The 144,179-nt window shown below is 39.9% G+C and overlaps 1 protein-coding gene, 1 long non-coding RNA gene and 2 other non-coding genes across 21 annotated transcripts in view; 3 read left to right on the top strand and 1 right to left on the bottom strand.

The window, feature by feature from the left end:
* LOC134349483 (uncharacterized) overlaps positions 1 to 9,195 on the bottom strand; it is a 12,603-nt gene extending 3,408 nt beyond the window's left edge. The window contains exons 1-2 of the long non-coding RNA XR_010018692.1: positions 9,078 to 9,195; positions 3,813 to 3,864 (exon numbers count right to left, since the gene is read on the bottom strand). This is a non-coding gene — a long non-coding RNA (uncharacterized LOC134349483). The remainder of the gene's footprint in view (positions 1 to 3,812; positions 3,865 to 9,077) is intronic.
* Positions 9,196 to 36,802: 27,607 nt separating this feature from the next.
* On the top strand, positions 36,803 to 140,774 carry cep295 (centrosomal protein 295). 18 transcript variants are annotated; one of them, XR_010018689.1, is made up of 31 exons: positions 36,803 to 36,877; positions 39,339 to 39,460; positions 40,629 to 40,829; positions 48,722 to 48,846; positions 56,778 to 56,871; positions 57,993 to 58,106; positions 59,768 to 59,908; positions 60,546 to 60,729; positions 69,183 to 69,356; positions 74,845 to 75,105; positions 80,086 to 80,192; positions 81,514 to 81,696; positions 82,498 to 82,586; positions 83,132 to 83,699; positions 87,256 to 87,481; positions 88,326 to 88,490; positions 89,728 to 89,961; positions 94,017 to 94,108; positions 103,902 to 104,040; positions 105,222 to 105,464; positions 113,703 to 113,860; positions 115,776 to 115,932; positions 118,447 to 119,111; positions 122,204 to 122,359; positions 129,205 to 129,265; positions 132,278 to 132,466; positions 132,547 to 132,673; positions 134,383 to 134,482; positions 135,558 to 135,652; positions 136,560 to 136,677; positions 137,058 to 138,053. XR_010018689.1 is itself a non-coding variant. In XM_063053858.1 (29 exons), exons 2-29 carry the CDS (start codon positions 39,344 to 39,346, stop codon positions 135,597 to 135,599), a joined length of 5,037 nt encoding a protein of 1,678 aa, XP_062909928.1. In that variant the 5' UTR covers positions 36,803 to 36,877; positions 39,339 to 39,343; the 3' UTR covers positions 135,600 to 136,262. The 18 variants fall into 18 exon arrangements, 11 of the variants coding, with proteins under 11 accessions (XP_062909928.1, XP_062909926.1, XP_062909931.1 ...); XR_010018687.1 differs by having other exon boundaries at positions 136,497 to 136,677; XR_010018690.1 differs by having other exon boundaries at positions 136,497 to 137,369; positions 137,624 to 138,053.
* LOC134349985 (small nucleolar RNA U2-19) lies at positions 97,698 to 97,770 on the top strand. Its single transcript, XR_010018798.1, has one exon. It is a non-coding gene; the product is annotated as a small nucleolar RNA U2-19 (small nucleolar RNA).
* LOC134349984 (small nucleolar RNA U2-30) lies at positions 97,872 to 97,939 on the top strand. Its single transcript, XR_010018797.1, has one exon. It is a non-coding gene; the product is annotated as a small nucleolar RNA U2-30 (small nucleolar RNA).
* Positions 140,775 to 144,179: the final 3,405 nt, after the last annotated feature.

Here is a 144,179-nt window from a genome sequence, read left to right as displayed (position 1 = left end):
TTCCCTTTCTCTCTTTCTCTGCTGAGTGGTTTTTGGTCTCTTTTTCTTGGGTTATTCAGGTCTCTTGCTTTGTGGCTGCCTGTAAGCAGACAAACTTCAAGGAGTATTCTTTACACGTTTTTTGAAAATAAAAATGTTTTGAATCTTTGAAATATGTGGAATTAATTGCCACAGACAGCTATGAAGGCCAGGTCATTGTGTTATTTAAAGCAGAGGTTGATAAATTCTTGATTCTTGGTTATAGGGAAAAGCCAGGAGAATGGGGTTGAGAGGGATAATAAATCTGCCATGATGGTATGGCAGAGCAGACTTCATAGGTCAAATGGCCAAATTCTACTCCAATGTCTTATGATCTTATTCCACTGCCCAAACTACCATCTCGCATAACTAATTCAAGGACTATGAGTGAACAAAATAAAATCTTACCTGTCCTTATATGTTTTTTGTAAAGGAGTTGTTCTCGCTCCCCATGCCTAGGTCACTAACTCTGCCTCTTCACATTACAACCTCCTGAGCCAAAACCTCAGCTCCACACCACCACTGACCTCCTCTTACACTGGCTGCTGACAATCAGCTGTTATTAACCAAGAATTTCCAGATATGCCCCTTTTTGGATGCTGATTACAAGTGCCAAGACCCAACTCATTTAAGTACTTGCAACACTCATTCAAAATTCAGTCTTCTGATTAACAAAACTAGTTTGTATATAGTTTGCTTTAAAGTCCACAAGGACAAAAGTATGCAGACATCCCACCTCTCCCGGAAGTTCCGGGAGTCTCCTGCATATTAATAGTGGCTCCCTGATGCCCACAAATTACATACAATATCACGGAAATCAATTTTTTTCAGAGCGAGCGAGCGAGAGAAAGCAAGACAGAGCGTGAGAGCGACCAAGAGACAGAGCGCGCGCAAGAGAGAGCGAGAGCAAGAGAGAGTGAGAGCAAGAGAGAAAGCGAGAGTGCGAGAGAGCACCATGGCAGAGTGTTCCAAAAAATATATAAAACGTACATCACCCCAGACTACTCTGAAGTGCACCCCTGCCTAATAGGGGTCAAAATAATGACAGTGTTGCTTGCTGCACTGTTTGCAACAGTAACTTTTCTATTGCCCATGGTGGGTTAAGACTGTAAAAGACATGTTGAGGTGAGTTTAACAGGTGTCATTCGTTCACTAGCATAGCTAATGTTATTTCAACTAGCTGGCTAGCTACTAAGGAGCTACTCTATTGCAGACGTCCCACCTCTCCCGGAAGTTCCGGGACTCTCCCGCAAATTGATGGTGCAACCTCCCTGAAATGAGTTTTTGCAGAGTGGGATGTCTGAGTATGATCTGAACTCTCCCCTTTTCCCACAAAAATCAACAAAACTGAAAATATCCAGGTGGGTAGTCATGGAAGTTGTTCATGATATTTTAAATTTTTATTATATTGAAAGAGAAGAAATTATCCATTTTGCCATGCAAGAACAGCAATACAAGGATGCACGGTCGCACAGTTATTATTGCTGCTGTCGGGCTCTGATCCCATGTGGAGTTTGCAAACTTGCTCCGCAACCACATGGTTTCCCACCCAGTGCATCAGTTTGCTCCCATGTGTGCAAGGTAGGTTAATTAGAGAGAGAGCTGAGGGAGAATATGATGCAGAATGCATAGGGAAATAAGTGGAGTGGGGAAGTGGAATAAGAGTCTTCCTCTACACGCTGGCATGGACTGATGGGTTGAGTGGCCTTCTATTTGGCAACAAGTAGGAAAATTAGTGATCATCAAAGCAAAGAACTCACTTAATTTCATTCTCAGAGGGATTGCAAATTAAGAGTGAAACCTACCGACATTCCCAGATGTACAATGCTAGTTATTCTGGCATATAACTGAGTATATGAAAACACAGGCCTGAGGAATCAGAATCAACTTGAAGGGGAAAAAAATCTGTTCTTTATCATATAAATAAGATTTCAAAGGACATTGGTAATGCAATTAGGGAGTTGAAGGAACACATTCACATAAAAGATCAATGTATTTCTAACACATTTAACAGTTCTCATTATATATACAATGTTGTTAAATGGTTGCAAATGGGCAACTAAATCAACAAAATAGGATTTTCATGACAATCTTGTTTAGCATTTTAGCACATGGTATAAAATCACAATTTGCATAATTTTATGGAACACAACCAGTGAAGTTGCCTGCTGCATTGAATTGAACCACAGGTTTGCAGAGGCAAAAAAATGTTTGTGTGACTAGTAGTAGAACGAAAAAGCTGCAGCATTTCCAACAGCTCACACTGAACCACTGAAATTATGATGCAGAAAAGTCATTCAGCTGAATAATGCTATTCTGTGGTTAATCCTCCATATCATATGACCATGGTAGATGGCACCAATTCTAACCTTGATTCATCCGTTGTGAAGGAAGCAATCTCGGGTATGAAATTTATCCTGTATTCAGTACTGAACAAAAGAAAACCAACACTGCAAAAAATCACACAAAATTGAGACATCTTGTTGCTTATTTTGCTGCCATCAATGGAAAAATGGCATAACTACATATATAGTACAAGCAAATTCAGACAAAAAGATGATTGGGTAAATATAATTGTTCAGAGTTTACTTTTGACTGTCTAATGAACCATTTTCATAGTTATGTCATTTTACAGCCCAGGTTATAAAACAGGTATTAAATTATATAACTGGAGTTAAAATTAAAACTAGACTGAAGAAATTAAGCCAGAACTAACTAGGAAGCAACAGTAGTTCCTGGCTAAAGAATCACACACATCTCTTCAATAATTTTTATATTGCTAATATATTACTTTCAGCTACTCACCCATTCTAAGCCTGTTGTTTATTCAGAACTCTCTCTTGGAGGTTTTTGGAGTTTTCTCTGTTTTCTTACTATGTTGTGTCACTCAAAATACACCAATTGCTACTTTAATTTGGACAACTCAGACATGCACATTTCAGAATACCTTCTCTATTCACCACAATAAATTTCTGAATCTAAAAGGGGCCGGTGCCTCCACTTCCACAAAAAAAGTGAAATTCAATGAATGTCCAAGATAATTTGCATGTTTACTGCATTTTACCTGTGCAAGATATTTTAAATTGTTGTTGATTTGGTTTATTTACACATTTAAATGATTTGTCAAAAAGCTCCCTCCAAATGTGAATGATGGTATAATTACAGTCGTCCTATAATATCGCTTCCTCCCTATGCGCTGTTCCTTATCGTGGCGGGGAAGTTTGTTTGCCATAATGATTCTGAGAGTTATACCAGCTGGGACTGCAGTCCCTGGTAGGTTCAACCTTGCTGGGCAGGTTCCAGGTGAAAGGCCAGACGAATACAGCACCTGGTCCTCCAGGTTGGGGGTTGGGCGTACGGCCAGCAACCCTACCCTGTAAAATCTTCACCGCTACAGGACCGAAAAAAAAGGCCTCATGTGCCACCTAGGCACTAAGAGTTCAGATGACGACGATAATATCACTTGGAAGGAACAACAATCAAACCACCATTTTCTTTCAATTTGGTCTGAGAGTGCTATTTTTGATGCTTTAAACAATAAAGGATTTTTACTAAGACTTTAAATCTGCTGCCATAACACAAAGCATTGTATAATGAAGGTTTGACATTATCATAATAGAAATTTTGTATAAATTACTTCAAATATTGTATCCAAGAGAGTGCATACAAACAGCATTGAATCCCAGGAAAAGTTTTCAGCTCGTCCCATATACCTGCATTCTGTCTGCACCTCTTAAATTATTTCTATACATAAACCTGTCCAAGTATTGCTTAAATGTTGTAATTGTACCTACCTCTCCTACTTCGTCTGGAAGCTCGTTCCATTTAGTTGGGTCTGAAACTTAACTGTGACACACATTTAACAGAGTAAACAAAAGCAAACCAGATTCATATAATTACTTAACTAGTAAGATTTAAACAATTTTCAGAGTCAGCCTTCCAAAATGCTATCTACTTATTACAAATTATGTATAATACCATTTTAAAAATACAATCATGGAGGGGGGGAAACCTACCAAATATTGAAAGAGTAGAAGAGGAGAGGATGTTTCCAATGGTGGCAGTCAAGGACCAGAGGGTACAACCTCAGAATAGAAGGATATTGCTTTATAACAGAGTTGAGGAATTTTAGACAAAATTCACTGCCACAGATGACTGTGGAGGCCAAGTCTTTGGGTATATTTAAAACGGAAGTTGATAGGTTCTTGATTAACAAGGGTGTCAAAGATCACTGGGAGAGGGCAGGAGAATGGGGCTGAGAGGGAAAATAAATTGGCCATGGTCAAAAGGCAGACATGCTCAATGGGCTGAAGGCCTAATTATGTGCCCATGCTTTATGGTATGAAATTGGACAATTTTGTCAGGATATTATTTGCCATGAAAGAACTGGAATATAGTTAATATGAATAGACTGTTAACATTACTTGATTTGGTATAACTATCAGATTAATTGTTGAATTTTTCACTCATTGATTATTATGACTCTTAAAATTGTAACATCTTAAAATAACTGAATGCTACAGGTTGCTGTTTGAAAAAGCATCCACTGCATAGAGGTTGAAGGTTACAATGTTCGCTATTAGTACGTACTTGGTATATTCAATAGTGAATTTGTCAGAACTCAGTTCAGTCAGTTGGGAATTGTGCAAAATATCATCCCCTTTCCTCCTCAATTTTACTTAATTAACAGTTTTCCTAAAGTTCTTAAGGTACAAATTTGATACCTGACATTCTTCCACAAGCTTGTTTCAACAGTGAAGGTGTCCTATACTTCAAACAAGTTTAGTTTTACTTATGCCTTGAATTTGGTAGCCTATACTCCCCATCCAGAACTACTACCTGAGGCATCCGTCAACTGAACTTAACACGTTCAGTTTGGGGCCAGTTCTTACTGGCCCAAACCATGTGAAACCAATCTTAGCAGCTGGGCTTCCAAAGGCAATAGGAATGTTCTATCCTTGACAGTGCTTAGAAGAGATAACTAAAAACAGTTAAATGGTGCAAATCATTAACATTTACAATTAAAATGCTTAACTAAAAATACAGTTTAAAGCATTTAACTAAACTAAAATGATTCGAAAAGAAACTTAAATTAATCTTTGCCTGTAGGGCAATTTTGGCAACACTGGCCTCCACTGTTAGACTGAAGATAGATGCACAGTGGAGAGTATCCTTACTGGTTGCATTATTGCCTAGGATGAAAACACCAATGCCCATTAATGGAAAGGCCTATATAAAAAAAGTAGTGTTCACACACTAGCCCAGGAAAAGCCCTCCCCACCATTGAGCTCATCTGCAAACAGCGCTGCCACAAGAAAGCAGTATCCATCATCAGAACCCCCACCATCCACCATGCTGTCTTCTCACTGCTGCCTTCAGGAAAGAGATACAACAGCCTTAGGTCCCACACCACCAAATTCAGGAACAATTATTACTCTTCAACCATCAGGCTCCTGAACCAGCATGGATAACTTCACTAATCTCAATAATGAACTGATTCCATAATCTATAGACTCACTTTCAAGGACTCTACAAATCATGATTTCAGTTTTTTTTTGTATTTGGGTGCCATGATAGCATAGCTGGGTGCCACAGCAGCGTAGCAATATTATTACAACTCAGGCGACAGAGTTTGGAGTTCAATCCCGGCATCCTCTGTAAGTGGTCTTTACGTCCTCCCCATGGAGTGCATGGGTTTTCCCCGGGTGCTCTGGTTTCCTCCCACAGTCCAAAGATGTACTGATAAGTAGGTCAATTGGTCAGTGTAAATCATCCAGAGCATAGGTTAGGGTTAAGTTGGGGGTTGCTGGGCAGTGGGGCTTGAAGGGCTGAAAGGGTCTATTCCTCACTGTATCTCTAAATAAATAAGACATTTGCCTTCTTTTATATATTTGTTGTCTGTCCGTCTGTGTGGTTTGTGTTCCTATCCACAAGAAAATGAATTTCAAGATTGTATATGGTGACATACAGCATATGTACTTTGATAATAAAGTTACTTCGAACTTTGAAGAGGTGCACCAAGCTAACTGCACTTGGAACCTTGTTACTTAGACCTGCATTTCCATGTTTGTCAGTAAAGCCAAGAAAGCCAGACTACCGTCAGAGAGAACCACTCCAATCTGATATATAACTGCCTTGCTAAGGAATGCCAGGATATGTTTCTGCACAAGCAAGCTTAATCATGAGAAAGAAACAAATTATTGTCTAGGATTTCCCAAACAAGCCAGGTAAAAACATTAGCAGAGCCAATGCACCATGCAACAACTAATTAAAGGACGCAAAAGCAAAGTCCTGGGAATAAGAGACTGCCAGGGAGAACAAAATTTCATATTTAATCATAAACAACTATCCACTCATGAAATGACAATGAACAGCTGTAGAAAGGATGTAATGTTCAGGAATACACTTTAAATATAGTCAGAGGTTTCTCCTCAGCTTTACATCCATTTTAGGGAGAGTGTACAACTGAATACCTATTACCTATTAAGAAATTTAGGTAATATCTCTGCACAAAGAATCATGATACATTCACAAATAAGTGATCTCCTTTTAAAAAGTCTAATGATGTACAATAAAAACACAAGTTTTTGACAAAGCAGTATACACCACAAATCCCACTGATCTATTTTCCACACAAACTCCCTCTACCCTGCCTACAACCAACTTGAGCACAATTATCCTCCTTTCTCGAGCTGCTCCAATCCAACAATACACAGCCACCTGCATCCTTTGCCCCTCCATCTTCAATCCATCCTAACTTCACACTCACTTTACCAACGCACGTTCCTCTGTCCTGATTAAGGGTTACTTTGCCCATTCACTGTTCAAACTCAGCAATTCAACCTGCTGAGTTTGATGCTCCAAATTTCAGCATCTGTAGTCTCTTGAATCCTCTCCACCTCAGACAAACCCCATCTCCCACACCAGCTTTCTATATATCACAGCTACTTATTTCATTAGGAGTCTGACGAGAGATTGTATGTTACTAAAGACTCCAGCAAATTACTTCAGATGTACCATTGGAGACCATTCTGACAGGCTGCATCAATGTCTGGTATGAAGGAGCCAATGCACAAGATTAGAAAAAGCTGCAGGAAGTTGTAAGCTCAACTGCCTCCATCATAGACACCAGTCTCCCAACAATCAAAGACATCCTCACAAAGCCATGCATCAAGAATGAAGCAACCATCATTAAGAATCTTTACCATCCAGGACATGCATCTTCTCATTATTGCCATCACAGTGAAGGTACAGGAGCCTGAAGACACATACTCAAGGTACAGCTTGTTCCCCTCTGAATGAACCAGTAACTCTTCATTCTCTTTTTGTACAACTTATATTTTTGTTTCTTTTTGTAACATAATCATTTTACATATAACACTGAACTGTTGCCACAGAAATCACAACATACAAGTGATACACTCCCTACTCACCCACTCCTAACTCTTCTGTCCACTCATTCAAGCCTCACTTCCCAATCTCTAACTCCATCCTGTACTGCTCCTCCCACCCACTCCTGCGCCCCACAACACTCTCCTTCAACCCCTAAACCACTCCCCCACCACTCTCCCTAAAACACACCCCATCTCCCCTAATCTCTCTAAACTGCGTGCCCTCCACAAACCTCTCCCTAAACCACATTCTTGTTCTTCCCTTCCCCCACCCTCCGCTAAACCTAACATTCAACCCCTAAACTCACCCTGTACCGCTCCCGCCTCCCCCACCCTCCCCTGTACCGCTCCCGCCTCCCCCACCCTCCCCTGTACCGCTCCCCCTCGCCCACCCTCCCCTGTACCGCTCCCCCCTCGCCCACCCTCCCCTGTACCGCTCCCCCCTCGCCCACCCTCCCCTGTACCGCAACCCCCTCGCCAACCCTCTCCTGAACCCCTCCCCCTTCGCCAACCCTCCCCTGAACCCCTCCCCCTTCGCCAACCCTCCCCTGAACCCCTCCCCCTTCGCCCACCCTCCCCTGAACCTCTCGCCCTCGCTCACCCTCCCCTGAACCTCTCCCCCTCGCCCACCCTCCCCTGTACCGCACCCCCCTCGCCCACCCTCCCCTGTACCGCACCCCCCTCGCCCACCCTCCCCTGTACCGCACCCCCCTCGCCCACCCTCCCCTGTACCGCACCCCCCTCGCCCACCCTCCCCTGTACCGCAACCCCCTCGCCCACCCTCCCCTGTACCGCAACCCCCTCGCCCACCCTCCCCTGTACCGCACCCCCCTCGCCCACCCTCCCCTGTACCGCAACCCCCTCGCCCACCCTCCCCTGTACCGCAACCCCCTCGCCCACCCTCCCCTGTACCGCAACCCCCTCGCCAACCCTCCCCTGTCGCCAACCCTCCCCTGAACCCCTCCCCCTTCGCCCACCCTCCCCTGAACCTCTCCCCCTCGCTCACCCTCCCTAAACCTTTCCCCCCTCGCTCACCCTCCCTAAACCTCTCCCCCTCGCTCACCCTCCCTAAACCTCCCCCCCTCGCTCACCCTCCCTAAACCTCTCCCCCTCGCTCACCCTCCCTAAACCTCTCCCCCTCGCTCACCCTCCCTAAACCTCTCCCCCTCGCTCACCCTCCCTAAACCTCTCCCCCTCGCTCACCCTCCCTAAACCTCCCCCTCGCTCACCCTCCCTAAACCTCCCCCTCGCTCACCCTCCCTAAACCTCCCCCTCGCTCACCCTCCCTAAACCTCTCCCCCTCGCTCACCCTCCCTAAACCTCCCCCTCGCTCACCCTCCCTAAACCTCTCCCCCTCGCTCACCCTCCCTAAACCTCCCCCTCGCTCACCCTCCCTAAACCTCCCCCTCGCTTAAACCTCTCCCCCTCGCTCACCCTCCCTAAACCTCCCCCTCGCTCACCCTCCCTAAACCTCTCTCTCTTTCAGCCACCCTCACTTAAACCGCTCTCGCTCTCCAGGTTCACCCACTCCTTGCCTTACCTTTACTCCATGTCCACCTTCCCCCACTACCTGTTCCTCACCAGCTCTCCTTCAACCACGCCACACAAAATCAAAGGCTTTTCCCTGAACTCTCTTCTAACTTTTGTTTCCTTCCTTTGTGAACTCACCGAGCCGACTCTAATTCAATGGGCTGCAAACAGCAGCTGTCCACCGGGACAAGTAGCTCTACGGCTGCCTCTCGCTAGGCTGAGCTCCACCGCCTCCCGCTCGACCTTTCACCCTGATTACGTGGCACTAGACCCGCGCTGCAAACAGCAGCGACCTGAGCGAAACCTGCGCCCTCTATGCGTCGGAGGACCCTCCCTCATTAGCCCATCTCCGACCTGGAACGCCCTCTCTTGGTGGAGGACCCGCTCAGCCCAGTCACTATCCCTCCTCTGGCTTGGGGACCGCATGCCTCAATCATTTTCTCCCACCTCCATCTGACGTACCGTCTATAAGACTCGTGCAATAAAACGTCCCGAAACCGCTGCTAAGAAGGTGGGCGGCCCCGAAGCTTAAGAGGCTAAAAGATATTTTGGTTTCCTTGTAGACCTCTTGTATTCCATACCTTCCCCGCAAGAGTGGACATGCCATTTTGTAGATATTCTATCCATTCGGGAGCCCGACCAGGCCGCAGAATTGTATCTCTACTGACGGGCGACCCTGGAAGCCCAAGTTGGCACAGTCACTCATTCTAAACAATTCGCACAGATATGGATAGAGAAATTCCCACAAGGTTCCTTATTATTTTGCTGAACACTAGTTCTTTCGCAGATGCAAAACTAAAATGAACACCAAACCTTAAAATTATTCTGTGTGAGGACAAGTAAACCTCATGTTGTTGACTTTTGTTTTTAAATAAAAGCACGGAATGGGTCCTTGCAGCCCTTTGAGCCACCAGAAAACCCTGGCAAACCTGTTAACCCTAGACTCGTTACAGGACAATATCCAATGACCTACTTGACATCTCTGTGGGAGCAAACCAGAGCACCCTGGGAAAACCCATGCACTCCACATGGAGCACATACTGACTCGTTAAAGAATGGCGGCAGAACTGAACTCCAAACTCTGAAATGCCACGAGCCGCAATAGTGTTGCACTAACTGCTACACTACTGTGGTGTGTGAAAAAGAGTTCTGCATATTTAATTATGTTGTAGTTTGACAGCAGTGATCATAATGCTACTGAGATTTGTTCTAGGATCCGCTGGGACACATAATCTGTCATCATCTGGGGTCATCAGGTGTTTTGAGTCTTTCAACATCAGACATCTTCATCCAGGTGATTCAACCATGATTGATCAGGCCCTGGCTTGTGTCCCAGCAGCATTGGTCCATGGATCATATCTCCTGATCCATAGCCATCTGGAGGCTCGCTCAGCGGCCTCTGTGACGGTCCTGGTGGCTCGTCTCTTCACAGTCCCCGTAATGCCAAGGAGAGAGTACGTTCTGCAGAGCGAGCAGTGAACAACACCTCTGCACCCCACCTCTACAGTCTCACATTGTGCCTTCACCTCTGTTTCTGGAACTGCTCTACCAGATCATCATATTTGGCTTTCTTACGCTCGTACGCCTCCTTAATTTGGTCAGTTCTATCATTACCATCTGCTTTGAGGTTTCTGACAGAATGACCATGTCAAGCCTCAGTGACACTGACGTGATGAAGTCAGGGAAACTTAATTGCTTGATTAAATATTTATAATTATTACTGTCAACAATTTTCAATATAAAGTGCATTGTGCTGAATAGCATGAAAACCAATACATAAACTGCAACAAAAGGAACTTTAAAATATCAACGTATTTTATAAATGCTGAACCTTCTAATAGGGCCTACTACTGCTATGTAAGAGAATAAGAGATCAAGGCTAAATATGCATCTTCATATGCATAAACACATGAGATTCTGCAGATGCTGGAAATCCAGAGTAACGGACGCAGTGTTGGAGGGACTCAGCAGGTTTGGCAGCATTTATAAATGAATAAACTGTCAACATTTTGGGCCAAGATGCTTCATCAGGTCTGAAAAGGAAGGGGGAAGATACCAGAATGTGAAGGTGAGGGGATGGGAAGGAAGGCAAGCTGGAAGGTGACAGATGAAGCCAGGTGGGTGGGGGAGAGGGGAGAAAAGGGAATAAGCTGGGAGGTGATGTGGAAGAGACAAAGGGCTGGGGAAGAAGGAATCTGATAGGAGAAGAGAGTGGATCATGGGAGAAAGGGAAGGACAAGGGGCACCGGGGGGAGGTGATAGGCAGGTGACCAGAAGAAGGTAGAGGCCAGTGCAGATCCATCTGTCACACCAATGGTCACAAGCCTCCAATCTATTAAACAAGACTGCTCTACATCCAATTCCTTCCACCAAGCCAGTTTTCTATCCAATTGCCTAGCTCACCCTGGACCCCATGTGATCTAAATTTCATCCAGATATTCCCGATAATGAAGCTACATGGCAACCAAAATTTCCCTGTACACAGTTTTTAAAAAATCTCCTAGCTCACCTCTTGATCTCCTGGACATGAACCCAAGCCCTTTTGTAGACAAGAAAGAATGGAATCGTGCAATGATAGCAAAATTGCTGCCTCACAGTTCCAGCAGCCCAGGTTCAATCATGACCTTTGGTCCTATCTGAGTGGAATTTGCATGTTCTCCCTCTATTCATATGACTTTCTGCTGAGTGCTTTGTTTCCACTCACACCCTCAATATGCCTGGGTTGGTAACCTAATGGCCACTGTAATCTACCCTTAAATTCTACGTGAGTGCTGGACTCTGGGAAGAGCTGATGGAAAGTGGGGAGAATGAAACGTAATTGGTGCAGGTGGGTGCTCGCTGGTCAGTACTAACTCAGTACTGGGTTAGATTGATCTCAGAGTAGGTTAAAAGGTCAGCACACCATCGTGGGCCAAAGAGCCTGTACTGTGCTGTAATATTCTACGAGCTATAAAACATGGAAACTGGCCCCTCAGCCCATGATGATGTACCGACCTTTTAACCTACTCTAACCCTTCCCTCCTACATAACATTACATTCTTCTATCATCCATGTGCATATCTAAGAGCTTCTTAAATGCCCTTGATGCATCTGCCTGTACCACCACCCCCAATAGCCAATCCACGCACCAACCACTCTCCGTGTAAAAATCCTACCTCTCTCATTCCCCCCTACACTTTCTATAGTTTTTCCCCCTTGTATTAGCCATTTCCACCCTGGGAAAAAGTCCTTAGCTATCCATTCTTTCTATGACTCTTATCACCAGAGGGTGGTTGTGGGGATAAGTTCCTACTACCTATAAAGTGTTCCAAATGGCATGCATCTCTAACAGCCTCTGACAACCAAGTCCAACTCTCGGCCTTCACGTGTGGCTTAGCTACTTGGCCTGGCAGAACTGTTTCTACTGATAAGAGAACGGGCAAAGGCAGACCACTGGTGCCTCAAAACCAGTTGCTTCAGGCAGGTGGGGCTCATCAACCTTTGATGGCTGCCCGCCTAGGAAAAGGAAAACCCTGATTGAAAACCCTGATTTTAAACCTCCTCTGCCTTTTGGCCATACCCACCCATGGGAAAGGCTTTGGGAGTAAACCCTGCGGAAGAAATCCGGAGTCGGGGTCCCTAAGGCAGTTTGATATTGTTTACAACTTCACTCTGGCAACCTCTGCGATGACACCAGTGCCAAGCTGTATTGGTGCTTGCCCTTTCCTTGGACTACATCAGCGACGTGGAGAGGGGGAACCCGCTGCATGGGCAACAGCTGGTTCTTCAAATCTTCCCACCCAGGCTTGCACCCTGGAGAGAACACAGTCCACCGGAGGCACAAACCCATGATCCCCTGGGATTGATGGCTGCCTGCTGATTATCATCTTCTACACCTCTATCACCTCCCATCCTCCTTCTCTCCAAAGAGAAAAGCCCTAGCTCGCTTGAACTATCTTCATTTGACATGCAGCATCCTGGTAAATCTCCTCTGCACCTTTTGTAAAGCCTCCATATCCTTCCTATAATGAGGTGACTAGAATTGAACACAATATTTCATGTGAGGTCTAACCAGGGTTTTATCGAGCAACAATATTAACTCATGGCTTTTGAACTGATTCCCCAAACCAAAGAAGGCCTACACATCATGTGTCTTCTTAACAACCCTATCAACTTGCATGATAACTTTGGGGGATTTATGGACATGGATCCCAGGATCCCTCTGTTCTACTAGACTGTCACAAATTCTGCCATTAACCCTGTATTCTGTCTTCAAATTCGACCTTCCAAAGTGTACCACATCACACTTTTCTGAATTGAACTCATCTGCCACTTCTCAGCCCAGTTCTATGTCCCATTAAACCTGCAACACCCCTCCACACTACCCACAACTCCACCAACCTTTCTGTCATTTGAAAACATACTAACCCACCCTTCCACTTACTTATCCAAGTTATTTATATGAATCACGAAGTCTGTAGGTCCTAGAACTGATTCCTGCTGATTGGTCACTGTTTTCCAGGCAGAATAATCACCATCCTCTACCACAGTCTGCCCTCTATGGGCAAGTCAATTCCGTATCTACACAGCCAAGATTCCCTGGATACCATGCCTCCTCCTGAGTGAGCCTGACATGGAAAATAGTCATAGTCATTGTCATACTTTATTGATCCCAGGGGAAATTGGTTTTCGTTACAGTTGCACCATAAATAATTAAATAGTAATATGTAAATTATGCCAGGAAATAAGTCCAGGACCAGCCTATTGGCTCAGAATGTCTGACCCTCCAAGGGAGGAGTTGTAAAGTTTGATGGCCACAGGCAGGAATGACTTCCTATGACGCTCTGTGTTGCATCTCAGTGGAATGAGTCTCTGGCTGAATGTATTCCTGTGCCCAACCAGTACATTATGTAGTGGATGGGAGACATTGTCCAAGATGGCATGCAACTTGGACAGCATCCTCTTTTCAGACACCACCCGTCAGAGAGTCCAGTTCCATCCCCACAACATCACTGGCCTTACAAATGAGTTTGTTGATTCTGTTGGTGTCTGCTGCCCCAGCACACAACAGCAAACATGATCGCACTGGCCACCACAGACTCGTAGAACATCCTCAGCATCATCCGACAGATGTTAAAGGACCTCAGTCTCCTCAGGAAGTAGAGATGGCTCTGACCCTTCTTGTAGACAGCCTCAGTGTTCCTTGACCAGTCCAGTTTATTGTCAATTCGTATGCCTTACTAAAATCCATACACAACACATCCACTGATTTACCTTCATCAATGTGCCTTGTCTAATCTGTGAAGAATTCAATCATGCTCATGAGGCATGACCTGCCTCCCTCAATGCTGACTATCCCCATGCTTCTCCAAATACTCTAAATTCTGTCTTAAGAATCCTCCCCAATAATTTTCCCACTCATAGATTCCTTGGTCTATAAATCCCAGGGTTATCCTTAATCTCTTTCTTGAACAAAAAGTAACATTTGCCACCCTCCGAACAATTGATACTACACGTGTGGCCAATGAGAAAGCAAATATCATTGCCAGATATGCAGTAAACTCGTCCCATGATTCCTGTAGTAACCTAGGATATATCCTGTCTGGCCAGGGGTCTTTCTTATCTTAATGTTTGTTAAAAGTTCTAGCACATCCACTTTCTTAACAACAACATGTTCAAGCATATCAGCCTGAATTATGCTGTCCTTACAAATGTCAAGGTCCCCTTCACAAATTAATACTGAAGTATTCATTATTCATTCAGGACCTCCCCTACCTCCTCCAACTCCAGGCACATATTGTCTACTGTCTTAATTGGTGCTATCCCCATTTTCGTCATCCTCTTATTCTTCACATACGTGTAGAATGCCTTGGATTTTTACTTAATCCTACTTGCCAAGGCCTTCTCATGCCTCCTTCTAGCTCTCCAAAGTCCATTCTTCAGCTCCTTTCTGACTACCTTGTAACTCCCCAGGGCTCTGCCTGATCCTTAATTTTTTTAGACCTTAAGTAAGCTTCTTTTGCCCTCTTGACTAGGTATTCCACATCTTTAATCAACCATCTTTCACTTTACCATCTTTCCCCTGCCTCAATGGGACTAATCTATCCAGAGCTCTAGCAAGTGCTCCCTGAACAACCTCTACATTTCAGTTGTGCATTTCCCTGAGTACATCTGTTCAATATGTTCCACAGGTATATTTAATGTCAGAGAAATGTATACAATATACATCCTGAAATTCTTTTTTCTTTGCAAATATCCACAAAAACAGAGGAGTGTACCAAAGAATGAATTCCCAATTTATGCTCCCCAGTTCTTGCCTCGTAGCATTATAATTCCCCTTCCCCCAATGATTTACTTCCCATACTGTCTGCTCATATTCCTCTCCAAGGCTATAGTGAAGATCAGGCAGTTGTCATCACTGTCTCTGAAGAGCACCAAGCGATCTGACACCCGACCTAGTTCATTGTCAAGTACCAAATCCAATATGGCTTCTCCTCTACTCAGCCTGTCTACATTTTGAGTCCTTCCTGGAAACACCTAGCAAATTCCTCCCCATCATAACCTTTTGTAATAAAGAAGTATCAATCAATATCGGGGAAGTTGATGTTCCCCACGACAACATTGTTATTTTTGCACCTTTCCAAACTCTACCTTCTGATCTGTTCCTCGGTGTCTCTGTTGCTATTGAGGCATCAATAGAATACTCCTAATTGCACCCTTCCTGTTTCTGATGTAGCTCCCTGGTAAGCCTCAGGCTCGCACAGCTTGCTTTTGTCCAGAGGGAGCAGCCTTTGGCCCCACCAAACTGGGTAATCAAGTTTGTGTAGATGCTGTGTGATGTACGCCACCCTGCCAAATAACAAACAGTACACCATGTGTGATTAAATGATTACACTTTATAAGTATTTCTTGGTGATGGGTTAGTAGAAACAAATACAATAAAGGCGCCAAGTCAGTAACTCCATCAGTTCTGTGCACAAATAATTCGTTGGAGCTCTTACAGAACCGGGTCTCCCTTTCCTCCAGTCAATGTCCTCCAAACTCTGCCGACCCTCAAATGGGACCACCCTTGCTGGTCGACCAAATGCTCCACACGAGTCTGTCCTCGTCTCCTCTCCTCACCGAAGACCATGGGCCTCGGACTCCCGCTCGGTGTCTGTTCCGTCGCCCAGCTGACAGCATCATGTCTCCTCTCTCTGTCCCCATCGCGCCTTCTGCCCAAAGCCCACGAAAACAATAGCTTACAGACACACAAGAAAGAATAACATCTATCCCAATTGGTTAGCAAATGATTACAATTCTCGTTATCAGTAATTATAACCCAAACAAGCTGCTATGGAGAACCACTGTCTCAGCAGTTAACAGTACAGAGAAGCCATTTTATTATAACATAACAAAGAAGCCATTTTATTAGACTTAGCAGTAACATAAAAGAAGAAACCCCGTACACTGACTTCCACCCACAGTGAATTATTAGACTATCCCTCCACTATATTCTTCCTTTCTGCAGCAGTGATACTATCCCTCATTAGCAATGGCATTTGCCCACTTCTTTTACCTTCCTCCCTGTTCCTTTCGAAACATCTAAATTCCAGAATATCCAGCAGCCATTCTTGCCCTTGTGATAGCCTAGTCTCTGCAATGGCCATAACATTATTCTTCCATGCACTGACACATGCTCCAAGTTAATCACCTTTTATTATACTTGAAGACTATGATTTAATGAAACTGCCATCTGGAGTGATAAATTGAGGGAAGATGGTGGCGTGACGCAGCACACAGCGGCCACTCCGGAATGAATATCTGTAATCTGTCAAGTAGAATGCCGTGCACAATCCTGATTTGAAGGAGACGGACGTGAGAAGCATGGAGGAACATCTGGTGAAACTTCTGAAATGTCTGCTTCACTGCCGCTGTTACTGTGCAATCCAGAATCTCTGGAGGGGAAGGCCCTGAATCCTCGGCTTTGCCTGTAGCTTGGCAGCTAGGGCCGGGGTCGAAGCACCCGGCAGAGATGGTGCTCGGTGCTCAGTGTCGGAGGGCTGGTCAGAGATTCGAAGTTTTCGGATGGACTCAGAGTCAGCTGTGGTCCGGTGCTTCCAGGGAGCTGCATCGGCAAGTTTGCGGCGCTGGAGGTTCATGGCAGGGAGAGTTTTTCTTCCTTCTACCATCTGCATGAGATGATGCGGCTATCAGGACTTTGAGACTTTTTTTACCGTACCCAAGTTCTGCACTTTATCCATAAGACCATAAGACAGAGTCGGCCATTCAGCCCATCCAGTCTGCTCCGCCATTTTATCATGAGCTGATCCATTCTCCCATTTAGTCCCACTCCCCGGCCTTCTCACCATAACCTTTGATGCCCTGGCTACTCAGATATCTATCAGTCTCTGCCTTAAATACACCCAATGACTTGACCTCCACTGCCGCCCGTGGCAACAAATTCCACAGATTCACCACCCTTTGGCTAAAAAAATTTCTTCACATTTCTGTTCTGAATGGGTGTCCTTCAATCCTTAAGTCATTCCCTCTCGTACTAGACTCCCCCATCATGGGAAACAACTTTGCCACATCCACTCTGTCCATGCCTTTCAACATTTGAAATGTTTCTATGAGGTCTCCCCTCATTCTCCTAAACTCCAAGGAATACAGTCCAAGAGCGGACAAACGTTCCTCATATGTTAACACTCTCATTCTCAGAATCATTCTAGTGAATCTTCTCTGTACCCTCTCCGATGTCAGCACATCCTTTCTTAAATAAGGAGACCAAAACTGCCCACAGTACTCCAAGTGAGGTCTCACCAGTGCCTTATAGAGCCTCAACATCACATCCCTGCTCCTATACTCTATTCCTCTAGAAATGAATGCCAACATTGCATTCGCCTTCTTCACCACCAACTCAACCTGGAGGTTAACCTTAAGGGTAGCCAGTACGAGGACTCCCAAGTCCTGTTGCATCTCAGAACTTTGAACTCTTTCCCCATTTAAATAATAGTCTGCCCATTTATTTCTTCTGCCAAAGTGCATAACCATTCACTTTCCAACATTATATTTCATTTGCCACTTCTTTGCCCATTCTTCCAATCTATCCAAGTCTCTCTGCAGACTCTCTGTTTCCTCAGCACTACCGGCCCCTCCACCTATCTTCGTATCATCAGCAAACTTAGCCACAAAGCCACCTATTCCATAATCCAAATCGTTGATGTACAATGTGAAAAGAAGCCCCAACACGGACCCCTGTGGAACACCACTGGTAACCGGCAGCCAACCAGAATAGGATCCCTTTATTCCCACTCTCTGCTTCCTGCCAATCAGCCAACACTCTATCCACGTATGTAACTTTCCAATAATTCCATGGGCTCTTATCTTGTTAAGTAGCCTCATGTGTGGCACCTTGTCAAAGGCCTTCTGAAAATCCAAATATACAACATCCACTGCATCTCCCTTGTCTAGCCTACTTGTAATTTCCTCAAAAAATTGTAATAGGTTTGTCAGGCAGGATTTTCCTTTAAGGAATCCATGCTGAGTTCTGCCTATCTTGTCATATGCCTCCAGGTACTCTGTAACCTCATTCTTGACAATCGACTCCAACAACTTCCCAACCACCGATGTCAAGCTAACAGGTCTATAATTTCCCTTTTGCTTCCTTGCCCCCTTCTTAAATAGCGGAGTGACATTTGCAATCTCCCAGTCCTCCGGAACCATGCCAGAATCTATCGACTTTTGAAAGATCATCGCTAATGCCTCTGCAGCTACTTCCTTCAGAACACGAGGGTGTATTCCATCCGGTCCGGGAGATTTATCTACCTTTAGACTATTCAAATTACGGTATTGCTTTACACTGTTGTAACTATATGTTATAATTATGCGGTTTTTGTCAGTTTTAGTCTTGGTCTGTCTTGTGTTTCTGTGATATCATACTGGAGGAACATTGTATTATTTCTTAATGCATGCATTACTAAATGACAATAAACGAGGACTGAGTGTCCTCATAATCTAAAAATTAATCTCTGTTCGATAGCAAATCCTTCTGGTTTGAACAGTTGTATAAAATGAAGAGGGCTCTAAAGCAGTTTTACAGGATATTGGCATCACAGCCACTTGATGCACAAATGGCATATCATCATCATACTGTGTTCTGCATAGCTTTGACAGTGACACTACAGAGATATGCTTCTTCTCAAGAACAATATACTAATTAATTAGCTTTAACTGGATTTTGAATTGCTGCTCCAAGTAACTGATATGAAAAAAATAGGAAGCTTTGAGCGTGGAACTTTGTTTCTAGCAGAATTCTCAATTGTAAAAGAAACTTAATGATGATGATAAGTGGATAGGGTTGTTGGCTTAACTATCAATTATCGGAAATGGATTTCACACTAGTGTTTCATCAGAAGTCATTCTTTTTAAAGTTTAATCTGATTGTTTTACACACACACACACACACACGCACGCAGTATTCAGTTTACCTCTGCATTTTTTCTTGTAAAATGCACACTTTTCCTTTCCACTCCCATTAATGTTTAATTTTTGTTTTACTGTGAATTGTAATTGAATAACAGCAGCTTGGGAAAACACAAACTGAAATATTGTTTCCTCCTGTGAACAGTGGACACTAGAGGAACAAGAGTCATTGTTATTCCAGGAACCAATATTTTAATACCACCAATACTGGAAATCTGAAATACAGAAAATGCTAACAATGCCTTGCAGGTCAGGCAGCAGTTATGGAGAGTAAAACAGAATTAGTATCCAAGTCAATGACCTTTCACCAGAATTTTTATTTAACATTAGTTTGCCTTAGTTCATTCCTTGGGCAATTAATATTTGTGCCTGTTAGAAAAGGGGACTTTTTTGGTTAAATTATCTTCGATTTGGGCTGTGATACTGGATGTGGAGGCTATTTATCTGATGACTCCAACTACCACTCAGAGATAACATTAGTGATCAAGCTGCTGAATTCTTGACATCTGAACATAGACATTTGAACTTGCAGTTGATAGAAAAATAGCCAGTATAACCTATTTGACCTCATTCACATCAATGTTCATTTGTTACGTGCTGTGTCGTGTGATGTGGGCAATCATAGTTTTTCCATGACCATGATTGTTCTTAGCAAATTTTTCTACAGAAGTGGTTTGCCATTGCCTTCTTCTGGGCAGCGTCTTTACAAAACAGGTGATCTCAGCCATTATCAATACTCTTCAGAGACTGTTTGCTTAGCCGCATAACTAGGATGTGATATGTAGCAGCTGCTCATATGACCATCCACCACCTGCTCCCATAGCTTCGAGTGATCCTGATTGGGGATCTAAGCAGGTGCTACACCTTGCCGGGGGTGATCTGCAGGCCAACAGAGGGAAGGAGCATCTTACACCTCCTTTGCTAGGGACGTATCTCCACCCCGCCACCTACTAATCAAAAGATGTATCTCCACCCTGCCGCCCACAAATCCAAACTGTAAAAGAAATTTAATGATGATGATAAGTGGATGGGGTAGTTGACTTAACCACCAATTTAATAAGTATTGGAAATGGATTTCACAAGTACATGTCAGGGATGACCTCATGTTGAATTCCTGCCTGCATACTGAAGACAATTCATCACAATATGTGGCACTATTTCTATGCTAAATTGCAGAATTAGATCAGCCATTAATTTCCTTAGACATTCAGAACAATAAGAAACATATACCACCTCAACCAGTGATGTTATGTTATTACCCATTACCATTCAGCCAAGTGACCAAAACTGCTTTGATTTGAATGGAGGAAAATATGTTGAGAACGGTTCTCAGTACATCTGAATGTGAGCTGCAAACTTGGCAACACAATAGGACTAAATATAATCTAGACAATGGAAACAAGGGAACAAAACAAGAGTTAAAAGTAGAACCATTACCAATAAATCACAATAATATTCTGAAACAATATTGTGTCCAATGGTGAGCAATTAAGCAAGAGAAGTTTCAATAACATTCTTCTTAACAGGGCCCATGAAGCAAAGGGTAAAACTGTAGTTTTTGCAACCATATAGAACCAGAAATTGTCAAGTCAATGATTCTTTTTACCTTCCAGTTGTCGGTTCAATTCACTCTCAATTCCAACAAGAAATAGATGAATACATTGGATACAGCAAGGGCTTCAGGCTTTCATTCATAGCATAGAAAATTGGTGAGGTATGTCCTTTTCACAAAAATTGGCATTTTAGTTGATTCAAAAACTGATATCAACAGCAGTATCAAATGGCACTGTTTCCTATATTATCACAATACGATATCCTAAAATATGTTACATTATAACTGAATATATTTGAAATGTAGAAACAATGGCAAAGTAAAAAAAACACCAAATCTACTCAAAAAAATAATATGATGACAACCAGATAATTAGGAAGAGAGTATTTACTTATATGATGCGGATTAAAAACAGCATTCATGTTGAAAGCTTTTGCCTATTTAGGAAGCATGTAGATACATGTAGGCACATTTCCCTTCATTATATTTTGAGGAATTTTTCTACTGGATAAAATTCTAGTTGCTGTCATGTAGCAATGCTTTTGTATTTGTGGAGTAATAATCCAGAGACAGAAATTATCGATCTAGAAACAAGATTTCAAATATCTCAGAGTTTTATTTAATTAACTAAATTTAAATTCCCAGTGTTTTGATTAAAAAAGAGAAATGTCAGTATGGTGATCATAATGCAGATATCAGTATGTTTGCTAATGTACTTTGGGGAGAGAAAATTCTAATCCATTGGCCTATATGCAAGTCCGGGCTCATTCATTATGGCTAGCTGTTCACTGACCTCTGAAAAGGACAAGAAATTAATGAAGTTGTTTCAAAGTATATATAATATACAAAAAAAATACCAAATTTGACTAAGTTATAACCAGCCTAGTCAATTCCACAACACCCTCCAAAATATCTGGAAAATTGTTGAGAGCTGTTCCACAATCTAGTCAAGCATCAGCTGGGCAGAGCTATGCTTGTGCTAGTATTCAATTCAATTAATGTCCAATGGACCCATATGTTATGGGAATTGTGTTCTTAGAAAACAGACTGTATCGTGACTTTTTGTAATGTGAGACCACGCCATTTGCACGTGTCAAGAAATGCAAATTGAAATAAAATTGTGTTGATTTATTTACCTTTTTGCATTAAGTTCTGTGACAGCAAACTTCACTCTGTATCTCAAATTTTTTGGGTAGTGTTTTGTGAGTTCTGTGAGGGTGAATTTCCATAACCTTAATGACTGAAAGGCTATCATCACATGATGGACTTGTAGAACCATGGAGTAACATAGCACAGAAAAGGACCCTTTGACCCACCAGGCCTATTCTGATCTTTTCACTTATTTACACCCATTGAAAAGGATTAGGTCTGCATCCACTTATGCCATGCCAATTCAAATTATTTTCTAAATATCTCTTAAATGCAGTGATTGAATCTGATTCCACCACTGATAGCAAGTTCCAGATATCAACCAATCTATGTAAAAAAAAACCCATCGAATGCCCATTAAAACTTCTTCCTTTCTCAACCTTGGAGGAACCCTCCCTTGAAATAATTTTCAGGTCTCAGGGAACCTCGCCATAAGAAGTATTATATCTACAGCTCACGACACATTAGCGTGATCAGTAGGTTGTAGATATAATAATCCAAAAATAATTGTCTATGTTTCTTTTGAATAGAGAATGAATTTTTAGCCATTCTTTAAAACAACAGGTAGTTAAGCTCAGCTTACCTTTCTTGAAATTAATCTTTATCTTTCCCTTTCATAAATTTTAAAAACTCATAAGGCAAACATAATAAATTTATGTCAAATAAATGGCTTAAGCCAAAATGGGATCTTATTTTTCTAAAGGTAGGCCCGGTAGATTTAATTTAAATAGAAGTCGTAAACTGATTTTAATTCATGCTATTTCCAACATGAAAATTTATTGACAATGTTGAACAGTAAAGTTACTAAAAACGATAAGCCAAAGCAATATGAATAAAAGTATAGCCTAAGACACAATTTTATACAAGACTTTGAAAAAACATTTTCTTACTAAGAAGAGACTGACGTCACAGCCCAGGTTGGGCGAGTCCATTCAATGCTCGGAAAACGCACTTCATGCTCCTCATCAGCTTACCATCCTCCTCTCTGTGCAATACAGCATTCACCAGTTATCAACGGCCTTCCCTATCTTGAATTAAAAAACTGAGAAGGACTCAACCAGTCCTACTGTGCACTGCCATCATGGGCTGAGAGACCTGTACCAAGATTGCTAATGGGGCTGCTTGCTCACTGCCCACCACTGCAAGCGCTCGCATCGTGCATTGTGCGAAGTTTAGAAAACTCTGTTTATTTTTTTTAAATCATGGTGTTGTAGCGATGTGTTACACACGGCGCTAGAATAACCACACGGAGTCGGTGAGTTGGAGTTGCGATGAAAGAGGTTTATTCAAACTTTGCGGCCTGCTTTAAAGCCTTCCCGTTCCCGCCCTTTTTGCTGCCCGCCCTCTGCCTGCGCGCGCTGTTTCGTGAGCCGGTTCGTGGGTGTCAGAAAGTGGGTCGCCACATAACCCCGCCCCAGAACCGGCGATACCTCCCCCAATGTCCACAGTCTGGATCGGCCTCTGTTTGGGAGGTCTGCCCCTGCGCTGCGGTGCCTGAGCCTGGACCGGTTGCGCCAAGTCCACATGGGCCGGTTTGAGTCGGTCCACCGTGAAAACCTCCTCTCCCCCCCCAATGTCCAGCACGAACGTGGACACGTTGTTGCTGATCACCTTAAACGGCCCCTCGTAGGGCCGCTGTAGCGGTGCCCGGTGTCCGCCCCATCATACAAAAAGAAACTTACAGTTCTGCAGGTCTTTGGGTACGCAGGTGGGGCTCTGTCCGTGCTGTGAAGTGGGTATGGGGGCCAGGTTACCGAGCCTCTCCCGTAGTCTGTCCAGGATGCTGTGGGTTCTTCCTCTTGCCCCCTTGGGGCTGGTATGAACTCTCCTGGGACGACCAGGGTCGCGCCGTACACCAACTCGGCCGACGAGGTGTGTAGATCCTCTTTGGGCGCCGTGCGGATTCCGAGCAGAACCCAGGGAAGCTCGTCCACCCAGTTAGGCCCCTCCAGGCGGGCCATGAGAGCCGATTTCAGGTGACGGTGGAAGCGCTCCACTAGTCCGTTCGACTGTGGGTGGTAGGCAGTTGTGTGGTGTAGCTGTGTTCCTAAAAGTCTGGCCATAGCCGACCACAGGCTGGAGGTGAACTGGGCGCCCCTGTCGGAGGTAATGTGGGCCGGTACCCCAAAGCGTGCTACCCAGGTTGCGATCAGTGCTCGGGCGCAGGATTCGGAGGTGGTGTCGCTGAGCGGGACTGCTTCTGGCCATCTGGTGAACCGGTCTATCATAGTTAGGAGGTACCGCGCTCCTCGCGACACTGGCAGGGGCCCCACGATATCCACATGGATGTGGTCGAACCTCCGGCGGGTGGGTTCGAACCGCTGCGGTGGAGCCTTGGTGTGCCGCTGTACCTTGGCCGTTTGGCACTGCATACACGTTTTGGCCCATTCACTGACCTGTTTACGAAGTCCATGCCACACAAACCTGTTGGAGACCAGCCGGACAGTTGTCCTGATGGAGAGGTGCGCTAAGTTGTGAATGGATTCGAACACACGCCGGTGCCAGGCTGCTGGGACGACGGGGCGGGGTTGGTCAGTAGCTACGTCACACAGTAGGGTCCTCTCACCTGGGCCTACGGGGAGGTCTTGGAGCTGCAAACCGGAGACTGCAGTCCTGTAACTGGGGATCTCAGCGCCTGCCTGCTGTGCCTCTGCCAGCGCTGCATAGTCCACCCCCTGGGACAGGGCCTGTATGGTAGGTCTGGAAAGTGCGTCTGCCACGACATTGTTCTTTCCAGAGACATGTCGGATGTCCGTCGTGTACACGAAGATGTAGGACAGATGTCGCTGCTGGTGGGACGACCAGGGGTCGGACACCTTAGTGAACGCAAAGGTAAGCGGTTTGTGGTCGGTGAACGCGGTGAAGGGCCTACCTTCTAAGAAGTACCTGAAATGCCGGATTGCCAGGTATAGTGCCAATAGCTCCCGGTCGAAAGCACTGTATTTGAGTTCAGGTGGTCGTAGGTGTTTGCTGAAGAACGCCAGGGGTTGCCAGCGACCCTCGATGAGTTGTTCCAGCACTCCACCGACTGCTGTGTTGGATGCGTCCACCGTGAGGGCAGTAGGAACATCCGTTCTGGCAAACTAGCATCGCGGCGTTTGCCAAGGCTTCTTTGGTTTTAACGAAAGCAGTTGCGGCCTCTTCGTTCCAGGTAACGTCCTTGCCCTTACCCGACATTAGAGTGAACAAGGGGCGCATGGTTCGGGCTGCTGAGGGGAGGAAACGGTGGTAGAAATTCACCATACCCACGAATTCCTGCAAGCCTTTGATTGTGTTGGGTCGGGGGAAGTGGCGGGCAGCGAGGTTGCCCTGTCTTTAGTAATCCTGTGGCCCAGGAAGTCGATGTGTCGAGTCCGAACTGGCATTTGGCTGGATTGATTGTAAGGCCGAATTCACTCAGGCGGGAGTAGAGCTGGCGGAGGTGGGACAGATGCTCCTGCCGACTACTGTTGGCTATGAGGATGTCGTCCAAATAGATGAATGCAAAGTCCAGGTCGCGTCCCACCGCGTCCATTAGCCGCTGGAAAGTCTGTGCGGCATTCTTTAGACCAAACGGCATTCGGAGGAATTCGAAAAGTCCGAACGGGGTGATAAGTGCTGTTTTGGGGATGTCGTCCAGATGTACAGGGATTTGATGGTATCCCCGGACGAGGTCTACCTTGGAAAAGATCCTTGCGCCGTGTAGGTTTGCTGCGAAGTCTTGAATGTGCGGCACAGGGTAGCGGTCTGGCGTTGTAGCCTCGTTCAGTCTGCGGTAGTCACGGCATGGTCTCCAGCCCCCCGTTGCCTTGGGCACCATGTGAAGGGGGGAGGCCCATGGGCTGTCGGACCGTCGTATGATCCCTAATTCCTCCATCTTCTTGAACTCCTCCTTCGCCAGTCGGAGCTTGTCCGGGGGAAGCCTTCGAGCACGGGCGTGGAGGGGTGGTCCCTGGGTCGGGATGTGGTGCTGTACTCCGTGTCTGGGCATGGCTGCCGTGAACTGCCGTGTCAGTACTGATGGGAAATCCGCCAGGACCCTGGTGAATTCATCGTCGGACAGCGTGATGGAGTCGAGGTGTGGGGCTGGCAACTGTGCTTCACCCAGGGAGAACGTTTGAAAAGTCTTGGCGTGGACTAATCGCTTCCCTTGCAAGTCGACCAGCAGGCTGTGGCCTCGTAGAAAATCTGCCCCCAGCAGTGGTTGGGCCACGGCGGCCAGTGTGAAGTCCCACGTGAACCGGCTGGAGCTGAACTGTAGCCGCACCGTGCGGGTGCCGTAGGTTCGTATTGTGCTGCCATTTGCGGCCCTCGGGGTGGGTCCCGGTTCTCTGTTGCGGGTGTCATAACTCATTGGAGGTAAGACACTGATCTCCGCTCCGGTGTCGACCAAAAAGCGGCGTCTCGACTGCTTGTCCCAGACGTACAGGAGGCTGTCCTGATGGCCAGCCGCCATAGCGATCGGTAGCGGCTGGGCCTTGGTGTTTCCCGGGAATTTGCAGGGCGGTCTGCAGCGGCGGGCCTCCGTGCCCCACCGTTGGTGGTAGAAACACCATTGTTCGTTGGGCTCCTCACTCCCGTCGCCGGGTTTTGTAGGCTCTGCTGCCGGGCCCGGTCTGGTCTGTCGTTGGGCACGCGGCTTAGTGATCTGTGCGACGGATGCCCCTCTCTCTTTCCTGGCATTCCACAGCACATCTGCTCGGGCCACCACCTCCCGGGGTTTGCTGAAATCTGCGTCGGACAGCAGCAGGCATATGTCCTCGGGCAGTTGCTCTAGGAACGCCTGCTCAAACATGAGGCAGGGTTTGTGTCCTTCAGCCAGGGCCAGCATCTCGTTCATTAATGCTGACGGCGGCCTGTCTCCCAAACCATCCAGGTGCATTAAGCGGCATGCTCGTTCGCGCCGTGAGAGTCCGAAAGTCCTTATGAGCAGGGTTTTGAATGCTGTGTATTTGCCGTCCTCCGGGGGCGACTGTATAAACTCCTCAACTTGTGCAGCTGTCTCCTGGTCGAGGGAGCTCAGCATGTAGTAGTAGCGAGTGGACTCCGAGGTTATCTGCCGAATGTGGAATTGTGCTTCTGCCTGTTCGAACCATAAATGGGGTCGCAGCGTCCAGAAGCCTGGCAGTTCTAACGAAACTGCGTGAACAGGTGCAGCGTCGGTCATCTCTGGTCCAAATATCGTTTGGGCCGTCAGGGTCACCAATTGTAGCGATGTGCTACACACGGCGCTAGAATAACCACACGGAATCGGTGAGTTGGAGTTGCGATGAAAGAGGTTTATTCAAACTTCTCGGCCCGCTTTAAAGCCTTCCCGTTCCCGCCCTTTTTGCTGCCCGCCCTCTGCCTGCGCGCGCTGTTTCGTGAGCCGGTTCGTGGGTGTCAGAAAGTGGGTCGCCACAGTGTCTCGTGGCTCTTTAGGGCTCCACGGAACACTGGTTGAGAACTCCTGCGTTAAACCTATGTCTTCCTGCTTTTGATACCCTAATCAGTAGAAAAAGTTGCTGACCTATCTATGTATGCTTCTTAATCATTTTATATTTGTCTGTCAGGTCACCCCTCAACCTCCTTTGCTCCTGTGAAAACAAACCCAGTCTCTCCATACCTTCTTGGTCCTCACCAAAAATCACCTTTGGGATTATTCTAGAGTTATGACATTACAGATAGCATAATTATGGATTAACCAAGATGAGAACCAGTCTTCAGGAAATGAAATCTGTACACAATTTAACTTCCAACAGATACTCTGTGGCTAGTGAAAACTACTGTTGTGTGTTGGACATTCCAGGTCTATTGAAACTACATAGAGGAAGACAATAGTTAAATGTTTTTGCTATTGGTACATACTTAAAAATATATCCCAGCCACTTACATGAAGAGTTCAAGACATCTATTTAATCATGTAACCTTCCAGATAGTTGTATATTTATGGAGACATCCCTCAAATCTGGTGTCTGGAGTTTGTACTTGGAGGCTTTGGAATAGACACCAGCATAGAATATTAAGAATATTTCAACAATTTTTAAATGGAACCATTTGATTCTGCTGGTTGGGATGTGTCACCATTGTAAATATGTAATTCTGTTATGTTAATTGACTATAATTTAAAATGATAAAGGTAAGTACGTGATTATAGATAATTGTAGCAAATGAAACTGGTCAATTGTTTATTATTATCTTTGTATTGAAGAAGTATAATTTCCGGGATATTGTATATAATTTGCGGGCGTCAGGGAGCCACTATTGATATGCCAGAGACTCCCGGAACTTCCGGGAGAAGTGGGATGTCTGCATAAACCATCTTGTCTTTTGGATTCTCGCTCCTGAAAGTTTGCTGTGTGAATACAGACTTCTGTATTCACCTTCTGTCTGGCTCAGATTTAGTCAGTCACTACAAACACAAACGAGGGTCCTGGCTATGATCCACATGGTACACCACTGATCACAAACTATCAATCAAAAAAGAATCAGTGTACTGCTATCCTCTTGCCTTCACTAAGCCAATCTTAGATACAATTAGCCAGGTCGCCATGTATTTTGGATAAGCCTATCATGCAGGACCTTGTCTGCTGCCTCACTGAAGTTCATAAAGATAATATGGATTGCCCATCTTCTTTTTAGTTACCTCTTTAAGAACTCAATCAAATTAGGATTTCCCATGCACAAAACCCTGCTGATTATTTCTGATCAATCCCTTACCTTTACAAATCCCTTGGGATTTTCTCCAATAGCTTCCTCCAATAGAGCAGAACAGTAGCGTAGCAGTTAGCACAGCATAGTTACAGTGACAGCAACCCGGGGTCAATTCCACTGCTGTTGTAAGCGGTTTGTACGTTTGCCCTGTGACCCCATAGGTTTCAAAGATACAGGTTAGTAAGGTTAATTTGTTACATGTGTGTAATTGGGTGAAACAGGCTTGGGGAGGCTGGAAAGGCCTGTTATTATGCTATATCTCTAAATAAAATAAGCCTTCTAACATTAGACTTAATAACCTGTAGTTATCTGGCTTATCCCTACTGCCCTTCGTAAAGAAACAAAATTAGTTGTCCTCAATTTTCTGGCACCATTTCTGTGGCTAAGGAAGATGCAAGGACCTCTGCTATCTCCTCCCTCAATTCCCATGGGAAAGGTGTCATTATGTGGGACCCCAAGCATGGGAGGATGAACCCTGGGCGCCCTCCCAAGACTATGGTCAACACGCTCCTAGAAGATAGCATCGCAGCTAATGTAGATGAACTGAACACACCGATGAGGGAGAGGGAGAAGTGGAGAGTCCGTCATCGTGCCCACACCGGCCCCCTAGGCCTGACTCTACGTAGTAGTAGTGTCCATGGGGACTTGTCAACCCTCATGCATTCCTTGACATCTAATATGGCCTTCTTAATATTGACTTACTCCAGAATATCAGCATGAACCCCTCTATGTTCTTGGTGCATAGAGATGAGGTGTATTCATTTAGGACCTCACTCAGAGAGCTATATAGAGATTATTGCTTTGGTTCCTCTTTCCCTGGCTAGCTTCTTGCTCCATATACAGATTCGCTAGAGATTCTCCTTGATCTTACCTGCCAAGGCTATGTCATGGCCCCTTTATGTCATCCTAATTTCTTTCTTAGGTTTTCTCCCACATATTCTATATTGCTCTAGAGATTCCCTTGAATCAGATCATCTATACCTGCCATACATTTCCTTCTTTTTCCTGATCAAACCTTCAATATCTTTTTCATCCATAGTTCCAAAATTTTGCCACCTTTGCCTTGCAGTTACCATAACATGCTGGCCCTAAAATCTTATCAAATCTCTCTTAAAAGGCTGACACTTGCCAGCTGTTGTTTTATCCTACCAATAGCACAAGTCCAGCAAAAAGCATAAAACCAACAATTCAAGCTGGAGACACAAGAGAAAAGCATGTGCTGGAAATCTAGAGTAGCACACACAAAATGCTGGAGGAACTCAGCCAGTCAGGCAGGGAAAGGAACAGCTGGTGTTTTAGGCCGAGACCCTTCAGCAGGACTGACAGAAGTCAGAATTTAAGGGTGTTGGAGGGGGGAGGGGTGGAATGGCAATTGTTGGCAGGTGATAAGTTGTCTTCTTCCTTTCCTTGTCTTATGGCGGTTGGCAACCAGTTTTCAAATTTGCTGGTGAACGCAGCAGGCCAGGCAGCATCTCTTGGAAGAGGTACAGTCGACGTTTCGGGCCGAGACCCTTCGTCCTAGAGATGCTGCCTGGCCTGCTGCATTCACCAGCAAATTTGATGTGTGTTGCTTGAATTTCCAGCATCTGCAGAATTCCTCGTGTGAACCAATTTTCATTGCATTACCGCCACCTGCTCGACTTGTGGTGTTCCAACCAAGTATGTCCTGGAGTTCTGTACTTTAGACAATCTAGTTCAGCCTGCAGTTCTCTATTAGCATCACAGTGTAGTTGCAATTCCTCGTGAATGCTTAATGCACTCATTAGATAATGCTGCAAACTGCTATTCTTCCCTAACTTTGTCACATGTTTTCGTGTAGTTGCATTACCTCAATTACATTGATTTCATCTACACCACTTGTAAGACTAAAATTGTCTCGTTAAAGAGTAGTAATTATCGCAGGTTATACTTTTAAAATTGCTGTTTTTCCAAGTCTATCTGCTTTTTTGTGTTTTCCTTTTCTTGGATTGTGGCCTGCAGTTGTTTACTGAGACCTCAGAGTTCTTCTTCATTTGCTTCCATGTTTTCATTTTATAATCTGAATGTAGGTAATTCACTTTGCAACAAATTCCTTTTCCTTTTGTATCCTTGTAATAATTTCCTCCATTTTCCAATCTCTTTCCAACTCACCGTTGTTCTTGTCGGGTATTTCTTTGTTGTTGGAATTCTGCACATTTACCCTGTGCTTCAACCATAAAATCTGAGGATTTTCCTTAAGTTCTGGAACATTTCTTAAATTCTTGACCATTCGCAATAAATATACTGCTATTAAGATTCCATCTCCCCTGCCTGTGAACTGTTGGATCCTCCATTCAGCGTTTCTTTGACTTCTTCCCACATAATCCCTTTAATACCAAGATACTTTTCTGCAGACTTGACGATAATTTTAATTTTCTCAGTTCTTTTGCTTGTTTGCGCTGAACAATTAATTGCATCCACCATAAAAAGCATGAACTCCTTTCTACTCATTAATAGTGTATCCTTATTTTTCATATTACAGCTCTCACAATTCACCAGTTTATTATTCCCTGTATTTGTTTGCTTGACAGCCTTTTTTATTAAACTCTTTCACTGCCTCTGCATAACTGATTCCTTGAGTTACTTTTACATATTGTATCTCAGCCACCTTCTTGCTATAAATGCACCTTCGATAAGCTGCGCTGTGTTCCTTGCCACAATTGCAGCATTTCAGCCTAGCTCGCGCTTCACATTTCCCATATTCATGTTTTCCAGTGCATCTCCCATATCTTTGTTTTCCTATGCAGACCGCCGCAATGTACCCGAATTTCTGACATTTATAGCATCTTAATGGCGGTGGTATATCTATTCTAACCGCATAACACATATACCCTAAGTAAACGTTAGTTGGCAATCTCTCTTCATCAAAGTTAATCAGTACCGATAAACTATCACACTTTAGTCCTGACGAAGGGTCTCGGCCTGAAACGTCGACTGTACCCCTTCCTAGAGATGCTGCCTGGCCTGCTGCGTTCACCAGCAACTTTGATGAGTATTACACTTTTTCCCGTTTCTTGTAACTTTCAAACGTTTGGCCTCAATAATTTTTGCTCCTTTTATGTTCTGTTTAATCTCATCCATAGTAACTTTTGTTGGTATCCCCGAAATAACTCCTCTAGTCACTTTCTATTGTTGGGTATTGAGCATTGTACTTCTTTGCCATTTATTTTACATAATCTTATCATTTTACCTGGCTGAGCACTATCCCGACAAATCACTAATAGCGATCCATTTCGTAAAATCTTTTCTCCTTTAATCTCGCCTATAATTTTGTTCAGCATCTTCGTCAAATGAATCGGGTTCCAATCACCAAATGACACCCCGTCTTCACTTAGTTTTATAATTGCTTTAATCTCATCTTCTTTCCATTGTTTTGCTGTCCTGCTTTGATCATCCGCTGACTCCTCAGAGTTTAATATCCCATAGCTCTGCTTTCTTTTCTTCCTCTTTCCCGCCGACCTCCATCTCTAGTTCACTTCCACTTTCGCCAGAAACTTCCTTCAACAGCTTGGCTCTTTCCTTGATGTTCTCTCTCTCCGCCATTTTCCAGTCACAACTCGACTCTCTCTTTCCACAACCACCAGCCACCGCACAAACCACAATCAGCCCTGCTCAGCAGTTCGCCAGGTGATAAGTCAATCCAGGTGAAGGGGATGATAGGTAGGTTGGGGTGGGGAGTGGGAATGATATGAGAAGCTGAGAGGTGATAGGTGGAAAAGGCAAAGGGGTGAAGGAGATGGAATCTGATAGGCTAGGACAGTGAGCCATATGATAAAGGGAAGGAGATGAGGAACCAGAGGAAAAAAGCTGAAGGTGATGGCAGTTCATGAGGGTAGGGTAGAGGAAAAGAGATGGGCAATGGGCCCAAGGGATAAGGAAAAACAAAGGGGAGGGGTGCAAAAGGGTGGGGTTATCAAAGTTAGAGAAATTGATACTGATGCTATTTTGTTCAAGACTACCAAGATGGATATGAAATGTTGTTCTTCTAATGTGTTTCTAACCTCAATTTGGCAAAAGAGGAGGCAGCAGACAGATATGTCAGTGTTGAAATGGGAAATGGAATTAAAATTGCTGGCCATTGGGTGATCCTGGCTGTTATGGTAGAAGAAGTGAGCGGTAAGGATGTCAGAAAAGACAGGCAGGTGATGGGGCAAATGTGTAGCCATTGGGATGAGTTGAAGTGCAATAAAGTTGCAGTGAAATCAAAGCAAAAAGTATCAAATACTGGTCTTAAGGTGTTGTACTTAAATGCACGCAGCATAAGGAATAAGGTGGATGATCTTGTCGTACAGCTACAGATTGGCAGGTATGATATTGTGGCCATCACTGAGACCTGGCTAAAGGATGCATGTCTCTGGGAGCTGAACGTCCAAGGATACACGGTGTATCGGAAGGATAGGAAGGTAGGCAGAGGGGGAAGGCGTGGCTTTATTGGTAAGAAATGATATTAAATCATTAGAAAGAGGTGATATAGGATCGGAAGGTGCAGAATCTTTATGGGTTGAGCTAAGGAATAGCAGGGGTAAAAAGACCCTGATGGCAGTTATTTATAGGCCTCCAAACAGCTGCAGGGATGTGGACTACAAATTACAACTGGAAATAGAAAAGGCTTGTCAGAAGGGCAGTGTTATGATAATTGTGGGGGATTTTAACATGCGAGTAGATTGGAAAAATCAGGTCGGCACTGGATCTCAAGAGAGAGAATTTGTAGAATGTCTGCGAGATGGCTTTTTAGAACAGCTTGTTGTTGAGCCCACTAGGGGATCGGCTGTACTGGATTGGGTATTGTGTAATGAACCGGAGGTGATTGGAGAGATTGAGGTGAAGGAACCCTGAGGAGGCAGTGATCATAACATGATTGAGTTCACTGTGAAATTAGAAAAAGAGAAGCCGAAATCTGATGTGTTGGTGTTTCAGTGGAGTAAAGGAAACTACAGTGGCATGAGAGAGGAACTGGCCAAAGTTGACTGGAAAGAGACACTGGCGGGAAAGACGGCAGAGCAGCAGTGGCTGGAGTTTATGCGAAAAATGAGGAATGTGCAAGTCAGGTATATTCCAAAAAAGAAGAAATTTTCGAGTGGAAAAAGGATGCAACCGTGGTTGACAAGAGAAGTCAAAGCCAAAGTTAAAGCTAAGGAGAAGGCATACAAGGAAGCAAAAATTAGTGGGAAGACAGAGGATTGGGAAGTTTTTAAAACCTTACAAAAGGAAACCAAGAAGGTCATTAGGAGAGAAAAGATTAACTATGAAAGGAAACTAGCAAATAATATCAAAGAGGATACTAAAAGCTTTTTCAAGTATATAAAGAGTAAAAGACAGGTGAGAGTAGATATAGGACCGATAGAAAATGATGCTGGAGAAATTGTAATGGGAGATGAGGAGATGGCAGAGGAACTGAACAAGTATTTTGCATCAGTCTTCACTGAGGAAGACAGCAGGATACCGGACACTCAAGGGTGGCAGGGAAGAGAAGTGTGCGCAGTCACAATTACGACAGAGAAAGTACTCAGGAAGCTGAATAGGCTAAAGGTCGATAAATCTCCTGGACCAGATGGAATGCACCTTCGTGTTCTGAAGGAAGTAGCTGTGGAGATTGCGGAGGCATTAGTGATGATCTTTCAAAAGTCGATAGATTCTGGCAAGGTTCCGGAAGACTGGAAGATTGCAAATGTCACTCCGCTATTTAAGAAGGGGGCAAGGAAGCAAAAAGGAAATTATAGACCTGTTAGCTTGACGTCGGTGGTTGGGAAGTTGTTGGAGTCAATTGTCAAGGATGAGGTTACAGAGTACCTGGAGGCATATGACAAGATAGGCAGAACTCAGCATGGATTCCTTAAAGGAAAATCCTGCCTGACAAACCTATTACAATGTGTTGAGGAAATTACCAGTAGGCTAGACAAGGGAGATGCAGTGGATGTTGTATATTTGGATTTTCAGAAGGCCTTTGACAAGGTGCCACACATGAGGCTACTTACAAGATAAGAACCCATGGAATTACAGGAAAGTTATATACGTGGATAGAGCGTTGGCTGATTGGCAGGAAACAGAGAGTGGGAATAAAGGGATCCTATTCTGGTTGGCTGCCAGTTACCAGTGGTGTTCCACAGGGATCAGTGTTGGGGCCGCTTCTTTTTACATTGTACATCAACGATCTGGATTATGAAATAGATGGCTTTGTGGCTAAGTTTGCTGACGATACGAAGATAGGTGGAGGGGCCGGTAGTGCTGAGGAAACGGAGAGTCTGCAGAGAGACTTGAATGGATTGGAAGAATGGGCAGAGAAGTGGCAAATGAAGTACAATGTTGGAAAGTGTAAGGTTATGCACTTTGGCAGAAAAAATAAACAGGCAGACTATTATTTAAATGGGGAAAGAATTCAAAGTTCTGAGATGCAACGGGACTTGGGAGTCCTCGTACAGGATTCCTTTAAAGTTAACCTCCAGGTTGAGTCAGTAGTGAAGAAGGCGAATGCAATGTTGGCATTCATTTCTAGAGGAATAGAGTATAGGAGCAGGGATGTGATGTTGAGGCTCTATAAGGCACTGGTGAGACCTCACTTGGAGTACTGTGGGCAGTTTTGGTCTCCTTATTTAAGAAAGGATGTACTGACGTTGGAGAGGGTACAGAGAAGATTCACGAGAATGATTCTGGGAATGAGAGGGTTAACATATGAGGAACGTTTGTCCGCTCTTGGACTGTATTCCTTGGAGTTTAGAAGAATGAGGGGAGACCTCATAGAAACATTTCGAATGTTAAAAGGCATGGACAGAGTGGATGTGGCAAAGTTGTTTCCCATGATGGGGAAGTCTAGTACGAGAGGGCATGACTTCAGGATTGAAGGCGCCCTTTCAGAACAGAAATGCGAAGAAATTTTTTAGTCAGAGGGTGGTGAATCTATGGAATTTGTTGCCACGGGCAGCAGTGGAGGCCAAGTCATTGGGCATATTTAAGGCAGAGATTGATAGGTATCTGAGTAGCCAGGGCATCAAAGGTTATGGTGAGAAGGCGGGGCAGTGGGACTAAATAGGATAAAATGGATCAGCTCATGATAAAATGGCGGAGCAGACTTGATGGGCCGAATGGCCTACTTCTGCTCCTTTGTCTTATGGTCTAAGAAGAAATTCCCTGATCTGTGTTTGGTTTCTTCAATGTACAGGAAGCTATACCAGGAGCACCAGATGGTAAATGATTGATCATTTCACATCTGTAGTGCCTGCTCCCCGACCCGAATGGCATTAGTCATAGTCATACTTTATTGATCCCAGGGGAAATTGGTTTTTGTTACAGTTGCACCATAAATAGTAAATAGTAATAGAACCATAAATAGTTAAATAGTAAAATGTAAATTATGCCGGTAAATTATGAAATAAGTCCAGGACCAGCCTATTAGTTCAGGGTGTCTGACCCTCCAAGGGAGGAGTTGTAAAGTTTGAGGGAGGCAGTGTAGTGGCAGGTGTAACAGTTAGTCTGGTTGCAGGGGTAAGTGTCTGGAGGTGGATCAGTGGAGAGGTAATGTAACAGTTCAAATTGTCTGGTTCCATCAGTCTTCACCATTCTCTCCAGAGAACATGGAGATGAGTTCTTAAGGGTTTAGCTGCCAGAGTAGGCATAAGTAAGTTCACTGGAAGGAAAGTCCATTTCATTTACACCAATCTCATTGCTCTCTGCAGTGTTAAAATAACGCAAATTGTACTATGCTTACGGAGGAGTTGTATCTCCATTCCTTCCATTGTGCTGTATGATACCACCGCAGTGGTAAATAATACTGATTCATTAGAAAGTCAAATTCGATTATCCATGGTGTACTGAAAGCATATAGAAGCAGGTTCCGCCACAACTTGTAACTTGATGACTTATGCTTTCTCTGCCTACACTGTCAAGGTGGAGCGTGGATATTTCTTTCAAAAAAAAACCTCCTGTTTTTTATTCCACAGATTCTTCCAGATGCTTCCGGTTGCTATGGGACCCGCTGCGGCGCGACACACGCTTTCTTGCACTTATTTTAAATCACGGAAATGATGTCATTAAGCCATGGTCGTTATTAAATGGCGGCGAGCGACGGCTGGGGTCGAATTTTAAATCGGGGAGTTTTTGCTGGATGGAGGTTGGTTCTTCGACGTGTACTAAAATTAATAAAGCATTGTGCGCGTAGGCTTCCTATAGATTGTTCTGTAAAAATTCTAGCGACACGTAGGCTAAACTGACTGTATTCCTTATGTTGAGGCGGCGTGTCCACGATGCTGTCCGGTGTGATGGTGTCTCTTGCAACAATAAAATCAAAGGAACGAATGATTTTAAACCCCCCCCCTCCCCCCGTTCTTAGCTTGACAGTGAAAGGAAGAATAGAGTAGAGAACGAGAGGATCAGTTCTGGGCCCGTGGTTAACTTGAGTGACTGGTGTTAGAAACGCTTCCAGTCTTAAGTTTACACGTAGATGTAAGTCTGATCTTGGTAAAGTGATTACACAGCTTCTCCCTTCTGTGACCCAACGTTTTGTTTCTAATACAGAATTTTTTTTTACGGTTTTTGGGAGAAGTGGATCTGTTACTCATTTTTATGCACACATTCTTTCTCTCACTCTCCTTTTTCTCCCTCTGTCCCTCTGAATATACCTCTTGCCCATCCTCTGGGTCCCCCCCCACCTTGTCTTTCTTCCCAGACCTCCTGTCCCATGATCCTCTTGTATCCCCTTTTGCCTATCACCTGTCCAGCTCTCGGCTCCATCCCTCCCCCTCCTGTCTTCTCCTATCATTTTGCATCTACCCCTCCCCCTCCAACTTTCAAATCCCTTACTCACTCTTCCTTCAGTTAGTCCTGACGAAGGGTCTCGGCCTGAAACGTCGACTGCACCTCTTCCTACAGATGCTGCTTGGCCTGCTGCGTTCACCAGCAACTTTGATGTATGTTGCTTGAATTTCCAGCATCTGCAGAATTCCTGTTGTTTGTGTGTAACATTTTCTTTGCTTTGGGTATGCATTCCCATTCTTGATCATCAACCCCTGCCTTGCTCTTTTTCTGAGCCTGTGCTTTATTTGTAAGCCCCTATTGATTTTCTAACAGCATTGAATTCCAAGTTCCAGCTCAGGCTATTTTGACCTTTGTGTTTCAAAAAAATCGTTGCATTAGTTGATCTACTGATTTGATTTCAGATATTTTAAATTCTCAGTATCAAAAAATAAATCTAATCTTTGTTTCATCTGTGCATACACTGAAAAGAAGTAAATTAAAATACCAATGCAAGCGAGAGTTAAGGTCGGGATTAATTTGTAATATTTCTTTCCCTGAAAATCATTCCATTGTGCTATTAATCCATTTGGTTATTCTTCCACATCATTTGCTATGAAATGTATAAGTGCTGACTGATGATATTTGACCAAGATTGTTGACTTTGCATGCTTCATATCCATATCAGTAAGAAAAAAATACTAGTGGGGAAGATAATAGTTTTTGTCCTTGTCCCTCCCCCTCCAAAAAAAAAGTAAACAGGTCAACAATTGGCAACAACAATGAAGAGGGAATGTTTAAGGCTTTGATGAAGGTCGATGTAAATCAGCTCTCTCCACAGATGCTACCTAATTTGAGTATCCCCAGAATTTTCTATTTTATTTTGTCAGCATATCAGCCTGCCATCAGTATTGCAGGACAAAATAGAGCTGTTTAGTCAAGTTGCTGAGAATGGAAGCTTTGATTAGTTAACTACCAAGACAGACAGATTTATGTTTATAAAGCTTTGTTTTTGAAAAATTCCTTGTATTTTGAAATTCCCAGAGTATAGACAAATGATAACATTGTTCCAAATAAAAAAAAGACATTTGGCAGGAAACTATAAGCCAGTTAGCATGACAGCCATTGGTGAAAATGTTTGGTAATAGCAGGATATTTGGATTTTCAAAAGCCTTTGGGTAGGGTTACACACATAAGAGCATGGGGTTAAGAGTGATACATTACTGTTCTGGAGGAGAGAAAGAGATTGACTCACTAACGGAAAGTTGTGAAAAATGGGTGATTTTTGGATTGGAGATCTATTTATAAAAGGTATGCCACAGGGATCACTGTAATCTCATTTATCAAAGCACCTTTCCATTCAACTATAGGAAACCAATAGCTGTTCTGTTAACTCCTTTCATCCTCACAAACCACCCTCCACATAAAGCAGCAATTTACCTGCATTCTGTGCCCACAACATGATCCCCATTACTTTGTAAAAACCAAGTAACCAATTGGGTGACCATATTGTAGAACACAAGGAAAAAAAATCACCAGCAGTATTTCCATAAGGCTGTGTCCTTAACACCTTTCCTTATCTTCACATAGTGCTTAACTCCTTTTAGATAAATATTTCAAATTGTGATTGATTTGTATGAAAGAAAATTGAGACTGAATTAATTGCATTTGAGGGGAAATATGTCCTTGTTTCTTGAAGGAATTGCCCTATGTTGTAATAAAATTTTAAGCTAAATGCCATTGAATCTGTTGTGTGAAAACATTCAATCTGTGGTTGATATTTTGTACATAAACTATTCAAATAACGAGAAACAGAAATTTATTTCTAGATATTTTTCCAGTAGATATGAGAAAGATGAAAAGAAAAGTGGCCAAGTTGAGTGGCTTTCGTCTAAGTCCAAATGAAGAAGCACTTTTGATAAAGGAAGAGCATGAGAGGCGAAGGAGGTTAAGAATAAAACAGGTATGATCAATTAGGGATGCCAATCTGTTAGAAATCACTAATCTTTTCAAATAAAATGGAGAATAATGGCAATATTTCTATATTTGGTCCTTTTTGTGATGCATTTTAGGGTTATTAAAAATAATAATTTTCTCTTTAAATGTATGTGTTTTGTATTTAATAAAGCTTGCAAGGATGGGACTGTGAAATCCAGATTTGAAATCAGCAGTAAAAACTGTCTTTAATGCTCTTATTCAACGTCTAAGGCCATTTTCAGTTAAGCCCGTTGTTGGCTCGTAGTTACCAGCTATGTGCTGTTGGATTCTATACTGGTTTGAAGGCTAGCCCCTTTTGTTGGTGTTGCCTTCCTGTGGTTGCTCCCAGGAAGACAAGCTGGGTAGCCTTTGCACTGTGTAATATTTGGAACTGCTGCAGGCTATTCTTGCAGAAACATGTCTCCGGGTCAACATCCATGTGCCATCATTCTACAGGCCATGATGCTCAGGGACTTGGGCTACATTATGTTAAAATATTTTTTGTAACTTTTTTCTGCCATCATAATTGTATTTACTATATGTGCTGTGTGTAACTGTTGGTTCTATGTTTAGTACCTTGGCCCCAGAGGAACGCTGTTTCATTTAACTGTGTTCATGTGTATGGTTAATTGACAACAAACTTGAAATAAAACTTATTTTGAATTTTAGCCTATGTGAAAAGATGCTTAGTGTTAATTTTGTGGCTGGTTATGGTACCAGATAAAAGCTTGATAATTGCAAGATTTCTGCATTTAAAGCTTGTAGCAGTTGTAGCACACACAAAATGCTGGAGGGATTCAGCAAGGGAGGCAGCATCTGTGGAAGGAAATTAAAGGTCTTCCCCTGAAATGTCAATTATTTATTCCCTGCCTGTGTGCCTTGCTCAAGATTTCCAGCATTTGCCAAATCTCTTGTTTTTGTAGCAGTTGTAAATGTATTTCCATTGTGCTTTTGTTTTGGGCTGGTTCTGAAGAAGTGAAAGAAAATATATAATTGAGAATTATCTTCTCTAGTGATCCAATGCAATAGTGTTCCAATGTACTATACCACTTAGCTTAATGGTCTTGGTTGTGTTTTCATGTAATGAACAGACATATATTGTGACTATAGCTAAAATGATTACCTTTTAAGCTGCTACATTATTTATGATGCAGGTCAGAGAACAGGAGCGTTTCATTGCTGAGCAGATCCGGGAAAAAGTAAAGCAGTGTCGTAATCAACAACTTGAGCAACTGGCAAATGAGTTGAAGGCTGAATGGCAATTGGCACAAGGCGAAAAAACAAAGTGTCTAGAGAAGTTGTATCTTAGTAGTTTAAAGGCAGTTGGTGAAGGCCACAGACAAGCTCAAGAAAATGTAAGTAACTTCCTTTGTCTTTTATTTAGAGCTAATTTCACAAGCAGTCTGCAGAAGTTGGTTTGACATTTTGGCATTTTCCAAATGCTGATGAATGACTGGTGAATGTGAATACATCCGGTGCATTAAGCAGTTATCTCAAATCAGAATAAATGGCTAAAGTCATGTGTTTCTTCCCTTAAGTAGTCGCAAATAAAAAGGTTTTGTCTTGTAAAGGAACCATTGGTTTATGAAAGCTTTATGCACGAGGACACGTTAACCTAAGTGTAGTGCTGCTTCCTGCTTTTTTGATATGGGACTTAAAATTTTAATCACTCCTCCTTGTGCTGACCTATCTCCAGAGACACACTCTTTTACTCCTCCCACATCTCAAAAATATGAATGCAAACATAAAGGCCTGGTTAGTAGGTTTGTAGAGAATACTAAAATAAGTCGTGATGTGAAGATGGTTATCAAGATTTACAGAGACAATTGGTGAAGTAGGCCGAAGAATGGAAAGTGAAGATTAATTGAGATTTGTGTGAGGTGTTGCAATTTGAGAAGACATGAAGGTAGGACTTTAAGAGTGAATAGTAAGGCCCAAGAAATATTGCAGACCAGAGAGAACTTTGAGTACAAGTACAATAGTTTCATGAAACTGCCATCGCAGTTAGACAGGGTGGTACAGAAGGCTTTTGGCATGCTAGCCTTCAATGGTCAGGGCACTGAGTGTAGAAATTGAGTTGTTATGTTGCAGTTATAAAAGATATTGATGAAGCTGCATTTGGAATGTCTTCAGTTTTGATCACCCTGCTTTAGGAAAAATATTAAAATGTAAAGTGTACAGAGGAGATTTACAAGGACGGTAAATTGGCTTGTTGCTGTCACATGTACTGAGATATAGTGTAAAACTTGTCTTGCATACCAATCAATAGTTTAATCATTCAGTAGTACCATTTAATATCAGAGAATGTATACAATATACAACCTAGAATTCTTGTTCTTTGCAGACATCCATGAAAACAGAAGTGTCCCAAAGAATGAGTGACAGTAAAAACGTTAGAACCCTAAAGCCCCCCTACTCCCTGCTCCACCCCCCACGCACAAGCAGCAGAAAAGCAATGACCCTTCCCTCCCCCACTTTAGCAAGAAAAAGCATCCGAACCCTCCACCTACCAATCAAGTAATAGCAAAGCCCCCAAGAAGGGCCATGATCTGCAGTACAACAAAAACTAATTGTTTATCTGACAATTTGACATACCACAGGCTCTCTCTCTCTCTCTCCCTAATAAAGGTTCAGAGTTGTCCCCCTTTCACAGTGAGGAGGGAGACCAACAACTCACTGATTTATGGTGTTAAAGCCTGCCATGTTGCTTTTTTTCCCACTGAGTTCTCTGACTCAAGAATTAGCAACAAACTCTTCCCTGACCAATGAGAGAAAGCGAATGAACATGCAATTTGCAGTGTACAGAGCCCCTGATAACTGATCTGATGTTCCGTTTTCTCCAGCGTTGCTTCTGTCGGCAGCACTGGCATAGAATTGGCTTGTCCCCAGGGCTGCAAAGCCTTGGAAGCCCAAAGGCGCCGATTGATGAAACAGCTGGTTGACGAGCCCCGGGAGCAGGTCCCACCGCTGCAAAGAACCAAAGTTTGAGCATTGCTGTAGGTCAGGGTCTTCAACAGAACCCCATCCACCTTGAAGAGAAAGATGAAAGACATTAAGCTATTTCTGCAGATAAGCTCAAAGGAGTTGCTGTCAAGTGCCATGCAAATCAATTAATTGCAACAGTGCATAGAGGTAATGCAGGGTAAAACAATGTCTGTAATTGTAACACATTATTCTGCAAAGTACAGTGTAGGTAGACAATCAGGTGCAAGGTGCAATCATAATGAGGTGGGATTGTGAGGTCAGGAGAACTAGGAACTGTTCAGTGTTATAACAGTGGGTGAGAAGATGTCCCAGAGTGGTATGTGCTTTCAGACTTTTGCATCTTCTGCCCAATGGGAGAGGAAAGAAGAGAATACCTGCAGTGAGAAATCTCTTTGATTATAATGGCTGCTTTACTGAGGAGCATGAAGTATAGATAGTGTCTATGGAGGGGAGGTCCAAAAACATTCTCCTGTTCTATTCCTGTAACTTTACAAATTATTTCCCTCAAGTATCTATTAATTTTTCTTTTCAACAAATTTATTGTCTGCACTTTTACCACCCTTCTAAGCAATGGGTTCCAAGTAATTACCACTTACTATATGGGGGAAAGGAAGATCTTTCCTCACGTTCCCTGACACTGTTTTGCTCAGAATCTGGAATCTCTAATCCCTTTATCATCAGCCAGTGGGAACAGCACTTCTTTGCCTACACTTGTCACTGACATATCACTTTCAAATCTCCCCTTTTTACTACAAGCTAAATAACCCCAGTTTCTCAACCTAACATTTTCATTCCCTCTTGAATTTTTTTGTTGTGTTCATGCCAGCATCTTTACCTTGATTTTAAGTAATGTGCTCTGCTGATCTGTCTCATCAGAAACATTCTGATGCCAGTAGAAACATTGCTGTTTTGCAGCTCTTGTAAAACTTGTCATCAGACTGGTCAAATGGTCATTTTCTTTCGCTATCTACCTAGCTGCGCATTGGCTTCCTTTATAATTTGTTGAACCTTACTTGCAAGTTTAGATGTGAGAGTGAGATACAGAGCGCATTAAACGAGATGCTGGAGGAACTTTGCAGGTTAGGCAACATTTGTGCAGGGAAATGATCCTTCATCTGTATTGAGAATGTTTGGGTCTTTAGGTTTATGATCCACATGAACTTCCTCATCTTTTTTTGATAACTTTAATCCAACAAAGCATTTTTTTTCTGCTCTCATTCAATCAACTGTGTAAATGCATCAATGCCAGTTTCTAAAACTGTTGTGCTACTAAGTTTCCATATTTTAGTCACTGGGGTATTTTATGTGATGCATTAGTAGCTTGCATTTAAGACTTGTACTCCAAGTCTCTTGACAAGCCACAGCACATTCGCAAGGTTAACATTTCATTCTCTTCACTCTGTCTGGTCACATATCTTAAATCTATTTTTCCCCCCAGAAAAATAAATTCTAATGTTTTTTTTTCTTGAGGGCCTACTCTTTAAGTTTATCTGAAACTTCCTAATTTCTATTCTTTCTACAATGATTGGTTTCAATACATATCACAGTCTTGGCTGTTACAAACCCCATTTCCAGAAAAATTGGGATATTTTCCAAAATGCAGTAAAAACAAAAATCTGTGATATGTTAATTCACGTGAACCTTTATTTAACTGACAAAAGTACAAAGAAAAGATTTTCAGTAGTTTTACTGACCAACTTAATTATATTTTGTAAACATACACAAATTTAGAATTTGATAGCTGCAACACACTCAACAAAAGTTGGGACAGAGGCATGTTTACCATTGTGTTACATCACCTTTCCTTTTAATAACACTTCTTAATCGTTTTGGAACGAGGATACTAATTGTAGTAGATTTGCAATTGGAAATTTTGTCCATTCTTGCTTGATATAAGACTTCAGCTGCTCAACAGTCCGTGGTCTCCGTTGTCTGATTCTCCTCTTCATGATGCGCCATACATTTTCAACAGGAGATAGATCTGGACTGGCAGCAGGCCAGTCAAGCACATGCACCCTGTGTCTACAAAGCCACGCTGTTGTAGCCCGTGCAGAATGTGGTCTGGCATTGTCCTGCTGAAATAAGCATGGACGTCCCAGGAAGAGACGTCGCCTTGATGGCAACATATGTCTCTAAAATCCTAATATACGCCTCAGAGTCAATGGTACCTTCACATACATGCAGCTCACCCATGCCGTGGGCACTGATGCACCCCCATACCATCACAGATGCTGGCTTTTGCAGCTTTCGCTGACAACAATCTGGATGGTTGTTTTCATCTTTGGCATGGAGAACTCGACGCCCGTTTTTTCCAAAAACTAGCTGAAATGTGGACTCATCTGACCACAGCACACGGTTCCACAGTCTTTCGGTCCATCTGAGATGAGCTCAGGCCCAGAGAACTCGCTGGTGTTTCTGCATAGAGTTGATGTATGGCTTCCTTCTTGCGTAATATAGTTGCAAGTTGCATTTCTGGATGCAGCGACGGACTGCGTTGAGTGACAATGGTTTTCCAAAGTACTCCCGAGCCCAGGTGGCTATAATTGTCACAGTAGCATGACGGTTTCTTAGACAGTGCCGCCTGAGGGCTCAAAGATCATGCGCATTCAACAGTGGTTTCTGACCTTGCCCTTTACGCACTGAGATGTCTCTGAATTCTCTGAATCTTTTCACAATATTATGTACTGTAGATGTTGAAAGACCTAAATTCTCTGCAATCTTGCATTGAGAAATGTTACTTTTGAACTGACTAACAATTCTCTCTCGAATTTTGGCACAAAGGGGTGAGCCATGACCCATCCTTGCTTGCAAAGACTGAGCCTTTGATGGATGCTGCTTTTATACCCAGTCATGATACCTCACCTGCTACCAATTAGCCTGCTTAATGTGGAGTCTTCCAAACCGGTGTTACTTGAATATTCTGTGCACTTTGCAATCTTATTTTAACTCTGTCCCAACTTTTGTTGAGTGTGTTGCAGCCATCAAATTCTAAATTTGTGTATGTTTACAAAATATAATTAAATTGGTCAGTAAAACTATTGAAAATCTTTTCTTTGTACTTTTTTCAGTTAAATAAAGGTTCACGTGAATTAACATATCACAGATTTTTGTTTTTATTGCATTTTGGAAAATATCCCAACTTTTCTGGAAATGGGGTTTGTATTTATGCCTATCCAAAATCTTTCAACAGTATAGTAATGGATAGGTCATTTGGCTATGATGTTGTGTCAATTTATATTACATGTCCTTTTGTATCAATCATATCGCTTCATATTCATTGGTCTATCAAAAGCCATTTAAAATCAACCATACTGCCTGATTCCACGATCACCCCTAGTAGCCTATTCCAGATACCTGCCACTTTTGTACTTATCTTAGTAACTTTACTTTCTTATTATTAAAACCATATCCTCCATCTGCCACTTTTCTGCCCATGTCTGTAACTGATCTATATGCCTCTGTTTCTTTGTCCTTTACACTGTCCATAACCCCTCCAGTCTTGGTGTCATCTGTATACTTGCTATCATCTGATCTACATTTTCATCCAAATCATTGATGTATATAATAAACAACAAGGGCCCCTACACTGATCCTTTTGGAGCACCACTGGTCATGGGCCTCCAGCCAGAATATCAGGCTTTCACCCCTATTCTGATCTCTATGGCCAAGCTAGTCCTGAATTCAAACTCGCAATTCACCCTGGATCCCATTCATCTTTACTTTCTACCATGAGGGACGTTATCAAATGCCTTAAAGTCCATGTATAGTAGATATTATCCATTGCCTTATCCTCATCTAGTTCCTGTAATCACCTTCTCAAAAAACTTAAGTTTGTTAGGTGCGACTTGCCCCGCATAAAGCCACGCTGACTGTTGCTAAGCAGGCCATGCCTTTCCAATTGTGTATAAATCCTGTCCTTCACTGTCCTCTCTAGTAGCTTATCTGTCACTGCCCTGAGGCTCCCTGATTGATAATTACAGGTGTCCCCTGCTTTCCGAGTGTTCTCTTTACGACATTTCGCTTTTACGAAAGACCTACATTAGTACCTGTTTTCGTTAATCCTCGAAAGAGGATTTTCGCTCTTACAAAAAAATGCTCACTTTAAACTTGTGTTTACCCTGAGAAAGACTACCATGGCCATGAAGCCTTGCGTGGGCAGGTGTGTGCGCATGCATGATGTGTGAATGCGTGTATGTGTGCATGCGTGATGTGCGTGTACGTGCAAATGCATGATGTGCACATGCGTGTACGTGCCAATTTTTTTTTCGACAAATCGGTTTTGGCTCAAACTTTCCAATTCTGTTAAGTGAAACTACACTGCACGTATATTATTTCTACTTTATATAGGCTGTGTATTTATCATATCATTCCTGCTTTTACTACATGTTAGTGTTATTTTAGGTTTTATGTGCTATTTGGTATGATTTGGTAGGTTATTTTTTGGGTCTGGTAACGCTCAAAAAATTTTCCCTTATAAATTAATGGTAATTGCTTCTTCGCTTTACGCCATTCCGGTAACAAGCCTGCATTCTCTACATTCAGATAGCGGGGGAAACCTGTACCTGGATTATCTCTCCTTTCCTTGAAATAAGTAGCAACATTTGCTACTCTTCAGGCCTCTGGGACCTCGCCTTTGTCAGAGTTCAAGCAATCTCATCACTTGCTGCTTTCAATGTTCTGCGATTATGTGCTATCAGGACCTAGGAACTTGCACACCTTAATGCTTTTCAGAAGACCCTGCATTACCTCCTCCTCAATCTTAATGTGTCAATAATACCACTTTGCTTCTGTGTTGTACTTAATTTTTCTTCTCTCATTTGGTGATGTAATTCTTGTCTATTTGACTTCACTTTTTGGGACTGTGATGACATTGAATATACCATATGCAAACTCTTAAGCATAAGTCAAGACTATAAGCCCTATCTGATGTGTATCAATGAGTACCTTCACTTTAGGGAGATTGTACTGTATCAACCTATAATTCAAAGACTACATTTATCTTACTGTTCAGTTTCCACAGCAAAGTCTACCTGTCAATAAATCAAATCAAGTTTATTTAGCATTCAAACCATACATAGATGCCGCTAAACAAGACAGCTTTCCCTTTTGCCAAAGTGCAAGACATTCAAAATAGCAAACAAACATTCAAAATAGTGAGTACATTATTCAAAATAACGAGCAAAGAAGCACATTCACTCAAAAAGAACAGATAGTCCAAGACCCTGAGTAACAATGTCCAGCAATCAAGGGTGCATTCTCCTGGCGATGTGCAGGTGCATGCAATCCAGCCTGTCATTGCACTGCTCGTCTGTGGGAGGGCAGCACCGATGGGCAAGACTCGGCCCCAGCCGAGTGAAGATGCCATGCTGTAACACTTCTACATCTTTCACTTGGTTTGCAGCTGCAGGCAGGCCTGAGGCTTGAGACCTAGTCCCTGCTACAACTGAGGCTGCACAGCTCCCATGTCATCAGGCCCTCCACCAGACAAGGGTAACAGGCCTGCAGCAACGTGCATTATCACTGCCAACAGAATCTTGTGATTGCATGTGAAATGTCCGAGACAATCTCCCATGCTTGTAGTGCACCAACATTGATGCTTCTGAGTAACGGGCATCAACACTGTCTACAGCCAGGTCAGCTCCTCTTTACCCAAAGTGGCTTCTCTTTTCCCCACCCCCACCAACATCCTGGCCAGCCCATTCAAAATAATCACTATTTTGAATGGTGTGTACCCCTTCAGTACCAAGGAGGGGATACTTCCAGCTCATGGTGGGTTTAAAACAGTTTATTTTGTGTTTAGTGATCCACATTTAATTTGGATTAATAATTCTTGACATAGATTGAAAGCTCACAGAGGATTGTGAACTTGCAAAATCTTTCTAACCTGCAAAGGATTTCTTGCTTAGAAAGGATACTCAAGCTTCAAGAAATTTCCAAACGTATGTTTTTATTTTAGTTTATCAAGTTACTTATCAAGTTGCAGACGAATTAATTGTCCTCAGAAACTGAAGACTGAGGAATAAATTCTGTCTTCTCTGTCATTCAATTTTTTTTATCATTCTTAAAATTCTAACTGCTTTCTAACATTTATACATATTTTTCTACCAGGAAGATATCGTCTGTATATGATGGTTTTCAGTTATATTCTTAATTAAAATTAATTTCTTAATCTTCATCTTTGGTTTTTGTATATTATTGATTCTCACCACAGAGAATGTATGTCTTCCTCTATTTTTTTTCTTAAAATATATTTTCTTTGAAGGAGCCAGACTTGAAAATTCAATCAAAACAGGCAGCAGTTAACAGAGAAAAGGCTGAGAAAAGACATAGAGAAGCATTAAGGGAGTTGAAGCAGCAAAGAGAAAAAGAACATGAAGTTCAAACCAGGTTTGCTTTTGCTTCTATAAATGCTGTGCATTAAAGTGTGCATTTCTGTCGACACTTTTCTTATGTGTATCAATCTCAAATCTCAAATATTCTGACTAAAATCTTTTAAGATAATTAATGTACTGAATAATACAGTGATGTATCTCCACATACTTTTGACTTTTATATTTCTTTTGTGCTTTAGGATTGTGGTATGTATGTAAAGAGGTATGGGTGAGAATCCCAGAGCTCCAATCATTGAAATAATTGAAATAAATCATTGTAACACTTTTAGTAGAACATTTCTTGCTTTTCATATTTTTTAATATGGTTGGAATTAATGGTAATTCCATTGTACATCACTGCAGTGACGAGGCAGGGTTTTCAGCTAAGTTCAGCTCTTTGTAACTGTGCTTGTGTTTGGTTGGAACATTAACTTTTGTGCAATAATCTGCTAAATAAAGATGTAAATGTAAGATGCTGTGAATAAATTGAAACATTGTTCATGGTAGATTTGACTATTTCCAGTCTGCTGCAGTACAGAAAGGCTTATTAGGGAAGGAACCAGTATGTAAGAGAGGTTTGGACAGATTAATTTGGGGTGGTGGGGGTTTGCCATTTGAAGGTGATAGTCATTTTCATCTGCATGAAATCCTATGAGGAAATAATGGAGGTCCAGCAGATGAAAGTTGGCAAAAGCCATGAAGGAGCAGCTCAATGAGTCAAAGTGTAATTTTGTTTTACAAATAATGAAAATGATGATTTTGAGACAGGTAGTGCTGGCTTAGAAATGAACAGTAAGGACAAGATGGAAGCAGTGATCATTAATGTTTGGAAGTAAAGAAGGCATCCATCTACCTTAGGCAGAAATTTTGGTTATACTTTCCAGCAGCGTTCTGAGTAGGATACTAATGCCTATGCTGCTCTTAGCCTGTTTGTTAAGAATGTTACAGTTTGAAATCTGCAGCATTCACAGCCCTTGTTCAGGGTAGAATTTGAGGCAGGTGCTATCAAAGGTGTGTGCATGTTCACTTTCTCTCCCTAAACCCCCCCCCCCCATGAGTACATAAACTCTCTGTGTCTCTCATGTACTGTAATTCTACTAAATGATTTGTTAAACTGAAGTGATTAGACCCTCCCTTCCCCTCCCCATCATGCCTGAACTGCTGAAAAAGGAAAGAGATTTTATTTAGAGGTTCTGTGCGGAATAGGCCTTTCCGGTTCAATGAGTGCACCAGGCAGCAACCCACCTATTTAACCGTAGCCTAATCACAGGACAATTTACTATCACCAATCAACCCCCTAACATCTTTGGAATATGGGAGGAAGCTCAGACAGTATTGAGGAGAACTTACAACTCCTTACACATGAAATTGAACTTTGAATTCTGGAGTGCCGGAGACTTCCGGTAGAGCTCATGGAGTGAAGTCGTGCTCTTGACTTGCTCCATTACCTCTGAGTTTTTTTTCTTATGATCAGCTATATTTAACTAACCATTAAGGCATCGACTTTTACAATAATCTGAAACAAATTGGGCTTTTTGATATTTGGATGCTTTTAAGGTCTGCTATGTCCAAGAATGGAAAAAATGGGAAAGACGGCAAACCTCCGGTTAGACCGAAAGGTACCGATCTCCCTCTGACTGAACCACCGTTGACTCTGAAAGCTATATCGGATCTAATTCAAAGGGAAATTTCAACCTCTATAACGGAGCTGATTTGTGCGGAAATTTCAATTAATTTCCAGAAAATTGCGGATTCAATCGATAAAATGCAAACATCTATCATGGAACATCAGTCGGCTATATCTAATCTTCTAAAATCCACGCAACAAAATGAACTCAAGATGGAGAAAATTGAAGAAACAATTACTTCAATGAAGAAAAAACTGGACTTTCTGACTTTTAAAAACTCTGACTTAGAATCCAGAATGCGACGGCAGAATATTTGAATTATTGGTGTTCGTGAAGCTGTTGAATCTGACAAACCTATAAAGTTTTTTTTCTCAACTTTTAAAAGATGCATTTCCTACCGTATTTCCTGACCAACCACCGTTATTGGATCGGGCTCACAGAGTTCCATCATATTCGTCTAAGTCAGATAAACCTCGACATGTCATTTTACGTTTTCATTACTTTCAAGACAAGGAGAAACTGCTTCGATTTGTTCGATCTAAAGGTTATATTGATTTTTTGGATCTTCAGTTCTGATTCGTGGAGGACTTCAGCAAACAGATTCGGGATCACCGGGTTCGTTACAGATCTGTGATGTCGGAACTCTACAAGATGGATTTAAAACCAGTGCTGCTTTACCCTGCGCGTTTAAGGATTCGTACGCCTGACGGAGCCCTTCGTTTTTTTGAATCTCCATCGGATGCCCAGAGTTATCTGGATCAATTTTCACCTTCAACATCTTAATCGTAATTTTTAATTATCTCCGTTTGATCGGAGGTTGTGAATCTGTCGGGTTTAATTTTTGGTTGCTTTATATGGGCAGAAAATTTTATTTTTGATTATTTAATATGGTTACCAAACTTTCTTTCTAACTGTGTCATTCCTTTCTTTTTCCTTGGGGATTCTGGGTGGTTATTCCCTCAGCATCATTTCGTGTATTTCCTTTGAGGCCTTAAATTTCGTAGTCTTTAAATGTACTTTTTTCTGTAGGTTTTCCTAACTAGTTTTATATTAATAATTTTGTTTCTTTTTTTTAGTTATCATAGGGTCTGTGGTCTGTTACGGTTTTCTTTATATTTTCTGGCTTTTTCTCTGTTTTATATCGTGTTTGTCTTAACTGTTCTACTTTTTTTTTATTCTTTTACTGTTTTATAACTAGCTGATCTTTTTATATTTACACTTTTTAGTGAGCGTCTATCGGAAGTCATGGGGGTAGTTCTAGTGCTTCTTTCTGGCGGGACTGCTTTGGATTTAGCCTTGGGGTCATGGGGTGGGGGTGGTGGGAGGGGCTTCATGTTTTAGTTTTTTTCTTCTTGGGCTATTTACATTACTGAAGCATTGGTTGCGTTCTCCTACCCGTTATCTCTGGTTTGTTCTGTTCCCTTTCCTGGTTCGTGGGTCGAACCTATCATCAATCCTCTTTTTTGCGGGTTGACTTTAGGGTTTATGGAGTCTATTATTAATTTTGTCTCCTGGAATACTAATGGTCTTAATCATCCTATTAAAAGGAAAAAAGTTTTCAAAGTATTCCGGAGACTTAAAGCACATGTTCTATTTTTACAAGAGACCCATGTGCGGAGGGGGGGACAGACTATGTTTTTTTAAATTCTGGAAGGGACAACAGTTTCATTCCAATTCTAACGCTAAGATTCGAGGCGTCTCTATTTTTATAGACTCCTCAGTTACTTTTGTACAACATGATATTATCTCTGATCCGAATGGTAGACTTCTACTGGTTAGTGGTCTATTATTCAATAAAAAGGTAGTTTTGGTTAACGTTTATGCTCCCAATATGGACTGTCCGGAATTTTATAAATCATTATTTAGTCGGTTCCCGAATTTGAATGAGTTTTCATTGATCTGGGGCGGAGATCTTAATACTTGCTTATATCCAGTTTTGGACCGTTCGGCTCCTCTACGGACCTTACCCAATAAATCTGCAACTTTGATTAACTCATTCCTCTCTGATTCTGGGTCGACGGACATTTGGCGTTTTTTGCATCCTCAGGAAAAAGATTTTTCTTTTTTTTCACATGTTCACCATTCCTATTCAAGAATTGATTATTTTTTTATTGACTCTCGGCTTATCTCTTCAGTGATTAAATGTGATTATGATTCTATAACCATTTCGGATCATGCTCCACTTAAGCTTTCTATTAAAATTCAGGTCAATACACAAAATAGTAGATAATGGCGTCTTAATTCGTTGCTGCTTCAGGACTGGGATTTTGTTAACTTTATGAATGAACAGATTGATTTCTTTTTTACAATCAACTACACAGAGGATATTTCTGTGAACATTCTTTGGGATACTTTTAAAGCTTATATTCGTGGTCAGATTATCTCGTATTCTGCTTTGAGGAAGAAGTTGAAGCAGGAGGAGTTGGTAATTGTGGACAAGATTAAGGAAATTGATAAGAAATATGTTACAGCTCCCTCTGAGGAGCTGTATAAACAAAGAACTGAACTTCAAATGGAGCACAGCTTATTACTTTCGTCCTCGATTGTAAACCAATTAAAGAAAACAAGAAGTGAATTTTATGTACACAGTGACAAAGTTGGTAAACTGTTGGCTAACCAACTGAAGTCTAATTATACTAAATCTCAAATTAATCAGATTTATAATCAAAATGATCGACTGATATTTGATCATGTGGAGATCAATCAAACCTTCTTTGATTTTTATTCTTCCTTATATCAATCTGAGTCTTTATGAGACTCTAAATATATGAATGACTTTTTAGATAACCTAGATTTCCTTGAGATTTCACAGGATATGTCTTCTATGCTTGATACTCCCATTACTACTGATGAGATTAAGAATGTTATTTCCTCTATGAACCTGGGGAAAGCTCCTGGCCCTGATGGATTTACCGTGGAGTTTTATAAGTTTTTTGCACCTTCATTAATCCCTTGGTCTGTAGGATTTTGGAGGCTTCATTAAAACTTGGTAAACTTCCCGAATCCTTTTGTGGAGTGTCAATCTCTCTAATATTAAAGAAGGATAAAGATCCTGCTCAATGTGCATCTTATAGACCAATATCTTTATTAAATGTTGATTCTAAAATTTTTTCTAAATTATTAGCAAACAGATTAGAAAAAGTACTCCCTTTTATTACTTTGGAAGACCAAACGGGTTTTATTAAAGGTTGTTACTCTTTCTATAACATTCGCACACTGTTAAATATTGTTTATATCCCCTCACGAAATGTTCCTGAGTGTGTTATCTCTTTAGATGCTGAAAAAGCTTTTGATAGAGTAGAATGGCCTTACTTATTTAAGGTGCTTGAAATGTTTAATTTTAGCTTGAAATTTATATCCTGGATTAAACTTATATCATTCTCCTATGGCCTCGGTCCGTACCAACTCTTTAAGCTCACCTTTTTTCCCTCTTTTTTGAGGTACTCAACAAGGTTGTCCTCTTAGTCCTTTATTATTTGATATTGCATTAGAACCTCTTGCAATTGCCATTCGAGAATCTCCAAATATTATTGGGATAACTCGGGGCTTAAAGTCCCATAAAATATCACTCTATGCTGATGACTTACTTTTATTTCTAATCCTCAAAAATCTATCCCTGCTGCTTTAGATTTATTAGCACAATTTAGTCTTTTTTCAGGTTATAAATTAAACCTTAGTAAGAGTGAACTTTTTCCGATTAATAAACTTCCCTTGTGTCATAACTTTCCGTTTAAATTGATTAATAATTATTTCTCATATCTTGGGATTAAAATTACTTGTAAATACAAAGATTTATTTAAGACTAATTTTTTACCCTTAATTGATCATATTACTCAACTTTCATCTAAATGGTTTCCATTATATTTAACTTTGATTGGTCGTATTAATGCAGTTAAGATGTTTATTCTGCCAAAATTTTTATATATATTTCAGGCATTACCGATTTTTGTTCCAAAATCTTTTTTTGATAAAGTTGACTCTAAAATTTCTTCATTTATTTGGCAAAATAAAAACCCAAGATTGGGTAAAATACATTTACAGAAAGCCAAGAGAGATGGAGGTCTAGCATTGCCTAACTTTAGATTCTATTATTGGGCAATTAATATTCGACATATGAAATTTTGGTTACTTGACCAAGATACACTATCCATTCCTAAATGGGTCGTATTGGAATTACAATCTGCTCAGGGCTATGCACTTGGCTCTATTTTAGGTTCCTCTCTTCCTTTTGATTTGAAACGCCTCAAACTGGTCTCTAACCCGATAGTTAAATATACCTTGTGTATTTGGTTTCAATTCAGAAAATTTTTTGATCTCAACCAATTTGGGCTAGCAATCCCTATTTTAGGTAACATATTTTTTCCTCCCTCTTTCACGGATCGTGTGTTTCAAATTTGGAAGACTAAGGGTATTTCACGGTTTTTGGATTTATTTTTAGATGGTTCCCTTATGTCTTTTGAACAATTATCTAATAAATATAATTTACCAGGAATACATTTTTTTAGATATCTCCAAGTTAGAAATTTCCTAAGTACTATACTCTCTTCCTTTCCGATGCTATATCCTACATATATTTTAGATACTATAATTAACCTTAATCCATGTCAGAAAGGTGTAACGGCTATTATTTATAATATTATTATGAAACTTAGGAAAGCTCCATTTGATAGGTTAGGTCAGATTGGGAACAAGAATTGGGTTCTATTATTTCCGTGGATGACTGGGGGCAGATTTTACAGTTAGTCAATACTTCCTCTATCTGTGCTAAACATTCCCTAATTCAATTTAAAGTTGTTCATAGAGCACATATGTCCAAAGATAAATTAGCTTGTTTCTATTCTCATATTAATCCTTTTTGTGATAGATGTCCGGGGCAGATAGCCTCTTTAACTCATATGTTTTGGTCTTGTCCTACTCTGGAAACTTTTTGGAGAGACATTTTTAATATTATCTCAAAGGTATTGAATATAGATATCTCTCCTCATCCTATTACTGCTATCTTTGGATTACCTAAAATTTCCAGTAATCTTTCCCCTTCAGCCTGTAGAATGATTGCATTTCTTACTTTAATGGCGAAAAGATGTATCTTACAACATTGGAAAGAGCCTAATGCTCCAACTACCTTTTTTTGGTTTCCCAGACGATATTATGCTTAAATTTGGAGAAAATTAGAAGTAATCTTTATGATTCCTCACTTAAATTTGAACAGATCTGGAGATCTTTTATTCAATATTTTCATTTAATATAATTTTTTTTCTCTTTTGTTCCATATTTATATTCCCTTCTTGCCTTTTTTTTAAAACTGTTTTTATTGGAGGTCGGGTTTGAGGACGTGATTTTAAGTTCTTTAACTCTACCTGTTTCCAAGTTAGCCATTGCTTTGCTTTGCTTTTAGTTTAGTTGCACGGTGGGTTTTTTTTTGGGGTCTTTTTTTGGAGTTTTTTTTTCCTTTTCTCTATTCATTTATTTTTATATATAAATTAGTATACTATTATTTTACCATATTATTTTATGTTTAAATTGCACTGTTTGTATCAATTTTTTCTTCTGTATTAATACGTCCTGTAATTTCTAACAGTGTATTAGTGCCTTTATGGTTTACTCTTTGTATACTTATTCAATAAAAAGATTTAAAAAGAAAGAAAGAAAGAATTCTGGAGTGCCCCGAGCTGTAATAGCATTGTGCTAACCGCTACAGTATCGTGTCATGGTATCATAGAGATTAACGTAATGCTGGTACAGCACCAACAACTTAGGTTTAATTCCTGCCACTGTCTTTAAGAAGTTTGTATGTTCTCTTTGACCATGTGGCTTTCCTCCTGGTGCTCCAGTTTCATCCCACAGTCCAAAGACCTACAGTTACTAGGATAAATAATCATATGGGCGTAATTGGGTGGCATGTGCTCATTAGGTTGCAAGGGCCTTTTGACATTTGTATCTCGAAATAAACATTAGAATTTTTAACAGGGTGTTTTCAATGGAAATGGCTTTCTCTTGATCTTCCTGTCATCTTTAGTCATAAGCAAGTGTCTTTTGTCTTTTTTTAAACCAGCTTCTAGGGCACAGTATTTTCACACATATGTGGAGTCAAATGTGTGTATTGTAGTTCTTGCTGATTGGATTATCTACTCTGCTGATTTAGTTAACTTTTGGTATTTCACTTTGAAATGGGTTTAGAGTGTAACAATAATAAAAAAAAATGACCAATAATTAAAATATTTGTTCTGGAAAGAATTTTAAGTTTGATATATTATTAAACTATTTAAAAAAAAGACTTCTTCTGTGTTTGCATTTCAAAGACTTTCCTTTCTTTATTCAGGTATATCAAAACTCGCAAAAAAGCACTACTCATTGAGAAAAAAAGGGCAATAACAATTGCACACCTTCCACCACCTCCAACCAACCCCTTTGCTGTAAGTATTTTTTTCAAGTATTTTTCTTAATTAACTTAAAAATACAGTCCATTGTGAAGCAAATTTATTATCTTGCTATGTGAGAAGCATGTATTCAAATACAATCCATACCAAATTAAATCTGAAGTCACAATACTATTAGTTTTTTAAATGCTAGGTCCTGACAAACTGGATAGATTTGTCAGTACATATTGTAGGAGATTGTTGTTTTAAGAAAAATGGAGATGCAAACTGTTCCACTGGAAAATTGATTTTAAAAATGCCTAGTTTCAAATTTGCTTTTCTTGTGCTGATGATTGCAGAATTATCTAACACCATTCGAAATTTTTAACTCAACCTGTGTAGTAAAATTGAAATCATTTGTATTTTATCTTTTTTAAAAATTTAGCGCTCTGCATGTAATATCAATGGTGTTTACCCACTGAAAATGTGCTGACACCTTGTTTGCTTTTTCAAAGACTGATGACTGTAACAATTTAACAGAAAAAGTAGTTAGTTCTTTAATAGGAAGCTTCTAATTGTTAAATTTTCACATGTTATATTAAATATTTAACTTTAGAAGGTCTTTTACAGATAATATTATACAAGACCTTCTAATGTCCAGGGGAACTTGTATTTTGATGGATATGACTGTTGCATGACAATAAAACACATCAGTTCTTAAATTAGTTTCGAAGAATTGTTGAAAATGGGCTTGGATAGGGAGAATAAGAGCAGATGGATAATTGCAAGCAACATGACTAAAGTTTATGATTAAGATGACATCAGTTAACACCAACATTGACTTCTTGGCCTGCTTGGGTCAATTTGAATTTATTGCCATATACACAAATACAGTGAGCTACACAATGAAAATCTTGTTTGCAACAGCATCACAGGCATGTAGATTCAGAGAATCTTGTGTCTTTTTAAAAAAAAAATTAAATAAGGTTGTCTGAAACTGTACCTGCTCGTTAACTGATTTAATAGGGACTGTCTGCAAGTGATATTATAGTCTTTAAGAGACTGGAGCAAAGACATTTGAGGTAATTTGAACAGTATGATGCATGTTTTTGTAGATATCTAATTGCAATTGTATAATTATTTTCCTGAGGCACTTTTATAATAATTTTAAATTATAGGATCTAGAAGTTCCAAAATACCCAACAGTGAAGATGTATGATATTGACAGCTTCTCTGCCACACACTATCATCTGCCTGAGCCTTATGTGAACAGGGAAATGAACTCAAAACAGGTATCTAATATGTATACAAGTGAGTGTAATTTAATAGTAATTGAGAATATAAAGCTCTGCAGTTAAATATTTGGTCCATGTTGGTGCTTATGCTTACTTGAGCGTTCACCTTTCTTTAACTAATTCATTCAGTAGAAGCCATTATTCTGATCCTTTGTTCTTACTTGTTCATTCTGTAATTGTATCTTTTTCTTTGGTAGCAAACAACACACTCAGGGTAATGAGTTTTTAACCTGAGTTCTCTATTTGACTGCTTACTAGTAATCTATTAATTCTATCAAAAATTATTGTCTTTGAGAGATTGCCCTTGGTTTAATCCAGTCTTTTCAAGACAAATGAAACGAAGCCTATCCTACATTACTTTTTGGTCTAATCTTTAAACCCTCTCTGTTACTTCTATTGCCTTTCTTACCCCAGACGATTTAACCCCCCTGCAGCACATTTCTCATTCTTATCATTGCTGTGTGCCTGTAGAACATTTTGCTTTTCCTCAATAATTTAAATGCAATTTAAATAATTGGGTTGGGTGCAGAAAATTTATCCAAATGGCCCTGTGCATTCTTGTGTTGGTGAAAGTCTTCCATAACGTGTAAAAGCTCTGCAGCCAGTATTCCCTTTTCAGCTTCTGACAAAGGGGAAAACTGGGAACTGTGCTTTGCTTTCTGTTAAAATGACTGGTGATTTTAATAGTTACAGTATTCAGAAAGATATTACAGTTGAAGAAAATATTTTTGACCCTTACACTAAAATTATCATTGAAAAATAACATGCTTTCCCCTGTGTCTCTTCATTCACATCTGGAATTTCCATTGGGATCAGTGGATCACAATCCATGCCTGATCTGGAGTAGGATCAGAGTGGTGATAGGGGGAAATTGTAATAAGGCAGGAATGTGCTTAATGGACACAATAGAAGCACTGTCTCTCATCGAGTGGGTCCTGGACTTGATCATGTGAGTCTGGTATTTCTGTTCTATTTTCCTCATCGAAGCACCAAGCTTAGACAGAAAAAAAAACGTTTAAATGTTTCCTTTTCTGTCATTTCCTTATGCTGTTGTAATCTTGTCATTGAAAATGGTGGAGGACCTAAGCAGGCCAGGCAGCGTCTATGGAGGTAAATGAATTGGGCTGAGACCCTTTATTAGGACCGGAAAGGAAGGAGGCAAAAGCCAGAATAAAAAGATGGGGGGGTGGGTGGGATAGGGAGGGAGGGAGCATAAATTGGCAGGAAATAGATGAGGGAGAAGGTAGGTAAGTGGATGAATTGGAATGATACGATGATCACTTGCCTTAATGTTTCCCTTCATTTTTGTAATTTTTATTTGTATTATTTGTTGTTTCGTTCTTCATTACTATATCTGCCATTCGCTTTTTGTTATTAATACAATACCTTTGTTTCTTTTCCTCTCTTGCCAGTTTTAAATATATGGAGCTCTGCAATGTTTGTATATCATTCATGAAGCTTTTTAAATAGCAGTGCATCTGTACTATTTTTGTTGTCTTGCCTATAATTTGTTATCTGTTTTCTATAACATAAACATCATTGGATATAACCTGCTACTCAATATCCTAACTTTTTACCTGAACATAATTTCTCAGCTGGCAATGGAAATTTACTGTGTCATATGTGTTTTATTTGACTAAAGCAATCCCTTTCAATAGGTTAGTGCTCGACTGACTGCTGAAAAGGAAGAAAAGCGTTTAGAGGAATTGAAACAGGAGGCTGAGATGGAAAGACAAGAGCAGCTTGAGAAAGCTAGATTGAGAGGCAGTCGTGCTCTCCAATTAGTTCATTTGATGCAGGTAATTAAGACAGCCCCTTAAGTGAGGGAGCAAGTTTTGAATAATGTATTATCAATAAGTTTATTTCGAAAGATGTAATCTGACAGTTAAAAGGGTTGTATGGTATTCACACTGTATTGCGAATTATAAACTAGCATCTTGTGATCGATTGGGCACAAGATCCCTGATGTTAATCTTCAGTGACACTTGTGTAACTAAGTTGTATTTTACAAACCATTAGCAATGTAGTTATTTGATATGCAACTGGAAATTTAGACTCTGGTGTATAACTCTGGGCACTCAAAGCAAATTGTGGAGCCAAATGTGAAGTTGTATCACAGTTATACTGTATATTCTACTACTGAATAAGTAATTGCTGTTCTTCATGTTCATAGACCATAAACAAGGAGTGCTAGTAAATGTAATGCATAATTTAAAATTTTTGTCCAAATTAAATTTAATTTCAGTTTGATATCCCAGTTAAAAGAGATATAGGTGGGTATTGAAAACTTGCTGTAATTTACATTAGCCTCATTACTACATTTTTTTGCATAAGTAGTTGAAAAATATTGTTGCATTTCACAAATTTGTGATATTATTGAATAGTGTGAAGTGCATCAATATGTATTCAAAAGCATTTATTCATCTATTCTTGTAGGACAAAGAGAAACTGATCAAGGAGCTGGAACAAATGCAGCTTGCAGACTTGACCCATAGAAGGCAGGCAGTGTCTCAAATGCCACAGCAGCTGTTTGAACCACCATATAGACGAGTGGAGATAAACAAGGATCGGCAGAAAGAGATGGAAATTGCATTTGAGGATATGTATGCTGATGATAAAAGTAAGTTGAAGAATATTTAAGTATGGTTAGTTTGAAAGTTATTGCTGTGAAACAATTTAAAAAAATTATTGGGAATTTAGTGGAAAGATGTGAAATAAAGTTCTGGAAATTTTTGTGTATGAGCACTTGCATTCTACTCTTACTAAGAATTTGTAGACCTTTTTAAAAACAACTAAACATGACAATTTGAAAGGTGAAAGATGCAAATTTTATCAGATTAAGACAGGTGGACAGCTGTTACATTGTAAATTCATGGAGTTGGGATGGAGTGGGGGTCTGTAGGATGGATGAAAATTGCAAGGTGGTAAAGCAAAACTTGCATAACTTGAACTCTTGATTTTCTGGGTTTGAGGAACTGATGTGCAAAATTTGATCATGCAGTACCTTAGGAAGGTTACTTGGGGTGTTATTTTGATGCATATGAACTATTAATAATAGAAATAACTGTTTTGAAAATAAAATCATTCTGTGTAGGTGTCATTGGTAATCCTTGTATATTGTATTGAATTCTGTCTAAGTGTGTAATTTATAGTGGTTTATATTAGTGTGTACAACAGGACAGTCATTATAACATAGAAACACAATTGTATCAGCATGAATTAATCAGTCTGGTGAAAGAAGCTGTCCTGGAGCCTGTTGGTCCTGGCTTTTACGCTGTAGTACTGTTTCCCGGATGGTGGCAGCTGCAACAGTTTGTGATTGAGGTGACTTGGGTTCCCAGTGATCTTCGGGCCCTTTTTACACACCTGTCTTTGTAAATGTCCTGAATAGTGGGAAGTTCACATTTACAGATGTGCTGGACTGTCTGCAGAGTCCTGTGATTGAGGAAAGTACAGTTCCCATACCAGGCAGTGATGCAGCCAGTCAGGACGCTCTCAATTGTGCCCCTTTAGAAAGTTCTTAGGATTTGGGGGCCCATATCAAACTTCAACTGTCTGAGGTGAAAGAAGTGTTGTTGTGCCATTTCACCACACAGCTGGTATGCACAGACCACGTGAGATCCTTGGTGATATTTATGCCGAAGAACTTAAAGCTGTTACCCCTCTCAACCTCAGATCCATTGATGTCAGCAGGGGTTAGTCTGTCTCTATTCCTCCTGTAGTCCACGACCAGCTCCTTAGTTTTTGCGACATTGAGGGAGAGGTTGTTTTCTTGACACCACTGTGTCAGGATGATGACTTCTCTTGAGGCTGCCTCATTATTATTTGAGATTAGGCCAATCAGTGTAGTATCATCAGCAAATTTAGTTAGCACATTCGAGCTGTGGGTGGCGACACAGTTATGGGTGTATAGAGAGTAAAGGAGGGCACTTAGGACACAGCCCTGAGGGGAACCTATGATGCCCATTGTAAATTTGCTAAGTGCTCACTAAGCTACTGCAGCAGGCAGTTAGGCCATTGGACCATCCAGTTAGGAACATTTTTCTTTAAAGAATTTGTCTGTTAGTACAGTAACATGTAGAGTGGTGTGTGAAAGAGAAGATACTTAGTTCAATTATAGAAACCAATAAATGATTCTTGCATTTCCAAGCAACTTTGAACTTCTAATTGGCTGCATAAAAAAGCCTTGATATTTCTTGCTATCTGTCCCAACCCAAGCATAAGATCTACCTATTGACTGCAAGTTCAGTGTGTGCAGGATGCTGATATTTACAGTGGCATGCAAAAGTTTGGGCAACCCGGTCAAAATTTCTGTTACTGTGAATAGCTAAGCGAGTAAAAGGTGAACTGATTTCCAGAAGGCATAAAGTTAAAGATGACACATTTTTTTTTTGTAATTTATTTTTTATTGAATTTCATCATCAAACATTTCCATAAGATGTATTTCAGATACTGTACATGTATATCATATAATCATATTTGTCACAAATCTCCACATGATATTTATACACTTATAGCAAGGAGAGGAAAGAAAGAACAATCAAAAGAAGAAAGTTATGTACAGAGTAGGGAGTGATTTTTTTTTTACAGCGTATTCATTGACTTGTGAGAATAAAATCAGTCCTATGAGGTGTTATGTAGTTAAACCATTTTTTTTCTCGTATGAATCAAATTGTTCTAACTTATGATTAACAGATGCTGTTATCTTCTCCATTTTGGAAATGTCCATTGTAATTTCCATCCATACATTTAAAGTTGGGCTCTCCTGTGATAACCGTTTCCTGGTAAGGGTCCTTTTACCAGCCACCAGCAGTACATTCATTAAATATTTATCTCTTTTCAACCATTCTTGAGGTCTTACTTTCTAAGGGTATTTCACATTTAAAGATGTCTTGTAGGGCATTCAGTATCCCGCTCCAATAGTCTTTGATAACGGGGCATTCCCAGAAAATATGATAAGGCTTTGCATTTTGATTTCCACAATTTTTCCAGCAAGCAGGGGGGTTACTATCATAATGGGACTTCTGAGAGGGTATAATAAAATAACTTATCAGGTTTTTCCACCTGAACTCCCTCCATTTCTGTGAACTGGTACACTTCCAGTGATACCTCCAAATTATTGTCCAGTCTTCCACAGATATTATTATCCCTCCTTCCTTCTCCCATTTTGTTTTAATGTATGAAGTCGATTGTGTTTGAAGATTTGACAAACCCTTATAAACGCTTGAAATTATTCTACTACAGTTGTCTGAATTGTATGCTTTTCTAAATAGCTCTATCAGACATGTACTTGCCTTGGTTACATTTTTAACCGTCCTATTAACATACTGTCGCATCTGTAAATACCAGTAAAAGCCTTGTTTTTCTAATAAGTGTTTCTCTTTGAGCATTTCAAAACAACAGTGTTCCTTTCATTATATTGCAAATAGCTGTTATTCCTTTAGCTGTCCAGTCCTTAAATCTAGCAACCCGTTTATTCAGCATAAAATCCGAGTCATATGCACACCATTTAAGAATTGCAGTGTCTCTCTCTAGTTTATATTCTTTTATAATAGTTTTCCATATTTTAAGAGTCCATTTCGCCCACGGGTTGTCAGTATTATTTATGTAACTTCGTAAGTTGTTATCAGCCAAAATTGCCTGTATGGGGATGGAAAGTATCCTCTCCTCAATGTTTTTCCATTGAACGTCATATGATGGGTTGCACCAGCATATCACGGCTCTCAACTGTGCTGCAAAATAATAATCTCTCAGAGAAGATAGGCCCCATTCCTCCCCCCCCCCTTTTCCTTGGCTAATTGCAAAGTTTTGAGATGAACCCTAGGCCTTTTACCTTGCCATATATATCTTGATAGCATCTTGTTCCAATCATTGAATTGATTTTGGTTAATCTCTATTGGTAGGGTCTGAAAGAGATATAGTAGTCTGGGCAGTATATTCATTTTAATAGATTCATTCCTTGAACTGAGACCAAGAAAAGGAATTAGGTTCCATCTTGTTATATCTTCCTTAAATTTTTTTTATATATAGGCTGATAATTGCATTCTGATAATTTTGCCAAATCTTTTGGCATAATGATGCCCAAATATTTGACGGACTCTGTTTGTCATGCCCAAGGATATCTACTTTCAATTTCTCTTGGTAGGCTATAGTTATATGAAAGTAGTTGGGTTTTATCTATGTTGATCTCGTATCCTGAGAATTGGCCGTATTGTTCAAAGGATTGCATCAATTTAGGTAAAGAGTATGTTGGTTTTCCTATATGGGTCAAAATGTCATCCGCGTAACAGGCCAGTTTATGCTCTGTCCCGTTAATAGTAATTCCCCTGATATCTTCATTTTGTCTGATGTATTGAACTAATGGTTCCAGATATAATGCGAAGGGTAGTGGTGACCATGCACACCCCTGTCTCGTGCCCCTTTCTAGGGTAAAACTATTAGATAAATATCCACTGATTTTAATCCTGGCAGTAGGATTGTTGTATAGTGCCTGCATAGTTTTAATAATTGTGTCATGTAGACCAAATCTATGTAAAACTCTGTAAAGAAAATGCCAATTAACCGAATCAAATGCGTTTTCAGCATCTACGCTTATCACTATTGCTTCAATTTCATTTTTTTTATATGATCCATAATGTGAAGTGACCTTCGTATATTGTCTTGTGTTTGGCATTGTTGTATAAAACCTGTCTGATCATTATGTATCAGTGTGGGTAGAAACTCTTCTAATCATTTGGCCATGGTGGAGGTAAATAATCTATAGTCTACATTAAGAACGGATATTGGTCTAAATGATCCACATTCCATTTTATCCTTGCCTTCTTTCGGTATAGCTGAGATCATCGCCTCCTTCCAGCTGGGTGGCATTTGCGCCTTTCTTAGGGTCCAGTTCAGTGTGGGGAGTGAAATGGGAATTAACTCACTTCTGAATTCTTTATAGCTGTATATCTATCTGATCCTGGTGACTTGCTTAATTTAAGCCTACCAGTTGCAATTTTTAGTTCAGCTTCAATTATGTCAGCAGTCATCGTTCTATTTTGTTTTTTTGCTTAAAAGTGGGTAACTCTAAAGGATTCAGGAATGTGTCAATTTGCTTCCCCCTGGAACTTTGGAATATAGAGTTTTGTAAAACATTTCAAAAGCTTCTTGAATTTCATTTGGCTTATTTTTCTTATCACTTTTGTTCTTGGATCCCTTATTCTATGAAGTGTATTTTCTGCTATCTTTTTTTCAGTTTCCATGCCAGTATTTTCATAGATTTAGATCCACTTTCATAGTGTCTCTGTTTCAGAAACATAAATTTTTTTCTAATTTCTTGTGTAGCCAAACTATTAATTTCATTCCTAATTTTTAAATTTCCTCCAGTGTATCCTGTGCCAAATTGAATTTGTGTTTTTTTTTCTAGTTGCTTCAGCTTATTTTGTAATTCCTCTAATGTTTTATTCGTTTTTTTTTCCTTATATGAAGATATCACTATAATTTTCCCTCTTAAGACAGCCTTCAGAGTATCCCATAGACTGGGAGGTGAAACCTCTCCATTATCATAGAATTCTAAGTAAAGACCAATTTCTTTTTTAATTTGTTCCTTAAAATAGGGATCATTGAGTAGACTTGAATTGAGTTTCCAAATAGTATTCTTCGGTTGTAGGTCAAAAGCAACAGATAAATATATAGGTGCATGGTCACTTACGTCTATTGTCCCAATTTTACAGGTGATTATTTTGTCCCTATCTTTTCCAAATGTTATGAAATAGTCTATTCTTGTATATGCGGAATGGCGTGCCGAATAATGAGTGTAATCCCTTCTGTCGGGGAAAAGGTCCCTCCATATATCAATTAGACCAATATCCTCAAAAAAAGTGTTAACTTTCTTATGTAAGGACTTTGTTTCATAAGTTTTTCTATTGGAAAAGTCTGATTGTAATTGTAAATTTAGGTCTCCCCCGCATATCAAGAGACCTTCTGTTTCTGTTACCATAATATTAGTAATTTTCTGGAAGAAACTAATATCACTTCCTGGGGGTGCATATATATTCAATAAAGTAACTGGATTTCCATCTATAGTCCCCCTTACCAGAATATATCTGCCCTCCTTATCTCCCATTTCGAATACTTTTTCAAAGTTTAGCTTGCTTGAGATGAGAATCGCAACTCCTCTCCTATGTTCTGATTTATATGAGGAGAAAAACAAATTAGTGAAGCCCATTCTCTTTAATTTTCCATGCTCATTATCACTTAAATGAGTTTCCTGTAAATATACTACATGGGCTTGTTCTTTTTTCATTTTGGATAGATTTTTACTGTGCTTGACTGGATTCAACAGCCCATTGACATTAAAAGAAATTAATTGTCCTTAGCCATGTATATTTATCTGTTAGTATATCATTGAAATTTGCAGAATATAACTTAAACTTAAACTATCTACTCCCTGAACAAATAAGAGCCAAGAAACACAAATAATTTAAAAAAAGGTAACGAAGGTGTGATTCCAAGGCTGGGGTCTCTAGATGACCCTGGGTTGGGCTAGAAGAAATGTCTAGCCGTGGGGGATACCTGTGAGTTGAGGGCCCCCGTTGCAGTACCTATAAAAGTAAGTTTTTAAAAAAAACTATGTCCATTACACAGAAATGATTTCCCTGTGTATTCCTCCCATGTATATATTCTCATTTAGGTGGGGGGAAAAGGAATGAATAAATGAATTTTAAAAAAATTGAGTAATATAAAATCCACATTATAATACGTATTTCTTGAGATTGGTATATCACCGTCTATTTTGGCTTCCGTTTAGTTTATCAGCACTTTTAAAGTTAGCCAAACCTTTATTTATTTAGGTCTTTCATAGTCTTGTGTACCTCAGCAGTATTTGACTTCAATTGCCTCTGTTCCAAAGATCTAGTTTATCTGAATCTTTTTTTCACAGCAACATCCTCATAACTCACCTCCGTACTCCCTTAAGTACAATTACATCTTTGTTATAATGTGGTGATCAGAATGGTATGCAATACTCCTGTGGTCTGGCTGGTATTGTATGCAATTCTAGCATTACTTCCCTGTTCTTGTATTCTGTATGTCAGCAGATAAAGAAAAGCATACACACAGTTTATTAACCAGTTTATTGTCCTATCTTGCCACCTTTAAGTATGTGTGGATAATGACTGCAGGGACCTTCTACATGTACAGGTTTCCCCCGCCATCCGAAGGTAGAGCGTTCCTATGTAAGCTGGAATGTTGTAAAGCGCAGAAGCAATTACCATTTATTTATATGGGGAAAATTTGGGAGCGTTCGCAGACCCAAAAAATAACCTACCAAATCATGCCAAATAATATATAAAACCTAAAATAACAGTAACATATAGTAAAAGCAGGAATGATATGATAAATACACAGCCTATATAAAGTAGAAATACTTTTCTACAATCATTACCGCACTGTCCACTGTAGCGAAAATCTCACGCAGAAAAAAGTGCTCTCGGCAGAAACACTCTCTCCAGTAATCTTCATGCTATGAAGCTGCCAAAACATACCAAATAACGCGTAAAAATACACAGCCCAGATCAGAGGCCACAATTGCTACTGGGGTGGTGGGATACTGAGGTGTCATCTCATCGTCGTATGTTTCCATCAAGGCAGGCAGGTCATCTTCTATATCTACCTGCCTCAATGTTGAAGGTCGAGGTTCGTTGTCTGCTGTGGCTGATGTGGAAGGCTTGAAAAACAACAGTATGCTTGACTGCTTAGCCTCACGCATTTTTCTATCATACAGTTCTTTGTAAGCTCTCAAACCATCCTGCAAATATGCCCTAAACTTACGTACCCTTTCAAAATTAAAGTCGTACTTTTCTGCAATCATGGCAGCGAAAATCTCATGCAGTTGCTTCACGTTCAGTTCCTGGATGACTTCACTTTTAGTCCGTTCGCTACTGCATTTGGTTTCGATTGTTAGCCTTTCCTCTTCCAATTGCATCAGCTCTTCATCTATCAGTTCTTGGACATCGGATACCAAACCTCTTCAACATCATCTTCATCAACTTCCACAAGCCAAACTCACTTTGTCCTTACTTCGTTCACCGTGATCAAAATGCTTAATTATGTTTAGTTTTACGCTAAGTGTAACACCCTTACGAGCTTTTTTAGGCTTTTCTGATACCTTGGAACTCATCTTGTAAACAGATGCTCAAAATAAATCGACATAAAGCACAGATGCCCACAGGCACGTATTTAAGCAATGCCGGCTAGAATGCAGTTCCGGGGGAGGAGCTTGGCTGCTTGGGGCATGCACTGCCTTTTTCGTAACAGTGAAAACACCTTCTGTTAGCGAAAACAGGTAACTAATGTAGGTCTTTCGTAACAGCAAGGTGTTTTAAAGCAAACGTTCGAAAAGCGGGGGACACCAGCATTGATGTTGAGGACTGTGTACAGAGGGGAAAAAAAAAACAATTAACCTGGTATAGGACTACACTTGTATGTTTTTCATTTACAGTGTTTTGAAGAAGGTTTTTTATAATTAATAATTTGAGTTAGTGCAGTCTTGAAATTGCTGCATAGATTCAGTGTAATGGAATTTCCTGATCTAATTTCTTTCATCAGCAAGGCACATCCGACATCTTTTGAATAAACATTTGCTCTGCTTGGTCTCGTCAGTTTTGTTTATTACTATAATGAAGAATTTTGAGATCTTTTGCTCCATTTACGATGCTATATAAATAATTCAGAATACAAAGCCTTATAATTTTGGTACTGCCCTTGTTTTTGTATAACTTTGTGCCTTGTATGATGTGCAACTTTTGTTTGTTTCATAATTTTAGAAATAATGGACTTGTTTATAAGCCATAAAATCATTTTCTAAATCTTTCCTTTCAATATACTTTGTTGTTGAAAACCATTTCAGATATTTTGGCTGTATAGGTCTTTTAGTTTATTCACTTCAGTGCTCTAAATAGTTTGTGCTTTTTATCTCGTGCAAGGGTTGTCATGAATGATACTTTCTGTCTGTATGCAGATTCCAGGTCAAATGTTAAGTAATTTGTGACAGATTATTGTGATGTTTAGTAATTTTTCCTTTATTTTACTCAGAAATCAAAGGTGATGTGTTATTACGTCTTGAGCCTGAACCATTACCAGCCCCATCTGTTGAAACGCAGGATGAAGATTTAGATCTCTCTGTGGAACTGGAAGGATTTCAAGAGGAGCAATGTGCAAAAGGAGATCAAGAAGAATCTGAGATTAAACACTTTAGAAAAACAGAAGGTAATAAATCAAAGTTCAAAGTAAATTTGTTATCAGAGAACATGTATGTCACTATATACAACCCTGAGATTCATTTTCTTGCGGGCATACTCAGTAAATCCAAAAATTGGTGAAAAGTAAAAGAAAATCTGCAGATGCTGGAAATCCAAGCAACACAACACAAAATGCTGGAGGAGCTATCTATGGAAAAGAGTACAGTTGACATTAGGGTCTCGGCTTGAAACGTTATCTGTACTCTTTTCCATAGATGATGCCTGGTCTGCTGAGTTCCTGCAGCATTTTGTGTTGTTGCTTAGAATCAATGAAAGACTGTACTGCACCAGATCCTATTAATATGAATATTATCTCTAAAATACTTGAGTGAAATAATTTATAGTGTTCTGGCAGGGATTTTTGCCTGTGCCAAACACATTGTGACTTGCTGTATTAGATTTCTTCATACATATTTAGATGTTATTAAAAAATGGGTGCATTCAAAGGTGCTGGGAACGTTAGCTATAAAGAGTATAGCTTGGGCTGCATGGGACAGTGGTGAACAATAGGGCAAACATGATATATCCTAAACCAAAGTGAAACAACTTTGAGAATTAAAGGAAATTAATTCGTCTTAAATTAATGTCTCATCAATTAGAGGAATAGAAATCGTGAAAAGGAAAGTATAGGTTGAGTAGAAGTCAAAGGAATTAAAAAAAAATCTTGCATCACCTTGGAACTTGAAACAGATTCTATTCTGTCAATTAACTGCTCAGCAATTATTATCACGTAATTGAAATGTTTCTTATACTGCTAATTATTATTATTGGCATTCTGTGGAAAGGGTAATCAGCAGTTAATATGGAAGTACAGTAACTTAATGAAGATGTTGAGGGGATCATCCTGTTTTCACAAAGCTAATGCTGAAACAACACAAACTGATCAGCTTGTGTTGAAAAGCAAAAAAAAAAAAGGCTTTGGAAGTAGGAATTAAAAATTGGGATCTAGAGCAGCATCTGGATGACCTTTGGTGTTGGGGATCTGGAGCAGCAACTGGATGATCTTCGACTTATACGGGAGAGTGAGGATATAATTGGTCAAAGTTACAGGAAAGTAGTCACCCCAAAGCTGCAGGAGGCGAGTAGCTGGGTAACTGTCAGGAGAAATGGAAATACGGTTAGAGCAGCGCAAGCCTGTGGCCATTCCCCTCAAAAACAAGTATACTGCTTCAGATACTTTTGTGGGGGATGACTTCCCGAGAGAATGCCATGGCGACTGGGTTACAGGCACCAAGCATGGGTCCATGGTGCAGAAGGGAAAGAGGGAGACGAAAGGAACAGTAGTGAAAGGGGACTCTATAGTGAGGGGAATAGACAGGAGATTCTGTGGACATGAACGAGATACCCAGATGGTATGTTACCTCCCAAGTGCCAGGGTCAGGGATGTCTCAGATCATGTTCACAACATTTTGGAGAAGTGGGGGGAACAACCAGATGTCTTGGTACATATTGGTACCAATGACATAGGAAGGAAAAGAGAATTTAGAGAACAAGGGAGAAAGCTGAGGAGCAGGACCTCCTGGGTAGTAATTTCTGGATTGCTGCCTGTGCCATGCACCAGTGAGGGTAGAAACAGGATGATTTGGCAGGTAAATGCGTGGCTGAGAAGCTGGTGCAGGGGGTAGAGCTTCAGTTTCTTGGATAATTGGGATCTCTTCTGGGGAGGTATGACCTGCTCAAAAGTGACGGGTTGTACTGAACCCGACGGGGACTGTTTCTGGGAAAAATGAGGAAGGTGCAGGACATGCGTATTCCAAAAATGAAGTATTCAAATGGTAAAATAGTACAACTGTAGCTGACAAGGGAAGTCAAAGCTATTGTAAAAGCGAAAGAAAGGGCATGTAACAAAGTTAAAATTAGTGGAAAGATTGAGGATTGGGAAGAAGGGAAAAAATGAAATATGAAAGCAAGCTGGCAAATAATATCAAAGTGGATAGTAAAAGTTTTTTCAAGTATGTTAAAAATAAACAGAAATGAGAGTGCATATAGGACTGTTAGGAAATGAGGCCAGAGAAATAATAACGGGGGACAAGGAGATGGCCGATGAACTAAATGAGTATTTTGCCCCAGTCTTCACTGTGGAAGACAATAGCGATATGCCTGATGTTGTATGTGAAGGAAGAGAAGTGGGTGCAGTTACTGTTACAAGAGAGAAGGTGTTCAAAAAGCTAAAAGGCCGAAAGGCACATGCCACCTGGACCAGAAGAACTGCACCCTAGGGTTCTGAAAGAGGTAGTGTTAGAGATTGTGGTGGCATTAGAAATGATCTTTCAAAAATCATTGGACTCTGGCATGGTGCTAGAGGACTGGAAAATTTCAAATGTCACTCCACTCTTTAAGAAATGAGGAAGGCAGCAGAAAGGAAATTGTAGACCAGTTAGCTTGACCTCAGTGGTAGGGAAGATGTTGGAGTCAATTGATAAGGATGAGGTGGTGGAGTACTTGGTGACACACGACAAGATGGTACAAAGTCAGTGTGGTTTCCTTCAGGGAAAATCCTGCCTGACAAACATGATGGAATTCTTTGAGGAGATTACAAGTAGGATAGATAAAGGGGATGTAGTGGATGTTATATATTTGGACTTTAAGAAGGCCTTTGACAAGGTGCCACACATGAGGCTGCTTACCAAGTTAAGAGCCCATGGTAATACAAAAAAGTTACTAACATGGTTAGAGCATTGGCTGATTGGTAGGAGGCAGTGAGTGGGAATAAAAGGATCCTTTTCTGGTTGGCTGCCAGTGACTAGTGGTGCTCCGCAGGGCTTGGTGTTGGGACCACTTCTTTTTATGCTGTTATGTGAATGATTTAGGTGATGAAATAGATGGCTTTGTTGCCAAGATTGCAGATGATTGGGGGAGGGGCAGGTAGTGTTGAGGAAACAGGTAAGACGCAGAAGGACTTGGACAGATTAGGAGAATGGGTAAGAAAGTGGCAAATGAAATACAGTGTTGGAAAATGCATGGTTATGCACTTTGGTAGTAGAAATAAATGTGTGGACTATTTTCTAAACGGGGAGAAAATCCAGGAATCTGAGATGCAGAGGGACTTGGGAGTCCTTGTGCAGAGCACCCTGAAGGTTAATTGGCAGGTTGAGTAGGTGGTGAGGAAGGCAAATGCCATGTTAGCATTCATTTCAAGAGGTCTAGAATATAAGAGCAAAGATGTATTGCTGAGGCTTTATAAAGGCACTGGTGAGGCCTCACCTTGAGTATTGTGAACAGTTTTGGGCCCCTCATCTTAAAAGAAAAAAAAAGTTGTGCTGACGTTGGAGAGGTTCCAGAAGAGGTTCACAAGGATGATTCCATGAATGAAAGGGTTATCAAATGAGGAATGTTTGATGGCTCTGGGTCTGTACTGTCTGGAATTCAGAAGGATTGGGGGGGATCTCATTGAACCCTTTTGAATGTTGAAAGATACTGGACAGTGTAGATGTGGAAAGAATGTTTCCCATGATGCGTGAGTCTAGGACAAGAGGGCACAGTCTTGGGTAGAGGAGTGCCCTTTCAAACAGATGTGGAGAAATTTCTTCAGCCAAAGAGTGGTGAATTTGTTGTCACATGCAGCTGGTCGTTGAGTGTATTTAAGGCAGAGATTGATAAGTTCTTGATTGGACATGGCATTAAAAATTATGGGGAGAAGGCCATAAACTGGGCTTGAGGAAGAGGAGTAGAATAAAAAGGATTAGCCATGATTGAATGGTGGAGCAGACTCGATGGGCCAGATGGCCTGATTCTGCTCCGATGTCTTGTGGTCTATGAACAAAATTGCTGTGAAAACTCAGCAGGTCAGCTTTGTTAGAACTGAAGTAGAGCAAGTGAGTATCAAGTTGTAGGGTCTATGGGATAGGCATGAATAGGACAAAGGGGATATCTCTGATATGATGAGGCTAAGATTGCCCAAGGGTAAGCAGTAAACAGATCTGGTCAGTAAGTTATTGGGGGTACTTAGGGAGAGAAAATGTATTCCTTTGTTCAGAAAGCTGTGAAGTGATGCCATCTAGAGAGTTGGAACACAGAAATAAATGGAGAAGTTGTGAAATGCAAAGCTTTGGGACATCCAATCAGATGTGTTTGTGAGGGGGGAATAAAAGCTGAGCTGATACAACAAATGCATGACCTAACCTGTTCTGATATGGCCAGAAAATGTGAGTTACTGAAAGTTGTGGAATTTGATATAGAGCCTGATAGGCGCAACAGGTCCAGACAGAAAATGGGTACAGTTCTTATTTGGCTTTATCTGTATTGGAGGCAAGCAAGCATTTCCTGTATCTGCTGATCAGCCTTGCATAAGGGCAAGGGGGAATTTTATACCATTCCTATATACAAAACTGTTTCAGTTCATTAATATTTCTGAGATACCTTGCATGAACAACCCTCTTCAGTTCATGCTACAGCATCTCAATTGGATTAAGGTCTGTACTCTGACATTGCCATTCCAAAACACGAAGATTCTTCTTTTTAAACCACTGTTGTCAATTTACTTTTGTGTTTCGGATCATTATCTTGTTGCATCATTCAACTTTTATTATGATTCAGGTGATTGGACCATACCCTGACATTCTCCTGTAAAATGTCTTGATACAATTTTAAATTCATTGTTCCCTCAATGATTGCAAGCTGTCCAGACTCTGAGAGCAAAGCATCCTCAAATCATGATGCTCCTTGCAGCATATTTCACAGTTGGAATAAGGTTTTGGTGTTGGTGAGCGATGGCCTTTTTCCTCCAAACGTAGCGGTGTGCATTTCTGCCAAAAAGTTCAATTTTTGTCTCATCTGTCCACAGAACATTGTCCCAGAAACATTGTAGAACATCCAGGTGGTCTTTTGCAAACTTGAGAAGTGCAGCAATGTTTTTGTTCTTGGAGAGCAGTGGTTTTCCATTCTTGTTCAGTGCTTTTCTTGTAGTGGACATATGAACGGAGATTTTAGGAAGTTCTAGAGTCTTCTGCTGGTCTTTTGCTGTTGCTGTTGGGTTCTTTTTCACCTCTTTCACTATTCATTGATTGGAACACCTGACTCCAAATGGCTTTTGTAGCAGTTATTACCCCAGAAGTTCACATCCTTTTTGGAAAAAATAGTGATTGTTTAAATGATGTACTCAGTATTGATGAGAAGTAGTACAATTATTTGTGTGTTATTAGCTTAGGCAGATTGTGTTTGTCTATTATTGTGATAGATGAAGATCAGACCACATTTTATGAGTAACTAATGCAGAAAACCAGATGTTTGCAATGGGTTTGCAAACTTTTTCTTGCAACTTAATGTAGTAAAGAACAATGAACAGTACTAGTGTTATGATCATTTATTTCTTCCATGTGTGCGCATTCTTGTTTTGTACTCCAGTTATTATTTTTGGAACAATTTTTGCTTAATTTTCAGTACAGTAAGTGAATGGAATAGAAATTGGGATTTGTTTACACACTGTAACCAATTTTACACTTTTTTTTCCTCTCAAGTTTCACCATTAATTGTAACTGGTCAGCCCTCTGCAAGCCCTTCTAAAACTGCCTTGATGAAACTCCTTTCTAAGATAAGGAAGCAAAAAGACCATTGTATGACAAGATCTGAATCTAATAGTGTAAACGAAGAAGTGACCATTAACTCTGGTTCCATAACTGTTGAAGAATCCAAACAAACAACTTTGGCTGAATCTACGAGCAATGCAAATTTAAGTGAAGAATGGCCAGAAGTACGTTCAGTGCTCCCTGATAGTAATTGTAAGTCTTTTTTCAAAATCTCTTTTGAGATTTCATCTTCATCAAAACTTCCTTCTAATATGGCCTTCCAGAAGTTTTTGTATTTTGACATTGAATAGATTTGAATTGATGTAGATCCAAATCTAGGTTTGTTAGAATATAAATACCTTGAACAATAAAATGTTGATATTTTGTATGATTTAAGTTTTATATTCATTGAAGTGATGTGGGCATGAGAGGCTGAATAAATATTTAACTCCCCATTCCTAGTTGTCCTCGAAGGTGATGGTGAGTTGCCTTCTTAAACTGCTATGGTCCTTGGAACACTACAGCACTGAAGCAGGCCGAAGGACCTATGTAGTTTGTGCCAAACTATTAATCTGCTTAATCCCATTGATCTGCACCCAAACCATAGCCCAACATGTCCCTTTCATCCATGTACCTCTCCAAATTTCTCTTAATTATTGAAATCGACCGCTTGCACTGGCAGCTCATTCCACACTCTCAACACCCTCTCAGTGAAGAAGTTCCCCCTCATGTTCTCCTTAAACTTTTCACCTTTCACCCTTAACCCATGACTTCTAGTTGTAGTCTCACCCAACCTCAATGGAAAAAGCCTGCTTGCATTTATTCTACCTATACCCTCATAATTTTGTATACCTCTCTCAAATCTGTCAATCTTCTGCGTTCTGGGGAATAAAATCCTAAACTATTCACCCTTTCCCTGTAACTCAGATCCTCGAGCCATAGCAGCATCTTTGTAAAATTTCTTTGCAGTCTTTCAATCTTACTTGCATCTTTCTTGTAGGTAGGTGGCCAAAAGTGGACACTATGCCCCAAATTAGACCTCACTAATGTCTTATGCAATTTCAATATAACATCCAACTCCTTTACTCAACACATGAAGGCCAATGTGCCATAAGCTTTCTTTATGACCCTATTTATCTGTCACACTATTTTTAAGTAGTTATGGATCTATATTCCCACATTCCTCTGTTCTATCGCACTCTTCGCTGTCCTACCTCTTAGCGTGCAAGACCTAGCTTGGTTGGTCCTCCCAAAGTGCAACACTTCACACTATCTGCATAAAATTCCATCTGCCATTTTTCCACTTGGTCCATATCTCTCTGCAAGCTTTGATAGTCTTCCTGACTATCTACTACACCCCCAATCTTAGTGTCATCTCCAAACTTGCTGATCCAGTTTACAACATTATCATTCAGGTTGTTGATTTAGATGACAAACAACAATGGGCCCAGCACTGATCCTTGCGGCACACTACTAGTCACAGGCAACCATCTACTTTCACACTCTGGCTTCTTCCGTAAAGCCACTGTATAATCCAATTTACTACCTCGTCTTGAATGCCAAGTGAGTAAACCTTCCTGACCAACCTCCCATGTGGGACCTTGTCAAATGTCATGTTGAAGTCCATGTAGACAACATCCACTGCCTTCATCAACTTTCCTCTTAACTTGCTCGAAAAACTCTACAAGACTGGTTACCCACAACCTACCCGGCACAAAGCCATGCTGACTATCCCTTTCATGTCAAAATGAAAACAGATCTCTACAAAGTGATATAAATTAATTACAAATATGAAGCACAAAATAATTGATTGCATAAGTGTTCACCCGCCCCCATCCTTAATATGACACACCAAATCGTCACGACTGCAGCTAATTGTTTTTAGAAGTCACATAATTCATTAAATTGAGATCTGTTTTTGGAGACTGTGCAGTCAGTGTTTCAGTTGACTGTAGTAAAAATACAACTGTATCTGGAAGGTCCAACTGCTGGTGAGTCAGGATCCTGGCAAAAATGACACCATGAAGACAAAAGAACACTCCAAGCAACTCAGCAAAAAGGATATTGAAAAGCACAAGTCAGGAGATGGATAAAAGAAAATTTCCAAGTCACTGAATATCCCTCGGAGTACAATGAAGTCAGTCATTAAGAAATGGAAAAAATATGGCACAGCTGTAAATCTGCCTGGAGCAGGCTGTCCCAAAAGCTTCGTGACCATGCAAGAAGGTGACTAGTGAGGGAGGCCACCAACAGACCTATGACAACTCTGGAGGAGTTACAAGCTTCAGTGGCTGAGAAGGGAGAGACTGCACATACAACTGTTGCCCAGGTGCTTCACCAGTCACAGCTTTATGGGGAAAGTGACAAAGAGAAAGCCACTGTTGGGAGGGTTTAAAAAAAAACTCACGTGAATTCTTGGCTAGAGTTTGCCAGAAGGTATATGGGAGACTGAAGTCAGCTGGCAGAAGGTTTAATGGTCTGATGAAACCAAAATTGAGCTTTTTGGACTAAATTGAGCCATCGGACTAAATGCTGCGTTTGGTATAAGCCAAGCACCACACATCATCAAAAACACACCATCTCTACTGTGAAGCATGGTGGTGGTGGTATCATGCTGTGGAGATGCTTCACTGCTGCAGTCCCTGGATGCCTTGTGAAGGTAGGGGGCAAAATGAATGCAGCACAATACAGGGAAATCCTGGAGGAAAACTTGATGCAGTCTGTAAGAGAGCTGCGACTTGGGAGAAGATTTATTTTCCAACAAGACAATGACTCCAAGCATAAAGCCAAAGTTACACAGGAATGGTTTAAAAACAACAATGTTAATATCCTGGAATGGCCAAGTCAGAGTCTAGACCTCAATCCAATTGATAATTTGCTGCTGGACTTGAAAAGGGCTATTCATTCACAATCCTCATTCATTCTGTCAGCTTGAGCAGTTTTGTAATGAAGAATGGGGAAAAATTCCAGTGTGCAGATGTGCAAAGCTGCTAGTCCTATCCACACAGACTCAAGGCTGTAATTGCTGCCAAAAGTGCATCTTCTAAATTCTGTCTTGAAGGGGGTGAATACTTGTGCAATCATTTATTTTGCGTTTTATATTTGTAATTTTTTTTCCGTTGATCAGTGTCAAAAAAAAGCCAAATTAAATCCACTGTGATTCAATGTTGTAAAACAATAAAACATGAAAACTTGCAAAGGGGTTGAATACTTTTTATTGGCACTGTACTTGCTATGTACCTCCTTTTTCTTAACCAGGGCCTCAATTTCTTGACAACAAATGTTCCCTAAACCTGTTAACCTTGCCTTTTATTCTGACAGGAACATTTAGACTGTACAGTCTTGTTAGCTGTTCACTTTTGTTAGCCTGACACTTAACAGGTACAGCTTTGCCAGAAAACAACCTATCTCAATCCACACTTGCCAGGTCCTATCTGATGCCATAAAAGTTTGTTTTCTCCAATTTAGAATCTCCACCCAAGAATCAGACTTGTCCTTTTCCATAATTACCTTGAAACTAATGGCATTATGATCACTTGATATAAAATGTTCCCCTACACAAATTTCTGTCATCTGTCCTGTCTCATCTCCTAATAGGAGATATAGTATCACATTCTGTCGAGCTGGGACTTTTATGTACTGATCGAGGAATGTTTCCTGAGCACATTTGACAACCTTTTCCATCCAGCCCCTTACAGTATGGGAGTCCCAGTCAATATGCAGAAAGTTAAAATCACCTATCACAACCTTGTTTCTTGCAACAGTCTGCAATCTCTCTAGAAATTTGGTCCTCAAAATCCCATAGACTGTTAGGTGGTCTATAATAACGCATAACCTTTCATATTCCTGACATCTACCCATAAGCCTCACTAGATGAGCTCTGTAGTCTGTCCTGATTCAGCACTGCTGTGATATTTTCCCTAATTAGTAATGCCACCTCTCCCTCTTTCATCTCTTCCACTGTACCACGTCTAAAACAACAGAACCCTGGAATACTGAGCTGCTCCTGCCCCTTCTGCAACCAAGTCTCACTAGTCTGCTTCTCTTATGAAACTCCTTGCATTGAAATATACGCAGCTCAGAACATGCTCAACTTTTTGATTCCTGACATTGTATTGTATGTAGGCTTAACAATATCTTTTTCTGCAACCACTCCACAATCTGTTCTGGCGCTCTGGTTCCCCCTCCCCCACCGCAACTCAAGTTTAAATCCCCCCCACCCCCTGTGAAACGCCAACAAACCTTCCTGCTAGGAACCCCCTCCATTTCAGCTGCAAGCTTTCCCTTCTGTACAGGTCCCACCTTCCCTGGAAGAGAGCCCAATGATCTAAAAATCTGAAGCCCTCCTTCCTGCACCAATTCCTTAGCCATATTATCAAACTGTATGGTCTTCCTATTTCTGGCCTCATTAGTACATGGCACAGGTAGCAATCCAGAGGTTACATCCCTGGAGATCCTGTCCTTTAACTTGGCACCTAACTCTCTGAACTCACTTTGCAAGACCTTGTTACCCATCCTATATATGTTATTGGTATCAACATGGGCCGTCATCTCTGGCTGCTCATCCTCACAGTTAAGAATGCTGTGGACTTGATCTGAGATGTCCCTGACCCTGCCACCTGGGAAGCAGCAAACCATCTGGGAATCCCATTCTTCTTCTAAAAATCTTCTTTCTGTTCCCCTAACCAATGAATCCCGTATCACTACAGCTTGTCTCCTCTGCCCTCTTCCTTTCTGAGCTACAGAGCCAGACTCGCTGCCAGAGATCTGCTGACTGCAGTTTCTCCCTGGAAGGTCTTCCACCCAACAATATACAAAGTGGAAATAACAGGAATTCTGCAGATGCTGGAAATTCAAGCAACACACATCAAAGTTGCTGGTGAACGCAGAGGCCGAGCAGCATCTGTAGGAAGAGGTGCAGTCGACGTTTCAGGCCGAGACCCTTCGTCAGGACATACGAATATACAAAATATACAAAGTGGTATACTTATTATTGAGGGGAACGACCACAAGGGTATTCTGCACTGGCTACCTATTCCTTTTCCCTCTCTTGACTGTCACCCAGGCACCTGCCTCTTGTAATTTATGGGTGACTACCTTTCTGTTACTCCCATCTTTTGCCTCTTCATTCTCTCATATGAACCAGGTGTGGGATATGATTGAAACATAATTTAAGTTCTTATGCACTCTTAGATCAAAGAGAAACTTCTGAAGAAACCATAGTAGCTGGAAATACTACTTTGTTCCATCCAAAGGAGCAAGCAAATAGAATTCGATCTGATGTTGACCGAGTAAAGCAGGTATGTTTGTGCAAACACAATATGAGCATTTGCTAAGTTCAAGGATTATATTTCTGTGCATTTTCTTTGTTCTATATCTCTTATCCTCAGAAAAGTAAAACTTATCTAGCTTCCTACAAAATAGCATTTAATACTGATGCATGCTGTACTATTTTGTGAGTGGATTTTTAATCTATCCAGTGTCCATTTTTTTTATAATAGTGCAGTGAATCATTTCATTAAATTTTAAGAATATAGGTTTATTCCTGAGTTCACTGTGTAGACTTGATTTTGTTGCTTATGAATATTAGCATGTCATTTCCAATTAATAAAACAAGAAACGTAAGAGTTAGGTGCAGGAGTAAGCCATCAAAGTCATGGCTGATCATGTACGTGAATGCCATTTTCTTGCACAATTGCCATATTTCTAGATGCACGTAATCAGAAATCAGTTGCGATCCGTTTAGGAATAAATTCAATGATTTTGTGAATTGTTCACCTGGGCAAGTCTCTAATATTCAAATACACTTGTAATGTAGCTGAGAAATTAGAGGAGGAAAGAAAAGCTGAAAGAAACCTTTGAGATCAATATTACATTGGGCAGTACTGCTGTTGGTAGTGTGTCTAAGCAGACATTTAACTACTATCCTGATATGCTATTGGTGAATCACATGGCTGTTGGGTCTTTTTAGTTTTGTAGGTTTTGTCTTTCCGAAGCCTTTGCAAAAGGGAACAGATTTCCCTTTCAGTAAATTACATCTGTTAATTCTTTCTGATTCATGAAGTAGTCTGTCTAATCTTATTTTTGGATTATTTTACTTCAGGGACGTTGAAATGAGATTAGAATTACTGTTTCTGGTGGAACATGAGACTAGAATTTATGCATGTTAGTGTGAACAGTGCATTGATAGCATCAGGTCTCGTATTGTTGGTGAAGATGTAATAAATAGACAGAATTAGACATACTTTATTGATCCCGAGGGAAATTGGGTTTTGTTACAGCTGCACCAACCAAGAATAGAACATAAATATAGCAATACAAAACCACAAACAATCAAACAACAATATGCAAACTATGCCAGATGGAAGTAAGTCCAGGACCAGCCCATTGGTTCAGTGTGTCTGACCCTTCACGGGAGGAGCTGCTTGTAGCAGCTCCTCCCGTGGAGAAGAAAACTCTTCTTGTAGGCACAAAGCTCCTAAATTACAGATTTGTGAAGGGCTTCTGCATTCTTTTTCTATCTTGCTGCATCATCCAATAAGGTTTTCTTGAAATTGATATAGGATAAAAGATTGGAAATTAAATTGTTTAAAATTTGGATACTTTTTTTTTGTTCATCAGTTGCATGACTTGGAGCAGCAGAAGCAAGAACAGTTGGCTTTGCTGTGGCAGTCTGAACATCAAAAGCATGACCTTGAAGCTAATTTGCGAATATCTCAGTTACAACAGCTGCAAGAAGCAACACAACTACAAGAAAGACTGATCAGTGATTCTGAAAAGCAAACCTGGCAGGAGAATGAACAGGTAGAACATTTTTTTTTGAGATATCAGGAGAAAAAAGGATTGAGAGTATTCTGCTATTCTCATTGAGATATTTAGAGCACCCATGCGTATGAATGCTGTAGCAAGTAAAGCATTTAACCTGAAACCTTATCTTGTCATTAAATAAACATTTTCATTATAGAACGTGAGAGGTAAACTTATCATCTGGCATGCATTTAGTATGGCATTTTATTTAAAAGCAAGCAACTAAATAGTTTGCTAATTCCAGATTGCTAATTATATTGTCCTTGTCTAACAGACAGGATGGTCATGTCGGGTTGAGGGCGAGGACTGCGGATAGGATGTGTATACTTCCATAACACCATGGTACAGGAAGCTATTCAAGTGTGAGGAGCAAAGAGAAATGTAGTATTTGTAGGGCTCAACATGGGAATAGTTACTGTGCCTTGCACCAAAGAGAGTAAATTGCTGTATTGTCTACACAATGCTAGCATTAAGGACATCTCTTCTGGACTAAAGAAGAGCTTGGAATAGGATGAGGGAGGATCCGGTGTTCATGGTCCATGTAGGCACTAAAGCCACAGGTACAATAAGGAAAGAGATTTTTCTGAAGGATTGTGAAGAGCTCAGGGCAAAATTGAAAAGCAGAGCCATAAGGGAAATAATCTCTGGATCATTGCCTTAACCATGTGCAAATTAGTAAAATGTAAATGGAGTTAGAGAACTAAATGTGGATTAAATGTGAATCAAAGCTTGATATGGATGTGTTGTCATGTTTAGGCTAGTTGCTGAAAATTGCTTGGTTTATTTTGTTCTTTGCAGTTGAAACATTCCAAGAGCATTGTGTCAAGTGAAGTTTCTCCAGAAGATGAAATCCATCAGTATCAACAGCACCTTATTGAGCAAAACAGGTGAAAAGCTCGGTGTAAATAAGTTGATGATTGTTGTAGTTATCGATTTATTGAAAACCATCTAAAGAAAGGTTGATAAAATAATACACAATGCAGTTCAGGCTTGGACTCGACAATTGTGCTGACATTTCAACACAGCAGCTATCTATCTGAGTTAGATCAAATCATGCGTATTTCACTGGGTGTGACCTAAAGTATTAATTTGTCTTTCCACAGATACATTCTGACTTGCTGACTATTTCCTGTGTTTGTTTTTATTTTAGATTTCTAACACCAGTTATTTTATGATTTTCATTTTTAAAACTTCAGTGGAATTGAAAAAAAGAAAAACATTCTATCATAATAATTATAATACAAGATGTAACAGTTATTTACAACTGAATTCTAAATGTTCTTCATGAGAGTAATGATATATTTTTACTTGGGAGCTTGCCTTTGGGTTTAAGTCAGTTTTCATTTTTTGTTTACATTTGTATCTTTTCTGTAAGAAAGCAATCAGTATTGTTGTATTAAAGCGTTATTTCACAAATCAATTTTATTTTAAGGTTACATAAAACAATAGTGGAAGAAACCAGGAAACAATTAAATGAATATCTGTTGGAAAAAGGATTGCCTTCTGATTCCACTTCTGCAAGCTGCCAGGTGCACAGTGAAAGCAAGAATCACCTTGATCTTTTAAGATCTGAAAGGCGTGGTTTTGAAGTAAATGGTGTGAAAGTATTAGAACCTTCCCTGACGATTTTAGATGCAGTTGAGTCAGAGCAAGTCCTGAGTCATGTGGGTTTAATGGAGGATGAATTGAAGTCCATACGTACACAACCAGGAACAACAGAAATTGCAGAGGAAAGATTGAAGCAGTCAATGTGTTCGATACCCTTGACAAAACCTATTGAAATACTAAAGAATCAGGAAAGAGTATCCGCCTCATCAGTGGATCTTTCTTTCCAGCAAGAACACTTAATAGGATTGCAGCAACAACTATGGAGGCAGAGGCAAGATCTTCTTGCCACACAGAAATTACAACAAGAATTCATTTGTAGACAAAACCAATTAATGGAACAGATGCAGCAACAGCAATATCAAGGCATGGAGAAGAAATGGACTGGAAATCAGGTAAATGTTGCTCATCTCAAAGTGGCTTCCACGTACAGAGTGAAGAATCTGATTGCAAAGCAAACTAATATATTTATGTAGGTAGGTGATTTATGACTTCCCAAGTGTGGGGCTTATACTAGGGTGTTTGGAGTAATGCATTAGAAACAAAAGTATAAATACTTAGCAGGACTTGTAGTGCATATGGAGAGAGAAAGTTAACATTTGGGATTGAATGTCACAACTGGGAAAAGTTGGAGTTAAACAGGATTTTATAAGTGCAGCTTAATATGGGGGAGTGTTAGAAGAGCAAAGATCTGAGAGCTGAAAGGCAGTACAAAGTAAATAAAATGACAAGGAGTGATAGGAAGGTCGTAATGAGCATAAGGTCAGTCAGAAAGTGGTATAAATTCAGATTTGTCGTGAATGTGTAGTGTGTTGTTAATGTTGGAAATTTCAAATAAACACTTCAAACTATATATTACCTGAAGCTGTTGAACTTGAAGCCAAGTCTGGAAGGTTGTAATGTATCTGGTCAGAAGATGTTCTTCCCTGAACTTGTGAGATTTGATGGAATTGTGTTGGGGCCAAACATAGAAATCAGAATGAGCTTGTCACATTTATGGATTATATTTTCAATTTAGTGCAAGTGCAGGAAATGGATCAGCTCTGCTTTTAGCTTCCAGCGCACCAAGCTCTCTTTCCATGAACAACAACAAATTAACTGTGGCACCGCATTCACTCAGCACAGTGTGAGCTGAACATTGGGAAGTGCGGTTGCAGATTGGGTAACAACTTTGTGGAAGACAGCACAGAGGAGATGGTCTAGTGGGGTAAATGACAGGAGTGATAGCATAATGTTTTCATGGGGAAACGATCAATCTGGAGGAGGTGGTATAATTGTAGAAAATTTGAAATGAAATTTTGGAATGCTAAATATCCAAAATTGTTGAACTCTGATTTCAAGATCGTACTTTGCCTAATTAAATGAATTGCTGTTCTTTGAGCTTATGTTACACTTCAATGGAGCAGTTTAGGAAGCCAATCAGCAAGTTTGATTCCAATCCTTTTAACTGTCTGTTCCACTATCACTTGAATGATGATACCTACCCACCCTCGCATTTGTGCAAACACTTCCTTGACATATTGTACTACTCCACTGAAACTAATTGTAAGCTAAAAGAGCAGCTCATTTTCAGCTCAATACGTTAGTTTTCTGGACTCAAAATTTCAATAAATTCAAGTAATCATTTTCAATACACACTCTGGATTTATTTCTGGTGAGTTCAGTTAATTATTTTGCATTCACTCTTTGCTGATCATTTGTTTCTGTTGCCAACTGCTCCCACATGTAGTTGTCACTGGTGAAGCATTTATTACCTATGTCTAATACTCTCAAATGTGCTGATGAGCTATCTTCAGGCACTTGTAATGTATGTCTGGATTTAAATCCAGCATTATTCAAGGACTGAATACGTTCCAAATAAAAATGATATGTGACTTGTGGACCTGCAGGCATTGATGTTCCCCTGTGTTTGCACTTTGTCCTCCTTGGTGGTAAAGGCTACGGGTATGATGAATGCTACCAAGATGGCCTAGTTTAGTAATTGCAGGTTACATTGCAGGTAGGGGGAGTCGATGGTTGAAGGTGCAGATATTTAGAGGAGTGGATGTGTGCCAGTCAAGTGGGTTGCTTTGTCTTTGCTGATGAGTATTTTGCATATTGGGACTGTACTCACCATGCAAGTGGAGTGTATACCATCATACCTCTGACTTGCATGGAAACATACAAAATAAGAGTGGTATTAAGCTATTTGAGCCTGCTCTGCAGTTGAATATAATCATCTATTCCTGTTTTCCAGATCTTTTGTTTTTAGAAATCTATGTACACTGTACCTCCTGCTTAAGTATATCCAAGGACTTGGTCTCCATTCCCTTCTATTGTTGAGAATTCTCCATTCACTGTTCTCTGGGTGAAAAAATTACTAATTAAAATCGTAATTGTGTTTACCCTAAAATACTCTGTGAATGTGACGGTTTGTCCCAGGCAACCTGACCAGGGAGGCATTCACCCCATATTCACCCCATTATTTGTCTGAGTGTTGTAAATTTCAATCGGATTCCCTCTTACACTTCTAAATTCTTAATGCAGCTTTAGTTGTCCAGATCGCTCTTCACATGGCATCTTGCAATCTCCTTGGCTATATACCTTCTGTGCGCACAATGCCACAAGTATGAATTTAGTGATTTTATTGTCTTTATTTTCAGTGACTGGTGTATTGGTAGGGGAAGGGGAGAAGTTTTTCCTGTTTTGTTTTCCCTACTGAAGTGGTAAAAAAAATCTGTACCGTCCTATTTTCTCTACCAAACTGAATAACTTTATATTTATCCACATTATACTGCACTTGCATGTATTTGCCCACAAATTCAACTTGCGTCAATCACCTTGAAGCTTCTTTGTGGTGTTCTTACAGATCACAATCCCACTCAGTTTTGTTCTGTGCTTTGTAGATGGTGGAAAAGCTTTAGAGGGACCGGAGATGAGTTGCTTACTACAGGATCCCATTTCTTAGACTTGCCCTAGTAGCCATAGTATTTGTGGGGTTTAGTTCACTTTCTGGTCACTAGGGTTGGAATGATTGTTGTCCAAGGGTGACAGCCATGTTCCTTTGTACAAAAACTTGAGTGCATTTATTTTGATGTCCTAGCCTTCTGCTTTATCATGGCTTCTTGCTGCTACATTCAACTGCCTTCATAGAAAGGTCATTGTGGTTTGCCCACAAATTGGGCATTGGTGAATGTTAGGAATTGAATTGAATTAGTATTTGCTGATGAGATGGATCTACTGGGGAGTTCAAAATGTACATATAATCATACAAATTAGGAGCAACGGTTGGTTATTTAATTTTCTCATTTAAAATAAAATATGGATTGTAATGTCAAATTTGTATTCCGGCCTACTCCTTGTAACTTTTCATCTTTTAAGAATGTTCAAAAACTCTGTATCTACTGCTCTTTGAGGAATAGAGTTCCCAAGTCTCACAATTAACTGAGAGGGAAAATTTCACCTTGTCTGTCTGAAGTGAGTAACTACTTATTTTAAACCATGACTCGTACTTCTTGATTCTCCTACATCTGCTCCACCTTGGCACTTTGTTTCAGTCTGTGCTGGTATTGGATTTGCTGAACTCTAAGATCTTAAACCCTATTCGATTATAGATGGCTATGGGTGCCCTCACTAAAAAGAGGTTATGGTTGTAGCCACCTACTCTTTAAAGGCTAGATGACTTCCTTGCTGATCTTCCAGTGCATTTAGCTGCAGTACCCACTATTTAAGTGGGTAGATTCTCCATTTCTACCAAGGAGATTCTTCCAGCTAACTGTAGCAGGCTGGGTTGTTCAGACCCAATTATTCAACACATTTTGCTATTTCTGAAAAGTTTTTTTTCAATTAGCGCATATGGTTGTATATTTAGTATTGTAATTCAGTTTGGATTTTTGTGTTTTTTAAAATAGCAGATCAAAGGGGTTAAAACGTGCTTGTTGAGGCATCACTTCTAAATGTTCTTCTTTCTAGTCTGGACACCTGGCCTTACAGGAGGTAATACCCGCAAGTGAAAATGTTAAGCAGCTTACTGTCATGCCGTACCAGATGTGCTCCTTTGAGAATTTTAATACTGGATCAACCAATAAGAATCCTGATTTCACCAACAAAGAGCAGGACCAAGGTCCAGCACCATCAGTTCAAATAAATGAAGCATTATTGCCTTTTTGGTATTATGATTTCAAAACAAAACAAGCTGGTAACTTTAACTATAAATTGTATAGCTGTATTTGTGTGTTTGAATTGTTTCTTTTTTTTTAATAATTAGATTTTAGACTGGAGACCCTTAAACAATAAATATGGAAGCTTTTATGAAGTTACCATTTCATCCATTATATTTGTCTGCTTTTAGTTAGTTTTGACTTTAAACATGCTAGGAAAAATGGCAGCTATTATTTTGTGGCTTTGAATTTGGTGCATTGTTAAATAATATAGTGAATCAATTTTCCTGCCTGCATGTATCCCAAGCCACCACATTAGACAGTCCCTCTGGGTTGAGATCAAATTATTTCCTTTTGAGTTTTGTTGATCATTTTGAAATGGCTGATGAGGCAAGTGTGGGAATTGCAGTCTGTTGTAGAGGTGGGGCAGGTGGGGATTAACATGGTGGGTGGCTGGGTAGAATCCTTATTCTTTTTATTAATAGACCAAAAATTCCTAGAAGTCAATGGGGATATTGCATTTATTTCAAGGGAGCTTTGAGCACATCCTTGAATCTTTTACTCTGTCCGCCTGGTAATTTCTTCCAGTCAGACTTGTGAACAACATGGCATGTCCAGTGTTTCTGGCAATGTAATTGGGGCCTCCATGGGATATTGGAGGCAGTGTGATGCAGCAGAGGAAGACTAGTAGAGGATCTGTGAAAAGTGGGTGTATGATTGTGAAAGAATTTGAGTATGGCCTCTGAGCATGTGCAACATTACTGCATGATGCATGTATTGGGGAGGGTTGTTTAAAATGATGGAGAAAATGCAAATTAAGCATCTGAACATTTTTGTCTAACAAATTTGATTTGAAAAAGTATTTATTAAATTATCCTACAGAATGTTCCAATGTTGAAGCTGTTATAAGAGAAACTCGATATTACAAGCGTTCTAAACCACCTGTAACTAAGACAAGGTTGGGGCTTTGTGGAGTAATTGAACAGCATGAATTAAGTTCCATTCAGGAGGTGGAATCACCTAAAAGTGACAGACTGTCTATGTATGGTAAGATTTTTTTTAAATTCCAGTCTTGTGATAATGGGGCATTACCACATTTTACAAGATGGATAGTATCTTTTAGAAGAAGGAATCACAGACTGACTTTTTGCGAAACATTATTTCCAAACGCTGGAATTTATCGGGCATAGCTAGTACAGCCCCGTCTCTCTACCAGAAACCCAAATTCAATCCTGACCTTTGGTGGCATCTATATGGAGTTTGCACATACTCCCTATGACCACATTAGCGTACATGGTTGTATATTTAGTATTGTAATTCAGTTTGGATTTTCGTGTTTTTTAAAATAGCAGATTAAAGGGGTTAAATGGGTGCTCCTAAAGATATTTGAGTAATAAGTTAATTTGCCCCTAGATGTTCCTTGGTGAGATGAATGGTAGAATTTGGAGGGAGCGAATAAAAATGTGAAGAGAATAAAGAAAATGGTGTTAATGTTTGATTAGTGTAAGTAGTTGGTGAATGATAGACTGTTTCCATATTGTATCTTTCTGATTGTTTTTTGGCATGTTGCTATACAATCAGAGTTTTCTATGGTTAACTTAAAGTATAATCTTGCTTTAGTATCATGCATTTGTGTATTATTTAATCTTAATTACTTTTGTATTGTGGCAATTTTGATTCCTTGTTTGTTAATGCACTCTCAATTACTGGCCAGTTGTATATCTGTGGTCCCAATTCCCCAACCAAGTAGAATAGATATAACTTTTAACCAAAGATCTGTTATGCTGCTGATTGTTTTCACCTTCTGATATAATCAAAGATTTGACCAACCATATTGAATTTAAATAAAACTCAGCTTTCAAATTAAAGTTAAAGTGCAGTTAAGTGATCAACCTTGAGGATAATGATCCCTTAGATGCAATCTTGAGCAGGAATTGTGAATAGGGGATAGTTAGTCTAAGTGTTGGGCACACTATTTTTAGCCAATTTTTTTGCACAAATGAGTGACGAATAAACAGCTTTAGCCAGGTGTTTTGTTAGCTCTGAATTGCTTGATAGTTTCAACAAATTAAGTTGGTAAGGCCTGAGACTGGCTAATTTTAGATACACAGCGAGGAGTTTAACTTGTTTCTTACACTTTTTTTGGGTGATAATTTGCTACTTGCCTTCTCTTTGGGTTCCTTTTTGGCTTGTTACAGTCATTAAAATGTACGCTTAAATGCTGCTTTACTTTTTTTGATTGCTTAATTTATGGCCTTAATTGAAGTAGTTTGCTCTTTGATAGATGACGGGATGACAAAGTCAAACGACTGCTATAAATCAGTAGCTAAAGAGTTAATACCAAGTATAATGGATCCTCCTCATTCCTCTGAAGTAATGGAATTGGATTTGTCCAACATGTCCACACACAGTAGTCAAAATTCTAGTGTGCCAAAAAGTACTGCAGAATCTATTCAAACAGGCAGAATGACTTGGCGAGAGAAGCTTAACTTGGAAACTGGCAGTCTTCCAGTGCAAGGTAAACAATTTTGTGTGAGTACTTGTATGTGTAATTAATTAAAACTCTAAGACTTTCAGGTAAAAGTTTTTGAGTTCCATTTCACCTCCTGTCCTACTCTTTCATTCTGTCCTTAAATTGTCAGATTTGCTGATCTGATACCTGGTTCTGTATGAGTAGGAAGTCTTTTATCCTACACTGGGTCCCTATCCACAAGCTTATTTTCTCTTGGTAACTCTAAATTGAATCAAAGTGTGTAATATTTAAGGTCAAGATGAATTTTAAACTTGGCAGTCACATCCCTGATTGGTCTCAATTCCATCTTCATAAACTTTATTTTTGCATTATCTGTCATTCTATTCTATTTTCCCCATACCACTTCTACTCTTACTAATATCCATATGTTTCTAATTCTGCAGTGTCCTTTTTTTCAGTAAAGCATTCTCATCATTCCTTTCACATTTGTCTGTGGTCTTGAACTCCCCATAATCTCCATTAACCATACTTCCCACTGGTGTTAACACTCTTCTAACTGTAGCTTCGTGATCATCTCCACTTCCCATCTTCTTATTTTGGATTCTTCCCCTTTCCTTTCCGGTCCTGATGAAGGCTCTTGGCCCAAAACGTTGACTGTTTATTCTTTTCCAAAGATACTGTCTGAACTGTTGAATTCCTCCGGCATTTTGTATGTGTTATTCTGGATTTCCAGCATGGCAGAATCTCTTGTGTTCGTGATGATCTAGGTTTTATTGTTCCACCATTGACGCAAGTACATCCAGCTGCCAAAGCTCTAACCTTTGGAATTCTGCCCCTGAAGCATCTTCGTTATCAATGTTTTTAGACTTCTGTGAAACAGATTTGATGTTTAGCTATGTGATTGCAAGCTGTTGATGTTATGATTTGGATTTCCTTATATACATTTTGATATTTTCATTGTTACACCGAACAAGTTTAATTTTGGAATTCATAATAAAAACTTAGAGCTCAGGAAATTATTACTTTTAAGTAGCCATTGTTATGTCACTTGCAGTAATCTTGTATTTTCAGTCACTCATTCACAGCATTCATTTTAAAGATTTTTAATTCATTTGGTATAACCTTTCTTGTGTTCAGCTAATTATCTCCTAATAAAGATTTCCTATTAAAGCATTCCAAAATTTATTTTTTAGGAATCAGAATATTTTTTATTTTGTACAATCCAATTTCATTATTCAAGTCTGTTAATTTAACTCTTAATTACCAGATTTACTGCTGTGTGGTGTCATACTATTGCCAAATCAAATAAGTTAGTAATCCAAATGAAAAATGTTAAACCTTCTTAAAGAAAAGAGACTTAAGTTATGGGAAGTGCATGTTTTAAAGGCCATGAAAAAGTTTTGAAATTATTGCGCCGCCTGAATGGGAACTAGACTTTATTCGAAGTTTATTTCATAGAAAATAGAATGCTACAGCATAGTAAAGGCCATTCAGTCACGATGTTGTACCGACTGTTTAACTTGCTGTAAGATCTCTCTAATCCTCTGCTCCAACATTGCCCTCCATTTTTCCATGTGCCTATCTAAGAGGTTATTAAATGCCCCTAATGTGTATGTCTCTTCCCATGGAATTTAAAATGCATGGATGAAATGGTGAAATTGAACTTTTTCCTTGATTATTTGTCGGGGTCTTTTGATAACTTGTCCAATGATTATCACTGTGCTGCTAAACTATTGCGTAAACTTTATATACTTATTTTAAAAAATGAGTTTTCAATCTTGGAATAGAATCATTTAAGTTTCTAAATTTAGTTAGATGATAAACTTCAGTGCACAAGTACTTTGGAGATGGTGACCACATCTCCCTGACCTTTAGTATATACATGGACAAGGGTAGGAGACAGTATGAGGGAGGGCTAATTATGCTGGTATTAGGCACAAATTTGGAAGTGTAAATTGGTAACAGTTTCTCAGGTAAATGCATAGCAGAAATCTCAAGGTCTTTTAAGGGTTTGCATGGGGTTCTGGACAGGTTTGTCTCACTGAGATGGGGAAAGGATGGTAGGATGAAGGAGCCACAGTTGACAAGAGAGGTGGAGCATTAGGTTAAGAGGATCAAGGTTTAACTTTAGGTTTAAGAGGCATTAATTGGGCAGGGCTCTTGAACTGTAGGGTAGCAGGGACTTGGAGCTAGAAGGAAATGTGAGAAGGCCTTGGCGAGTAGGATTAAGAAAAACTCCAATGTACTTGAAGAATAGGAGAATGACTACTGTGAGGGAAGGATACTTGGGTAAAGGGGGAAATGCATCTGGAGGGAAAGGAGGTTGGGAGGTCCTCAGTAAATACTTCGCTGCATGTTGACCAGAGGGGGACTTTGACGAGTATGAGGTCAGTGTAGAATAGGCTAATGTGCTGAACTATCTTGAGTTTAAGAAACAGACAGTGTTGGAACTTATGGAAAAATATTAGGATGTCTAAATCCTTGGAGTTGGATGGGGTATACTCCAAGCTACTAAGGAAAGCGAAGAAAGAGATTTCTGGGGCATTGATGATGACCTATGTGTCCTCCCTGGCTCTCAGGCTCCCAGGAGTGGTACCAGACAATTGGAGGATGACAGATCTTGTTCTGTTGTACAAGAAACATCATGGGATAATCCTGGGAATTGTAGACTAGTGAGTCTTGTGTCAGTAATGGGCAATCTAATGAAGAGAATTCTTAAGAGCATTTGGCAAAGCATAACCTTATTGGGGATAGTCAACATGGCTTTGTGAGGGGCAAGTGGTGCCTCATGAACCTAACTACTTTTTTCAAGGAAATTACAAATGAAATTGAAGGTAGAGTGTTGGATATACTGTTCATGGATTTTAGTAAGAAGTTTGACAAAAATCCCTCTGGTAGGCTGATCCATCAAGTCATGAAGCGTGGAATCTATGTACGCTTGGCTGTGTGGAATTGGTTTGCCCACAGAAGGGACGAGTGGTTGTAGATCGATATATATTGCCTGGAGATCAGTGACTAGTGGTGTTCCACAGACATCTTTTCTGGAACCACTGCTCTTCATTTTGTTTTTTTCTCCCCCATTAAGTTTGAATATGACAAAGGTTTGAGGTGTTCTGGATAGTGTGAAAGGTTGTTGTAGGTTACTATAGGGTTGTAAATGGTGCAGAGAAGTGACAGATGAAGATCAATCCAGAAAAGTGTGAAGTGATGAACTTTTTGGAGATCAAACTTGAAGGCAGATTACAAGGTTAATTGGCCATATAGAGGGAGTGTGGGGTCCAAGTCCCTAGATCCCTCAGAGTTGTTGCACAAGTTGACAGGGTGGTTAAGAATGCTTACGATGTGCTGGCCTTCATTAGCCAGGGGACTGAGTTCAAGAGCCACAAGGTTATGTTGTAGCTCTATAAAACTCTGGTTCGATCACAGTAGGAGCAATGTGTTCAGTTATGTTCGCTTTATTATAAGAAGGATGTGGAAGCTTTGGAGAGGATATAATTGTACGATGCCAGGATTAGATAACAAGTCTTATAAGGAAAGGTTGAGCAAGCTAGTGCTTTTCTCTTTGGAGTGATGGAAAATAAGAAGTAACTTGGTGGAGATGTATAAGATTATGAGAGGCATAGATGATGTTCAGCCAGGATCTTTTTCTCTGTGGTGGCAACAGTCAATACCAGAGGACATCTGTTAAAGGTAAAGTGGAAGAAAGTTTAGGGGAGACGTCAGAGGTAGTTTTTTTTTAGATACACGGACAGGTGACAGGTGGTAGGTGATTGGAACACTGTTGGAGTGGTGGTAGAGGCTGATACAATAGGGACATTTAAAAGACAGATAGGCACATGGATGTAAGAAAAATGGAGGGTTATGGGCTGTGTAGGAGATGAGCATTAGATTGGTCATGGAATAGGTCCGTTTAGGTTGGCACAACACTGTGGGCCAAAGGGCCTGTATAATGCAGTATTCTATGATCTGTACTGTGTAGTAGAGCTGATAAAATAATATTGACGATCATGTTAGACCAAAAAGCATACTATTGTTTGCACTAGAACTATTCATTTATCATGTGTTTGGTTACAAATTGAGCCTCTTTGTAATGTCTTCAGCTTCTCTTTCAAAGTCACCAAGTTGTTTTGCCAAAATTGAAAGTGATGGGCTTGAATACAGTGACCCAGCTTCATGTAACATAAATAGTATGGTAAGTAATTACTTTACTATCCATATCATCACCACTTTGGAGTTTTGAAATTTGTTCTGGATATTTGTATTATTCTTTCTGACATAAAGCATACCAGAGTAATACTTGATGTTTGCTTAACTCTTAATAATTAGCAAATTGTAAATGAAAGCACAGAATGAGCTAATTTAATGAAGTTAATTTCTGTCCCTTTTTCTGTAATGCTGCAGAATGTTGTCTTTAAATGCAATAAATTAAGCTTTATTATGATTCTTATTTAAATTTTGCTTGAGAATGAACTCATGATGTTCGCTGTCAGATTTCTGCAGTAATATGTCAAAACGGAGCACGTTAAAAAAGCATGATAGTGACAGTTGCATTTATTACCTATTATTAGTAAGAAAGAAAGAAAAATTTAGTCTGAAAAGCAAGAGAATCTGCAGATGCTGGAAATCCAAAGTAACACACACAAAATGCTGGAGGTACTCAGCAGGTGGGGCAGCATCTATGGGAAGGAATAAACAGTCGACGCTTTGGGTGAAGATCCTTAATCGGGATCGGAAAAGAAGGGGGAAGAAGCCAGGATAACAGGGTGGGGGGGGGCGGGGAGGGGCAGAATTACAAGCTAGAAGGTGATAGTGAAAGCCAGGTAAATAGGGGAGGGGAGATGGTGAGAAAGTGGGAGGTGCTAGGTGGAAAAGGTAAAGGGCTGAAAAAGAAGGAATCTGTTAGAGGAGAGTGGACTGTGGCAAAAAGGAAGGAGGAGAAGCACTGAAGGGAGGGGGTAAGCAGATTAGGAGAAGAGGGGAGCCAGAGTGGGAAATGAAAGAAGAGGGAGGGGGAAAATTACCAAATGTTAGATAAATCAGTATTCATGCCATCAGGTTGGAGGTGACCCACAAAATGAGGGTTTGTTCCTCCAGTCTGAGAGTGGCCTCATCATGGCATAGAGGAGACCATGAACTGACATTGGAATGGGAATGGGGGTTGGAATTAAAATGGTAGACCATTGGAAATCCTGCTTGTTGCTGATGTAGTAAAGGTGCTCAACAAAGCAATGTCACAGTCTACATCGGGTTTCACCAATGTAGAAGGAACCCCCATTGGGAGCACGGGATACAGTAAACCACACCAACAGATTTGCAGGTGAAGTGTTGCATCACCTGGAAAGAGTGTTTGGGTTGTGAATGGAGGTAAGGGAGGATGTGAGTGAGCAGGAGTAGCACTTCCACTTGCAGGGCTAAGTGCTGACCCATGGACCTCTGCATCTAGCACATCATTCTCTGTAACTTCTACCACCTTCAACAGCCCTATGACCAAACACATCTTTACCACCACCCGCCCCCAGCCCAATCTCTGCTTTCTACAGAGATTGCTTTCTTTGTGATTCCCTTATCCATTCATCCCTCCCCACTAATCTCTCCTGGCACTTGTATGGCTATGAATGACTATAATCCTTGCAATTCTGTGCAGAGTTAGATTGGCTTAATGATCAATAAACTGGTTTCGTGCTTAGAATAATCATACATAATGCTAGTTTGTAACAAAGATTGTGGTCCTAGAGTAATTTGAGAAAGGTCTCCTCTTGGACTGTGCACTGCTATGCCAGCAAGCTAGAGGAAATCCTGTCCTCCACTATTACTCCTATGGTAAAGTATTATCCTGTAGGGATGATATCCCGTGACTGTGAGGAGGGTCTGTCCACACTAAGGTGTGAGGCTCAAGTCTGCATGCTGGCTTGCTTGGCAAGGCAGGCCATTGCTGGGAGTGGTTTCAACAAAAAATACGTTTTCTCTCATCGCCTCATATCAGATATGATGGAAGTTGTTACATCCTATGTTTAACTGCATAGCCCGGAGATTTTTTTCATGTATAGTGGTCACTGGCATTGCGTTCTTGGCGTGATCTCTGTTCTGGTGAGAGCTGTGTAGCTAAACAAACTGGGGCAACAGCAGCTTTCGTCCTTCCAAAAATGGATTGTGATAAGAAAAACTAGTGGGTCTAGATGGTCTTTCAGCAGTTGGAGCTGGTGCTGCCAATGCTCATCTCCTGCAATCATCTACTCTCACCATGTCAGTTTGGCACCTCGCTTGGCTGGCAGTAAGGAACCCTACCCTTCTGATCTATCTTAGTGTCTCACCTGCAGCTTGCATTACCCTCGACAGTTGTGATGACCATAGGATCATCATCACCCTTGTGGACTATGGATCTTGAAAGAGTGAAAGGGTTCTTGTTGAGGTTTGTCCTAAACAAGTGCATTACAGAGGACTCTGATCCGTGGCTGTTCCCAGGGACGTGAATCAAGAAGAACATCGTGCTGCTGGAAACACATGAAATTAAGAGGCTAAGCTCAGTGGAAAAGCCTTGCAAACATTTGAGTGTGCAATGCTTAAAGAAGTGACATGGTCTTGTACTAATGCTGCAATATATACATCTGAAAACACTAAGAAAGAAGAAATTAAATGCAAGTATGAAAATAAAGAAAGCCATATACAGTTTTTGTTGTATGTCATTTTTACAAGTAGAGTTTATAGTCTATTTTTGCAATTAGTGCATTCACCATGCTATACAGGATGTAGCTCTTTGTCCAGGTTGCAGCACTGAATTCAAAGATCACCCAACACCAGCCCTCACAGGTAACCTCTCCACACAGAGATACAGAACAATTCATTGCAGAGAGAATACCACGAGAGGGCTTTGATTGTACCAAATTCCTGGTACAGCAGTGTAGAGGACAGGGTTACCTGAAGATTCCAGTCTCTGCTCTTTAGTTTAATTCTCATTCATCCACACATATGAATACACATAAAAGGGAATGTAAGGTCTTCTGCCCAGTATGGCAGATCTATCAATCTAGCCCTTCCATATAATGCCAGAAGAGCTCCTTCTAGTGCTGATTCCTTAAGTGGTCATTCCTGGAAATACATGCTGAGCGCTAAGTCAATACCAGAGCATCTACGTGGGTGTGTGTCAATAATACCTTGCCATATTCCAGATACACTAGTACTAATCAAGTACTTATGAAACACTATAATAATGTAGGAAAAGGTAATTTGTGACAGGGGGATAATGGTGCCTTATGTTGCTGCCTGCCATTCTTGTAGAGACAGCTAGGAATATTGTAGATTGTGACTCAGTTCACATAGTTCAGAGGTTCAGTTTTTGGTAAAGGGTACACCGAAACAAGCCATTCTCTAGGGTTGTATAGGCACACAGGGGAGTGATTTTTCTTCATACTATTTCCTTGAAATTGGGTCTGTGAATTGAGGTGACTTAGTATTTTTCTCCTTACCTTGGCTGCTTCTAACCACCTTGTTGAAAGAATGAAAAATAATCCTGTCAAGTTTTCTATATTACTGCAGTGAGCAGTGACCATACTTGGAATACTTCATTGGCTGTAAAATGGGTGTTATGTGTCCAGAAGATACGATTGGCATTCTTAACATAAGATTTTTAAATTGCTGCCTTGTCTTTAATGAAACATTAAACACAAAAATTAACAACTTATAATTTGTAGAGAGAAGCTGTCTCGCCTGGACGAATGTTCCATTTTTCAAAAGCATTTTGTTCTGCGTGGTTTTTCTTCTGAGATCTACTGAGATGTTCAGTGGGTCAGTGATGAAAAATAGCCAAATCTGATCATTATTTGAACTAAATAATGAATGATTGGTGCAGTGACCAGAGAAGCAGAACGTGTGTGTGTGTGTGTGTGTGTGTGTGTGTGTGTGTGTGTGTGTGTACGTACGTGTATGTGTGTGTGTGTGTACACTTTATTGTTGGTACTGAGCAATGATGTAAACATTCACACTGATTTCTAAAATTGTGATGTTCACTACACTTGAACTGAGCTCAATATTTTGTATGCTTTTGTGTGGCTTTTGTGGATTGTAGTTTGCGTGGAATGTATTATTTGCATGTGTGACTGGCTGTTGCTTAACTGAGACTTTTATACTGAGCAATGATGTAAGCACTTAGTGGTATTCAAAGATACCTTCAGTAATATTCACTACACTTGAACTGAGCTCAGTGGTTTATAATTGGCTCATTTTTATGTTTCTCTTAATAATATGATTCATTGCTTTATGCTATGTTATTTTATTATTTCCCCATCTCAATCAACCATTCAAAATCTGTCTCTCAAGTCAGCACTATGACTCTGGCTCTAATTAGAGTTAGCAGCTCAGAAATCTTGGGAATTACTGATCTGGATATAGATGACCATGACTAGCGTTTTTTCTAACATTTTTGTGGAAATTTATTCACAAGTAAAATGTATGGAACTTTTTGGGGTAGACTTTCTTTCAATCCACCTTTAGAAGTAGCATTTTGTTGCATGGTTATTATAATTTTAGTTAGACGTCATCATATTTCTAACTTGGCATTCAAATCTTCCATAAAGAATTTTAAAGGAAATAACGTCAGTACAAGGTAATTTCTATGGTAGCTGCAGTCACTCAAGTATACTTGGAAATTTGTGATTTTAGATAAAATTTAAGTTGGAAGCACAGGCTTTTAAATGGTTTATTACATCAAGTACTCGGTGTTAGTGTGAGCCTCAGAGTATGATTACAACTTATAGTAAGACTAAGTCACTGCTCGCTTTTTGAAATTGTTTTGATTTTTTAATGTTTAAAATATTCATCTGATCCCAACATTTTAACCTACTTTGCAATATTGTTATTTACTAAAATAACAGATAAGTTAATGCCATTCCAGAACTTGATTAAACGGACAGTTTGGATTACCATGTACATTGAACTGTCAGCATCTGTGTAGTGTCCTAATTATTAGGAAGACAGAAGTCTTAGTATTTTGGTTCTCAGAAAACAAAAATCTATTCATGTGCATTGACGTTGTCTTTCTGGCAGCTCTCCATGCCTGAGCCAGATGATATGCAATTTTGGTGCATATCTGAACTCAAGATAAACTTTGGATCACTCATCTGAGCCCATCCAAGACCGCCCATTTCTGACGCTTCCACACGAACACTAACCAGATGTTAAAATTTCAGTGTGTTTCCTATTCTTCTGTCACTGTACTTGCAAACTACATTGACTCCTAGTTGAGTGGCGGCTTATTGTGAATTATTTCCTTGTTTTAAAATTTCTCCATCACCTCATCCATCCTTCTGTGTATAGACACCTTCAACCCACCATTCCCCTTGAGTTTTCTGTACCCATCTAATTCTGACTTCAAGTATCCTTGCTTTGAATTGCTCTGTCATTGGTATCTGCCATAAACTGCCAAAGCTCTAAGGTCTGAAATAAAAACAGAAAATATTGGAAACACTCACAGGCTGCACAGTATTAGGTCAGTATCCTTCATCAAAACAAACTGGGATTCTGTACCTAAATTTTCTTGCAATTCACTTGTTTTTTGGGGATCTGAGCACTGATGGGAAGGCTAGAGTTCATTGACCATTCGTAGTTTACCTTTAGGAGGTAATGCTGAGTCATTGCTTTGAAATCATGTCCTCCTTATGATAATAATGTCACAATGATGTGGCATTTTTATCATTAATCCCGATGGAATCCAGAGGGGATTTCTGGGATTTGGCTGTGGTGTTAATGAAGAACAGCAATATACTTCCAAGTCAAAATGGTGTGTGACTTACAGGTGAATCTGTCAGTGATAATGTTCCAGTAGGTTTGCTCTTCATGTTTTTGGTAAGTGTTATTTGGTTTAAGAAATGTTGGAGCTGCCAAAATGAGAAACGAATGTGTCTTTTATATTGGCATGAGCAATGGGGGGATTGAACGTTTAGGGTAGTGTGCAGTTGATTGCATACTAATCAAGTGGACTGTTTGCCTGGGTTGTGTCATGCTTGAATGAAGTTTAATCATCTGCACTCCTGACTCGTAGCTTGAAGATGGTGGAAAGGAATTGGTGATTTTATTAGGAAGTGAGTTATTCACTGCAAGATACCTAGCTTCCATCCTGCTTTTGCAGCGTGGTATTTACGTCGCTAGTCCAGTTACGTTTATGGTCAACGCTGACCCACAAAGATGCTCTTGTGTGATTGAATGAAGGCAATGTCAAAGGATGTTAATGATTGGTGAATAAATTTACCTGTGTTGGGGTTGGTCAATTATAAATGGCACAAATCTTAATTACCATTTACTAGCCCACGGAGTCTAGCTCTTGCTGCGTGCAGGCACGAACAGCTTTATTTGCTGAGGAGTTTTAAATGGAATTGGACATCTTGCAATCATCAGTATGCCTTCAGACAATATCTCTAAATGGTTCTTTAAAACCTACTGTTGTCACTATATTTTTGTTACTGGCCTCAGTATCTTAAGTGATATAATCAAATTTTGCACATTTTCCTGTGAATTACTTTGATGTGATTTTCCTTATTAAATATGATTTCTATAAGACTGAATATTTTCAGTGCATTTCTTAAATGAAGTACAGTGCCTCGTGGAAGTATTCAGTCCCCAACCTTTTGTTCACTGAAATGAGTACAGGTGTCCCCTGCTTTTCGAACGTTCACTTTACGAAACCTCACTGTTACGAAAGACCTACATTAGTACCCTGTTTTCGCTTTCAGAAGGTGTTTTCACTGTTATGAAAAAAATTCAGTGCGCGATAAAAAGCAGTGCGCGCCCTGAGCAGCCACTCTCCCCGGATTCAGAACGGCATTCTCGCCAGCATTGCTTTAACAAGTGTCTGTGAGCAGTCGTTTGCAAGATGAGTTCTACGGTGTCGGAAAAGCCTGAAAGAGCTCGTAAGGGTGTTACACTTAGCGCAAAGTTAGACATAATTAAGCGTTTAGATCGTGGCGAACGAAGCAAGGACAAAGTGAGTTTGGCTTGTGGAAGTTGACGAAGATGATGTTGAAGAGGTTTTGGCATCCCATGACCAAAAACTTATAGATGAAGAGCTGATGCAATTGGAAGAGGAAAGGATAACAATCGAAACCGAATGAGTAATGATAAAGTACGACTTTAATTTTGAAAGGTACGTAGGTTTGGAGGATATTTGCAAGCTGGTTTGAGTCCTTGCAAAGAACTGTATGATAGAAAAATGCACGAGGCTCAGCAGTCAAATGCGGAGAATGCAGCAGTAGCCGGGAGGCACACAGCACATCTTTAAGAAAAAAGCCGAAATAAACATGCTAATTAATTAGGTGCTGCCCCACATGTAATTAATTAGCATGTTTATTTCAGCTTTTTTCTTAAAGATGTGCTCGGTGCATCCCAGCTACCGCTGGACCCCTGCGTGCTTCGCGGCAATGTATCGGTTGGTGGCCCGGAGGGTGGGGGCCACTGCACCACCCAGCCTGCGACAACTCAGCCTAACAGGCCATCATCAGTGTGCTCTGCGCTGTCCCGATTCCGGTAAGTGATACTACACTGTACATACATTATTTCTACTTTATTTCGGCTGTGTATTTTTACGTGTTATTTGGTATGATTTGGCAGCTTCATAGCTTAAAGGTTACTGGAGAGCGCTTGCGCCATGTTTTTGCCAACAGCGCTTGCATGAGATTTTCTGCCGACGGCGCTTGCGTGAGATTTTCGCTATGGAGATCTGTGCTGGCAATGATTGTGAGAAAGTATTTCTACTTCATATAGGCTGTGTATTTATCATATCATTCCTGCTTTTACTATATGTTACTGTTATTGTAGGTTTTATGTGTTATTTGGCATGATTTGGTAGGTTATTTTTGGGTCTGCAAACGCTCACAAAATGTTCCCATATAAATAAATGGTAATTGCTTCTTCGCTTTACGACATTTCGGCTTACGATCTGTTTCATAGGAACGCTCTACCTTCGGATGGCGGGGGAAACCTGTATTACAAACCAAGGATTTTGATCAATTTAGCTGAGAATTTTTATTTGTGAAACACATGTTCCTCGTTCCACCCCCCCCACATAAAAACAAGGAAAATTGTAAAGCAAGAAAAACAAAAATTTCAAAAAGTGAAAATGTCAGTAGTTCAAAATTAATTTATCCCCCTTTGCTCAGTACTTAGTTGAACCACCTCTCGCAGCTATAACAGCCAGTAGTAGTTTTTAGATAAATCTCTTTTAGCTTTGCACAACATGTTGTATATTCCTCTTTGCAAAATTGCTCAAGCTGTGCCAGGTTAGTTGGAGTGGTGGTGGCCAACAATCTTGAGGTTTTGCCAGAGATGTTTGATTTGGTAAGGTCAGGACTCTGACTCAAAGGCATCAATTTTCTTTATCTGAAACCACTCCATAGTTGCTCTGGCAGTGTGCTTTGGGTTGTGTCCTGATGAAAGACTTATTCCTCCCTAGTTTAAGCTTTCTGGCAGAGGCTAATGGGTTTTTAGCCAGGATCTCTCTATATTTTGCAGCATTCATCTTCCCTTCGATCCTGATCAGATTTCCAGTCCCTGCTGCTGAAAAGCGTTCCCACAGGGTGATGCTACCTTCACCATACTTTATAGTAGGGATGGTGTACCAGACTGATGTCAAGTATTAGATTTCCGCCACACGTACCACTTAGTGTTGAGGTCAAAAAGTTCCACTTTAGACTACCTTCCACATCTTTATAGTATCATCTAGGTGATGCTTTACAAAGTCCTGATGGGCAAAGATATTTTGCTTTTATTATTAGCCAGGGCTTCTTCCTTTCCACTCTTCCATAAATACCCTTTGTGCAAGGCCTTGGAGATTGTGGAACCATGAACTTCAGCTCCAGTTGCCACTGACTTTTGCAGCTCACTCGAAGTGACTGTTGGCATCTCAGTAACCCCTCTTGCAAGTGCCTTTCTTCTGCAGCGGCTAAGTTCGGAGGAGCGTCTTGACCTAGGCAGTGTGGCTGTGGTTTCATATTTTTCCCCTCTTACCACAATGGACTCCACTGAGCTCCAAGGTTTGTTCAGTGCTTTTAAGAAGGTCATGTACCCTTCCCCAGAGTTGTACTTCTCTATTGCCATTTCCCCAACTTGCCTTGAATGCTCTTTTGTCTTTATTTTGGTTTGGTGTGTTGAAGATATACCACACTGTTGGAACCTTACGGGGGGGGGGGGGCTACAATTTGATACATTAACAAATTGAGTGAGATGTAAGATAACATACAGTAATGCACCTGTGTACAGTAATTAAAAGGGATGAATACTTTTTTCAGCTTCAATTTTGGTTGTTAAATTTTTGGTAGATTGACAGGTTTTAGAATTTTTCTTTTTGATTTGACATGCACAATGTTTTGTAGATTAGCTCAAAAATCTTACTGCAATATATTTTAAATTTAGAAAGCGAGACAGTTAAATGTGAAATTAGTTGTGGGGTTGAATACTTTTTCAAGTTACTGTATGTCATATGACTTGGAGGAAGAGCTGATTATTTCATGCTCTCAGTGCTTTCCATTCCAAAGATGATGATGATGTGGAAGTGACACATTAAGTCTCGTGTTTCATTCTTCAATCAGCTCCTTTTGCGGCACCTTTCCATAGATTGGAATAACTGTAAATTTAAGTACAAGTCTAGAACTATCCTATTTGCTGGTCGTTTCAGTTAGTTGCCATCCAGTCATTTTAATTTCATCAAGAAAGTGATTAATCAGAGTAGGAATTAACATCACTGGATCTAAATTCTAGCATACTCTGCATAGCAACATTGTGGGGTTGCCTTTGGAGGATGGATTGAAGCACTTGTTCACCACCACTTTTCTGAGGGCAATGATTAATGTGTGGTGAGTGTTGATCTTGCCAGTGAAGCCTACATCACAAAAAAAATCAAACAAAATGGAAATAATTCTCTTCCTGAAATTTGTGGTTACAGTTATTTGCAACAAGGTATTCTGTTTTTAATACTATCATTGTGCTTTTTTTTGTGCTTGTAGGTATTTCCTCACTATTCAAAGGACTCATGTTTTAATGCTGTTGAAAAAACCTGTGAAGTAGATCAAACATCTACCACAACATTGTCCACTGGAAGTTTTCCTTTGCATGAACAAACAGCTCCTGGTCCCTTAAATTCAGGTTTGTAACATAGATTTTTTTTAAAAAATCTAGTTTCTTCTAGTATTTAACAATATAAGTGCCGGATCTGTTCTGGGACCCCTACTCTTTGTGATTTTTATAAATGACCTGGATGAGGAAGTGGAGGGATGGGTTAGTAAATTTGCTGATGACACAAAGGTTGGGGGTATTGTGGATAGTGTGGAGGGCTGTCAGAGGTTACAGTGGGACATTGATAGGATGCAAAATGGGCTGCGAAGTGGCAGATGGCATTCAACCCAGGTAAGTGTGAGGTGGTTCATTTTGGTAGGTCAAATATGATGGCAGAATAACAGCATTAATGGTAAGACTCTTGGCAGTGTGGAGAATCAGAGCGATCTTGGAGTCTGAGTCCATAGGACACTCAAAGCTGCTGCACAGCTTGACTCTGGTTAAGAAGGCATACAGTGCATTGGCCTTCATCAATTGTGGGATTGAGTTTAGGAGCCGAGAGCTATCGTTGCAGCTATATAGGACCCTGGTCAGACCCTACTTGGAGTACTGTGCTCAGTTCTGGTCACCTCACTACAGGAAGGATGTGGAAACCATAGAAAGGTTGCAGAGGAGATTTACAAGGTTGTTGCCTGGATTGGGGAGCATGCCTTATGAGAATAGGTTGAGTGAAGTGGGCCTTTTTTCCTTGGAGCGACGGAGGATGAGAGGTGACCTGATAGAGGTGTAGAAGATGATGAGAGACGTTGTGTGGATAGTCAGAGGCTTTTTCCCAGGGCTGAAATGGTTTGCACGAGAGGTGCTTGGAAATAGGTACAGAGGAGATGTCAGGGGTAAGTTTTTTTTTACGCAGAGAGTGGTGAGTATGGAATGGGCTGCAGGTGAAGGTGGATACGATAGGGTCTCTTAAGAGACTCCTGGACAAGTACATGGAGCTCAGAAGAATAGAGGGCTATGGGTAACCCTAGGTAATTTCTAAGGTAAGGATGTGTTCAGCACAGCTTTGTGGGCCGAAGGGCCTGTATTATGCTGTAGAGTTTGTATGTTTCTATTGTTGTGCCTTAAATCCTAAATAACATTTCTGAATATTCAGCCTTTTTTTAAAAAAGATAATTTCTATCTCTAGGTGACTTTTGTAATCCAAAATGTGTTATGTCCATACTGAAAATTTCTGAGTTATTAGAATACTGTTCATATTACTTTATTTTCAGCAGGTGACCATCAATGTACCATTGACAACATTCCTAGTAGACAGTCAACTCCTACTTCGCCTGTATGCATATGGAATTTGCCACCTTCATTTCCTGAATACCAGTATACAATGAAGGCCCAAAGTAATGTTTTTAGCACCAGTGAGGAAAGAAGTACTTCTAATGAAAGCAATATTGAAAAACTAATTGAGAAGTATACCCAAGATCTAAGCAAATTACTGGATTCAGGTGGAAAATGTCAAGGTATTAAGTTTTATTTGAAAATGCATAACAAACCAAGAAAATGTCATTAAAAGCCCATCAGGCTTTAAACAAAATTAAGATTGCATGCTATAGTGGGTAAGTTAAATATGAGTGGAATTAATCGTATCTTTGTCTTCAGGACCTGCATTTAACCCAATCAGGTTTTCATATGCCTTCTCCAATGTTTAGCTGTTCTGAACTAAGTAATATGTCAGCACACCAACTGTTTGTTCCATTACTGTCCCCCATACTGAGACCAATGGTGGAGCCTGGGTGTGCTAAGAAATATTAACTTTGGCATCAGGATTAGAGACTCCATGTATTTGAGTCTTCATTAAGTGGAAAACTTTTATTTTTACTAGTTTCAAACCACTGTAGTCACATGATTTTAGTGTTTCTAGTTTTTAACCTACAATTCTTAAATTTTACAATTATCACTAAAATTTTAAAAGTTGAATATCAGAGTCACTTTAAAATGTTGGTAACTTTGACAGAAGACAGGATTCTACTGCCAGCCTTGCTATCTGTGAAAGGCTGGTGGATCTTTGAGGAGGAGTGACCTGAGGCCTACTCATTGAATTCAGAATTGACTTGCCCACGTAGCAGACAGTGATGGTAGATGGAGTGTATTTTTCCTGGAGATTGGTGACAAATGATGTTCCACAATGATCTGTTCTGGAACTCGTGTTGTGATTTTTCTCAATGTCTTAGATGAGGAAGTGGAAGAGTGGGTTAGTAAGTTTACAGATGACACAAAAAGTTGGTGGAGTTGTGAATAGTGTAGAAAGTTGTCATAGATAACACAGGAGCACTTTTCAGATGCAGGGCTGACTGAGGTGGCAGGAGTTGAACCTGAAAAAGTGAAGTGATACACTTTTGAAAATCAAACTTGAAGGCGGAGTACAAGGTTAATTTTAGGATTCTTAGTAGTGTGGAGGAACAGAGAGTTTCATGTCCGTAGATCCCTCAAAGCTGCAGTTGTGGGATGGTTAAGAAGGCATATGGTGTGTTGGCCTTCACTATTCGAGGGATTAAGTTTAAGAGCCGTGAGGTATTGTTGCAACTCTATAACTGTGGTTAGACTTGGAGTATTGTGTTCAGTTCTGGTTGCCTCATTGTAGGAAGGATGTAAAGGTTTTAGAGAGGGTGCAGAGAAAATTTGCCAAGTTGTTGCCTGGATTCGAGGGCATGTCTTGTGTGGATAAGTTTAATGATATACAGCTTTTTTTCCCCCTTGGAGCAAAGGATATGAGGGGTAAATTGATAGAAATATATAATATGATACGAGGTATACTGTAGATATATATGGACTGCCAGAGACTTTGTCAGGGATAAAATGGTTAATTTGATGGGGCATAACTTTAAGGTTCTTGGGGTAAAGTATAGGGGGAGATGTCAGAAGTAGGTTTTTTATACCCAAGAGTGATAGGTGCAAGGAATGTGGTGTTGGAAGCAGATTCATTAGGGACATTAAAGAGATTCTTAGGCACATGGGTGGAAAAAAATACGGAGGGCTGTGTGGGAGGGAAGAGTTAGGTTAATCTTAGTCGGTTAAAAGGTCGGCACAGCATTATGGGCCACAAAAGTCTGAACTATACTGTTCTATGTTTTATTTTCTATGTCACTGAGACCTTAGTGCACATCACCAAATACTTCTTTCTGGAGGCCAAAACTAGCTTGTCTCACACCATATTTGGTTCAGTTGTGTGCATTCGAATGTGGACCATTAGCAGCAGGCTGAATTCGGCCAAGTGTTTCAGTCTAGAGATAATTATGTTAAATGCCATAATAAAAGTTTTATTATTTAGACCAAATGTTCTCATGCCATTCTGCATCTTCCTTAACTTTATCATATAATCAGATTCTGCAATGCATTCCTAAAGGTTATCAATGCTGCGTACTTTTAAGCTTTAGCATAAATCTTCAGAAATGCACAAATTATAGACTCCTGGCCATCCAGCATAGAAACAGGACTTTCAGCCCATCACATCAATGGTGGCCTTTTTGCCCTTCTACACTAATCCCATTTGCTTGCATTTGGACTGCATCTCTTTATGCCATGTCTAATCAAGTGCCTATCTACATGTCTCTTAAATCTATTTGCACCACTTGATCTGTCAGTGATCTCTAGACTGTTTTAAAAACAAAATCCCCCCCGATTCCCTTTAAAATCTATTTTAAATCTATACCCTGTTGTGTTTGAAACCCCTACCACAATTAAAATATATTATTATCTTAACTATGCCTCTTGTAAATCTTACATTCTTCAATTGTTGGCCTCTTTTGAACCAGGGGAAACACGCCCAGTGTATCCAGTTTCTCCCCACAATTTGCCATCCAATCCAGGCAAATCTCCTCTATGCTCTCTCCTTCTCCACAGTGAATCACATTTTTCCTATAATGTGACCACAAGTACACAGAATACTCCAAGTGAGATCTAACCAGTGTTTTGTAATATTGCAACATATCCTTTCAACATTTATATTCTAATTCCATTTTATGAAATTGGGCATAGAATATAAAAGTTGAGAGGTTATTCATGGCCCTATCTACGTGCAATGCCACTTTCAGAGAACTATGGACTTGAACCCTGGGGTACTTCTATTTATCAACATTCCTTAGTGGATTACTAATTACAATATGTCCTATTCCTATCTGACTTCCCAAAAATGCATCACCTTGAACTTCTCAGGATTACATTCTATCTGCCAACACTGCATATTTTTTCATTTGATCATTATCATACTGGAGTCTTAGACAGTCTTCCCAACACCACCATTTTTCGTGTCAGCCACAAGCTTATGTACAGGTGGCCCCTGTTTTCCGAACGTTTGCTTTGCAAAACCTCGCTGTTATGAAAGACCTACATTAGTTACCTGTTTTCGCTAACAGAAGGTGTTTTCACTGTTACGAAATAAGGCAGCGCGCGCCCGAACAGCCAAGCTCCTCCCCGGGAACTGCATTCAAGCCGGCATTGCTTAAACATGTGCCTTATCTCATTTATTTTGTACATCCATTAGCAAGATGAGTTCTAAGGTATTGGAAAAGCCTAAAAGAGCTCGCTTTACTTAGTGTAAAACTAGATATAATTAAACGTTTAGCTCATGGTGAACGAAGTAAGGACATTGTCCGCATGTTGAACTTGCCTGCATCCACCATTCGCGCTATTTATACGCAGAGAGAAAGAATTTTGAAAGCTGCCAATGTTACTGTTGGTTCTGCTCGTAGCAAAGTGGTCTGTCTTGGTCGGCATCCAATAATGGATAAAATGGAAAGTCTATTGCTTGAGTGGATTGATGGGTGTACAAAGCGTGGTGTTCCGTTGAGTTTTCTTATACTTAAGGAGAAATCAGTCAGTCTTTTTAATAAGCTGAAACAGAAGCACTGGACAATGGTGATGAAAGTGGAATTTAAAGGTAGTCATGGGTGGTTTGATCGGTTTCTGTGGCGAGGACAGCTTCATAGTTTAAGCAGTTGTTCCCAACCTCCGGGCCGCTGACCGATACATTGCCGTGATGAATGCAGTGGTGCAGCGGTAGTCGGAACGCACCCAGCACATCTTTAAGAAAAAAGCCGAAATAAACGAGCTAATTAATTAGGTGCCGTCCGGCATGTAAGTGTTGGCTCAGATCGGAGGCGGTTGCCGATTGTGTCAGGTGGTTATTCGTATAGGCAAGTGTAACTGGATCCTTGACTTCCTTACGAACAGACCACATCCCCGGTAAAGCAGCAACATCTCCACAGTTATCCTTGTACCAGTGGCCTGCTGGGCTGCGTCCTCAACCTCTTGCTATACTACTTATACGCTCATCACTGTGGCCAATTTCTGATCCAGCTCCATCTACAATTTTGTAGGTAACGTCACTGTAGCAGCTTGATCTCAAATAATAATGAGGTGGAGTACCAGAAGGAGATAGATAGCCTTGTGGCATGGTGTTTGGACATAGCTTTTTCCTTAATTGAATTGACTTTATTTCTTACATCCATTACATACATGAGTAAAAACCTTTACGTTACATCTCTGTCTAAATGTGCAATCATAGTAATTTATAATAATTTATAATAAATAGAACAGTCAATGTAATATAGAGTACAGTCAAATCAGCATGCATTAATTAGGCTGATTGCCTGGTGGAGGGAGCTGTCCCAGAGCCTGTTGGTCCTGGCTTTTATGCTGCGGTACCGTTTCCTGGATGGTAGCAGCCGGAATAGATTGTTGTTGGGATGACTCTGATCCCCAGTGATCCTACGGGCCCTTTTTACACGCCTGTTCTTGTAAATGTCCTGTATCATGGTAAGTTCACAACTAGAGATGTGCTAGGCTGTCCACACCACTCTCTGCAGAGTCCTGCGATTAAGTGAGGTACAGTTCTCATACCAGGCAGTGATGCAGCAAGTAAGGATGCTCTTAACTGTGCCCCTGTAGAAAGTTCTTAGAATTTGGGGGCCCATACCAAACGACCTCAACTGTCTGAGGTGAAAGAGGTGCTGTTGTGCCTTTTTCACCACACAGCTGGTGTGTACAGACCACGTGAGGTCATCGGTGATGTGGATGCCGAGGAACTTGAAGCTGTTTATCCTCTCAACCCCAGATCCATTGATATCAATAGGGGTGAGCCGGTCTCTATTCCTCCTGTAATCCACAACCAGCTCCTTTATTTTTGTGACATTGAGGGAGAGGTTGTTATCTTGACAGCACTGTATCAGAAAGATAACTTCTTCCCTGTAGGCCACCTTGTTATTGTTTGAGGTAAGGCCAATCAATGTAGTGTCATCAGCAAATTTAATTAGCAGATTAGAGCTGTGGGTGGTGACACAGTCATAGGTATACAGGGAGTAAAGGAGGGGTCTTAGTACACAGCCCCAAGGGGCTCCTGTATTGAGAGTCAGAGGGGTGGAGGTGAGGGAGCCCACTCTTACAACCTGCTGGCTATCTGACAGGAAGTCCAGGATCCAGCTGCACAAGGCAGGGTCAAGGCCAAGGTCTCTGAGCTTCTAGTCGAATCTGGATGGAGCTATGGTGTTGAATGCTGAACTGTAGTCCAGGAACAGTTTTCTCACATAAGCATCAATGTCAGCAAAACAAAGGAGCTGGTCATTGACTTCAGGAAGTTGGGTGGAATACACACCCCTGTATGTAAGTATAAGTGCTACCATCCATTTGTCCTGGTCCTTCCCTTCATTCCCTTAGTTACCTTCTCAAAAATGATTCAAAACAATGATAACAGGATCAAATTAATGAGACAGCATTTCCCCCACACAAAATGCTGACTATCCCTCATCAGCTCCTGACTTTTGACATATGCATAAATTTTCTCCTTTTGAATTTTCTGCAATAATTTTTCTACCACTGTTGTAAAGCTCATGTTGTTTGGAACTTAGAATGAGGAATGACCTTATAAAAATATTTTAAAATGATCACAGGTATCGATAAGGTGGATTTAAAGTCTTCTTCCCAATGTAGGAAGTATAGGTTTGTGGTGAGAGCAGAAAGATTAAAAGGAACCTGAAGAGCAACCTTTTCACCCTCGTAGTGCTGAGTATATGGAATGAACTGTCAGATGCAGTGGTTGAGGCAGGTACAATTTAAGAAACACTTGTTTAATTAAGTAGCGGGGTGGGGCTTGCATATGTGCAGGAAATTGGGTTTAGCTGTGTGGGCACCATGGTAAGCATGGACTTGTTGGACTGACAGACCTGGATCCATGTTGTATTGTTCTGACTGTGAATATGAACATACCGCTTCCTGAACTGGCCATCTTCCAGATCCTTCTCTTTTGGTGAATGCAGATGAGAAAATGTATATCTTGGCATACTTTTTAGTTGTAGAATTGATATTCATTTGTACAACCAAAATATAATACTTTATTTCTCAATCTTAAACTTTTTATTTTACAGAATTTGTCACACCTCACTCGAATGTTTTGTAACTATTTTGCTGCTACTTTTCTATTTCTTAGTATTGTTGTTTTGATCTTTTTTTTAAGCATTATAGTTTGTTGCAGTCAAATCAATCCTAATGTTGGATTCTGATATTAATCCAAGGTTCTTTCAGAAGTTAGGAAAGGGGCACAAAACTTGTTGCTGCACGACTGTTTAAGTGTTGATAGAACAAAGAAAAATTGGAAGAGAACAGTGATAGAAGCCTGCTAAGTGAAAGGAGAAACAAAAAGCCAAGATGGCACCCAGCACGGAGCAGCTTACAGAACTGAGGAAAATTCCATTCAAATTTGCAGATAAGAGTAAACAAATGAGAGGGCTTTTATTCATATAACGCAGAACAAAGAGGCATTCAGAATCATACGGCGTATAACCACTTAGGGAATGCATTGAACTTGCATATACTTATTGTGACCGCTAAGAAGTATTATAAGCAGTTACTTGCATATAACTAATTATACAAAATGCAAGCAGATAATTGTTAAAAGGAAATAACAATTGAAGTCTAATCTAAGAATTAAACAGATCCAACTCCAGTGTTGCCTGAGTTGTTGATGGGTTTATGTTTGACGCATATCTTCTCACTGTTGGTCAAATTGTTGCAGTCCTATTCTTGCATCATGTGTATATTTTCTGTAGAAATTATACCTTTTTGTCGGCACCCCAATTCTGAGTGAGACTTGCTGAAAGAAATTAAAGTTTGCTAAATATACATTATTGGAGAAAATGGGACTAGAATATGTTCTGATGACTTGAATTCCAGGGTTTTGAAAGAGGAAGTTATGGATATAGTGAATGTTCAGAAAACATCTTCCAAAATTCCATTAATTCTGTAATGGTTACCACATATTGGAAGCTATCAAATTAATACCATATAGGAAAGAAAGGAGAGACCTGGTATCAGTAGTAAGGAATATACTATAGTCTATTAAGGTTGGGCAGAGCTGGCACGAATGAAAGAAAAATATGTTTGACACATTTCTTTCTTTGAGGTTATTACTAGTAAAATCGAAAAAAGCACCCCCTGCCCCCGTGACTGAATTTAACTTTATGAAGGACTTTTCACACAGGAGGCTGTTTAGCAAATTTATTAGATTGTATTGGAGGTAAAGTGGAGTATGAATGGACATTTTTTTTTTGGTTTGGGAGGCTCTGACAAGGGAAGTCCCAGTAGTCTGTAACAGTGATTTGGAAGGGTGCCAAATGTGGTTTATCCCTGTTTGTTGATGCAAAGCTACATGTGGGTTGTGAAGATGATATGGCTAAGTGCAGAGACAAGGATGTGATAGAATATAATGTGAAAAGTGGAGGTTGGCACCTTCAGCAGTCATTGATAGTGAAGTAAGTACTTTTTTAAATTTATGAGAAGGACCTGAATGTCACTGTGCAATTACAGGATCAATTTGTCCTTTATTGTAAGAATAGAAGGGTAATAATTATGGAATTCATAGAATCTGGAATATTATGTACAGATCTGGTCTTCCTACCCAAGGAATGAAAGGGAAGTTCAGTGAGAGTTCAACAGGTTGATTCATGGGATGGGGCAATGTTCTCTCTAAGGAGAGATTCACATTGACCTATACAACCTATACACTCTCCAGAAGAATGAGAAGTGATCTCATTGAAACATACAAAATTCTTAATGGGGTTGACAGGATAGATGGAGGTGAGGTGTTTCATTTGGTTGTCTAGAGATGAAACAACATTCTCATTTGAGACTGAAGTGAGAATCTTTGGAATTCTCTGCGAAAGAGAACTGTGGAGGCTCAGTTGCTGAATAATTTCAATAACAAAATCAACAAATTTTTGCTTGTGAAGGAAATGAAAATTAGTGCAGGAAAATGGACTTAAGGTGAAAGAACTGTATTGATCTTGGTGAATGATAGACCAAGCATGTAGGGCGGAATAGCATTCTCCATATACAGTATTTGTATTTTTATTGTGTTATGTTAGGACTTAATCAACTTTAGATTGTTTGCCTAGTCAATGGAGAATGCTTGTTTAATTAATTAACCCTGTTGTGACAGAAGTCAACTTTCATGATGCCTAGGAGAGCAAATGACTACAGATGTTAGAATATGTACAATACACAGGACTCTCGAGGAATTCAACAAGCCAGGCAGCAGCTATGAAAGAAAATGAGCCCTGATCTGCTGCCTGGTCCACTGAGTTCGAACAGAAACTTGTGTGGTTTGGGAAATTTTTATTCACCTTGGTGCAGTTATCACCCATGTGTTTCATTTCTGTTGTTTTGATTAAGGAACTTATTATTATTATTATTTTATTTATTTGTTACAGATTCCACAACTGGTTGTGATATTTCAAACCTGGAATTCCTCAACCCCTTTCTTCAGCGGCATAATTGTCAACAGGATTCAGATTTTGAATTTCAGCCTTTGGAGTGCAGACCTGACTTTAGCATTAATAGTTCTTCATTATCTCTGACATCTAGCAAGGTACTGAGATTAATTTTGAACTTGAGGCTATCATCAGTCTTTATTTATCTGCTTAGTAATTTACAGTAAAATTAAGGTTCATGCATTTGCATTTGCATTTCTTGCTGGCTGCTGCTGTTCTGACTGTCACTAGGCCTTTGCTCCCCCCAGTCTTTTACCAGGGCCCATGCTTCCCTGAATCTTACCCAGTCCAGAGGAGAATGTATTATAGGACTCAGTGACATCTTATAAAATGTAAAAATGTCCAGCACCATTAAAGTCTTAGCTGTGTTGGATTATCCCAGTTTCATTGTATTGTTAATGACAGCAAAATTTACATCTACACTGAAGCATATTGAAGTTTATAGATAAGTCACTTCTAAGTAAGTTCTTTTTTTTTCCTCTTGAATCTTTCCAACATGGAAGGCAATCTTAGTGCAAGGTAGAGGGAAAAATATACTAACCAGTTGTTGCCTCCAAGACTCTCTGAGCCAGGAGTTAAATATAACCTGGTTAAACTGTAGTGGTGGAAAAAAAAATACTCTTAATGGAAGTTTCGCTGATAAAAGTCACCTAACAAGAAATATAATAAGGAATTTTTTGGATTTGTATATTTTTGAAGTAAAGATTTAACACTGAGAAGGTGTATGTATTTTTCCAAAAGCAGCTGCGGAGGTAAAATCTTTAAATGTTGGTATTATAGATAACCCTAGCATAGTTATCAACATTAGGATATTAAGATTAACACTGAATTTTTTATCTCATTTTTAAAAAAATCAATAATCCTTGTTTTGTTGACTTGGAAATCATTGCTATCCATTACCGAATTGTGCCCACACTTCTGTATTTTAAGGCAAATGAGAGGAAAATCTAGAAATTTGGATCTGTAAGCAATACCAGCTTTGTACCACATTAATTCTCTAATTTTTTTTAATATATTGGCTAGTTCAACATAGCACTATTTTCTACCTCTATAGCTGCACCTGATCTGCTGGGTATTTTGAGGATCCTTTAATGTTTCTAGAATCAGCTATTATACATTATAGCTTTTGAAGGTACCGTATTAATGTGCTAATATGTATTGATCAAGCTACAGTTTGATATTGTACTAAATTCTGGAATCTGTAGGTGGTTCAGCTTAAAAGACTGGAGAATCTGACAGCTGTGTGAGGATGTATGGATCCCTTCTCAGAAAGCAGGATGGGTAAACATTTTGAGATGGCTACAGTCTTGTAATTAAAGGATCGCTATGTTGCTTAAATTGTTTTGAGACTTCAAAAGGACATCACTGTGAAATCTTCAATATGAATAATGTTCCAAGATATTTTTCAAACTGCTGTTGTCCTGCAAGGGCCTTTATTTGCTTTAAACATTATCTTGGCGTTTTAATTTTAAAATGACTTGCAGTGGATCCCTGTTTTACAGAAGAGTTGAATTTTTTTTAAAAAACTTATCTTGCCAAGATTTTCTATAATGTGAATTTTTTTTCTAATCAATCCCACTTTAAGTAAAGAGATGCTCCTCTGGGAAGTTTTTTCTCTGAACAGTGATGCCTCTGCAGGTGTGTAGCAAGGGTATTCTGGTTATATCTCAGACCTTTTGGTAGTGATTTGTGAATTATGTAATAACAAATCTCCATTACTCAAACTGCCAAGTAGTTTTTCTAAATTTTATAAACTGCAGTTTTACCAACTTCATTTTTATGTACTTCTCCTAAGATGTGAGAAATGCTGGAAGCCCTGAAGACCAACTGTAGCATAGAGTTGACATTATCAATAGCTGTCTTGGCTCTACAATGAGCTGGATGTGATGTTTTATTCATAGAGTACAAAATCCATTTACTTGAGGCTCAAAACACAACATTGTCTATAAATTAAAAAAAACTTTGAAAATGTAGAAAAGCTGAGGATTTTTCATTTTATTTTAATAAATCTAGAATTCAAATTTCCCAAGTATTGGCAGCACCTCAGGAAATCAGCGTTCTATCCCAACTGCAACTTCAGACAAAGAATCCTCTAGCAACACTCTAGCCTCTGACATAACAGCCTCAGATATAGATCAACCAGAGGACCACATTCAGCAGTCCTATGAGGGTGAGTGTCTTGGCTCTAAATGAAGAAAGTGGAAATGTCTGTTAATATGTCAAAGTCAAGCTTATTATCCAATTTACAGTGTACATGTATGCACTAGTGCAGTTAAAAACTTGAAATAGCATCAGATGCGCACAGCATTAAGGGGCAGAGCATTCACAAGGAAAACATTAGCTAACATAAATTATGCACATCTTTTTACCAGAAAGAACACAATTAGGACAAAATAAAATGTAAAGTAGTCATAATGTTACACAGAAGATGTTGGCTGGCAATTCTCCATGTTGAACTTGATTATTAAGTTCCAGGCTTAGCCCTTGTCCAAACTGTACCTCAGCAAAATCTGTTTACTTCTCCATACGATATTGCAATCACAGGACAGATCAGTGTTTAATGCTATTTGAGAAAGGCCATCACATTAGTACTCTACGATGCATTGTTAAAAGGAGAATCGTTTTGTTTTGATGCACTGTAATCTGATTGTGTCACTTAAGGACAGTTCAGAGACTGCCACCTTTCTGAGAGCCTGGGTTCACTAGGAGTAAGGTAGCTCATATATAACTTTTAAAAGACAGTTGGACAGGTACATGGATAGGAAAGGTTTTCAAGGTTATGGGCCAGTCCAGTTGTAGGAATGATTTCATGCTGTATATTGCTATAAACTCTCTTAAATTTCTTAGTGGAATAGGGTCAATGGCTTTAAATTATTTGGTATTAACATATCAGAGGATATATCCTGGGACAGACACACAAATGCTATCACAGACAGCACCTTTGCTTTCTTAGAAGATTGTGCAGATTTAGCATGTAGGAGTTTGTGAAAGATTTTGGTGACAAATTCACAGTGGGGAGTATCCCAACTCCAATGCACACAAAATACAGAAGTAACTCAGCAGGCCAAGCTGCGCCTATGGAAAAGAATAAACAGTTGACATTTTGGGCCGAGACCCTTCATCTGGACTGGAAAGGAAGGGGAGAAGTCAGAGTAAGAACATGGGGGGGTGGGGGGGGGGAGAAGAGAGGAAGAAGTACAAGGTAGTAGGTGATAGGTGAAACCAGGAGAGGGCGAGGGGTGAAGTAAGAGTTGGGAAGTCACCCCTCGCCCTCTCCTAGTTTCAGCTATCATCTAGTACTTTGTACTTCTTCCTCCCCTCCCCCCACCTTCTTACTCTGATTTCTCTTCCTTTCCAGTCCTGATGAGGGGTGTTGGCCCAAAATGTCAACTGTTTACTCTTTTCCATTGATACTGTCTGGCCTGCTGAGTTCCTCCAGCATTTTGTACGTATTACTTTGATTTCTAGCATCTGCAGATTTTTTTTTTGTTTGAGTATTCTATTTGGTTGCATCACAGTGTGGTATGGAAACACTGATGCCCAAGAATGGAAAAATGGTGGATACAGTTGAGTCTGTCACAGCCAAAGCCCTCTCTCCATTGAGTACATTTACAGGGAATGCTGCCACTAAGTAGCATCTATCATTAAAGGCTCCTACTACTGAGAACATGCTCTCTTCTTGTTACTATCACTGGGTAGGAGGTACAGAAGCCTTGGGTCCCACTCCAGCAGGTTGAGGAACAGTTAGTACCATACAACTATCAGGGTCCTGAACTGGCATGGATAACTTCATTCACCACTACTCTGCACTGATTTTAAGACCTACAGGCTCACTTTCAAGGACTCTATGTAACTCATGTGTCCAATGTTATTTATTTCCTTAGGTTGTCATCTTATGCATATTGGTTGCTTGTCAGTCTTTGTTATGTATAGATTTTTTTTGTCAAATTCTATATTTATTACCTGTAAATCCCTGCAAGGAAATGAATCTTAAGGTAGTATATGGTAGCATATTTGTACTTGGATAATAAATTTACTTTGAAGCTGAAAATGTGATATTGGATGGTGATAGTGGTTCAGCACGAGTGCCTGCAACATTAGTTCTTTCATCATACCTGTACAAATTCAGAAGTCCCAGATTTTTGGGTAGCAGCTTTTTTACTTCTCTAGTCTCTTGGACTTCTTGCATTCATAAGGAATTTTCAGTTTTATTGTAACTGAAGTAATGGACCATTTTTGGGAGTGGTGACATATTATGCAAATAACAGCAAATTGTCAGAGGCCTTAGAATTTTGTTTGAAAGACTAAATTTTGGCAATTTTTTTGATCTCTTATATTCTGCCATTACTGATTTTAATGTTAGGTGTAAAATATTAAAAATAATTGTTTCAAGATCTTGTATGTTATTTGTACTTTTGTTGCATACATTTCCTTTCACTTTTGTTAGGTGCTTTGGTTTCCTAATGTTCCATTGACTTGCTGGTAGACTAAGTGGCTGTTGTAAATTACTCCTTAGTGCAGGAAAATGGCAAAATGTTTGCAAAGTATTTATTAAAATTCAGCTTCAATAAATTCAACATACTCTTTTTGTTCTGTAAGTAGAGGAAATATGCAAGATGATTTGGTAGTGCCTTATATTAGGTCATTTTTTTCTTGTGACTAAAGTATGCATTTCATTTTGCAGAAAACAGTAGTTTGGATTTTTTCCAACCTGTACATCTGGAAATCTCTCCAAGACAATACAATTCAAATACTGATCATTCTAGTGAAAATTTAGAGCAGGAATGTCATAATGAAAATTCAACAAATACTGAGTATGTTCCATCTGACCTGTCAAGAGCTGGAAGGGTAGTTGCTGATTCATTGACTGTGGATTCCATAAATCAATCATCTTATTCTGAACCAGGCATTGAAAAATTGCGAGTTGGTGATGGAGAAAATTCTCAAGAGCATGCTGATTCATTCTTCCAACAAAATGGAACATTGACTACTGTGAGTGAGTTTGAAATGCCTAACCAAGATGAAAAATGGCTGGAGGATTGCGAGTCTAAAAAACAGATAGTTGCCTTCACCAAGACAATAAATTCAGATGACAAAGTCACTCTGGAAAGTCTATGTATTGAAGCCTCTAAGTTAATGTTATCGGAAGAAGACAATTGTGTTTATAGTAAATTGCACCAAATTACAGAACAGAATTCCATGATGCAATCTAAACAGTTACCTCATACAAAGGAAGGAACTGACACTGTCATGGAACGTGAGGGTGAATTCGAACCTCATTGGGATCGGTCTCAACCATCGGCATCAAATCTAATGCCAGGGATTTGCCAGTTAGGGACACTTACACCAGTAAGTTAGTGTGTTTTTGATTCAGAGGTGCTATTGGGCCAAGAATTGTTTCCTTTTTGTATTCATTTATTAACAAGATACATGTCATAATAGGTCTGATAATTCTTTTACAGGAATGGAAAGTTTTAATTTTTATTACGTTTATGCACTTTTTTAAAAAAACTTACTTGTCACTTGGTAAATAGTATTCAATTCGCTACAATTGTCACTGATCTTCAGTGAAGTGTAGGTTGTGTGGTAGTAAACTAATTCTTGTCGTAATAAACATTGGTTTCTGCAGCATCAGGATACTTTCCATTTTCAGAAACAATTATCTTAAAGATAGGATCTACTCACATCTTAAAGCATAGATTTATTAGCAATAATGTGTTGACGCGTGACCAAGTGGTTAAGGCTTTCTTTTAGTCATTTGAAGATCACTAGTTCGAGCCTTGGCTGAGGCAGCATGTGTGTCCTTGAGCAAGGCACTTAACCACACATTGCTCTGCGATGACACCGGTGCCAAGCTGTATGGGTCCTAATGGCCTTCTCTTGGACAACATCAGTGGCGTGGAGAGGGGAGACTTGCAGCATGGTTAACTGCTGGTCTTCCATACAACCTTGCCCAGGCCTGCGCCCTGGAAACTTTCCAAGGCACAAATCCATGGTCTCATGAGACCAACGGATGCCTATTACTATTATTATCAGCAATAGTCTGTATGAATTTGGATGGGGGAGGTTATGTCTCACAAGCCTGATTGAGGTTTTTTTTTGAGAAGTTGAAGATTATTGAAGGTAAAGCAATTGATCTTTTGTACATTTACCTCAGTAAAGCTTCCCACATCGGTAAAATAATCCAGAAGATTAAGGCAACTGGGATACAAGGGGAGTTGGGAGATATGATCCAAAATTGTCTTGGCCATAGAAAAGAAACAGTTATGATGGAGTGGTGTTATTCTGGCTGAAGGTCTATGACTAGTGGTATTCCATCAGGATCAGTTTTAGGTCCTTTGCTGTTTATGATATATATAAATGATTTGGACAAAAGTTTGGATAGACTGATCCATACGTTTCCAGATAACACGGAAATTGGTAGAGTTGTAGATTAGAGTATGGTGACAATAAGGAAAGGTTGGAGAGAGTCTTGGATGCAGCTCAGCACATCATGGAAACCAGCCTCCTCTCCATGGAATCTGTCTGCATCTCTTGCTGCCTCAAAAAAGCTGCCATAATAATTAAAGGCCCTGCCACCCATTAAAGGCCATCCTCCCCTCTGAGGAGAGATTAGTCCTGTCATACAAGGAATGGGTCTATGGAATTTTATAATCTATCTGAGGAAAGTTCATGTTAAGGAGATGATGAGTGCACATAATACTTCAGATGTGGTTTCACTAAAGCCCCACAGAATTATCGCAAGATGTCCTTTCTCCTGCCTTAATCTTGGTTGCTAGTTGTCTCTTATTACCAGAATAACAGTCCACTCTTTTCTCTGCCTCTAATGCATTGGATGCCACTGGAGTCATGTGGTTGTGTGGAATATAATTTCTATTTATCACTGACATTTAGTGAAGCTGGGAAGATACTACATTGGGCTATGATTCCTTATTTCATGTTGGGTGGTTGTTCCTGTGATCAATCAGTGTTGGTAATGCATAATGAAAATTAATTTGTTCCCTAACTCATTTTCATAATGTTCTCGGAGAACTTCACAGAATATGGCAACCCTAAATGTTAGTCATTATGAACCGTAGAATAAGAATGGATATCATGTTCAGTTTGAACCAAGATGCCTATCTATGATAATTCTATTTGCTTACTTTTGGCTTAATCGTGCCTGAAATCCTCACAATTACTATATGAAAATCAAAGAACAATGAGGTTCTCAAACTTCTGTACTAACAGGGATTGAAAAGATCCAAACAAATTTTTCAGTTAAGTGGTGAGATCATCCACACAATTTTTAATGTGTAAAATTACCCAAACAAGTGGAAAGTTAGAGAGAAAGAGGAATTAAAGTGCAATAGTCCATAATCTAATTGAATGATAGAGGAAGCTTGAGAAACTTAAGCCACATTTGTTGCTTTAGTGTCGATACAAGCTAATGATTATTATCAGTACTGTAGAAATGGACATTCTTACTGAAGTGCCAAGATTACCTAAACAAAATGTGTTCAGAAAGTAGTAACAGGAAAAGTTCGTCATACATTTACTACATTAATTTGAACAGTGAGACCTTTTCTTGGGGCTCACTGTTCTCCAAGGTTTGAGTAAAATGAGAGTTAACTGCTGCAAAATACTCTTTATTTAAAAACCAAAGGATCATGCACAAAAAACAATTCATAAGGGTTTTAAAAAAATGAAACTATTTACTAACTGGAGCTACATCCCATATAAGGAGTGATCGTTGTTGAAGCTCAGTCCTAAGACATTGCTGTGGGAGTTTGAAAGGGCAGTGTCCTAGACCCAAACTGTTTCAGTTGTTTGTCAATTGCCTCCTTTCCAGTGTGAGGCCATGTGAAGAAATTTGCTAATGATTAAGTAAAATTAAAATTCATTCTGGGAGGCCACAGTGTGCAGCAGCAAAATGGGAAAAAATTTCATTGTGTGCTTAAAGCATCATTTGACGTTGTTGCCAGTCATCATCTCCAATTTCTGTACTGTTGAATTTACTAGTCTTTCAAACCACAGGTCAAGAGTGTGGAAACATTTTATATTTAGATCAGTACTAAATTCCACAGTTGCTGTTTGGTTGTGTTCTATACATTGTTCACTTTCTCCCACTGGCAGACCAATGCTACATATTTTGCAATAATCCAATGTTTTTTTGAAGGAAGTGTTCCATATTTTGTGATGTTTGTTAGCTAGAACAGCAAAAACAACAAGTCATACCTTGTTCCATCTTGTCAACTCTCATCCATTATCCAGAATTCTGTGTACTCAACAGTATTTTGGGAATTAATTTCATCACGTAGGCAGTAGTAGTACACTATGTTCTGAGGAAATTAGAGATGAGAAATGTGTGCTGGAATTACTTGCTATGCCAACTTTTTTAAAAAAGAAGTAAGTTTACTGTATTCTTTGATACACATTCAAAATTGTCTGACATGTTTTAGGGGACAGAATCAGATGTTGGAATTATGGAAGAACCAGAACTGACACAGCTAACACTGAATGAGTCAACGTTATTAGATGATGAACTAGGTCAAGAGGTTGCAGTTGAACATATAACTACTGAAAATGATTTAAGTGAAATACAAGCACCTTCTCAGGTAAAATATCAAATACATCTTTGTCTTCACAGGTTTGATTTACAACATGTCTTGCTTTATCACCAAGACATTAAGTTTTGGTGGTTGTGATATTGATTTAAATATTAGGCTACAACTTTGTGCACGGCAGTTTGGCAATATATGACAAATCAATTTTAATATAATCCAGTTTTGGATAACTTGGATCTGGTATTGGATAAATTCAATAGTTCCATTGAATATCAGAATGTATACACTATACAACCTGAAACTCTTGTTCTTGGCAGACATCCGTGAAAACAGAAGAGTGCCCCAAAGAATAAGTGATAGTAAAAATGTTAAAACTCCAAAGTTTCCCCTACTTCCCCCACTACCTTAGCAAAAAAAAATGTATCAGCGCCCTCCACCTACCAAGCAAGCAATAGCAGATCCCCCCCAGTAAAGATCATGATCTGCAATACAACAAAAACTAATCATTCACCCAACAATTCCACATACCACAAGAGCTCTGTCTCTCTCCTTAACAGAGGCAGAGAGGTGTCACCCATGAGAGGGGAGACATAAAACAACTCCCTGATTTGTGGTGTTAAATTCTGCCACATCACTTTTTTCTTCCCGAGCTCTCTGACTTGAGAATCAGCAACAAACTCTTCCCCACCAATCAGAGAAAGAGAGTGGGTGTGTGATTTGACAAGTACAGAGCCCCCAACAGCTGATCTGGTGTTCTGATTTCTCCCATGATGCTTTAGTTGGCGGCAGAGTCGTAGAATCAGCTTATCCCCCAAAGTTGCAAAACCTTGGAACCCCGAAGGCGCGCTTGTCTTCTCGGCCACATCTTTGAGATATTGAAAAACAGCCGGTTAGTAAGCTCTGGAAGTATCACAAAGAATCAAAATTTGAGTGTAGCTCCAGGTCAGGGTCTATGACAGAACCCCATCCACCTTGAAAAAGAAAACGAGAGAAACTAAAAGTAGAACTTGAGCTGTTTCCATAGCTGAACTCAAAGTTGCCATTGAGTGCCATCTAGTTCCACCCACTATGAATTATGAACGCTGTGAAGTGTGCTACCGATATACAGTGTTATTGGATCTTTCTAATGGTGTTTTAAATGGAACATTTGTGTAATCGTGACAAAGAAACATTACAAAAGATATAATATTGTGCTAAATACAGTGCTAATATTTTGATTTATTTAGTATGAAATTAATTTTCTATTTTTGTTTTTGTATTCTGTGCTGAATGGACTATGCTAGTTAAATTGTATGCCTTGTCGAGAGAGAGAGAGAGAGAGATATGTATGTATGTCTTGCATGTGTTTGAAACAGAAGTAGGTGAGTTGGGTGATGATCAAGTGTTTTGTCTACCACCTATTTTTGGACGTCACTATTCTTCTATGTAGTCATGTGGATTAGTAGGAAAATTCAGTCATTCCAGTTAAAACAGTTTGGAATTTAACTGAATTTGTAATTTGTAGCTGTGTTTGTAAATTAATCCCTCTCCATCCACCTTGCCAATGTTACAGTGTTAAATAGTCTGCTTAATTTTTTACGAATCAACACTGCTAACTGCAAGGACGCAAGACTGCAAATGTTAGAATCTGGAGCAGCAAACAAACTGCTGGATAAACTCAGCAGGCCAAGCAGCACCTGTTGGTAGGGTGGACAAGGCATGCTATATTATTGCTTATAAGTAAATCAGAAGGTGCCAGTGTGTCCATGGCCAACCTCAATAACAAAACAAACCCAAAATCTGAAAACCTTACACCCTACTGTTAGCTTAAGATACAAGAGCAGAAGTAGGCCATTTGGCCTGTCAAGTCTGCTCCGCCATTCAATCATGGGTTGATCCAATTCTTCCAATCATCCCCACTCCTCTGCCTTCTCCCCATACCCTTTGATACCCTGGCTAATCAAGACCTATCCATCTCCTCCTTAAATGCACCCAGTGACTTGGCCTCCACAGGTGCTTGTGGCAACAAATTCCACAGATTTACTACCCTCTGACTAAAGTAATTTTTCTGCATCTCTGGTCTAAATGGACACCCTTCAATCCTGAAGTCGTGCCTCTTGTCCTAGACTCCCCTACCATGTGAAACAACTTTGCCATATCTAATCCGTTCAAGCCTTTTTAACATTCGAAATGTTTCTATGAGATCCCGCCTCATTATCATGAACTGCAGGGAATACAGCCCAAGAGCTGCCAGATGTTCCTCATATGGTAACCCTTTCACTCCTGGAATCATTTTTGTGATTCTTCTCTGAACCCTCTCCCATGTCAGTATATCCTTTCTAAAATAAGGAGCCCAAAACCGCACACGATACTCCGTGTGATCTCACGAGTGCCTTATAGAGCCTCAACATCACATCCCTGCTCTTATACTCTATACCTCTAGAAATGAATGCCAACATTGCATTCACCTTCACAACCGACTCAACCTGCAGGTTAACCTTTAGGTTATCTTGCACAAGGACTCCCAAGTCCCTTTGCATCTCTGCATTTTGAAGTCTCTCTCCATATATAATAGTCTGCCTGTTTATTTCTTCCGGCAAAATGCATGACCATATACTTTCCAACATTGTATTTCATTTGCCACTTCTCTGCCCATTCCCCTAAACTATCTAAGTCTCTCTGCAGGTTCTCTGTTTCCTCGACACTGCCCGATCCTCCACCTATCTTTGTATCATTTGCAAATTTAGCCACAAATCCATTAATCCCATAGTCCAGATCATTGACGTACATCGTACAAAGCAGCTGTCCCAACACCGACCCCTGTGGAACTCCACTGGTAACTGGCAGCCAGCCAGAATAGGATCCCTTTACTCCCACTCTGTTTTCTGCTGATCAGCCAATGCTCCACCCATGCTAGTAACTTCCCTGTAATTTCATGGGCTCTTATCTTGCTAAGCAGCCTCATGTGCGTCACCTTGTCAAAGGCCTTCTGATAATCCAAGTACACCACATCTACTGCATCTCCTTTGTCTACCCTGCTTGTAATTCCCTCAATAAATTGCAGTAGGTTTGTCAGGCAGGATTTTCCTTTCAAGAAACCATGCTGGCTTTGGCCTATCTTGTCATGTGCCTTTAGGTACTCCATAATCTCATCCCCAACAATTGATTCCAACAACTTCCCAACCACTGATGGCAGGTTAACAGGTCTATAGTTTCCTTCCTGCTGCCCCCCACCTTTCTTAAATAGTGGAGTTACATTTGCAATTTTCCAATCATCCGGTATGATACCAGAATCTATCAATTTTTGAAATATCATTGTTAATGCCTCTGCAATCTCTCCAGATACTTACTTCCTTCAGAACCCGAGGGTGCATTCCATCAGGTCCAGGAGATTTATTCACCCTCAGACCATTAAGCTTCCTGAGCACCTTCTCAGTCATAATTTTCACTGCACATACTTCACTTCTCTGACACTCCTGAATGTCCGGTATACTGCAGATGTCTTCCACTGTGACGACTGATGCAAAATACACATTCAGTTCCTCTGCTATCACTGCGTCTCTCATTACAGTATCTCCAGCATCATTTTCTATTGGTCCTATATCTCCCCTCAACTCTCTTATACCCTTTTGTATACTTTAAAAAAAAGCTTTCAGTATCTTCTTTGATATTAGTCACCAGCTTCCTTTCATAATTCATCTTTTCCTTAATGACCTTAGTTTCCTTCTGCAAGTTGGGCTTCCTTTTATGCCCTCTTTTGCTTTTACTTTGGCTCTGACTTCACTTGTCAGCCATGAAAATTTCTTCTATTTGGAATATATCTGTCTTGCACTTCCCTCATTTTTCACAGAAACTCCAGCCATTGCTGCTCTGCTGTCATTCCTGCTAGTGTCCCTTCCAGTCAACTTTGGCCAGTTCCCCTCTCATGCCATTTGTGATTTCCTTTATTCCACTGAAATACCAACACATTAGAATTTAGTTTCTCCTTCTCTAATTTCAAAGTGAACTTGATCATATTGTGATCACTGTTCCCTAAGGGTTCCTTAACCTTAAGCTCTCTTGTCACCTCCGGATCATTGCACAACACCCAATCCAGCACAGCCGATCCCCTAGTGTACTCAACAACAAGCTGTTCTAAAAAGCCATCCCTCAGACATTCTACAAGTTCTCTCTCTTGAGGTCCAGTACTGGCCTGGTTTTCCCAATCCACTTTCATGTTAAAATCCCCAGCGATTATCATGACATTGCCCTTCTGACATGCCTTTTCTATCTCCTGCTGTAATTTGTAATCCACAAAGTTTCTATGGGAAAAATAAAAGAGGAGGCCTTACATTGCCCAAAGAAGGCTTAATTTTAATACCCTTCATTGAAAATATATGCTTTATTTTTAAATCTATTTTTGAGGTACTAAATACTTGGGTGGACCTAACTAAAGTACTTTTGTTGAATCACAATGAACAACAGAAAATTCGTGACTGCGTTTCTGTAGAAGACCAGTACAATTTACTGTTCTAGTGGAATGGAAAAATCTACTTTTGGCTAAATTTCAAAGACAAAACATGATTGCCCCACCTGTAGCTTCATTAGGTATTGCTTCAACATGTTTGGTAGAGGAAAACTGCACACTTAGCCGTAACATTCCCTTTAAAATTGACAAATGGCAAGATGGCACCAACAATCAATGGCGGCATCCTGCAGACAGCTCACAAAACTACTAGGTACTCTTCTGAACTGCGATTGTTTGCAGCCTGTAATTTCTCTTCTAAGAATGCATTTTTAAGCCAACTAAACAAACTGCTGCTTTTGCGATCTGGGGCATATGTGTGAATGAGAGCAGAAAGTGCAGCTACTATGGCCGTTGCTGGGGGTTACACTGCATTGAATCATAATGGCGGAATGTGGTTGGCTCCAGTACTCCGCATTGATTAAAGCATCAAACAAGATTAAAATAGTCGAGGACGAAAGCTGAGAACGAACAGGTGCTCAGCACCATCTGCCTGCATTTGACTAGTCTCTTCTTGCTGATTCTGTCGGGAGGAAGGTGCAAGAGTCTTGGACTTGTACTGAACAGGTTTCACTCACCTCCGTGTTGAACATGCTTTACAGTTGTGGATTCACCAGAGATTCTGTAGTACATGTTCCTTGTGGTTGTTTTTTGCACTACTTGCACAATTTGATCTAGTTCCTTTAGTGCTGAATCGACTCTGCAGCTATGACCTGCAGCCTTCGGGCTCCATGGCAGTGGACTCACTTCTGGGAATTCCGCAGTTTGTTTGTTATTTGTTTATTTATTGCTTACACAATTAGTGTTTCACAGATTGGGTGTTTGGGCTGGTGTGAGTTTTTTTCTTTAAATTGGTTCTAATGTGTAAATTTATGTGGCTGCCTGCAAGAAGACTAATCTCAAGGTTGTATACTGTATCCATAAACAAGAGAAAATCCGCAGATGCTGGAAATCCAAGCAACACACACAATGCTGGACGAACTCAGCAGGCCAGGAAGTATCTATGCAAAAAAAGTACAGTTTACGTTTCAGGTCTCGGCCTGAAACGTTGAGTTCCTCCAGCATTTTGTGTGATACTGTATACATAATGTACTTTGAACTTAAAGTTGTGGAAATTCCAACATGTAACATTTGTCAAGGAACTGCAAAGGTAAAAATTGTGAAAGATTGTACATTTATTATCTGGGTGAATATATAATGGCTCACAAAGCTGCCACCAATGAGGATTTTCATTTGTTAAATTCCTCTACTTAATTTTTTTCCCATTTGACTTGTGTCTGTCACTTAAAAACTTCAGTCGTGTCAACCTTGATATTCCCTTCTGAAATTTATGTTACCTCATTTCTGTTTATTGGTAAGTACATTAATTTCAAAAACTGATTTAAAACATGTCTGAGTGAGAGCAAAACCAAAAAGAGGGCAATTTATTCAAATTGTTCCTTTTTTACTATAATAAAGATATCATACAGTCAATCAATGCTCAGAATTAAGCGCAGTCTGGTAAAACCCTATCCTGTATCTTGTTGAACCTCCATTATTACTTGTCTACTTTTCTGTAAATGATTAGATTTTACTTAACTAACATTTAAAATGTTTTCTTTTGCGATGTTATGTATTTCATTCATAACATTTCTTCCTTTCAGTCAATTTAGGGTTTGTGTTATCTCAAATCTTTTCTGCTAGTAGTTCTCTAGTATCCCCAAAAACTTCCTGTCATCCCTAAAACCATTAACTTCCTTCTATCATACTTGATCGTCACCTTCAAATTTTGTATCTCCTTGCCCACTTTTAGTTTTGTACTTTTCAAATTTGGCTATTTTTGTACTTTTTTTTAATCACTGTTTTAGTTTTTAGTCTCAATTTTTATCCATTTCATTCTGAAAAGTTAAGTAGTCTTTTTTGCTGAGTGTGGTGTTACTTAGAAAAAAAACGCTTCTACTGTTTGCTTTTCAAATTGCATTTCCTCTCAAGTGGCCTACATACCAGTTTCTCAGAAATGGAAAAACACAAAACTGCAGATATTAAAAACCTGAAATAAAAGAAAATTGCTGAAAATGAAGCAGCACCTCCTTTAGGATTTTTTTTAAAAAATCTGTCATTCTGGTTCCATTTCTGTGTTTTTATACCTTTACCCCATATATTTATTTTAAGAAAAAAGGGCATATGATTTAATTGTGCTCAAAATATTTGCTGATATTGGAAAGTGGTTTATTGTGTGGGTGCAGATCAACTATGATCTACTTAATGTAGAGATGCAGGTCAGTATTCTGACTGGCCATTAGAATTGCATTAACAAATTTCTGTGGCCTAATGCAACAGAGTATGCAAAGAAACTGGTTAGAATTTGATCCAGTTTTTATGATTTTTATCTTGTTATTAATGGATGTGAGTATTAATTGTTTTTTTTATGCAGGCAAATGGAATACAGCCTGTAATTCCCGTGAACACAAGTTCTGAATCACAAAAATCTGAAGGTAAAGGGAATTGTTTTAGGAATGTTAGCTCTGTAATCATTGAACATGGTTTGTTCAACTCTCATTTATTCAAGGAAGTTTTACATGGCGTCATTTAATTTATCAAATAGCAAAAGGAGTTAGAAAGTTTATTTCTGTAATGGTTCTTCTGTCCCCCATTCACCCTTTTGGATCAAATCAGTCTGTCTGCAACCTTGATGGCTTGTTTAACTTGAGCTGGGCTTCTGGCCACTCCATCAAAGGATCCTTATTTTCATCTTGATAACCACTCATTTTGTTTAGAGTTATTAGCACAATTTGGTCTTTTCTCAGGTTATAAATTAAATCTTAGTAAGAGTGAACTTTTTCCGATTAATAAACATCTTCCCTTATATTATAAATTTCCATTTAAATTGATTAATAATTACCTTTCATATCTTGGGATTAAAATTACTTGTAAACATAAAGATTTATTTAAGACTAACTTTTTACCATTAATAGACCATATTACTCAACTTTCATCTAAATGGTTTCCTTTATATTTAACTTTGATTGGTCGTATTAATGCAGTTAAGATGTTTTTTTTGCCAAAATTTTTATATGTGTTTCAGGCATTACCAATTTTCGTTCCTAAATCTTTTTTTGATAAAGTCGACTCTAAAATTTCTTCATTTATTTGGCAGAATAAGAATCCGAGACTGGGTAAAATACATTTACAGAAAGCTAAGAGAGATGGAGGTTTAGCATTACCTAACTTTAGATTTTATTATTGGGCTATTAATATTCGACATATGAAATTTTGGTTACTTGACCGGGATATACTATCTATTCCTAAATGGGTAGCATTGGAATTACAATCTGTTCAGGGTTATACACTTGGTTCTATTTTAGGTTCATCTCTTCCTTTTGATTCGAAACGCCTTAAGCAGGTCTCTAACCCGATCGTTAAATATGCTTTGCGTATTTGGTTTCAATTCAGAAAATTTTTTGATCTTAATCAATTCGGGTTAGCGATTCCTATTTTAGGTAACATATTTTTTCCTCCCTCTTTTACGGATCGCGCTTTTCAAACTTGGAAGACTAAGGGTATTTTACGGTTTTTGGATTTATTTTTAGATGGTTCCCTTATGTCTTTTGAACAATTATCTAATAAATATAACCTATCAAGAATACATTTTTTTAGATATTTACAAGTTAGAAATTTTCTAAGTACTATACTTCCTTCCTTTCCAATGCTTCCTCCTATATATATTTTAGATTCGATAATTAACCTTAATCCATGTCAGAAAGGTGCATCGGCTATGATTTATAATATTATTATGAAACTCAGGAAAGCTCCATTTGATAAGATTAGGGTAGATTGGGAACAGGAATTGGGGCTTACCATTTCTGTGGATGATTGGGGGCAGATTTTACAATTAGTTAATACTTCCTCTATTTGTGCTAAACATTCCCTAATTCAATTTAAAGTGGTGCATAGAGCACATATGTCCAAAGATAAGTTAGCGCGTTTTTACTCGCATATTAATCCTTTCTGTGATAGATGTTCGGGGCAGATAGCCTCTTTAACTCATATGTTTTGGTCTTGCCCTACTTTGGAAACTTTTTGGAGAGATATTTTCAATATTATTTCTAAGGTATTAAATATAGATATCTCTCCTCACCCTATTACTGCTATCTTTGGACTACCTAAAATTTCTAGTAATCTTTCCCCTTCAGCCCGTAGAATGATTGCATTTCTTACTTTAATGGCGAAAAGATGTATTTTACAACATTGGAAAGAGCTTAATGCTCCAATTACCTTTTTTTGGTTTTCTCAGACGATTTTATGTTTGAATCTGGAGAAAATTAGAAGTAACCTTTATGATTCTTCATTTAAATTTGAACAGATTTGGGGACCTTTTATTCGATATTTTCATTTAATGTAATATTTACCCTTCTTGTTTTTTTTCACTGTTTTAATGGAGGTCGGGATTGAGGACGTGATTTTAAGTTTAACTCTGTTTGGTTTCAAGTTAGCCCATTGCTTTGCTTTGCTTTTAGTTAGTTGCACGGTGGGTTTTTTTTGGGGGTTTTTTTTTCTTTTTTTCCATTGATATATATAAAATCTAGTATACTATTATGTTATCTTGGTTTCTTATGCTTAAATTACATTGTTTGTAGTATTTTCTTTTTGGTATTGTTACCTTTTGGAATTTTATTATACTTTAACATTGTATTAATGTTTATATGGCTTACCTTTTTTTGTATACTTACTCAATAAAAAGATTTAAAAAGAAAGATAACCACTCATTTTGTACGACATCTATTGGGAGCAGGAACTATGCCTTTATCACTTTTATATTCCAATATTCCAACACCAGTTACTGGTAGACTGCAGCAGTGCAGAATGTGTGCCTCAGACTACTATTTGTGACCATAGTAACTTGTTCTGCTACTTGCACTTCTAGCAGTATTCTAGTCATATTTGTTCCCATAGAGTGTGGTTGTAAAGACCTTTAGATTACACTTCAAAGTATAGATAGAAATAAATCACATTTTGTTTCTTAAAGTAGTAAAATTTTTCACATGAAATTCCACAATCTTTCGACTTAGTTTACAGCTACTGGATCATTACTTTCATTATTTAATCACTCTTAAAATAGCTTGGAGGAAAATGCCTTTCAGACATCTTAAATCCAAGCAGCATGGCAATGTAGCAGTTAGTGTTACGCTTTACAGCATCGGCAATTGGAAGTTCAATTCTCACAGCTGTCTGTAAAGGGTTTGTACTTTCGTGACCATGTGGGTTTCCTCCGTTTTCCCTCCCACATAACAAAAAGATGTACAGGATAGGGTTAATAAGTTGTGGGCATGCTATGTTGGTGCCAGAAACATCACATCCCCAGACTCGGACGCTGATGCATTTCACTGCATGTTTGGATGTATGTACGTGTGATGACTGAAGCTAATTTTTTAACAATCTTTATCTTTTAAATCTGATTCAATTTTCAAGACAAAATATTCATTGTTCATGATATTAACTTTTCACAGTTATAATATTTGAGTTTGAACCATCTGCTAAGATTTTGAATGAAGCAGTTTTGAAGAGAAAACAGAAATTTCTTGCAAATTCTGCAAAACGCGTAAAAGACTTGAAAAGGAAAGAAAAATCTGGAATAGTGAAGTCTGAACTATATGCTAGACCAATTAGTCATGGGCAAGGACAGACTTCTGGTTTTGGTAAGAACTGTACTGACTAATTTTTTTACTATTCTTTCATAAATGGTTATACTAAGTTGTTTCATTTGTGTACTAAACAGCAGCATCATCATCATCATCATCATCATCATCAGTGGCAACTCATTTGAAGATGGTGGGAGAAGTAAAAGTCTCCACTCCAGAGGACAGGAAAGCTGTAGAAGTTGAGATGCGACAAAGAACACTCCGGTACAGTAGAAAAAAAATAAACTTGGTTTCAATTGAAGTTGAGACAGATCTACCACATAACATTTTACTTGATATCTTTGGATTGTATTATTCACTAATGGTTAGCCATACATGGAAACCTTAACTACCATTAAAGGGCCTGAAATTTGACTAGATTTAATTTCAATTGTAGCTTGTTTCACTATTATCAACTTGTGTTTCCATGATTAAAGTTCAAATTATAAAAGTGTTAAATTTGCCACACACTCACCAAAATGTATATCAAGTGACCAAAAGTTTAGCTGATGAAGTACTGTTAAAGAACACTTGAAAGAAAGGTACAAAGAGGTAAGGAAATAGCTGAATGTGTATCTGTAAGTGCTGGTTGGCTTAAATTGTTCCAGTTTAAGATGGTGCTGGTGATACCCAGCGATTATTTACAGTCAGCAAAATACAAAACGAAGAAAACTACTAAACACTATGAATAATATTTTATTAATAATGAATACCACTAACAATAGAAGGCAAGGTGAGGCATGGCGGAGACTAGTGCAGGCAGGAGCGAGGAACGTCCTGATGTCTGATTGATTTAAGCGCCGGGCCAAATCATGGCCCCAGAGCCGTCCGACAACAGACGGCGACTCAATGTTTGAGTGATTTAAGTTCTGGGCCAGATTGAAAAGGTCAAAGTGATGGGATTGGAGGGGAGGGACAGTCTGGTTCTGCCTGGTTCTACTCTCTGATCCGCAACATTTACTCAGTTCTGCACTTAACTGAGGCTGTGGCCTGCTCTGGCTGCGATGATGACTCGCTTCGTGTCTGTGGCGTGACGTTTATTCAGCTCTGCAGTGAACTGAGGCTATGGCCTGCTCCAGCTGCAGTGATGCCTGGCTTCGTGTCTTTCGTAAAACTTCAATTCATTTAAAGCTGGTACATTTAAAGCTCTTTGCTTACTTTTATTGTTTACACAATTTTCTTCCTTTTGCGCATTGGGTGTTTGACGTTATTTTTTAAAGGGGTTCTTTTGGGATTTCTTTGTTTTGTGGCTGCCTGTAAGGAGACGACTCTCAAGGTTGTATAATGTGTACGTACTTCGATAATAAATGTACTTTGAATTGGGTATGTACAATGAACGGTTTAACGCAAATTCATTTTTTTATAATGGATTATTGCTCCAAACAAGATTTCTACTACTTGTATCTTATTGTCAGTAGATTCTTGGAAAAATGAGTTACTAGTAAATAGGAAAGCACTGTTTAAAGAAACCTGTAAGAATAAGTTTGTCTTGAAACCTGTCAAATTTAAAATCAAGACGATTACTAATGTGCTGATTTTCATTAAGAGCCTGTCAGACTGACATTGGCTTTGGCAGCAGACTAGCAAGAGAGGTAGGAGGGTTGTGTCTGGGCTTAAGCCAATGAAAAAGTGGGCATGGAGGTACTAGATGTGGGAGAGGATCTTCAGCAGTGGAAAGATAACTTCTTATCTCTAAGTTAACATATGTATTTGGTGGGTTATGAGGAAGCATTTTTGCTATGTAGTGTAACTTTTAGGCAAATGCAAAATGCTAGTCCTGGCCCTGGTACATTTAAAGCTATTATTTTCACCTGCATACTGAGTTCCAAGTTAGGAACTCTAGATATAAAAGTGTTTTTGAATACCTGGAAAAGCTATGCAATTACATTTGTCAGTTTGTATTTGCCCTTCTGTAAACAATATTTTCTGTTCAGTCTCTACAGTCAGCTTGAAGAAGTGAAAAACAAGAAAAGGGAAGTGAACAGACAAACAGTTTGTGCTAGAAATCGAGAAAAAGCAAAAGAATTTCAGAAGGTAATTTTTCTGTCTATCCATTTTTTTTTGCTTCTAAATAAAAAAAATTCTGAGGAATTATAATAATGTTTAGTAATACTAATCTTCCCACCACTTCAGCCTTTGTTACCAGAGACATTGGGATGGTTTGCTTGTTATATGCCTTGCCTGCTTTGGTTTGAACTTGTTTACCGTCCATCTGAATAACTTTCTTTAATGGTGCCTCAAACTATCTTGCTCCATTGTCTAGACTTCTCATTGTGATTGCTAGATACTTACAGTATAATATTGTAGCTCAAGTAATGGAAATTCACCTTTGCAGAATTCATAAATCACTCCCAGTACATCTGGGGTATGAAATAAAATTCACTCATGGAATTTGTGTGTTTTTAAAGATTGTTGGGGGGGAACGGGAGGAGGGTAGTGGGTCGTATCCCAAGAATCTGGAAGGCTAATGAGAGGATGAAAAGTGATGCAGAAGTCAGTGACAGGAAGTGACAGAATAGGGATGATGGGCATGAGAATGGCCAAGAGCATGTAAGACATTGTGTAAAATTTGGGAGGTCATGGTGCTGGTGGAGTATTGTGTTCTGTTTTGGTTGCCCTGCCAAGGGAAAGATGTTATTAAACTGGAAAGAGTACAAAGAAGATTTACAAGGATGCTGCCAGGACTTGAGGGACTGAGTTATAGAGGTACAGAGATAACTTTTAAACCAGTTGGACAGATACGTAGATTGGAAGTGTCCAGGAGATTATATGCTCCATGCTGGCAAATAGGAGTAGCTTGGATATGGCATCCTTCTTGGCATGGTCCATTTGGGCTGAAGGGTGTATTTCTGCAGTGTATAATGGGTTCAGTAACTGTAGTTACTTGTATAACATCATGCGCAGAGGCCCAGGAGAAACTTGTGCTCCATCAGCTAAGCCTTGTTTCTGGAATGGGAATTTCCAAAACCTCCAAAAATTTCCAAAAATGGTAAAGTATTTTTTTTAATATGTATAGCGCTATGCAATGTTATAAGTACATGTAGTTTTTAAACTTCTGGATTATATTTACTGAAAACACTTCTCTTTACTTCATTCTTCCCCATTAAAGAGAACATTGGAAAAGCTAAGAGCAAACAGAGTTCGCAAGTGATGCATCTGCGACCTTTGGATCAATCAAAAATAATTGCATCGTGATGTATATAAGTATGTATATTAATATACTCCTGGGCTTCTATTTTGTTATTTTTAAATAAGTACATCATTTGTAATTTTCTATTTATTTAGACCATTGTACAAATGTGTAGGTGAGTATAGAATGTTGGATCTTTTTTGTAAATTTTGTATAATTCCTTATTCTAAATAGACACTGTAAATTACATTTCATATTTATCTAATTCATAGACACGTACAGTTTTCGATAAAACCACCTATTGCTTTTTAAACCGGAAGTTAATTACTTGGACTGAATCACTGGATAAATACCAATACCTCACTCAAGTTCAAGTTTACTTGGCAATATTATAACAGTGCAAAAGACTCCTCCTCTAAACTATTAGCTATTGATTGACCATGTTCTTCTTTTCTAATGATGCAAATAGTAAAACTCATGGCTAATATCAGGTGTCACTTTGTCTGTCCTTGTGTACTTTTGGATGAAATACCTCAAATAGAACGAATACTTTGTGCTGAACTGCAGCAATTACTTTAGATTAATTCATTTTAAAAGTCACAAGATAATTATAAAACTCTGACTTCACTGACATTTACTTTATCAAAGTTTTGATGGTAAATAAATAAATTATACTTTCCCCAATGGTGTTGAGTTGCATCTCATTTTGTGTATATTATTCTTGATTTGCATCAAAGGGGCTTTTTGTGCAAGAGAAAAAAGTGTGCAAATTCAAAAATGAAGAGAAATTTAAAATATTAGTCATAAATATGCAATAAATATCAAGCATGAAGATATTGATGAGATGAAAAGTCCTTGACAGTGAGTCCATAGGTTGTGGGAAGTTTATTGACGGGGTGAGTGAAGTTGTCTCCTCAGGTTCAAGAGCCTGATGGCTGAGGGGTAATAATAGTTCCTAAACCTGGACGTGTGGGCCCTTAGGCTCCTGTAACTTCCTGATGACAGCAGCGAGAAGAGAACGTGGCCTGGATGGTGAGGGTCCTTAATAATGGATGCTACTTTCCTGTGGCAAAGCTCTGTGTAGATGTGCTCAGTGGTGGTGAGTAACAGCCACAGATATTTTTTTGTTCTTTTATTGAATACTGCCTCATACACCATGTGGTTTAGTACTGTGAAACTTAACAGAGAATTCCATAGAGAACATCCCTGTATCTTTAACCTTAAGTTTTAAAATGACAAATCAGCATATGGGAGGGAGATTCAAAAACTGGTTGAGTCGTGCCACAACAACAACTTATTTAATATCAGCAAAACCAAAGTGATCATTGATTACAGGAGAATGAAACTAGGGGGTCCATGAGCTTGTCCTCATTAGGGGATTGAAAGTGGAATCAGTAACATTAAATTTCCTTGGCATTATCATATCACTCTTTCACAAGTTCTACCAGTCTGCTGTTGACAGTACAATCTTCTATGCAGGTGATGTGCTGCGGCAATGGCGTCAATTCAGGTGATGCCAACTGGCTGTGATATCGGAGTCAAACTGGACACACTGGAGGCTGTGGTAGAACAAAGGGCCCTATGGAAAATCCTGGCAATTCTGGAGAATGTTTCTCGTCCTCCACATGCCACCTTGGCTGAACAGAGGAACTCTTTTAGTATCAAGTTAAGACAGATGCGGTGCTCCAAAGAGTGCTATATTAGGTCATTCTTACCCTCGGCCATTAGGCTTTATGATGAGTCAACCTATAGCCAGGGAAGTGATGACCCCCTCCTGTTAGACTGTTCGAGGTAACTTATTTTTTTGTGTTCTTAATTCTTTCCTAATACTTGTATATTGCATATCTGTGCACTTGTAATGCTACTGTGACTAATTTCCTTTGGGATCAATAAATTATCCATCTATCTATATTAGAGAATCTGTCCTGGCACTGGAATGTAAGTGTCATTTCAGAGAGGGCACGGCAGCACCTCTTCTTTCTTAGAAGTTTTTAGCAGAATTGGCATGTTATTTAAAACTTTGACAAACTTCTGTGTATACACAGTGGAGGATATCCTAACTTGTTGCATCGAATGCTGATATGGAAACACCAATATCCAGGAACATTGTACTATTGGGAAAGTGGTACATAAGCCTGAAGGCCTGCACTCACCGATTCAGCAACACCTTTTTTTCCCCCATGTTCTAAATGAACATTGAACCCATGAACACTACCTCACTATCTTTTATTGTTTGTTGTGTATTACTTATTTTAACTTAAACTTATTGTTACTAGTTTGAAGTTAGCTATATTAACTTTTATTATTTTAACTTCAAACTAGCTGTAGCTCATTTTGGCCTCTGTTATTTTTTTGTGTTCTCAGCCATTCTTTCTTGTTGCTGATTGGTGGGCTGAGGATTTGGGGTTTGATGTTCTTGTTTCTCCATGTGGGTAATCTGTTAGTTTTTGTGTGGGGGGGGGTTTGAGGTTTGTGAGTATTTGTTTCTTTTTCTTTTTGTGCGGGGTGGGGTGGAGATAAATGTCTTTCAACTACTTGTATGGTTTTTCTGTATTATGGCTATCTGGAGAAGACAAATCTCAAGTGTTCTGCATACTGTACATTAATAAAAAGAATCTTTGAACTATTTAATAGACATACTGTAATTCAGTTTTCTCTACACTTTTCAAGCATTTCATTGTACTGCTACTGTAAGGTTAACAAGTATCAACATATTAAACCTGATTCAGAAAAGCCTACAAAAAGTAGTGGAATACAGCGCAGTCCATCACAGGAAAAGCCCTCGCCACCATTGAGCACATCTACAAGGAGTGCTGTTACAACAAAGCAGCGTCCTTCGTCAAAGGCCCCCACTATCTGGGCCATGCTCTCTTCTTGCTACTGCCATTGCTGAAGCCTTAGGTCTCACACCACCAGGTTCTGGAACTATTACTACCATTCAACCATCAGGTTCCTGAACCAGTGTGGATAACTTCAATCACCTCAGCACTGAACTGATTCCACAACTTATGGACTCACTTTCAAGGATTCTAGAACTCATGTTCTCAGCATTATTTCTTTTTATTTACTTATTTGCACAGTTTGTGTTTTACACCTTGGTTGTTTGTCAGTCTTTGTGTGTAGGCTGTCATTGATTCTCTTGTTCTACTGTGAATGCCTGCAAGAAAATAAATCTCAGTACAGTACATGGTGATATATGCGTACTTTAATAGATTTACTTTGAAGTGCAGCTGAGAGATGTACACTGTCCAGAGGGGCTGTTTTGTGGTTAGGAAAGAACTTTTTTAAAATAATTGAGTTCTGCAATCAGCCAGCATGATTAGGCTAGAGATACATTAACTGGATAATTCTGCAACATAGGGCCACAAGAAGCTGGCAAGGTTAAGACTACGAGGAATCCATAGAGAGAATACAAGTGTTGGAGAGAGGGAGTAATAAAATATTTTAAAAGCTTGTTACTTAATTACAATTTTAAGTAACTAATCTTTAATTAAATAATTTTATTATTAAATTGGTCATTGTCCTCCCTATTTCCATGAAAACCAGAATTCAGATGGCGATGTGATTCAACATTCACATTTACAATTCTTTTAAAATTTTAAACCTCTTACCTGAGCTTTATCTATGCATTTTGGAAATTAAGATTTAGTCCTTCGTTACATGTAGAAATTGAACACCAATGTATTTTTGCTACAACTAGTGCATGTACCAAATGTTTATATTTCTACTGCCCTCACAATGCGTCTCTGCACAGCTATGCAACAAGTTAAACAACTTATCAAAAATCACCCGGTATGGAAGCTTCCTTCAGGGTTTCTGATGGGATCTGTAATATGAAACTGCAGAAAGTTCAGTAAAATACATTTTAAATCCAATACAAAATCATCACATGCCTGAATATGCTAAGAGTGTCAATTATTCTTATATTCAATGTTAACCAAGGTAATACGCATGCAAAAGTCCATAATTAAGCCACATAGACAAGAGTAACTCATGATGCAATGTTATCTTAATAACAATGAACAAAATATAGCTAAATGTTTACCAATATTAACAAAAACTTAAAACTCCCTTTCTTGCAGTTGTTCCATCTTTGCCGCATCTGCTTTCAGGATGAGGCTTTTCATTCCAGAACTAATGAGGTGTCCTCCTCCTTCAAAGAAAGGGGCTTTCCTTTCTCCATCAATGCTGCCTTCACCCTGTCCTCCCGCCACCCCTCCAGAGATGGGGGTTCTTCTTGTCCTCACCTACCACCCCACTAGTGTTTGCATCCAGCACATAATTCTCAGTAACTTCTGCCATCTCCGATGGAGCCCCATCACCAAGCGCAATGTTTCCCTCCACCCTACATTCCACTTCCTACAGGGATTGCTCCCTATGCGACTCCCTTGTCCATATGTCCTTCCCCAGTGATCGCCCTCCTGGCACTTATCCTCGCAAGAGGAACGAGTGCTACACCACCTCCTTCGCTACTATTCGCTACCAGGTGAGGCAACACTTCATCTATGAGTCTGTTGGGGGTCATCTACTATATCTGGTGTTCCTGGTGAGGCCTCCTATATATAGGTGAGACCCAACATAGATTGGGAGGCCGCTTCGCCGAGCACCTACCAGAAAAAGTGGGATCTCCAAGTAGCCACCAATTTCAATTTTTCTTCCCATTCCCATTACGACGTGTCAGTCCATGGCCTCCTTGCAGAGGAGGCCTCACTCACATTGGAGAAGAAACACCTTGTATTCCGTATGGGTAGTCTACAACCTGATAGCATAGACATTGATTTCTCGATCTTTCAATAATTGTTCCCCACCTTCACCATTCCGCATTCCTGTTTTCCCCCCTCACCTTATCATTGATCTCCTTTCAATGCCTCCTTCTCCAGCCCTTTATCTTTCACCAATCAACTTCCCAGCCCTTATTTCATTCCTCCCCCTCCCATTTCACCTATCATCGACCACTTTGTACTAATTCCTCCACTCCCCTCACCTTCTTGCTCTGATTTCTCACCTTTTTCTCTCCCTCCCCCCATCTTGATGAAGAGTCTCAGCCCAAAACGTTAACTGTTTACTTTTTTTCCATAGATGCTGCCTGGCCTGCTGAGTTCCTCCAGCATTTTGTGTGTGTTGCTTGGATTTCCAGCATCTGCAGATTTTCTCTTGTTTGTACTCACAGATATTGCTGTTTCAAGGGCATGTAAAGAGAGGGTGGAGTTGGAAGTCTTTCTGGTGTGCTTCATATCGAATTGAAAGTGACCTACGCAGGAAATGATGTAAATAAAAACAGCTTGTGTACAGGAAGTAATGTTCATACAAAATGAACTGCACCTCTAGAGACCAGATTACTCCCTGCCTGGCATACATAGGATGTCAAATTTAACTATTGAAACTAAAAGTCAAATGATCATTTTATAAATTTTTTGGCAAAAGGAGGATAGTCTCAGAAACTGGTCTTGAAAACCATCTTACTACATCATCTTTACATTGCCACTCGAGTTTTCTAATTTTCTTATCTTCACTAGGGAAAGTTTGTGCAACCAACCCTGAAGTCCAATCATATCTCTTGGCTTGCTTGTCTTTCAGTAAGGTGACATCACCTGCTTGTAAATCTGGCTTCTCAGTTCTCCACTTTCTCCAGCTCTGGAGATTGCTAATTTACTCTTTTTACCACCTTAGCCAAAAGGTGTTGGCTGAACTCTGGACTTGCCTCCATTACAGTCAGTATTTGTTAAAATGACCTGATAGAACAGGAGGAGAGTGTTAGAAGCATAGTAGGGGTCAAAATATAGGCTCATCTGGATCTTAAGAGACTGAAATTAGCAGTTGGGAGCTTACAATAGCTGTAACATCAGCCATGAAAGTTATCGGGATGTCACATATGAGCTTCGAAGGCCCAATTTTACAGAATTTTGCATCAAGGATCTTTTCCCAAGAGCCACCCATATATAAAGCATGTGGGGGTTTGAAAATCCACGTGCAGCTTTGATCAGAGAAGTAGTTAGTCACATGGTTATTGTTGCAGCTTTTGGCATCGATTTGGAGCTTTCTTCAGACTCTGGTGAAATTGGTGCTACATTGAATTGTAACCGCTTCCCTGGTCCCCTGATTGCAAAGATGTGTCAGAGAACATTGATGAAACCAGATGTGTCCATTAATTTCATCACTTCAATGTGAATAGCATATGTGTTCATGCACATAAAAATGATGACCCAAAGTTCAGAATTTGCATGACCTCCATGTGTTTTCCTTGCAGTGATGGACCATGCAAGGACCCAACACACCCAAGTCCACAAATGTAAATGCAGGGTCGGTGTTCAAGTGATCTGCTGGCAAGTCTGCCATCTTCTGGTCTTGCATGTCACACAACTGTAGATCAGGCTACTGATTGTTCACTTCCCTCCAACAATCCATTGTTACGTACCCCGTAACTGGGTTGCCAAACCAGCAGAAATGGATCACTCAGTTGGAGTTTGGATTACTAGAACTAAGAAAGTTTTATTAAAGAAACAAGCAACACAGTAATCGAAAGGATAATAAATGCAACAGTTCAGCAATGATAAACACACATGTGCACAGAATTAAGATAACAGCATCAATCAAGCTCTATCGTTGTCTAGGGGTAAATGATCAAATTTCAAAGTGACACAAAAGTTCAGTCCAATTTAGTTCAGTTCGCAGTAATCGTTGCCATGGCGATGGACAACGTGGGGGGAGAGAGAGAGAGAACGGGAACGACTGATCATTCAGACACGGCTTCCACTCACAGACCGGCGATATGGCTCACAAGCAGCTTTTGGGCAGGTCCTTGGTGATGTCACCTGAGGTCACCGACTGTGACCCCTCCTCCAGACGCGGTCGATCCTCTGCAGTGAACCCGGCACCCAAGCAAGGGCGGACACACACCAGGTTCCTGCTGATCGTACCTTTCCACCCTGTGCGTTGTCCGGTACTTCCCACCAACTCGTGAGAGGCGCACCGCTTCCAGGGTCTCGTTACCTCGGGTGTCGTGCGTGTCCTGCCTTAGCGAACCTGTCCCTTTTTATCCCCCTGCTGGGGTATCGCCTGTCCATCACTTCAAACAGTTCAGGGTTCAAAGGGGGAGCCGCTCCAGACAGCTCTCTACACATCTCCAGGTGCTGTTTCATTGTGTCCCTTATCTCTCTCTTGAAGACAGGTGGCAGACCAACTGCTGATCACATAGGACAGCTAACATCTTATCTATGTGTATTCTCGTCACACCATAAACTTTCTGTTCGTATGGCCCCTAAGTAAAATGCCCACCTGGATGACATACTTGTTTGTAGTAATGTCTAATGAACAGAGAGGTTAAATGATGCTTACTCGGAATGATGATTGGATGAGTTTCCTCTGAAATGAGTTGTGCCTTCTTAATACGTCCTCCAACTCGCATTAGCCCCTCAGAGTCAAGAAAGGGACAGTGTTTACTAAGGAGACTGTCTTGCGAGAGATGCCTGCTTTGCGATGCACTGTACTTCCTCTGCATAAACCTGTCTTTGAACAACAAGGAGTCTAACCTTTGCCTGATACAGTTGCTCTGCACTGAGAGGTTGCTTACTAATATGCAAAGACTGTTTGACTATTCCTGCAAAGGAATGAGCAATATGTTGACTGCAGAGAATTGCTCTGGTAAGTGACTTCCAGCTGAGAAATGCTCAAAACTGTTATGTTTCGTTAAATATATAACCAAGCACAACCTTGCTGTCTGTAAGAAAAGCAACACACATCAAAGTTGCTGGTGAACGCAACAGACCAGGCAGCATCTATAGGAAGAGGCGCAGTCGACGTTTCAGGCCGAGACCCTTCGTCAGGACTAACTGAAGGAAGAGTCTGTAAGAAAACATGACATTATCTAGTTCTGTGTTTGGCTGTTCATATATCATCTCTGCTACATCGTCTGCTAGAACATCAACACTGAGTTCAGGCCTCATTATGGTGAGTCCTGGTTTGGGAGCAAGCATTGCCTTACCCAGGATGAATACAACTTCACCATATCCAGCAGTGTCTATGATCTTAGGTATGCAACATTAACAATAGCTTTAGTTGATGCATTACAGAAGATGCAGACCTCTTTCTTTTGAGCCCTAGACAATAGTGATGTTTTGGAGGTTCATGGAGTCTTCAAATCTTTAAGATCATGAAGGGAAGAACACCACTGCTCATGTTTCTCTCTGGGGCAGAAGTTCCCACCTTTTTTTATGCCATAGACCAACACTGAGGGAGTGGAGCATCCCATCCACAAGTGTCCAAAATCAACTCTCTTAAATATGAAGTGTCCCTGGATAGTGACTGGAGCAGTAAATCTAGGAGAGTCAAATATGTTGTTGATAGTTGATGGCATGCCACAACACATAAAGGGTCATTCAATATCAGCAACCTGGAAAGTAAGAGTGTAAGTAATGAGGCCCCATCCAAAGCCCCGACTGCGCTGCATAGAAGGGAGTTCCTGTCCAAGATCAAGATTCTGTAGACCTTTCACCAGATCTCCAGATGGGAAACATTGCATGACCTCAGCACTTTTGAATGCAATCTTATGCAGTCTGAGATTAGACTGTGCTAACATGTTTTGCTCTGCTTTCAGCACACTGA

The sequence above is a fragment of the Mobula hypostoma genome, chromosome 7, assembly GCF_963921235.1.
Source record: "Mobula hypostoma chromosome 7, sMobHyp1.1, whole genome shotgun sequence".
Lineage (NCBI taxonomy): Eukaryota > Metazoa > Chordata > Chondrichthyes > Myliobatiformes > Myliobatidae > Mobula > Mobula hypostoma.
The sequence above is the reverse complement of the archived record's forward strand: the minus strand, read 5'-3'. Positions and strand labels throughout refer to the sequence as shown.

Excerpts from the sequence above, each read along its gene's own strand:
- cep295 (XM_063053853.1), top strand. The coding sequence starts at position 39,344 with ATGAGAAAGATGAAAAGAAAAGTGGCCAAGTTGAGTGGCTTTCGTCTA. Across the intron at positions 80,193-81,513 it reads ATGTTGACCGAGTAAAGCAG|TTGCATGACTTGGAGCAGCA; the intron begins GTATGTTTGTGC and ends TTTGTTCATCAG. Across the intron at positions 132,674-134,382 it reads ATGCGACAAAGAACACTCCG|TCTCTACAGTCAGCTTGAAG; the intron begins GTACAGTAGAAA and ends TTTTCTGTTCAG.